Here is a 144,179-nt window from a genome sequence, read left to right as displayed (position 1 = left end):
GTACCTGAAAAACACTTAAGCCAGAAATTATCTGTAGAACTTACCCTGTGCAAAATTTTTGTAAATTCAAACCGATATCACCTCAGTCTAGGGATCCAGCTATTCACATGTGAAACAAATGTGTCTTCGGGCAGAGGAGTTAACTCAGATTCACTGCATGTGGGACTTCTCCTTCAGACACACAGCATGGAAATGCTAAGCCTGAAAGCTTTGCAAAATTACTATCATTTCAGAAAATCATCCATGTTAACCAGAATAACTTCCTAGGATGAAATCTTGCTTATTTATACTGCTTCTACTTTAAAAAATAAACAAAAAATAACAACAAACAAACCTCAGCAAAACCCAAAGCAAACAAGCACCCTCACCTTAAACAAATGACCAGAAAAAACCAGAGACAAACCCACTTCCTTTTTACCAAGGATAGAATTGCTCCAGCTGAAGATTCTTCTTCTTACAGGTATTTTACAATAAGCACACATACAACTGAACTCCCCCATACCCCCAAATTCACCTTGCAGCTCTTCTTGAGATTGATCCCCCACCAGAATGCAGAGATTCCCACAGCTCCATGTGAGGCTGCAAAGCCAAACAAGCTCAGAAACTTGCAAAAGAACTACAATGGATTACAATAGGCTTTCAGAACCTTTTTTTTCAGACCTTCAAATTTTACTCAAAATTTCACAGAAGAGATTCACGAGAAATGGGACCATGCTATTCCAGTGCATTTCTGAAATAATTTTTACCTTTTGTTAATGCTTGCCAATTTCCTGTTCATTAAGCTTGTGAAGCTGGCTAAGAGGAAATAATTCTATGGTGATGAAATGCCTTGCATTGCCCCAGAGAATTAATTATTTTCAATCCACAGAACACATTTAACACTTTCATAGAATCATAGAATACTTTGGGTTGGAAGGGACCTTTAAAGCTCATCCAGTCCTACCCCCTGCAATGAGCAGGGACATCTTCAACTAAATTAGGTTGCTTAGGGCCTTGTCTAACTTGACCTTGAGTGTTTCCAGGGATGGGGCATCCACCACCTCTCTGGGCAACCTGTGCCACTGTTTCACACCACATTGTAAAGAAATTCTTCTTCTTCCCTAGCCTGAATCTACCCTCTTTTGGTTTAAAACCATTGTCCTTTATCCTATTGCTACAGGCCCTATGAAAAAGTCTGTCCCCATCTTTCTTAAAAGTGCTCTTCAAGTACTGAAAAGGCACATGAAGTCCTCCCCCAAGTCTTCTCTTCTTCAGGATGAACAACCTCAGCTCTCTCAGCCTTTTCTCACAGGAGAGGTGCTCCGGCCATCTGATCACTTCTGTGGCCCTGCTGTGGACCAGCTTTTCTGTCTGACATAAAACCATGCCACATGAAGCCAGAAATGCCTACTGCTTAATGGAAGGTGACTACTTACAGAGCCAGATCCAGCCTTTTTTCTAATATCTGGCAATCTTGCAATGTTTGTCCTGACTTAGGTCATGTTCTGCTAGTGGCTTTGGTTCTCTTCTCCCACCTCCTCTCTTCCTAAAATGTCTCCTTGATGCAATTTCTTTAAAAACTAAAGAGGTTCCACCAAAATAGGAAAAAAATTACATCTGCACTTGTGCAGCCGCATTTGCTTTAAATGGATTTTAGGGACTAAAGAATGACAATTTAAAATTAATCCACAGAAATGCAAAACAATTTTAACATACTCTTAGTAGACTGGATTTCATAAAGGGAACCTTAGATCAAACAATGGAAATGCTGTTTGCTGTAATCTAACGGTTTAACATTCTTGCACCTATTTAAAAATACAGGTTTGTAATAACATGCTCATGCATACAAATAACCATATCTTTTTTAATTGAAAAAAGGTTTTGAACTTTTCAAATGGGTAAAAAGGGAAAACAGAAGGACTTCACTGCCTTCCAAAGGTTAACCTGGATTTAGAACTATTTGCCTGATCTCCCTGTGTTTTTGCTTCCTCCTGAGAACTGAAAAGGCAAAGTAGCTTTTCCTCATCCTTTTTCTAGCTCAAGTGGATCTTTGATCCCTAAATATCAGCAAATGTGGTCCTTACAGAAATATAACAGAGAATTAATGCTCTCTTTTTTCACTAATAGGAATCATATTAATGTATTAGAAGAAATTAAGATATTTCATTTTATGTGTTACAACTGTTTTTATATTTCTTCCTTGTGTAATCCCCTGTTTTATTTTGCCAGCAGAGTCCAGAAGATGCAAGTGGATAAGAAATATTGCTCAAGCCAAAAGATTTACAAAGAATAAGAGTGGGGATTGTGAAGAATGCATGTATTTTATGATTGGCTTTTTGCAAATATTAAAATGAATATTATATGTGTTGTGTTAGAAAGTAATGCTGTATTAATTCCCTTAAGTAGTGTGTTAAATATAGTTTTAGGTTACAAAAACTGTTAAAATAGAAACGATGCTATGTAAGATACTTTTTTTGTGTGAACAAAGGACTTGCAGCGAGATAGCAGCCACAGGACACCTGAATCTTTCAGAGAAAAAGAATTTCCTGCCCTCTTATCAGAAGAAACGAACTTCTTCCCGCCTCCAAGGCGCTGTTAGGATTGGAAGGAAGAAGTTGATGATGACCAGACAGAACCCTGTGTTTGAATGGAATTTATGCATCATGTATGAAGTGTATGAATATGCAACAGGTTATTACTTTTAAGGGTTAATCCTTTGTTAACGTGGGTCCTTTTTTGGGTTCGTGCTGCCCAGAAAGAGGTACCCTGTGAGCTGGGACCAGCTCCGCGGCAGCCAAATCCCGGCAGGAGATACTAATAAAGTGCTTTACGACAGGGCTGCTTTACGGCCATTTTACAACAGTCGCGTTTTACGGCACCTTTTACGACAGTCGCAGCTAGAAAACAGCGAAACGAACGCAAAGGCAAGCCACAAGAAATGCTGTGGGCTGGCAGCATCCCAGCAATTTGGGGAGCAGAATGAAGGGCTGCCTGTTTGCAGCTTCCTCCTGCTTGTTCCATTGCTTAAACAAGAACCCAAAGAACATTCTTAAAATGTTTTTTTCCATTAACTTGGGTTTCCAGAGCTTTGCCACCATTGGCCTCTTGCAGGAGGTGACAAGACCTTTGTTCACATACACAGCACGCAGATGTGCACAGATGTGGCCGTGTTGGCAGGGGAGGTCACACATTTCGTTATCCCTAAAATGCCGAATGGTTCCAGAGCCCCCGCCCTCTGCTCCTGGATGTGCCTGCCAAAGGTCAGGTCACCAACTCCAGAGCACTGTTTTAATTCTTAGGGCTGAGGGGCATCCACCCAAGCCAAGCCAGGACAAGATGAGGATTTACAGCTTAAAACCAGGATGAACAACTGTCTTGCTTTAGAGACAAGTTTAGGAGAAAAATACTCTGGAATAAGTGAATCAATGCTGAATAAATTCTAAATATTGAATTGTCAGACCTTACCCCCCACATACACACATAGTAGGAAAAAAACCAAAGTGCCAGGGAAAGAGGCAACATGGTGGGGAGAAAAAAAAATGGTGCTGGCCCCTGCCTCAAGGGAAAAAGAAACCAAAACAAAACATTCACGCTGCAGCTTGGGCAAAACAGATGGGAACCTGTGGAATTGCTGGTGTTAACAGCTGTCTCAGTTTCGAGACAAATTTCAGGAGAAAATGCCCTGGAATGAGTGTTTCATCTAAAGAGAAAGAGTTTCAATACCTCTCTCTTCTTCTGCCAGTGACACAAATGGATAGTGGTGAGTGAAAGTGCAAAAAAAGAGAACTGCTGATTAACTAAAAAATAAAACCAAACCAAAAAAAAAACCACCAAAACAAAAAACCAAAACTAAACAAAACAAAAGCAAACAAACAAAAAAACCCATATTAAAAAAATATTCTTTTTTATGTTGTAAAGAGAATTTACTCTGCTTTCCAAGCTCTTGGGTTCAGGATGCCCACCAGACACTGCAAGGAAGGCCAAGCCAAAACAGTTCAGGGAAGGAAAAAAAAAAACCCAACAACCCAAAAAAACCCAAACAACCAAAAAAAAATAACCCAAAACACACCAAAAGGATGTGCTGGTGAAAAACCTCCAGAGCAGGGGAAGGAAGAAGCAGAAGCTCCTTGCCCAGAGCAGCAAAGTGAAGCCAGAAAGGCCGGGCAGGCACAGCCAGGCAGGGCAGGGGCAGCCTGAACAATCCTGGGCGGGTCCCTGGTTCCCATTGAGCCACAGCAGCCGATCCCGGGCACCCGGCGGGGGTCAGGGAACAGAGCATCACCATAAAACAGCCCAGCAGCAGCAGCTGAACAGGGACATTTGGGATTCTTTGCTCCCGCCTGGCTTTGCCAGCTCCGGAGCAGCCCTGGCTGTCCCGCCGGGTCTCTCTGCTCTGGGACCAAAACCAAAGCACCCAATCCGACACAAAAGCCACTCGAGGATGGCTGTCCCAGCCCCCGAGGCCAGGCAAAGGAAAACCCCACCCCCCTTGCCTAAGCTAACAACAAACCCCAGCTAGGGTTAGAAAAATTATTCTGTAGCCATGATATTTTCTGAGAAATACTTTCCTTAGGATTTTTTCTCCTGAGAAGCTGAGAAGCCTCAGAGGAAAAGAAAAACAGTGATTATCTGCTGCTGTGGAATGCAGCAGGTGCATCTGTGATTGGTCTCATCTGGTTGTTTCTAATTAATGGCCAATCACAGTCCAGCTGTCTCAGGACTCTCTGGTCAGTCACAAGATTTTATTATCATTCCATTCCTTTCCTTTCAAGCCTTCTGATGAAATCCTTTCTTCTATTCTTTTAGCAGAGTTTTAGGATATCATTATCTTTTCATATAATATATAAAAAAAAATAATAAATCAGCCTTCTGAAACATGGAGTCAAGATTCTCATCTCTTCCCTCATCCTGGGACCCCTGTGAACACCACCACATTAATCCACAAACACCAGAGGTTTATGTCCAAAAAGGAGACAGAGGAGTCCTTTCTAGCTTTATCTGAATAAAGGAAGAGGCCATGGGGCATTTCCCTGGGATCTCTCACATTTTTGGAGGACACAGCCTCCTTTTTATCCCAATTTCCTGGCTGCATTTCCCTTCTCTCTTTCCCCATTGGCTGAGATACTTGAGAGGTACAGACTTCCCAGAACACCTGATCCCAAAGATTTCCCTCTAAACTATAACCCTCCCTTTTAATTTTTAATTCTTACAGAATTTCAAGTTTTTCTTCCCTGTTGTTTCTTTCATCTCTCAACGTCTAATTTTGTTTATCAGCAAACCTAAAGTTTATTTGTAAAAGCAAATATCTTTTTCCATTCATCAATCAGTGAAATCCTTCCCATTGTTTCTTTTATCTTCCAGAGCTATAGTTTTATCTACCAGCAGACCCACAGCTTGTCTGTAAAGACAAATCTGCTATTCCTCTCACTAGCAAAGCAAAAACCCCACAAAACCCCAGAGCACAAAATAGCCTGGAGTGAGGCTGTGGAAGAGCCCCAGGGCTCCCTCCTGCCCCAGACCCAGCTCAACCCAACATCAGCCATCCCTGGGCATGGGGCAGGGAACACAAAACCTCCCCAGGACAGCAGCTGATGCCTACACTCATGTGTTCCACCTCAAAAACAAACAGAGCCTGAATGCTTGCAGCCTAATGAGACACGTCAAAATTTAGACTGAATCTGCCATTTCATCTTCACCACACAGACTTAACACATGGAATATAATTCCCTGTATTTCACATGTACATCCATAGGGAAAATACAGCCAGATCCTGTGCCAGACAGTGAACTGCTCTCCTCAGCTGCTTTTCATCTTTGGAACCTCTTTAGATGTGCAGATCAGCTCTTTGGGAAATATTTTAGCCAGTCACAAATATTCAGCAATAGAAAGAACAGTAAGGTCATATTTTTGCTTTCCAGAGCAGTTTACTCTTCCCACAACACTTGATGAAATATTTTGTGAAAATCAAGTCTCTAACAATGCAATTAAATATCAGCTGTCTTTCTGCTTTTATTAGGTGAAAACACACAGATTAAGATTTAAACAACTGGTGAAAGGAACCCTCTGCAGTGTTTAGAAGTTGCCTCCTTGATCTGAAGAAACTTGGAGAAGCTTTTTAAAGCACATAGACCAACACAAACGTTTATAGGTGATATCCACAGGAAGCACACCACTTCCCTGCAATAGGAATCCAAAGGAAGCCTCTTGTATTTGTAGGGTTCCCAGATGAAGGGAGGAATGATGAATCTGACTTTGTGTTCTTAGAAGGCTAATTTATTATTTTATGATTCTAGAATATATTAAAGAATGCTATACTACAACTACACTAAAGAATTTAGAAAGGATGCTTAGAGAAGGCTAAAAAGATAATAATGACAACTCACGACTCTCTCCAGAGCCCCGACACAGCTTGACACTGATTGGCCAATAAGTCCAATAAGTCAAAATAATTCACAGCAGAAACCAAGGAAACAATCACCTGGTGGATAAACAATCTCCAAACACATCCCAAAGCAGCAAAACACAGGAGAAGCAAATCAGATAATTATTGTTTTCCTTTTCTCTGAGGCTTCTCAGTTTCCCAGGACAAGAATCCTGGGCAAGGGGATCTTTCAGAAAATATGAATGTGACAGAAGCCCAGAGCAGCATGGGCTGTATGTGCAGGTAAACCAGCTGATGTCTCAGAACTGACTGCACATTAATTGTTGTACCCCTCCCTTACACTGGCCTTGTGACAAAAGGAGAAAAGTCCTTTTATTCCCCTGCCTTCCTGTGCTATCAAGGCCTACCTGGAAGGGGAGAAACAGGAGATAAACAAAATATTATTGGGGGTTCAGAAGAACAACAGGAGGGAAGGCCTGGAAGGTATGAGGTGTCCCAAAGATAACACATTTGCATTCCAAAGCACTTGAGGAGAATGAACTTCCAGCAATAAGGCAACCCAGAGATGTATCAGGGCCCAGACTTGAACTAAACAAAAGAAAAATCCCATTCATTGCTACCTTAATTTTCATCTAAACAGAATAGATTGAAAACGTCTTTAGGGCCATTTGCCTAATGCACTGATTAAGTGATATTTTCTTTTAATTAATTGCTTCACAATCTTTTTATTACTGAAATCAAGTTGAACAATTCCAAATTGTGTGAAACTAAGGCTAATGGGAACAGTAACATTAGTTTCTACTGAGTCAATAACTGGACAAACATCACAGACCTTTAATGGATGCTAGGATTGTTTTGTTTGACAGAAATGTTTTCAGATCCAAAAGTGCCCATCCCTTCTCAAAAAGCAAAATTAGTGCTATGGGGTACAATTATATATGACAAGGAATGTACATTTTAGGTACCTAAATCCAGAGAAGGTTCTCAAATGCAGGGGTGGGGGAAGGGGAGGTTTGCCAATTATGATTTCAGAAATATTGAAGAACCCAGTAATGTCACGTCTCCAACTCTTTTCCAAGACTGAGTTTACCAAGGATCACACCATGTCCAGGATTTTACAGAGCACTAAGACATCTAGTGAGGGAAAAGCATACTGCAAGTGGAATTACTGACTGTTATGTAAACTGAGCAGAGTTGGTTCAGCTATGAGATGCAGGCAGCCTGTGGGATCCCTGCTGCAGGTCACTTATTGCCTCATGAGTTTTCACTGTACATTTCAAGTTCTCACAGCTCTCAGGGAAAGAAATGACTGCACCAAAACACAACTCACTGCAGCGCCCTGGGCTTTTATCAGCTCCTTGCTTTAGTGTCACAGAGCTCGTGTCACACCAGCTCAGAGAAATCATGTCACTGCTTTTGCCAACGTGCTGGTCTGGCACTGAGTCCTACCCATTAAACACACACCTGGCACACTTAGTATTTAAATTGTATTTAAATTGTAATTTAAATACAATTTAAATACAATTTAAATTACAATTCAGAAACTGGCATCAATCCCATGGCACAGGACGTCTAAACCATCCTTTCTAAAGGAAAAAACAAGCTCTCCACAACTTTGTTGACATAGAGTATAACAAAAACCTGGAATGATTTAATTCCTGATTCAATAAAAAGATCAAACTAACTATTTTCCCTATGGCCCTGGCAAACACAGTTCGAAAAAAATTTGCCACTGTCAGCTTCAGATACACCAGAACTGCTTCTTGGGGCTCACAAAATAAAGAACATGAGTTCAGAGCAGATCCCTTCCTGTTCTGCCAGGAAAACGTGTGTGGAAAATGACATAGGAAAGATGTAACACCAACACATGAATAACACTTGAGAAACTGAAATGTACTCCTGCAAACTGAAGCTGAAACTACCAAATGATCACAACAAAAAAAGTGGAGGGTAAAAAGAAACTGATCAAGGTATTGTAACGGATTCACTCTAAGTTGCAAGGTTTGGAAATTATAAGAAATGTTCAAACACCTTGAAATTGAAAATTTAGGTCAGATTACTGATTTATGAACTTTTCTTGATCAATTTCTCTTTTTTCAACCTAAAATAAATAGTATTCACTTTTGTACACAATAAATAGCACATACTGTTTATACACAACATCTGTATTTCTTTCCCTATCTTTCACTAAGAAAAATATATTCCTTACAAGAGGAGCAATAGTACAAGGATTTATTTTTTCCTTCAACAACTTCAGAGGAAAAACACATATTTTCCCTTGTCTGCTGACATGTAGGCAGACCTGCACTACCCATGTTTTACTGGACAGACATTCTTGCATTAGGACCCTGCTTAGGTTTTAATTACTTATGTTTGACCTGGCATTTTCAGATTTCTTGGTATTTAAACTTTGCTTTTTGCCATGTTGTGAGAAAATTATGGATTGAAAAGCATGGGAATCCCATATATCTTGAGTTCAGACTGACTTCAGTTATCTAAGAGAGTTTTCTGCCTCCCATTGATTAGGATTCCATCATTAGTTATTTTCACGTACCAAATTACTTTTTTACAAATCTCTTGTATTACAGTCCAGCCAGAAACTCCTCAGCCAGAATTTCTCAGAAGTTTCTAAACATCTCACCAGTTGCAACACGTCTGTATTTAAAAAGGTGTTTGCACAGCTTCTGGAAAGCAGGAGCAAACAGAGTTGGGTAAGCTAGGAGCATGAGTGAGTCACAGGCTTAGCGACAGTGAGCACAAACCCAAAGCTTTTATACTGGATATCCCACTCTCCTCAAAGAACATATTTTAAAGTACACTCAGCAGATCTCATTTAGAAGATCCCGGTTTTTTCACATACCACAATCTCCAATTCTGCAATATCATTACTACCCTGCACTCTAAGCATTTATGCACATCCTCCACTCCCTACCTCACCACTGTCTCAGCTGCACAGGCTCCAGAAGTCTCCTACGGGTTTCTTCACCAAAATCATCTTCCAGACCATTTGCAGGGAGTTTAATTTGACAGAGTAAAATTTTGGGAGTATTATTTTTTGCTTTTGTTTATTTTGTTGCAGCAGGCAATGATGCTGGGGACTGTCACATTTTCTGGAAAAATCCCTTGGCCAGGATTTCTTCTCCTGGGAAGCTGAGAAGGCCCAGAGAAAAATGAAAACAAGAATTATCTGATTATTGCTTCTCCTGTGTTTTGCTGCTTTGGAATGTGGTTGGAGATGGTTTATCCAACAGGTGGCTGTTTCATTGGTTGCATGTGAATTGTTTTAACTTAATGAGCAATCACAGCCAGCTGTGTCAGGACTCTGGAGAGGGTCACAGGTTTTTTTTTAGTATCTTGTTAAGCCTCCTGTGAATATCCTTTCTCCATTCCTTAGTATAGTTTAGTATAGCATTCTTTAATATAATACAATGCCATAAAATAATGAATTGGCCTTCTGAGAACATGGAGTCAGATTCATCATTTCCTTCCTGCCACGGGGCACCCCACAAATACCACAGGGGACCAGATGCACAACCCACACTGGCCACTGCTCTGTGACCCATTTTGGTCCTGCTCAAGTCACACTGGAAACTCCCCAAGGACTCAGGATACTCTGTGTACCCAAAACCTACACAGCCACATAGACAAAATTTGTCTTTTTAACTTCTGAGACTGCTTCTCAGTTTCCTCCATCTGACTGAGAGTTAAATTAACTATGAGACACCAACAACTGAAATCTGACAGACAGGGACAACTTATGTCTGGGGGGAACTGGAACCCACACAAATAGAAATTGGCTTTTGATTGGCCAGTAGCATTGCTTACCAAAAAGCACAATGTGCATTAGTTGATTCCTCAGTAGATTGCTGGAACATTAGTTTACAAACCACAACAATAAACCTCCTTGATTTTCACAGCAGCTTTAGATGTTGTTCTTGGCTTGTTTTTCATCGCAGTGGGATCCAATCCAGGATTGTAAGGCAAGAATCCCACAGGTGAGGCTCAGAATGGAGCTGTGGCAGTGACTACAGCAGACACAGCTGATCTCAGCCACAGCAGCTGCTACAGGAGCCATGGGCTGCAGAGCACAGCTTGGACACGTGGCTCTGTGAAGCAGCAGACCCCACGCAGCAGTGCCCCCAGAAGAGCAGTGGAACACCCTGGAACATCCACACACCTCTGGAATCACCTGCCTTTCTCAAAGAGCACCGCTGCACCCTGAGCGTGCCAATCAGGGCTGAAGCTGGGTGAGATGAAAGCCAACCCCAGTAACTTGAGTTTTCCCTTGGCCTCCCATTCCTTGAGAGAAATTTTAGGAAAGGCTTATCAGATTTACACTGCTGAGCAACTTCTCAAAAATCTACCCACTTAGACACATACCATAAACTGATTACCTGAGGAAAAAAACAGCCTTTAAAAGCACTCTTGAAAGTACAGAGCACTGCAACCAGTGATGTTACAAATCAAGCTACATTTGAAATCTGTGAGAGGCTCTCATCCCTACCCCTCCCTTCTCCAGGAACAGGGAGAGCTCGTTTATCCAGAAAACTGGATTACAAACTCTGCCTCAGGCTGCTGGGAGTCAGGCTTTCATATTAGACTGGCTGAGCTGCTGGTGTTTTTTTGTCTTATGGTTTTTGCTTTTGATTCCCCTAAAAAAAACCACTGAGGGAGTTTGGGGTGGACTTAAAGTGCAGAAAAGTAATCTACAAGTTATCTTTTGTAACTGGGAATAGAAAGGAAAACTTTAACTAAGTAATAACTTTGCTGTACATAGCATTTATTTGTGTGGTATTGCACACACATAATTAGTTCTAATTTACTTTACTGCCAAGGTTTTTCTGGGGCTTTGTTTTTGAAAGGGCAATCACTTCTGGCTTTTAATGTTAGTTCCAGACATTGTTTGAACTTGGTTTCTGCTCTACCAGTAAGTCCTTAGTACATTATTTTTAAAAGTTCACATTTCCAATTGGATTGAGTTGCCTAGCAGAGCATGCCTTTAATCATAATCAACAACAACAGCATGGCAGCAAAGTAAGAAACAAAATTAAACCAAAGTCATGGAAAACACATCATGATCTGGTTCCTAGATAATATTTAATTGCATTTGCTGGAGACAGTGCCTTTCACAGAGATGTGTCACTGGAGCAGTCAAGCACTCCTTCACATGCCAGCCACCACCAAAAAGCCAGATTGTTTCAGACAATTGAAACAATTGTTTGAAAACCATGGGAAACCAAGAGATCTCCCCTCACTCGGCCGTGCAGGGCAAGCCAGCCTCCCACAGCCTGGAAAAGCACACATGTGCTGTGCACCTGGCAAGCCAAAGGGCCATTTCTGAAAGCCAGCACCTTTCAGACATGTCATAGCTTTGGCAGAGAGAAGTTACTTAACATGTCCTTGATCTAGCAAAGATTCAGATCTATAACTCGTGAATTTTAAAGCAAGCTCTTGGATTTCAGTACAAGGCAGCATTTTTCACCCATTATATATTGTCTCAATGTTAATTAAAGAGCACACTGTGTAATTCTATGAACTATACACACCTAGACAAGAATTCTTTTTTGAGAACATGATAATTCAATTTACTTTCCTTTTGTGTTAAGGAACTGAAGTAATACTAAAACTTAGCCAAATGTTTTTCATACATTTAAATATACACATATGTTAAGACTACGAGAGAAATATGGATGAAATCTTTATGCAAACAAAAAAGTAATTTCATATATGTTTCTACTCATGAAAAAGTCCCAAGATAAAACAGAACAAAAATGCTTCATAGTATTGAGCAGAAAGGAGCAAACAAACCAATCCCCAGACAGGCTTTGCAGATCATATCAGCAGCTTTGAGGTGTGTCCTTTGCTTCCCAGTGATTTGGTCTAGCAAGCCTGGACTGTAAATCCTTCCTGTACAGGACTTACACAAAATTTACAACTGAAAACGTGCAAAACTAAAAGCAAACAGTAGCACAGTATTGCAATCCCTGTGAAATCAAATTGCCAATTAAATGTTTCTCTTCCCAGCCAGCCTCCCTGTGGAGCACACAGGAAACACAAGTGCAGTGCACAAATATGAGTTACCATCCACACACCCACGTCCTGCCAAGCCAGCTGTGTGCAGCAAAAGCTTAACTCAGATACCAAGGGGCACAGGGATAAAAACAATCAGGGTTTCAGCACCAGTAGAGCGTCATCATTTTCATCAGCATCATCATTTTTCCACCTCAGGTATTTCCACTGAAATATCACATCCCTGAAATATCATTCAAACTGCATCCAAACCCAACCTAAAACTTCCCACAGAGAGCCAACGCCTAAAATATTGTCCACTCAGCATTTAACACACAAGTTTTTTAAAAACCATAAATATGATTAAAGGATTTTTCACAGACCTGGAAAAAAAACCCAGAACAGTATCTCTCAAAAGTCACCTTGCTATTTTCATTCATTTCATCCTTGGTACTCTGGTGAGAGAATAAATTACCTCGAGCTGTTTAACCCTTCTGCTCAAAGTATTTTATTTTGCATGTATAACCAAAAGTTTGTGGATCAGAGACTGAAACTCACATATCTTATTTTCTAGGCCACTGGCTCTGGAATTACTGTTACCTGTAAGCTATTTTAGAAAAACCACAACCATTGCAAGAAGATGTCAAAAGTTTCAAGAGGAGAGAAGTTAAATTCTGTAAATCTATTGACATGGACAGTAAATGAACAACAAATCACTGGTTTAATTTAACTAGGCATGAAGGAGATGAACATTTTAAGTGACTGTATCAACCATTTCAACTGCTTTACCAGATGATTATGCTTTAAAAGTCTCAAAGGCTTAAAGGTAAGTGGCAATGACACTTTTCAACACTTTTAAAAGGCACAAAATTGAAGCTTACTGTCCTTACTCCTGTTTAAGCATTTTAATCCTGAAATCTTACACCTCTGAAGTAGTCTTGGAAGAACCCTAACAATTTTATGTAAGAGCAACACACCCACACCACCTGAAATAACAAAAAAAAGGAGATTTTTTTTCAAAGATCTGTTCGTGCTGGAATCTTGTGAAATGTGATCAGCACATCCATCCAGTTCACTCAGGAAATGACATAAAATATTTTCAATTTTTAAAGCTGGAAGAAAAATAGTCCCCTGGTCAGCATTGAAGCATGGACTGTACAAATAAATCAATAATAACATCAGCCTAAAAGACTCAGTTAAGGAAAAAAAAAAAGAGAAGAATATCAGCAACAGTACCTAAATCCTAGAGTTTCTTCAAATTACATTCTCTGTAACATTTTGTATTAGTAGCTGATTAACCCAGTATGAAAATACATTCCTTGCTAAATTCATTTGGGTTACATTACCCACTTTCTCTCCACCAAGAATGCTGGTAGCTTTACCCTCCCATTTTCCTTCCTGAGAAGTAGAAGAATTTGGATATGAAACAGAGCTAAGGTCTGAAAGCCATTTGAGTTTGAAGAAGGTACAAGGATGTTCCACACAGGTCATGTCAGCTGCAATGGGCTGAACATCACAAACAAGAACCAGCCAGAAACTTCAGTGTTCACCCCTGGATCAGTGCAGCAGCTTTGGCACTTATTAATAAATATCCCTGTCCAGATCCTGCTGCTGAGGGCACCTCAAGCTGTTGCCACGCACATTTGGCTTGGGACACCTGTGACAAACTGTGCACACAGAGAGTGGCATAGGAGAAAGTGCTGGATGGGCACAGTAACTCACTTTTCCCAGGGCAAGACTGCATAAACTTTGATATTGTGGGAAATAAATAATGCAGCAGAGGCATCAAATTGTGCCCAGTCACAGCTGCAGCCTCACCTGCCATCCATCCACCTTTCACCTGCATCCTGCCATGGAAATTGTTTTTGCAAGTTTGTTACCAGCACCTTTCCAGCCAGCAAAGCAGAGCACAGCACTGTGAGATGGCTGTGGGGAAATGACCTCCAGCTCACCCACACACATCCTGCAGATCTGCCCCTGCCTCCCTCAGGGCACTGTGAGCTGTGCTCAGCCTGGCACAGAGATCCCAGCAGAGACAGAAATCCCTTCTGAGCAGAGCAAACCAAACCATTGCTGCCAACCCTTTAAACCAGTTGCTCCAGTGTCATCATTTTATCTTCTAACACCTGAGAAAGAATGGTGTAAATTATTTACCACAATAGCATAAAATTATAGCCTTCTGTGGCACACACTCTGAAATTATGCTGCAAGGCCAGTCCATTTTATTGTGTAGTTGATATCTCGTTGGAAAAAATCCAAATATTATTTCTCTTCTTTAGCAAAATCATTATGTGGATTGAATTTGGGCCAATATGGGCATTCAGCAGCTATCTTGCCTTAACCTTTTGCTGTAATTTACTTGGGACAGAACTGTCTTTACAATGCTATGGATAAGCTACAGCAAGGGCCTCATTCTATTTTAGGGGCTCTAAGTCCACTAGTTAATTTTATTTCACTACAAGCAAATAAATCCAAAAAGAAATCCAAAGCCATCAGCATACACTCAGATATCATGTCAACACACATTCAGAGAACCTGTTAGAGAAAACACTAAAATAGTGTATGACTCTTCAACTAAATCAGTCCCAAGAAATCTCTGCAAGCTAATCCAAAATTAATCATTGGCATTACAATAAAATACTGTCCTTTTATCTTAAACACTCACAAGCTTCACACAGTTTACCCAGTATCAGGGTCAAGGCAGAGCCACGAGGACACCAAAGGAGGCTTCAGTCCTCTGCCCTTTATTGTTCTTCAGCACAGCCTTCTATTCCCTTCATCTCACACACCCTGCCCCTGTGTGCCCTCTGCTCCCTGTGTGGTTGCTCAGCACCCCTGGGCACTCCATGGCCCCTCACCTTCAATAGCATTCACCTGTCCTGCACAGCTGCACCAATCTGGGATCAGCCACAGCCCCGCTCCAATCACCACAAACTCTGTGTCCACAACACTTCCCCCCCCTTTTTTCTCCTTTTCAATAAATGCCATGTCTGCCATCCTCCTAGAGGCCCCTTGCAGAAGAAACAGCAAACATGGTACAAGTATCCCTTGTGCAGGCTCCACTGACTCTGGACTCTGTCCTGACCTTGATTCACTCCCCAAAATTACATTTCACATCATCAAAATCCTCCTACCGACACTTCTAGAATACTTGACAATATTGACAATATCAATGGCAGTACAAGTTTATAAAGCAACACACAAGAATTACAGAATTCAAGAATTCCATCCACAGCCACACATCTTCATAAAGTAACACACAAGAATAAGACAGAATCTGCATGTTCCCATCCTAAGGAGTGCAATTCACAAGCACAGTACACAGATTTTACCAGCAAACAAACACGTGGCACTGAACAACAGAGCCACTCTGCCTCTAGCTCCTCCTGCTGCTCTAACAACTTCTCTTGCTCCTTTCACAGCTTTTGTTGCATTAGATGGTCTGAAGCTGTTGGGACCCAGGACATTCCTCTGGCTGCCCTGGGTGATTGGAGACCCTGGCAGGGGCTCAGAGACCTTGGCACAGAGTCACAAACACCTGTGCCTTTGATTTTAGCCCATGGAAACAATTCCCAACTTTGTGTGAAGAGTTACAAGCCACAAGAGTTTGAGTAGAATGATGGTGAATTTGTCACAGGGTGAAAAAGTAGAATTTTGGGGATAGAATGGGGGTTCAAGAGGCAAAATGGAGGAATCTGGGCGTGTCCTGCCCTTCTCCTTCTTCTTGTCCTTCATCTTCTGCTGTGATGGTGGCACTTCTGGATTGGTTTAGGGTAGAGACAGACTGTCTAACAGAGGTGATGGGTATTGGAAAATTATTGTAAATAAAGTACAGGTAGTTCTTAGTTATCAAAAGCTAACACCACCCCAAGGGCAGTCAGTGTGCCACAAACCAACCTGCTGGACAGGTCTCAGCAGGTCAGAGAAGGAATGTAACAGATAAGAGCAAATAAACAACCTTGAAAAGCAGAGCTGAGCAATCTCAACTCTTCTTTGGTTGCAGGGCTGGAAAAAGAGACTTTCTAACACCTCGGGGCCATCTTAACCACAGAAACCCAAGATGAAGTTACTGCCCATGGTGTTCCCAGCAGCTCACCTGTGCTCCAGGTGCCAAATCCAGCCTGGTCCATCGGGCAGTGTCCCCCCACTGCTCTCGAGGCTACGCTGGGCTGCGTCTCCACCTCGCCCTACAGCAAAACCCCAAATCCTGCTGGGGCCACCATGATATGGGAACCACAGTGGAGCCACCACCAACACCAACGAGAGCTTTGAGCATCTGCTCACAACCTTTTATCCCCTCCTGCTGATGCACAGCACCTGTGAGCCCTCTGCTCCCTGTGTGATTGCTCAGCACCCCTGGGCACTCCATGGCTCCTTACCTTCAATAGCATTCACCTGTCCTGCACAGCTGCACCCACTGCTCCCAGTCACCAGACTCTGTGCCTAAAACATCATCATTAGAGACAAGGATGGACACAGAGTTCTGCATCCTCAAGATAACGTGCAGACTTCTGTGTGCTGCTGCTTACCACAAACACAGTTTGATGTTCCATGTGTTTTACAGACACCAGACTTCTTCTAAATGCACACAGTAAAATTAAGACTTTGTGAAAGCCTAAATGCAAACACAAACCAGATAATCTCTAAGTGCAACTGTAAGGTGTTGCAGTCTTGTCAGCATTTGCCACTACCTAGAAAGAACAGACACAGGCATATTGTAGAAACTGATTCACTCAAAGTAATGGTACAAGTAATGTATTAGGTATAAACTTGATATGAGATAGTTTAGTACTTTTTACAACTTGCTCTGAAGAAATTAAAATATAATATTAAGCCTAGAACTAGAATCAATAGAACACTTCCATTCCAGAATGTGACTTGGCGTGTTTTCTTACCTCATAAATTTTATAACGTGCAATATACTTTTTAATACTGCAACTTTTTAAGGATAAAAAGGTATTTCTCACAGTGATACAACTACAACAGGAAAAATAAGTCTTCTTTAGTTCTGCTTTTTCCCTTTCATCATTAATAACAGAATTGTTGAGACTGGAATGGACTTCTAGAAATAGTCTAGTCCAAGTCTGTTGTTCAAAAGAGGGTCAGCTGGAGAAGGTTTCTCAGGGCTATGTCAAGTTTGGAGTATATCCAAGGATGGAAACTCCACAACATCACTGGGCAATTTGTTCCAGCGTTCCATGACTCCTCCTGTTAACATTTTTGCCCCCTGTTTAAATGGAATTTCTGGTACTTGGATTTGCACTCCCTGCCTCTTCTCCTCTTGCTGGCCACTGCTGAGGAGGGTCTGCGCTCTCTCTGCAGGCACCAGGTATTTACAGACATTGCTCAGGCACTACTGACGTTTCCTTCATGCTCAACAGTCACAGCTCTCCCAGCCTCTGAGACAGATGCATTCTTGTCAGATGCTGCAATCCTTTCATCATCTTTGTGGTCCTTCCCTGAGCTTGCTCCAGAGCATCACTCTCACTCTTTGCCTGGCACATTGCTGCCAGGAACGGGCCCAGCACTCCAAGTGTGGTCTCACATAGTTATGGTACAAAGGACAGACTCGTCCCTTTGTGGGCTCTTCCTCGGCAGCCCAGGAGCTGCTGGCTGGACTCACCACATCCATCATCAGCTCAGGTGACTGAGGTGAGGCTGGGCTGGCCTGCAGCTCTGCATCCACACCCCTGCTGAAGGCTGGCCTGACATTGGCTTCCTTCGAGCTCTCAGCAGCCTGCCCTCATCACCAGAGCTCTCCAAGATAATGCAGAGTATCCTGACAGTGACATCTGGCACTTCCTCAGCATTCCCAGGTGCACCTGACCAAAGCCCACAGATCTGTGCATGTCAGCACTGGCCCCAAACTTCCCACCCCTGAGCAGCTCTCCCTGGTTTGTGCAGATCAGGGCCAGCAAAGAGCCTGTGCTTCCCTCAAGAGCCTGCATCCATTCCTTGCAGCACTCCAGCCATCCCACTGATCTCTGTAATCCCAGGGACATCATAACCCTGCAACTGAGGCAGGCCAATTCCTTCTGCATTAAGCCAAGAACTGGTTTAAAATTTGTTACAAATTAAAACAAAACAATTTGTTACAAATTAAATTTATATTTAAAATAACCTAGTTAATACTGTTGCCCAAAAGAATAATTACACATACAAAAGAACTCTCCCTCAACAACAAGAGAGGAAAGGAAGAAACAACCCTGTGCATTTTATTGGCATTGAGGTACAGTCCCATTACATTTAATCTTTTTCTTTTTCTTTTTCTTAAACTAATATGCAATATAGAAAAAACATTAAAAGCCTGATTGGTCAACTAGCAGTAAACACAAAACCTGCTCAAAAAAAAAGGGGGGGGGGGGAAAGGGGGGAAAGAAAAGGCAGGCACAAAGCAATCTGCACTGGACATATAACTACACAGAACTGCACATTTATGGCCCCATTTGGTCAAGGTTGTAAGAACATTTTTCTGGACTATAACTTCTTTCTGCTCAGGGATCCAATACAAGGGTTACTCCTGGGCTTAGAAATCACCACTGGTAATTGCTGACAAGGTCCAGGTCTCTGACTCCTCTTCCTGGTGACAACTGTGTCTTCCTTTGGGGGAGACACATGTACTGGCTTCCAAGGAATGGGGTTACAATATGCTGGAGCTGGATACAGATTTCTAACAGCACTCCCTAGAACAGTTAGAAAATACACATCATTTAGAAGGAATATTTACACCACAAGCTTGCCAAAGCAAGCAGTTACAATAATTATACAACACAACATCACCTTCAGAGAAAGACAGCACAGGCACATCACATAATTAAAGTGACTCAAAATAATAACCAGTCCCCCCTTTTTACTTTTTAAACAGTAACTGGTATATTCTTCACTTCTACTTAAATAATAAGCAGGTTGAATGCTCAGTCCTTTGTGTTCTTAGAAACTGTAAATGTCTACAAATTGGCCATTTTGTTTTACCCAACCACATGATGGATGGGTACACTTCAAAGTTTGTAACACATTACACTGAATGACACGAGTGAGTAGACAAATATTCTTCAAAAATCATGGAATAAATGATTGCAGCTGTCAGTCTGTAATGCAGGCCCAAGCAAAACAGGAAGGCAAGGTATATCACTACTTACAAATACATGTAAGCAGAAGAGTAAAGGCTGTTCACCTGCTTTATACCTGTCTCTTGAACATTCAGAAATCAGAATTTTGGTCTCCAAACTATTTCTGTTGCAAAGTCACATAGAAGCAATTATTAATAAAAATAAGATGTTTTCAAACAAAAATGGAACAGGATTACAGAAGCCAAGGAGGTGCAATGCAGGTGAAAAGCACAATTTTAGCTCAGAACAGAGGTTGATGCCCCTGTCTCCTTTTTCAGACAGGACTTCTGTCAGCTTCTAACCGTTCTTGTGTCTCAAAACCCCATCTCTTTTCTAAGGGGGATTCAGGTGTGCTGACACACACCTTCTGTAACACACAAACTAACTTGACAATGACAACCAATTTGCTTCACAGCACCCAGGACTTTGCTCTAGTGATTCCTATGATTGCTAAGAAAAATCAGATAAAATCATTCTTTGGTACGCCACATAATTATCTCAAATAATGTCATTTTCCTCCCAAATAATAAAAAAAGAAAGGCTAAGAAAAATACACAAAAGGTCTCAATCTGTTTCCCTGACTTATAGCATAGTAAAAGTAACCATTCCTATGTGCCAAAACCTAGGTATTAGATGAGTGTCTTGAACAGCCTTCATTTTACACTAAAATACCAGAAGGAAGGAACCACCAGCCCAAGTCACTCCCTATTTGTGTACTGTATGTACAAACCTGTAGACTTCCCATTTGGGAAACCATAACCATTTAAAGCAGGTTGTGGTTTATTTCTAGCATTTTGCAGCCATTCCTTAAAGATTTTCTCTGATCTTGTTCTCTTCTCCTGTAGCTCAGCCACCCGTTCTTTTTCTTTTTCCTAGAAATAAAAAAAATAAAAGGTACTCATGGACAAAGCCCTGTACAATATACACAAAACAGTAAATAATTTTTTGCAGATTTCCAGACTGCTGAATACAATTCAAGTATTTCTTCAAATACAAGCACCTTTTCCTAACAATGGAAAAGATGCATTTCTTTTTTTGGTTTAAGACTGAAAAAAATCCCAATCTTCATGCACAACACTGCCATTTGATGTCCATATATTCAATGTAAGCTCTGAATCTAGCAAATCTGAATCTGCAATAAGTTGCAGATTAAGTCACTCCATCCCAATAAATTATGAGTTCATTAACACCTTCTCTTTTTTCTTCTTTTCTGCCTCTTCAGCTCTCTTCTTCTCTAACCATTCTTTATACTTTATGTCAGCCTTTTCTTTTAGCTGCATTTTTTCCAGTTCCCTTGTGGCTTTTTCTGCCAGTTCTTTGTTCAGCTTTCGTTTCCTTTCTCTTCTTTCCTATGTAAAACATATCAAGGAAACAGAACAGAAATTTTTGAGTATATTTCAATGAGAAATCCTTTTGAGGAATACAATAAATTTTATTACACATTACAAAGTAAATTATCATGAACATGAAAAAAATATGTGACACTGTAAGGTCTTTGAAGTCAGAACCTATTGACAACAAAGACTCCTCTGTGGACAGTCTATGTGACAACAAAGACTCCTCTGTGGACACAATTTCACAGAACCTATTCAGTGCTAGATTCCAGGTATGACAGACATATAAACTTGTCAAAAAAATACTATAAAAAATTTACTTTCAGATCTCCTCAGGTTTACTGCTCTGTTTTATTTGTTCTGAGATTTTTTAAACACTTTAGACACATCTCAATATTTCTGGGAATGAACTACATGTTGCAATTCTCAACAATGGTGTGTTAGCTTTACTTGTCAGTGAATCTAGAGCAAACTACAGTTCCAAATTCAAGTCAGGTAAACTTCCCCCTTGTATTGAGATATGCAGATTGTTCAGCACACTTCAGCATCAATTAAACAGTAAAAAAAGTTCACATAGAAATACAGTTCATGTTTTGTGGTATTCTCTTAGGTATTTTATACACTTCAGTTTATCCACATAGGGACTACTTCAATAAATCAATCCACACATTCCTCCTGTTCCAATTATGAAAGGGCAAATGAGAAAACACATTCTAGGGTAGGCAAAAACGTGACTTGAGGCTGAAGTGAAATTGCTGCCTGTATGATCTGGAAGACAGAACACACCAGAGGTGTCATTCACTTCTACATCTTTGCAGTGTGTGTGTAGCCAACAACAGTCTTCTGAGGAGCTTTCTCTAAGCAAACAACCACACATCCACTGGCCTTTGCCTGATCTGGACAGGGAGGTATTTTCATTTAAAGAGTGACAATAGCTGTCATTTCTGTTCCTTGTCACCTTTATGAAGTGTCTGGAATCTACTGATTGATTCGCTTTCTGCTTAACTCACTTAGCTCTGAAGCAACTGCATCCATGTGCAGAAACAAAAATCTACCAGACAAGCTGTGCACATGACTTGGAAGAGAGGCACAAGACCAAAGACCAGTTAGGTCTTAACAGAAAAGAGCTGTTGAAAAAATATCTTGTTTTTCTTTTAAGAAATCTACTTTTACACTTCCCTGCACACTGCTCTTGAACAAAGGAGATGGGTAACTTAGCAGAAACTCAGCCTGACTCAGAATTATTACACTTGGCAGTATGGATATAAATGCTTAGAACTACAGCTGCAAACTATAATCAGTAAATGAAATATGGGAAAAGGACATTCTCAAGAAAAACCAGAAATACATCATTCCCATTTTACCATTATATATTACCATTTTATTCCTTTAAAAGAACAAAAAGGCAGAAATCTAGAGCTCTCCCTGTCCCTCCCCCACCTTTTCCCAGGTTTACTGCACTTCTGGAAACTCCAATGATGCATAATGAAGCAGAAGCCAAAATACTGCACTGGGGACCAGCACAACTCCCTCAGTCTGGTCTGAACAGGAGGGTCTAAACTTGCTGGCCCAGTGCTTGTGCCCCCACACCAAAACCACCAGCAACCCAACAGACCAGCACAGAGAATAAAAGCCTCAGCTTATGTTGCTCTGCAGCACACTCACCTGATTGCTGCCAGCTCACAGAACCACTGGAGGGAGTGAGTCCTTTTCTGTTGGCCAGCAGCAGCAGGAGCATCACTACAGCTGGAACATCAGCAGCTGCACTGGGCACTGTGGGACTGCCCCCCACCCACCTCCTGTTCCAAGCCAGGCTTTAGCACCTCTGTTTACCATAAACTCCAAGGGGGATGCTGTTTCACCTAAAGTCATAAGGGTACTTTCAGTAGTACTGCTCTGGCATACTCTTGTCAAATATTCTTATGTGACAACAAAGACTTCTCTGTGGACACAATTTCACAGAACAATTGCAATTAGTCTTTTAGCTCTCTTTTCTATTTGATTTTTTTTGTTGTTTGGTGGGGTTTTTTCCATTTCACTTCTAATACATTCTAGCAATTATCAGCTTAACCTGTTTGGTGGTGTAGGGAAAATGGTCAAATATTAATACATCCCAATTACAATGCACATTCTGGAATGTAAAACTACACAGAATTATAAAACAATTGGTCTTATTAAAACGACTTCACAACAGTGAGGCCTGTACATGTGATAAAACAATTTACCACCAAGACTAATGAAGAAATACATTTCATTTTGGGAACTAAAGAAAGTTGAGATTCTGACATATTTTTATGCTAATGAAGCATGGAAACAAGATCTTTCCTAACATGAAAAAAACGCTTCCATATTTTAAGATGTTGAAAAGAAAAAACAATAGATTTTTTTGGCAAATGATTTAAACATCACCTTCCTGAAAATAAACCAAATAACCAATTGTCTAGGCTTTCCCTCCTTCTTCATCTACAATTCATCTCAATCTCTTTTATTCAGAGCTGTTTCTCTGTCTCTTCGTTACTAAATACTCCCCAAATGCACCAACAACTCCAGTTTTGAGACAATGGTTGTCTGGGACACATAAGAAGCATTAATGTAGATGAGAGATAATCTGTGAAATAAGTGAGTTAAACTGTGGGAGAAGGTGGCTAACAAAGATTTTGCACATTTTGATTTTTGCTGACTTACCTCTGATGTACATGAAAGTTACAAAACTAAGGATCATCCAAAACTACAGTCTTTAGCTAAGGGTCCTATTGTATAAAAGACATGACAATAAATATAGGAGAAAACTGAAAAAAAGGGGCTACTTCCATACCTAGGGGAATGGAAAACCATTTTAAGCAGAAAGTAGACTAAAAATCCTTCTAAATACTAGAAAAGAAAGGCAGGGACTCTTCTTAACTTATGTGTCTTAAATCACAATATTTAGGTGAGTTTAGCTACTCTCTAGGCTGACTCCAAGTTAAATTAGGTCCCATGTAAACAATAGCATGCCATACACACTAAAGCCACAACTATTGCCAAGTTTTACTTCCAGTGAGACATCCCTAAGACATGGGGACTCCCTGCAGAATTCCAGACTTTACACTGCCTAGAAATTTTTCTGCAGACAAATCAGAAATGCTTTCTTTTTCTCACAATCAGAACAGATTTTTCTTCATAAAGTTAATGTAGACCACATTCCCAACTTTAGTAACCTGTTCCATGTCAAGCTTCTGTCACCCTGACTGTCCCAGCTTTTTTCCCATCCTCATATTAGAAGTCCATCAAAAATGCTATCAATGTGCATATTGATGTCCATGTTCTTCATTCCTTTTCCTTTTGTTCCATGTATATGTGAAGGAAGAAATTACTTTTTTATGCTTGGTGTTGTTTAGATTGGGTTTTAAAAATTCTCTTTCATCTTGTGTTCAAAACAAGTCACAACCTATTCACTAAACCCCCAGTAAGTTTACACATGGTTGTGGGTATTACCTAAATAAGGTATGGATTGTAAAAATTAAGGTATTGATTGTAAAATTAAGGTATTGATTGTAAAACATCCAAGAAAGGCTTGTTCTCCTGCCACCCTGGCCCAGCACAAGACCAAGGAGAAAGGATACAAATCTACCCTGAAGGTTCAGTGCTCTGGGCTGTGATTCCATCAGGTCTCAGAACCCACTGAAGCCTGGCTCAGGTGAGTCCTTGGAAATCCCCCAGCCCACACAAATCACCTGGCCCACAAAGCTCTGATGGTGACTCTGCCCACAGCTTGTGTCTCACTGAGTCACTGCTAACTACTAACTTCTCCACAAAAATCACACCTACATGCATGTGGTGAATGCTCAAAGGATTTTAAAATCTGAAGAAGTGTCCCACTTCCATCCTGACAGAAGGCAGAAACAGGAAATAATTTTCCACGCAAGGGAAAAAAACCCCTAATTGCTTCTGAAACAGAGGCACTATATCCAGCTAGAAGAAAACTACTAAAACTTTGTATTTTAGTATCTTCACATCAGTGAGTAATTGAGAGGCTGGAATGTGTAAAGTGCAGAGGTGCTTTCTGTTCTGCATTTCCTATGTAGACTGTCACTGAGTGGAAGTATTTCCAGAAACTAATGATGTGATTTGGTATTTTTAAGATACTTCTCAAAGCAATCTTTTCCATCTTATGATCTGCAGAATGTGACATTTTTCTTTTCACAGCTAAGTGTTCACTTCGCAGCTGTTTGCTGACATCTTAGCCAGCATATTCTAGCATCAGTTAATGCTGAGTGATGGCAAAATATAGGAAAAGCCCACATGGCCAACATCAGAACACACACCCTAATTTACTTGTTTATCCTCATAATAATTGGGAACATCAACTTCTAGCAGTCTTGGAAATCTGGGTCCTTCAAACAACTGTAATTATCTTTTCAACTTTACCCCATAACACAACTCAGTGACCAGGCCTAGCCCACACCTCTAATACTTCTTTAATCTCTCTAGAATTTCCATGTGAAAACAACAAGAGGCTAGAAAGGAGATCAGCAACAGTCTGAGCTGCAGATGGCTCTTGACAAGCTGGCTTATACCAATTTACTGCTCAAGTTCACAGAGTCAGGGCAGACCCCACTGCAGCCTGGGAACTGGAGAATTGTTGCATCTTTCTCCCAAAATGTCTTCATGTGGGGACTCAATGTGTGTGACAGCACAAAGTTTCAGTGTACTTATTCCTGGAACACTCTTGGGATCTTCAGAAGAATGTAGACTCCACAAATGCTGCTGAAATACATGAGCACTCATTCACCTGTGACACTGGATTCCTCTTCCAAAACTCTGTCTAAAACTCATTCTGACACTCACCATGAGACATTAGTTCATTCTACTTACAGAAATCTAAAGGTAATTAAGATTCAGGTAAAACCTAAAATTATAACCATGGCATGGGCCATGCATGATACCACAGAAAAATTCTGTGTAAAGACTTTTCAGGTCCAGAGAGCAAAAGTCCCACAATATGTGGGAAAAAAAAATCCTTAAAAAATTAAGCCCAGACTCAGAAAAAAAATATAGATATGTAAAGACAGACTTAGGTATGTAAACAGAAAATGTTCATTCTTAAATGCAGTTGGTTCTCGTGACTGGAAAGCTTCCCTCACAAACACACTTCTTGAAAGAGTTCAGTCTTAAACAGGTGGACATCTTAGCATCTGTTTCAAGTCTAAACTGCCAGCAAAAACCATTGTACATCAGGCTCTCCATCAGCAACCAGAGCTGGGACTCAGCAACAGCTCAGTGTAAGAACGTGAACGTAGACAGGGAAGATCTGGATTTCATCACATTCCTGCCAGAGGAGATTCCAATGAACATGTCCCCAAGCTGCAGGCTGGCATGACAGGATTCTCCACCTCTTCTGTGGGAGTGCTACCATTCCTCACAAAATCATTCACAACCCACTGGATGAAAGAAAGAGAGCATGAGCAAGGCCAGCTATTGAAGTTGAAAGTCATGCTCAAGCTGTGGAACAATCTGTGCTCTGCACTAACCATGCTGAGATGAAACATACATTAAAGAAAAAGCCTTTGGTGTAAGAGTTGGCACCCAGGTGTCTCTTCTGGAGGAACCAGCACACCAAAAAGGAATTCTGCTCCAAGAACACTGTCATTCATTACTGCACACTGGGTTGGTTCTAGGCTTTGATATACTCCTTAATGCAAATCTTCAATGAAAAAACTTTCCAACAGAACTTTTCCATCCTGTACCTAGCTTCCATTAAAAATGATATTTTTCAGTAAGTAAAGGGGACTTATTGAAAAAAAAAAGAACAATAAAAACTGTTGAACATTCAAATTCCATTTTTAATGCTTGGTAATATTTACTTTTATGGAAAAAAAATTAAAAATTTGTTGCCTTATTGTCTATTCAACAATGCAGAAAGTATTAGAAATGCTACAGTCAATTTTAGATTGGCATTAGAATAATTGGTTTTTCCAATGGAAAATTCTAACTTCACTACTTGTGCTCTTACAACTTTGCTAATGTCCTAGGTTGACTATGTGATGTTTTTATCCTTAATTGTCTTGTTCTGTTTATGCTGAGTAATAAGTTTTGTACCTTTAATATACAGCTAGGTATCACATTATTACAGGATAAAGAATTACATGCAAAGACTAAATACAGGGATGTTAACAACCTGAGTTTCAGAGTTCCAGTTATTTTGGAATGCAAGTATTTCTCTTTGGGGATTTCCATCACTGCTGCAAACACATGCACAACACATGTAGTGGGCTTTTGGTTTGGATGGAGTTAATTTTCTTCAAAGCAGCTCCTGCTGTGCTGTGTTTGGATTTGTGAACAAAACAGTGTTTGTGATAACAAGTTATCACTAAGCAGTGCTTACAAAGCTTCAAGATCTTTTCTGCCTCTCCCCCCATGGCACCAGGGCACAGTCTGGGGGTGCATGAGGAGCCTGAGGGGGCACAGCCAGAACTGACACCCACCAACCCAAGGGAAAGCCCAGGCCATCCTGCTCAGCAAGAAAAGCTGGGGCAGCAAGGGGGGTCCTAGCTGCCTCCTGGGCTAACCCACAACAACAATAATATAAATATTTATATGTACACATGGGTATATATATGAATTGGATACTCCAGATATTTCTAAGTTCACGCTCTATTGACACTGTAAAAATGAAACAGCTTTGCAGAGCCAGTAAAGATGGATTAAATATGATTTGAAGATATTATATTAGATTGCAGAAGGTAGAGTGCACTGCATCAGAGTTGATTTTTTTCATATGCAATCAAAAAGCTGTTGTCATCAGGCCTGAGCTTTAATCCTAATATTTTATTCAGCATTAATTCCTAAGAGGTTCTGACTGTGATGACAATGATAAAGAATTAAACTGTCATGGCAGTTTACAGGCATTCACTGTAATGCATTTCTGTAAATGCATTTCTCAAAAGCTTCTTATACTTTGATTTGAAATCAACAACTCCACAATTACAGGTACCTTACTAAAGTGTTCATTTCCACAGCTGATGATAGCAATGAAAGAGACTTCACATCAGAAGTTCACATAAAACAGTAAATTAACACCAAACTTACTTGCTCAGCATTTATAACCACAGCCACTTCATTTTTATCAATAAATCCAACACTAACTCAGAAATAAACATTATAGTTACATAAGAATCATGTTATGTTCATTTTCCTTCTGGAATCAAAAGCACGCTTAGCATTATTTTAGAGTTAAAAGATTTTAATTGATACTTGCTAAAAGTCAACAGACAATTTACTGTCTGCCCACAAATGGCTCAACTTTAAGAGGGAGACAAACCAAGACTATTTTTGTCCAGGAGGGATCCAGTATCTTGCTGAAAATTGTAAAGGCATTATTAGGTCCAAGATAGTGCCTAAAAATTGGTTTTATAAAGCTTCCAATTCCTAGTGAGCTGAAAAATTTTGCCATGAATAAATATTTGCATAAACACATTTAATGGCTTAGAATGTTCTTTGATGGCTCATATTTCAAAATATTACTTCTAGTTCATTTACCACCTTTAAGAACCACAAAAGCTATTTACATAGAATACTAAACAGCTAGGATTCCTTTACTTTCAAAAATAGCTTCTATAAAATTATTAGAAGCATAAGAAAACTGTAACAGCATATAATTTTAATCTATATTAAATAATTAAAAAAAAAATAGTGGACAAAAACAGTATTCAAGCTTTGCTTCCTAACCTCACCCTAAAGGACTCTACTTAACATCACAACTAAAATTGCCATGCAAGGATACTGGCTTGACATAGAGAAAACCAGAATTGTTTTATGCATACACAAACATTTTACCTCTGACCCAAACATCTCTCACATTCCCAGCACAAAGACTGTTCCAGCAGTGTCTCCTGCTGCTGGATGCTCAAGATGAAGGAAAAGTTTGATGTGTGCTTCCCTTTCTTTATCACTGCAGTACTGAGCAATGGGAAAGGACACAGACTTGGGATTACAGAGGTGAGGTCCCTAAAGCACTGCCTCTTCCAAATAAAGCACTTGCTGCTCTCTGCACACAGGGCTCAGAATCAATCACTCAGCTTGAAAAAGGTGAGTGCTTAATGCAAATTTCACTGAAAAGTACTGCAAGCTTTGCCCCAAGAAGCATCTTTGGATACTTCTATGAGGAAATGAAGTGTTTTCCAAACAGGAGATATGTACACACTCCCCAAGAGAATTATATCAACTGTCAGTGCTCCTGACTCATACCTCAACTACAGCTGAAATCCTGATGCACCTTTAAAAATCTTAGTCACTGAATTGACCTATTTGTCCTTCAGTCTGTATCCAAATCCACAAATAATCTTGCAGAAACTTGAAGTGGGACAGTCTACACAGCACAAATGTTCACATCCTATGGACAGCTAAGCTTTTAAATTCAGTTTATCCTTGATTTGAGTGTGCTTTATAGGAAAGACTAGCCAATGAATCATCTGATTTAAATGAAAATCAGCTTACTGTTTTCTAAACACTTGCTCTAAAGATGACCCTATGCTCCCAAAACATAATTTGATTAAGTCCAGACACGAACAGGGCTTTTTCTCCTGTCCTCTAGGCTGCTGTGATTACCATAAAAAAGACCTCCTAATCCCACTGAGAACAGAATAGAAATTGTGAACCAGTAAAACCACAAAGTTCCAAGGAAAACCCAAATCAGTAGAAATTTATGGAAGCTGAAGGAGGTGGTAGGGGTAGTGAGGAGGAGACAGAAGGAAAACTTCTGGTTCTGAACTTGAACTATTTTAAGAGGCAGACCAACTCCTTTAAGCCAATGAATAGTCACAGACACCCAGAATTTAATTTTCATTTAAATTTCATTTTGGAAGAGGAAAATGGAATTGTATGTGCTGAACAATAAATCTACTTTCTCCTGTGTACTTTAATTAGTAATATAAATCATAAGAAATTAATAGATCAGGAGAGGTTCTGCAGTGGGTTTCTGCCAATTACCCAACATTAGCATAAAGACTAAGATGAATTAGGTTAGATCCAAATATATGTTATTCTAGTGGTTCTAGGCTGAATCTGAAGGCATTCTAAAATCATGAAAACAAATGTAGGAGGTCTGCCCACCCAACCCAGGCTAGTGCTGTTCTGATATTTTGGGTGAATGTTCATCTGCTTTTGCTCAGAAGCAGAAGTCAATGCAGTGAGCAGCTGGAACTGCTGCAGAGCATGGGAATATGAACACAGGAACTGCCAAGGCTGGACATGCCCTGGGCTCCCAAGGGCTCCCATTGTCACTGGCATACTGTCTGAAAAATCCCCTTGCCCAGGATTCTTCTCCTGGGAAGCTGAGAAGTTGCAAAGGAAAAGGAAAACAGTATTTTCTTATTTGCTTCTCCTAAGTTTTGCTACTTTGGAATGTGGTTGGGATTGTTTATCCAACATGTGAATTGTTTTGACTTAATGACCAATCACAGTCCAGCTGGGTTGGAACTCTAGGAAGAGTCAAAGTTTTTCATTGTCATTCTTTGTAGCCTTCTGTCTGTATCTTTTCTCTATTCTTTAGTATAGTTTTAGTATAGCATTCTTTAATATAATATAGATCATGAAATGATAAATTTGCCTTCTAGAAACATTGAGTCAGATTCATCATTTCCTTCCTGCCACAGAGAACCCCAAAAACACCACACTGCCTTTGCTGCCACCCAGGGCACATGCTCACCTGCTGTGACACAGCTGTCACACAGCCCCACTGAGATCACCATTCTATTTCTGACCCTGGACCCAGGCATTCCCTCAAGAGCCTTTTGATCCCACCCAGAAATTAATTACTGACTGAAGGAATTCCCAATTGCAAACTGTGGGCTACAGAGAACTCCCCCCATCTGGCCCCATACCTCAATTACCCCCTCCAAACCATATCCTCTGGTAAATACTCCCTGCCTGCCCCTGGTGATATTTAACTAAACCCTTCTTCTGGCTCTACCTGTGTACAAAACATTGCACACAGCCAAGATGTACACTTACCCAAAAACGTTTGGGCACTGAACCTGGCAAGTCTGGGTGCACTGAAGACCAAAACCCCAGCTACCATCAGCAGAAGGCTACTGCACAAGATGTACACCCACTGTCAGTTATGTGACTACTCAGAACACAAATCCCTTTGTACCCTACAGAAAAGAAAAATCAGTCTTGAAAAAACGTTCAGCTGCTTTGGCATGTTTTTATCATTTTCAATTAAAGCAGCCATTTACTCAGCAAACTGAAAACATGGATGGCCAAACAGACTGAGGAAATTTTACACAGGCTTACTCAAGCATGGCATGCACTAGAATATTTCCAGTCAAAGCAATATTTACCTCTTCTCTCTTTTTTAGGACCCATTCTTTGTGTTTCTCTTCAGCTATCCTTTTTCTTCTTTCCCATTCTTGATTTTGCTTCATTTCCTCAAGCTGTTTATTCACTTCCTAATTAGAAAAAGAGCATGTATTTCAAAGCTGTGGTGACCACTTACAGCAGTACTGGCAGTAGTGCTGCAGTTAAAACAATATAAGCATTAGATTCTGGCACATTTTCCTTCATTAAGATTTTGGAGAAGAAGAATAGCAGTCAACACAGAAATACTATGAAATACAATTAATGAAAATCCATAATTTTTAGGATATTAACGGGAAATACATCTTTCAATTAGGCTTTGGAAGCAATTAAATTCATCAAATCATTCCTCAGTTTATTGAAATGCCTTTTTAGCCAGTAGACTCTTAATTTGCAGCAGTACTTTCCTACAATATTTAAAATTTACCCTGTGTACTGCTCTGCACTGTGGATGGTATGAAAAGCTAAATGAAATATTATTCACCTGTGATTTTTCGTACCAGAACTACTAGAACTTTAGGGCTTAAGCTAAGGCTTACTAAAGCCAAAATTATTGCAGATTCTAGCAAATTTTCAAACAGGAGTTTTAATTTGAGAGAAGAAATTTTCCAAGTATATTTATAAGACAGACAGTATATACGCAACCATTTGTACCTCTCCAGTGAAATTAATAAAGACAAAACATAACTAAGGAGACAATTGAGAGGTCTACCTTCTCCAACAGTAACATTAACACAAAGTATTAATTTTCAATGAAAATTCATACCTTCAAACACAGACAGATTGAATTATTTCCATGAAACTGATTTTATGGTGCCTACACTGCAGTCAGTTTCAGACAGAACCCCCTTTCTTATGACACAGAATTTCAGTTTAGTAGGACATCAACAGAAGCTTACAGAAAGCTCAAACACCCACAACACAGACACAATTTGAAAATACAGTTGTTGCTGTATTGAGGCAAAGTTACCCCAAACAACATCTCTTTTGAGTTCCAAGACACCTGTATTGCAGGGATCCTGGTTTCTGTAAAAAATGATTGTCACTGTCATATTTTCTGAAAACTCCCTTCGCCAGGATTTCTTCTCCTGGGAAGCTGAGAAGCCTCAGAGAAAAATGAAAATGACATTATCTCATCTGCTTCTCCTGTGTTTTTGCTGCTTTGGAGATTGTTTATGCAACATGGGAATTGTTTTGACTTAATGACCAAGCACCGTCAGGCTGTGTTGGGACTCTGGAAGAGGTCACGAGTTTTTCATTAGGATCTTCTTCAACCTTCTGTAAGTATCCTTTCTGTATTCATTAGTATAGTTTTAGTATAGCAATCTTTCATATATAATACCATAAAATAATAAATCAGCCTTCTAAGAACATGCAGTCACATTCTCAATTCTTCCTTCCTCCTGGGAACCCTGACAATACCACAGCTGAAGGCACTCTGAGCACCTTACGAGACCCAACCTAATTCCACTCCAAATGTTTATCCACCTTTTTGACATTCAGGGCAGACTTGGTACTAATGTCAGCAAAAGATCTGAAACTTCACTGTTGCTTCTCAGGATATCAGTTTAGAATACTTTTATAATGCAAACAGAGCAATATTCTTTTGTATAAATATCACACATTTCATTCTCTTCTGGCATCTTACAAAAATGTTGATTATATTTCCCCCCCAAATATAAGGTTTTCACACTGTCTTGCTGCAGTTTAACATCTAATGTTTTCAAAATCTTACAAACTATATGGCTATTTTCTACATGGCCTTAAGTAATGCTTGTTCTATGACTGTTCTTAATACTGAGTTGAGAGACATCTGCTAGCTTACATTTACATTACCAATCCAGAATATAAATGGGAAGTCATGAAACATTTGGTGCATGTGGATTAACAGATCAAAGCATATTCCTCAAGCTTAACAAACTACTTTGGAGTACTGCTGACCTGTAAAATTCTGTTCCTGAGCCTTCCAGTGGTAGGTGTTCTATAAACAACATGAGGTAGCCCACATAAAACGTTACAGGCAATCCCAGAAAGGCTAGGAAAACATTCAAGGTCAAATAGTTAATCAGTAACTAAAGTGAGAAATTATCTAATTTTGATGTGATTGTTCTAATCATTACTCAATACTTTCCATTTGATTTTCAACAATGGTATCATCTAATCAACTGCAACTACAATCAGAGTAATCAGGAAAAGATAGGGTGCTCTCACTTAATTGTGTCCCAGCCCTGGTTCTCAAGAACTGTTCATCTACAAGGGGGAAAAAGATAGAATGAGGGAAAAAAATGCAGCAACAGGGATCCCTTTCCTGGGAAAGGACACCAAAGAACTGTAAAATTACATGCTGAGCAGGTAACAACATTGTTCCTCAAAACCAACCAAGTAGCTTGGCATTCTTACAATGAGCACACACCTCGTTTTCTTCTACAGCCTACATGCAGGCCTATGTACCCATGATGAAAATTAAGGCAGTAATTATATAAAAGTTTTAATCTTCTAACATGAAACCATTACCTGACAGCTGGATAAACAAAATGCTATACAGCACCCGTTCAATGAAGTACAACATGCAGCAAAAGAAAATGCACATGACATGAATCACACCAGCACTGACAAACACAAACACTATGGAGACCTAAACACTGCAAAAAAAAAAAAAAAAAAGGAAAAAACAACTACTCGTGTTTCTACAACCAAGGAAAAGAAAATGCTGTGTCTGCTCTCTTCTATTGCACTCAGAAGAGCTGGATGTAATCACCTGTGCAGCTCTAGCCTGCAGGCGGGCACGCAGCTCCTTCTCTTTGCCAATGAACCACTCTTCCCATGGTGAAAGGTTATCTCTCAAAGGGGACACTTGTCTCCCCCCTGCTGTTTCAGAGTGTTCAGTCTTCCTGAATTAAAAACAAGAGACAGAAGAGAGTATTATCTATAATGCATTTGATTGAAAAGTCCAAGTGTTACTGTTTTGAGAAAGTACTTTTCTTTCATGGCATGATGTGACAACAATGACATCATTTTTCTACTTGTTTAGTAATCTCCTAATGGATAAATGGCATTTATAATGCACCTCTGACCATCCCCCTTACAGTCTACATTTCTCTTGCTGAACTCCAAACTGTGGAACAGATTCAAACACTACCTTTTAGGAACTAAACTAAAAGAATACCCGTAACATCAAAGTGTCCCTTTGCTTCTCACAGATGGAAGCCAAGGCAAAACAGAGATTTAACATTAACATCCTGTCCTGGTCACAAGAAGCTCCATGTATCCAGTGGTCTTTAACAGAAGCAAAGCAAAAGCAGAGAATGTTATTTTCTTTGTTCAAGTCTTATACCAGTGGATCCATGGTATCAGGCAACCTCAGCATTAAGAGTCCATTCATTATGAATCCATCTGTTCAATCCAGGAAGAAATAAAGCCAGCATACAACACTTGATGGTATTATACAAGGTTCTATTAGACATTTAATAGGATACCCTATGTAAGTCACTCATGAATAATGCAGCATTCCTAGCCCCAGGTCACAAATATCTTTTATGAGATTCTATACATTTACTCTTTCATAAGTAACACAGTATATTAGGGTCCAAGTCAGCAAAATTTGAAAACAAGTAAAGAAATTTCTTTACAAGATTTCTTTTATCTGCCACAGAATTTTTTTCTTGAGAACAAAGCAATGAAACTAGACTTCACTTTACTATTTCCTATGGATGTACAGGCTCTGGAAATACCTACCTGCATACATATTCCACTACAGTGAGGAATTCTGTTTGCTGAACCTAAGCTACAGAAGAAGCATCCAACAAGCATATTATGCTAATGCTGCAGAAATAAAACTGGTAAATGTAAGGCATCTGTATTTTATCAATATAAAAGTACAATATATTCATGACAAAGCAGTACTCCAACACTCAACTGCACAACATTTTCTGTCCCACTCATCTTCAGAGTACATTTCTGTGCTAGAAAGCATTTGGGGACAAAGCCAGTGTTACAGTTTGTCCTACTCTTCTTCCCTGTTGTTCTACCATGTGTGTTTGCACCAAGAGGACTTTGCTGGTCAGCTCAGGGTAACTGATTCACACTGAAACCCACCTGGAGCAGCTTTATTTCCCCAGACAAATCAACTTTTACGGTGTGAAATGCAAAATAACAGAACTGACAGGGACACCCCTGTCAGTGCAAGGACAGAACTGCACACACCAAAGACTCACCAGCCCCACACGTTCTGCTGCACTCCAGGGCTTTTATGCTGCAGCATTAATAAAGACCAAAAATTTAACAGAGGCAGCTCTTAAACACATACATATAATAAGACATGCCACTTAAGAATGTCTAATAACACATTTTGTAAGAAAAAAAGTCTCTGAAAGTTCATTAAAGGACAAAAGTATTACACATTCACATTCAGGAAAGAACCCCATAACTTTGTACAGACTTGACATTTTGGGCAGGGATACTTCCTCAATACATTCTTTTGCTTTGTGTGATTTGCATTATGGCACTTAATGGAACAAGACTGACAAATTAAACCAACCTTAGAAAAGGTACAAATAGGAGAATAAATAAATTAGGGAAAATAAGATTTATTATGTCTTTTCTTCTATCAGTACTCATGAAATTCAAGCTGTTAACTTCTCAAAAAAAGTTATTCACAGTAATAGATTAAAAACTTACTGCAGACAAGTAAGAAATAACACCAAATGAAACTTAAACTGAGGAAAACACAAGCTCAGTATTAAGACCTGTTAGGAGAAACACTTCTCCAATACTGTGTCTAAAGCTCTCCAATTGCACCAGAACCCAGGCTTCCTTGGTGTGCATTGCAGCCACCAGTCACACTCTCCTGGCACACCAACCATGCATTTTAAACCATGCACTCCTTGAATTTCACAGGACCATTTTCTGAAATTCTAGCACTTAGGAACTTCTTCAAAATAATTAAAGTAATAGACTTCTTAAAATAACCCATTCTCAAGTGCACATTTAGTGCACTTATATGTAAATAAGTATCTTAAATCAAACTGGACACATCTGGCATTTAGACCTAAGTCTGATTAACAGTGAACAGTGATTATCATTTGCTGTATATTCACTAAGGTGACACATCAAACATAACACTGGATCCACAACCAAAGTATGAAAATGCCTAACAGCATTAACAAGGCCTTGCTTTTACTCTTTCTCTTTTGCAAATGTTGCATTTCCCACACTGAGTAGCTGCTTCCAGCTAATTTTTGTGTCGTTTTAAGAGGACAACAACAGCAACATTCAGAGCGCATGCATACATGGGGAGCTGCATAAGAAATAGTCTTTCATTATTGTAATTCTGGTATCTTGGTAGCTACAGACACAAGCTGCCATATGAACACAAGGTAGGCACTTAGTGCAGCACAGCAGCAGTGTTACCCAGCAGCACAGGGTGTATTTAGCCCACTGCTCAGTCATGTGAAAAATGCCTATTTTATGATTGGCTTTTTGCAAATATTAAAATGAATATTATATGTGTTATGTTAGAAAGTTATGCTGTATTAATTTTCTTAAGTAGTGTGTTAAATATGGTTTTAGGTTATAACATAATGTTAAAGTAGAAACTATGCTATGTAAGATACTTTTTTAAAGAAAGGACTCGCACTGAGATAGCAGCCACAAGACACCCAAATCTTTTAGAGAGAAAGAATTTATTGCTCCATTATCAGAAGAAATTAACTTCTTCCTGCCTTGCTCAGCCCTGAAGAGCTGTCAGGATTAAGAAAGAGTTGACACTGACCAGACAGAATCCTTTGTTTGAATGGAATTTATGCATCATGCATGAGATGCATGAATATGCAACAGGCTATTGCTTTTAAGGGCTAATCCTCTGTTAACGTGGGTCCTTTTTCAGGCTTTTTTTGCCCAGAAAAGGTACCCGGACCATCTGTAACTCTTTGTTCTCATTGTCTTGTATTGTCCTAATCTCAATTGTTCAAATTTTTATTTCTCTAATTACATTACTATTTTATAATCCTTTTATTACTATTCAACTTTTAAAATTTTAAAAACAAGTGACTGGTGTTTTTCACAGTCAGACTGCCATCTCAGGCCCCAAAAGTGGCTGTGTTCAGCTGCACCTCAGTGCTGCCAACACTGCAGCAACAGGCCCGAGTCGAAGCTGCAAAGACGTGCTGCAGCTTGAACAGACTGCAATGAACTCCCAAGGGCACGAATAAAATTGCTCATTGGGAACAGTACAGAGAGAGCTAACAGAAACACTGAAAGAAGGGACCATAAACCGGCTGGTTTCTTCGCTCAGAAGCTTCTGGCTACAAGTGAACACTCTTTCCCTGGACTTTTAGTACCTTTTTCGAGAAATGTGTTTAAGAAAAGTGCAGTGTGGTCCATATTCCTTCACTGCTCTCCGTGGAAGTTTGAGAACCCTGCTGGAAACCTGCATCCCGTGAAGCTCTGCAGTCCTTCCTTTACTTCACTGGCACTTTTAGCTCAGCTCAGCCTCGCTAGCTACATTCAGCCCCAGTTAATGAGCAAGTCTGTGAAGTTTCTATCGTGAAGCTGGTTTTCCAGATTAGGATCGGCTCTCCCTGCTCTTCCCCCATCTATTTTAAGCGGAAGAAGAATTATTCTCCTGTCAAGCCAGCGAGATCCCAAGTAAAAAGAATGCATTTTATGTTCGCATATAATTAAAATGGAACAAGATTAAGCGACCGGAGGAGGAGCTGTGCAACGCTTACAACACAAAACTGACTCTGGACCCAGCTACATACACTATTCAAAACAACCCTGCAGTCTGCAAGCACTTTTAAATTAAGGCAGGAAAGATGTAGCCTCTAAAAATCCTCAGGTGTCCACTGAGAAGACTTCCCAAGACAATAAAAAGGAACAAAGCTCCTAAAGCGCTCATCTCTGCAAACAAGGCTATATTTATGTAAAATAATCTCCTGTCTCCGGCGGAGGGAAGCGAGTGCAAGGGCAGAGCCCGGTCCCCGCCGCGGGGGTTACCTATGGCCCGGCGGGCTCCGGGAGGCTCCGGGAGGCTCCTCCCGCTCCGGGGAGCTGCAGCGGGACGGGAGCGAGAGCGGCGAGCCCTCCGAGGGGCTGGGGGAGAGCCGGCCCTCAGCGAGCAGGCGGGCTCGGGCCGCGGGTCCCGCCGCTCATGGCGGGCACCGGCGGGAGCGGTTACCGGGCACCGGCGGGGGCGGTACCGACGCGGGCAGGGGCGGGCGTGGGCCGCGCTCCCGACGATCCCCGCGGCTCCGCCATGGCCGCCCCCTCACGGCCCCTGTACGGCCCGGGGAGAGACGGCGGGTGAGAACGGCGGCCCCTGCCGCGCTGGTGGGCAGCGAGCCGAGGCCCCGCAGCGCCGGGATGTGCCGGGGCCGCCCACCTGGCACCGCCAGGGCGAGCACCGACACGCCTGTGCTGATCACAGCGACTCCTCGCAGCTCCTCTTTATTCCTTCACGTTTCTGCGCACGCACCCGTGCAATAAACAGGGACCGGTAACTTCATCTGCAGGTGGCAATCCTGACACATCACAAGGAGGCATCTTAACATTCAAACCCCTATAATCTATACTAGCATCGAATTGCAAAATCCCATTTCAGTCCTCACCGTTACTATCTCGTTTCTGATTCAGAGTTCTAAAGCTTGGTTTTCATACACATCTGCTAGGAAAACGGTGTCCTTTGCCTTCTCCATCAGTCAATTTTCCACTGAGTCTACAACTATCTGTAATAAATAGGTCAGATTATACATCTATATAGACATTCCTATCCTTGTTTGCCACTACATTATTTGTCAGCCTTCTATTTGGGTTCCAAATCCCAGGAACACTGTCCCCCTTCATTGCTTATGCTGGGCCATCCTTATCCCCCACCTTTAGTCAAATCTCGACCAGGATCAGCAACAAACATTTGCACAACCAAAGCTTTTCATTACCTTCAAACTTCATCAACCAAGGAGATAACTGCTGATCAGCAGTTGGTAAATTTTTATAAAACTTTGAGTAACTTTGCTGTGCCTGACTAAGCAGAAGTATTACTCATATTAACATGAGACACAGAAGTTTGAAAATTAGTGTTAATTTGGCTGCTGTACCAATTGTTCTTGTGGGGATTCTTCAGGTGAGTTTAACAAGAAATGTATTTTTAATTGGATAGGCAAGTTGAAAAATAGGAAACAGTACTGGAAACGCTTTGTCTTAATTAGGAAAATCAATTGTGGTATCTGAGCAGCTGAATGATATAAAAAGGTTGTCCAATCTATAACCATTACCACCAGCAAAAATGAGTGCTGTGAAGGAGGAGACATCTCAATGCCACCATCATTAACAGTCCTAAAAGATGCCTAAAATGATCATCTTGGAAATTTTAAGAGGGGATGTTTGGTGCTTGGGCTGCAGACTGACAGACACCCAAATATGTAATTTCTCTGACAACAGACTGCATCTCTCCTGTCTCTCAGGAGCATGTACTTCTCCCTCCCTCTTGTTCTTTAGACCTTCACTGACACACAAAACCTTACTAAAATGGTAGTAAAACATTTGGCCAAGCAACGTGTGGTGTGAGCAAGCTAAAGCTCAGGGTGCATCAGACAGCTGCTGAGGCCAAAACCAGGAACACAGGAACAACCAAAACCAGGAACACCAGGAACCAGGAACAACCAAGAGCAGGAACACCAGGAACCAGGAGCACAGCCACAGACTCAGGGGGAGAGGCAGAGGTGGAAGGGATTTGGGATTTCCCCCTTCAGCGGTGGAGCTTCTGCATTTGGCTTACCATTTCACAAGGAACTGCACTTTTGACAGGCTGGAGAAATAACATTATGGTTCCTGTAAGAAAAGAACACATGTTATTGCATTGCTGATAGTCCTACAGAACTGTTTTCTAGCAAGCTGAAAAACACAAAAAGGGCCTGAATACATCTCTGATCTAAGCACCCCCAGAATACATCACTGAGGCACATGATGCTTAAATAACTCCATCCAGTTGTGGCAGATTGTTGATTGTTATTTTATGATTATGAAATAAAGAATCAAGTATGATTAGCCACAGTATCTCACAAACAAATTATACCTGTTGAAATAATTTGATGATTCAAGTATTGCAGACAACAGAGTATCATTAGAATCTAAATTTCACACCAAGTAAAGTTACAACAAGAAGAAAATTTGATATTGGTCTGAATTCTTAGGATACAAGTTACACAATCCAATGCCTCAGCTATGTTCAACACAAACCACAACCTGTGGTTTTACAGGCACTTTTGTATATGTGCTGCATTCAGCTGAGAAATAAAAGCAGCATCAAAGTTGTTCAGTCCATGGCTACCCAAGCACTGTGAGCAAAGCTCCATGTCATGGCAAGCAGGAAAACCTCAGCTATTTCAACAGGCTGCAGACCAAGGTAATTTTAAACATCTCAGGAAGGTCTGAAAACCTTCCCTAGCCTTAAAGCCCATCTCACAGTGAAGAGTGGCAACAATCATAAATGATTAGGAAAAATGACAAGTCCGGTGTTGTCTCAGTGAATTGAGGAATTGCACTGGGAATCTCTCACTTCCAATGGAGGCCTACATCACCTGGAATGGCCAGAAACTGTGAAATGGATGTCTCAAGGAGAGGCAGCAGCAACTTTGCCAAACAAACATTTCAGCTTGTCTATTCCCTTCCTCTCCTGTTATACAGAATATGAGAATTTCTCAGGATGCTGGAGCAGGTATTTGGGAAAATAGCTTATATTAACAAACCTTAGCACTGGGACAAGCTAGTGGAGTTTATGCACTGAGACTGCCCATAAGGGAGGTTGGCAAAAGCCAGTTCACCCTTTGGGAAATTAAAGCATTGCTGCTGGAATGGGCAGAAGCACTCCAACTTTGAAGAGATGTGAAAACATAAAATAATATGGTTACTGTCCTGCTTACCATTGTGCCCAGCTTGTCAAGCCAGCTCCACAGCCACTGTGCCCTAGTTAACACAGGAAAGGTATGAGCCCAAACAATGTAATTTGGTTAAAAAGCATTGAAACAACAATCCTGCAGGTTCAGTACACAACTTCGATGGCCACAGAAGGATTGACAAGATAAATGGCATGCTGCAAGGATAGCAAATCCCCAATTCTGTGAACCGAATGCCAGAAGCAGCTGCCCTGGCAAGAATTACATGCCAACACTGCTAAAGCCCATAGGCAAAATCAAACTGCCACAATGAAGCACAGAAGTTGCCACAAACAGCTGAATGAAGTGAATAAAGACACACACACACCCCTATGGTTGATACCAGTGTGCAAAATCATCCTAATTTTTCACTAAAGAAACTACAAAAACTATCTTCAGTCTTACAGTGCTAGCTCACTGTCACAGACTATAGAATAGGCACTTAGAGCTATCTAGCAACAGTGAGAAAATTCAGAGTAAAAATAGCATGATGTGTTCACAGACCTATACTTTCTGTCTGCATGCTCATGTCGATCAGTGTGTCTGAACAACCAAATGCTCGTGACAGATTTCTCAAAGTATTCCCCAATAGCCACCCACAGTATTTAAAAAAGCATTTCACACATAAAATATCAAGAAGCAATTCCTTATGTAACAGACACAGAAGATATTTATATCCTAGACACAAATCAACTACTCTGAATCACTAAGCACACTTTGATTTGCCAACTCTTGTTTATGAAATCGTTCAGTTTTAGACATTTGACTGTAATCTAAAGAACTCGGGTCTCTGAAAACACAAGAGCCAGCATAAGGAAACTTCTCAGTTCAACTTGATGAACACTAGGCAGGTTTAATGAAAGGAATGAGATCAGATTGCTTGTAGATGTCATGTCTAATTCCCCACTAGACATTAAGGAACACAAGCATAAAAATAATCAAAAGGGAAAAAAATAATTACTAAATGTAGGGAGAAACAGAGGCTTAGACATCAAGCTTTAAGTCTGAAGAAAACACTTTTACTTGCAACCTTGAAGAGTAGAAAATTTGAACCAAATATAGCTGGAATTCAAATCCCCTTAAGTCTTGAGATTTTCCAGCATAAGGAAAAATACTGTGGGGCAGGCACAGGAGCAAGGGAGAAAGCTACTTGGCTCACCATCCACGTCAGAGCTCAAGGAACACTGCCTGTTCTTGTCTGCTGGCTATTTTTGTGCCTGGATGTGTAGTTCTGCTTGATTAGAGGCTGTGAAACCTGAGAGGTCCTGGATTGCTTCACTTTCCTTCATGGTATGATGTATTCTCTTCCTTGCAGTGCACTCTACACACTGCCAGTCCCAGCCCAGGTTCTGCTGCCTGCAGATGTGCAAGGCTCTGCTTTAAAGGGACAGGGCCTCCAGATGGGAATTCCTCTTCTCTAGGGGAATGTGCAAGAGCTCTATGCAACACATTTAAGTTAAAATCACATCTTTGTGAATCACTAGCAGGATTCCCACTCAACCTAGCTGTTTTACGCTAGCTGGAGACCACAGACCTCCTGCTTTTGAACAGCCTTCACTTCTTTAGCAAGAAAATAGTTCTGCATAAAGTCTTTCTCTCTTTTAAAAAGCATCAGCTACTAACAGATTTACTTGCTCATTTTTATCAGAAAAAATCTGGAATTTTCAGAACACAGGTTATGCTTTTGTTACTGGAAACCAGTGATGCACTTCGTATTTTGCTACCTTCAAATCAAAATTAGCTCCCTATAGCAACACCACAGTGACCACTAACTAGTATTTCTTATGGAAAACCTACACTGTTACTTTATACTGGAGTATGAAATATGTCCATTCACCTTCCAAGTTCTTACAGAAAACAGCCATCTGTACAGTGATATATTATCCCATTTCACATTTCATTTCCTCACTTATTGAATCATCTTCAACTGAACCCTAGTGTTAAATCAGACTCTACAGCACAAGATGTGAAAGGTAATATTGAAAAAAAACTCCTGCTAAAAAAATTAACTTATGCTAACAGTAAAAGATCAAAAGCATTTATGTAATTAAAAATTGAGAGCACATATAAAACAAACTGTGCATTGTGCTTGTAATTAAAAATGTTACCCTGTAAATTGAAACTGAAGGCTTAAAAATAGTAATCAAAGTGAAAAGAATTACTGAAGTATCTTGGTGCAAGTTTGAAATTTCTGAGTAAATTCATGAATAAACAGGAAATTCTACAGGAAAGAAATTTAAAAAGGCAAAATGCATCTCAATCAAAAACTTGCAAAGCTGATGCATTGTTTTTATAACAGAATGAAAAAGCTCAATTTCAAACAATGAGCTCTCACCAGCATATTACCACAGAGCAGGCTAACACCCATCTGTAAGAAATTACTCTTAATGGAAGAAAAATAAGGAATACCTTTGGCAATTTTATTTGTGACCATCTCCCTACAAAAAGGTGCTTCCTCCCAACAGCAGAAGGAAGAAAAACAACAAAATTCTCTCCTTGCCTTATGTTTTTCATTCAGTCAGCCTTTTTGACTGCTAAACCCAGCACTGGAGCTCAGTATGGCAGCTGTGGAGAGCTCCAGAGGCAAGGAATGTGCCACTGCTGTAAGAACAGTTTCAGCTAGCTTTAGACTCTAGAAAAGCACAGGAGTTATTTTCTGTGGGCACCCCAGAAGGGTGTCACTTGTTTCAGTCTGAAAAGTGGAATTAGGAAGCTCTACCTACCTGAAGAGACTGCTGAGGTGACAGCTCAGAAAGCCACTGGTACACAGGTAACAAAAATCCCACAGGCTGCTAACACAGAACAGCTTTAATGCAAGCTGGGTCCCCATGTGTTTGACATTCCTTTGGAGCAGCAGCAGTTCCCAGTGGATGAGAACACCAGAGCACTGTGCCCTGGGCTGGGACACAAAGCAAGGTGGTGTTTGTGATCTGGATTCTCCCGTGGCCCTTGTCCCCGGGTGTCACACACGAGGTCACGCAGAGAGAGGCAGGTCTGCAGCACTGCTCCTCAACAGCCTGGCTCCAGGAGCTGCTCTCACATTCCTTCCCCTCCAGCAGCTGCAAGGCACTGGGCTGACTGCATTGAAGAGTTAATTGTAGGATAACTGAACTCCAAAAACATCCTGAGATACAGTGAAATACCAGAGCTTCAAATGCATCACATCACCTTTGTACACAGCATGGCAGCAAAGGCTCGCTTGTGGAACAGAAGAAATAAATCCATAGGTAAGAACACTGAAAACACAACAGGCTTATTTCCTTCCCCACTGATTAGAAATGGCAGCTGACATTTACAGTCCTTTTTGACAAGCATTCTTATTACCTCTGACAGGTTGGCCAACAGAGGGAACGTGGGACAAGCTGTGACTCTTATACAGTGATGGCTCAAAAAACCCCCACAGTTTCAACATTAAACAGTAGAAATATGAAAACTATAATCTGTATGATTATTCAAAACATACTAAGAACATTTCCACTCAAACACAATACACAACACCTTTAATCAAGAGATTGCTTCATAAAAGGGCCAACAGGTCGTTTAAGGTTTTTAACCTTTTGCATGCCAAGAGTCATCATTATTCTGAAATCAGATCCACTTGCAAATTGGCAACTTTCTTGCTTTTCTGGCAGTTCTTTCCTGAAACTTTCACTACACGTAGCTCAGAGCAGATGAGACATAATTTATGCTCAATAACTCTATATGTGCACTGTTTTCAGCTTTAACTTTTGAAAAACAGAGATAAATAACCACAGGTATTCATGTACCCTTTATTTGCTTTAGTGTAATATTCCATGCTAATTGAAGATGTAATATTCATGAGTGTAAATATAAGAATTAACAACTCTTGGATGGTTTTCTTCCCTTTTTACACTCGAATATTTTGGCTTAAAAAATTAACAGCATACAGTAAATATTCCTCCCATACTTTGTACAAACTACATGATTTTGATATACAAGGATCCTGTTTTTATTATAGTGACAATATACAACCACGTCTATTTACAATGAAAAAAGTACATAAACCACATTTTAAACATTCTGCTACTGGCAGCCACTATTGTTTAGGAGGTAGCTTTAATTAAAAAAATGAACTGAAGCCACATTTCCCATCATGGGTTCTATCAAATAACTTACAATACAAAGATAAAAATTCATTGTATGAACAGTATGTACAGTTTAATTCTCAAAACAGCAATCTAGCTTTAGATCTTAACAAGAATTTCTCCAGAGTAACTGGGATGGCAGTGGATTTACTCTTGATCTAGTGTATCATCCAAAAACCTTACATAATGACTTAATCATGCATTATTAAATTTGTATTGATCATATTTCAAACTAAATATAAAAAATTGATCGCTGGTTGTACTTAAATCACTTGGGTCTCAGAACTTTAATGCTTTAAAAAGATTGCACTGATTTAGGTGAGAATCAGTGACTTCGCACAGTGTACTTCACTGTCAGTAAAGTATATTGGAAAAATGTTTTTTTTTCAGTGCCAAATTGCGTTGCATTTTCCCTCCATTTCCTGAAGTCTCAGCCTGTCATAGGTATTCCTGGAGTGCTGTGACACTGAGCAGGCTGCAGAGCACTGGCAGCCTGATGGCACAGACACGAGCTGTGTGCAGGGGCAGCTCTGCTGCCACCCCACAGCCCTCACTGCTGCCAGTGCTGCCACTCGACTCCTAATACTGAACAAACTTGTGTGGTTCACCTGAAGTGATGCGCCATCACTGGAAAAATGTGTTTAACCCTACTGTTCCTGACAGCTGTTAATATTCTGATTCCAATAAACCTACAGAATATTGGATTACAGGTACTTTACTGCAACAAACTTCTTTTTTTTTAAATTGAACATTAGCTAAAATACAAAACAAACACAGTATTCTGATATTGCTGTCACAGTTACATATGGGAGAATTAATCCCTTTTTTTGGCCCTGCAATAAAATGCATCCTGAGATTCAATGTTGAATATACTATACAAAGCTAGCAATAGATTCTTTGCTTAATTATAGAAAAGTCACATTTAAAAATAATTTCTATAATATTAAACAGCTGTCCTTTATATTGTGCTTTGTTGGGGGGGAAAAAAAAGAACTTACCTCACCACCAGAAGAAGCAAAGTATGACTGCAATACGATGTGGAAACACACTATTAGCATGTAAAAACTGTATAAAAGAAACCACTATTTTGTGAAAAGAGTAAAAATATTGGGTAGCAATTTTGGTTTACCAATTATTTACAGTCAGGGCAATCGATTTATTTAATTTTTTAAAAAACGTATGGCTCAAGAAGTCACCGCCCACTTCCCTTCTTTACAAATGACACTAAATAACAATTCCAAAAGTGCTTCCTGCTTGAAAGGTCAAAACAGGCGACAGTGTGCCAAGCACGACACCTCTTTTATTGGAACAGCTGAGGGCAGAGAGCCCGCTCAGTCCTTGATCCTGGGGATGTTGTAGGCGTAGCGCACCAGGGGGAAGCCCCTGCTTTGGTAGAAGCAGGCGCGGCCGCAGGCCTGCACTTGGTCCGAGCTGTCCGACACGAAGGAGTCGTCCTCGTCCGCGTAGTCCGAGTGCGCCACAGACTGCGTGCCACAGTCCGACCAGGAGCCGTCCTGCCTGGGGCACGGCGCCACGGCCAGTGCCGGACAGCTCTGTGACTTCATTAAGTGTTTGCAGGGCACGGGCTTGGAGAGCAGGAGCGACTCGCAGCACTCGCACAGAGCCACGTTGCCGCCCTGCAGGTGCGAGTAAATGCCGCAGTCGTAGTAAAAGTCCTGCGCCACGTCCCCCTGGGCGCCCGCGGCGACGGCCACTGCCCCGCTCCTCCTGCTCAGCTGGCGCCTGAGCACCTTCCAGTCTTCCTTGAACTTGGGGTTGAAGAACACGTAGAGGACCGGGTTCAGGCAAGCAGGCAGTGGGAAAAATATCAAAGTGACAGACTTCATGATTTCGGGGCTGATAGAAATGGCCGTGATCAGCGGTGCGAAGGAGAAGAAGGCAACAGGACAGAAGAAGATGCAGTTGGTGAAGATTAGCCAAGCCACATGCTTAATCGTGCTGGACTGGGAGTTCTCGGAGAGATCCTCCTTCTCCAAGTTGCAGTAGAGCTTAGTGTAGATAACAGCCATCAGCAAAAATGCTAGGGAATTCAGCAGCACCAGAGTTACTGTGAAACCCAACAAAGGTGTTTCTCCAGTGGGGAAGGGCAAGCAAAGGGGTGATGCCGAGTACTCTGCTTTATAAAAGAGCGGTAAGCAGCCCGCTACCAGAGCGCACAGGAAAGCACAAAATGCTGCAATTTGAAATTGTTTTTGGCGGTTGCTTTTCCCCTTTTTAATAAACTCCTTTGCAGACAAGCTCCGTTCAACAGCTGCCAACATCAGGAAAAAAATGGCACTTTCCGATGAAAAAACTGCAAGAAACCCAGCAATTCTGCAACCAGTGCCAGTCTCCCACCATATGCCAAATTCAGCAAATCTTCCCCAAGACACAGCATCCAAGAAAGTTAAAATACCAGTATAGACTCCCATAAATAAGTTAGAGACAGAAATCAGGCTTATGAACAGTTTGGAAGATGGCAATGTAGTACAGGATGCAAATATTGTTAACATGACAAGCAGGTTGAAGAACAAAGCAACCAAAAAAATAAACCAGACAGTAAGGCGAATCATCCAGCTGCCCAATAAATATTCACAAGGCTTAAAAGCACCTAGAAGAAAACAAAAAACAAACAGAAGGACAACCAATTTAGGAAAAGATTCTGCCTTAATAAGCAAGATTTTGAGAAGGTCTTAAAAGTGAACTCCTCATTAACTCATGAATAGAATACACAGCTGAACTGCTAAATAGGTCAGCTGAAAGCAAACTATTCTGCTGAAGTTATTTACTAATTAATTATGCCTGAAATAATAATTACTGCAGTGAATGGTCACTTGGGAACATTTTGTATAAACAAGCTAGCTAAACAAACTTAATTACCTTTTAGCTATTCAAAATAGCTTTTATTAGTGTGACCTAAATACTTTTTTATTTTATGTAGATTTCATACTTTATAGAAAAGGATGGCAAAAAATATAAAAGTGAATGTCCACAATCCCCTTGTAAGGGAGAAGAATTTTTTAGAAAGAACATGTTCTCTCAAAAAATTATTCACAAACATGCCTTCTGAAGTAACTTTTGGTGACAAGAAAACATCTGTAGAACAGCAGCCAAATTCAATTTAAGCAGCTTTAATAGGGACAGGAATTTACCACATGCCCTGTCCCCCAGACACACCACTGAAGGGCACTCTGAGCTTGAAAAGTCATATGAGAAAATAATTTTTTGGGGTTTTTTTGTCACCTAAAACAGCTTACATAATAAAAAAAATATAACAAACAAAATAAAGGAGACAAGACAAGGAACATACTGCATACCCTTCTAATCCCCCTAACTGCCATTTATTCCATAGGGAAATCCTACTGATTTTAAGTAACAATTACAAGAACTTAACCTCTCCTATATCCCCATTAGGCATCTCTATTTGTCCTAAGCACAGTAGCTCAGGATCCCTCCCTGCAGCTGAGGAGCACTCAGGGAGCAGCTGAAAAATGCCAGCCTGCAAAGGCTGGAGCCAGCCTGTGACTACTGAGGGCTGGCTCTGTGCTGCACATGCCTTTCCTCCAGGCAGGGGAAAGGTAAGGACAACCCATCCCTGGTGTGGGCAGGATCAGAACTGCCAAGAATGATTCAATGGCAGTGAAAAAATCTCACAAGGCCTAAAGCAACTTCCAGAAATTAATGAACTGACAAGCAAAAAAAAACAAAAAACCAACTTTTTGTTTAAATGGTCAAGCTTCATTTTTGGGCAGAAAATAATGAAGCCCACTGGATTATCAGAAAATCAGGAGTAAAACCCCTTTTTAGCAGGTATTCTCAAGTATAACATCAATGACAGAATAATTAACCTTACAATACCTGCTAAGCTGATCTACTTAAAAATAAAAACAACTTCCTACTTATGAAATTTTAAAATGTCAATTCTGTGCTTACAAAAATCAATTTGAAGCCATTTTTCTAGTAGTTGTACTTGAGACAAAAAAAAGCCACTACCCTTTGCTGCCTTTCTCCCAAATCCTTTGGGTTAAAAGTTACCCTCCTCTCACACTGATATTCCCAACCCATGCTGGGATGGGGCAAAAATTCATGCTTGGAAGGGTGTTTCAGCAAATTTGAGCTGCTTGAGCACCACTGCTCAGCAATCCATTCTTTAGGCAAGGTGCAAAGTGGATCTCCAGGCTGAGCAGTGATTCAGAACTGACATGGTGGGTGGAGTATCCTATGAGCAGATGGCAGCATGGCATAGAAACTTCTCACTACGAGAGGGACGGGTGAAAACCAAGGCAAGCTGTGAACTTGTAGAACAAGCTCTTTCTTCTAGACCTACTACAGCATTTCTGGCATGGACAAAAAGAATGAGCTAAAGACTTGAAAAATTTAACCCATGTAACACACCATCTTAATTCTCATTCTGTAAACAGGAGATCAAAAGCAAATAAGCACCTTTAACAAATTAACTTTTAGATTATGTACAATTACATTAATATATTTGACTTTCTGACTACAGGACTTTTTGGCTGTGATCAAGAAATCCTTATGGTATTCTGGATATTAAAGCCAGAGCTAGCTCAAAAGATAAACAGATTTTCATAACATAAAATAGTAGTTAGGAGAAGAGAAAGAAGTAAGACTTGGAAAACTCCTGCTCACCCAGGAGTAACTTCATTGGAAGCATAGTGTATCTGCATGTTCCTGTTTAGGCAAACAAAAGGGTACAGGATGTAGGGAAGGAAACTCTGGAGAGGCAAAGGCAGAAAGCAAGAGACACCACAGCAAGTGCTTCAGGAGCTGAGGGGAACCGTGTACAGAAATTGGCACTTTGAGTAAGAGAAATAGAAGGGCAGAAACCTGCCTAGAATTAAATATTCATTGCAAGATCAAAGACTTGCAACACTCCTGGACTGTTCAAGCCTGACTTGGAGTAAATCTGGTATGCCAATAAGACTGTTCACTGCACAAGTGTCCAGAGGAGTTTAAGATGCTGCTGCCTGCTCCAGCTGCTTGCAACAGCCCTCTGCTCACAGTTAATGCAGCTACAGCAGGGCTGGGGAACAGATCACATGGCTGCTCCTCACCCTCTCTCCTGGAAAGACATCAAGCTTCCTTAAAACCACCAATGACAGACAGCAGTTTGAGTTAAGCTTTTAAAGCACTGGCTGAACTCTCACTGAAACAGATGAGCACTCACACAGTCTGCTGCAGACAGCTCCTTGGAGAAATAAGGCAGAATTAGGAGGCAGCGCATTAGCAAACTCCAAATATAAGCATTACACTCTTTGATTATTCTGCTTATGGAAAGAGGTTTTGGTATTTTTCCTAGGACAGTTCTCCAATGAAGGGCTATGTGTCTAAAGCTGACTCAGATCTTTGTGACTTCTTGTCCAAAACAACACTGACATCAAATCAAGTTTCACTGAAAGCACTGGAGAATTTCATCTTCTGTGTACAGAATGACTACCAGGAATCAAAGATCTAATTCACTCATAACACCATAATTCTCTGCATAACACCATGCCTGAAGGTCAGTGTGGCTAAAGCACATGATGAGATTTACCTGTTGCTGGTGTACAGTGAATAATAGTCTGTCCCAATTCCTCATTTTTCTCATTTCTTAGAATATCTGCATTAGCTGTAAAAGTGAAAAACATGTTAGTTGCAGGAAGAAAAATAAGTGAAAGGGCAGTGAAGCTGCCTAGGATGGAAGTAGTTCAGTGACACTTGAGCCTTGTGACAAGTGAAGTGCTTCTGGTTTGCCATATAAGGTCTGATGCTCAGTGCAGAAATTTCTACTCATAGGACTTTGTAACCAGATCAGTGGGGAAGGAGCCTGAAGTAGTCAGGGGAAGAACAAGTCCTGTCTGAATAGAAAGGCTGAAACACTGAGAACAATAAAACCATGACAGAAGCAATACCTGCAGTTTGACTTTTTTTTTAATTACTAATTTTTTTCAGACAGGCAAGTCTTACAGTGTCCAGCACATCTTTCATATGTTTGGAAGGAACATGGCACTGCTGATTTGTAAACAATTGCTAAACACTGTGAGAGATCTCTTCTGAAGAGACTTATATAAAGACTTACATTTTTCCTATTCCCTTATTCAAAGGCAACACACACTTCTTATTCTAGTCAGGTACAAAACAATACTGCTGGTTAAGTACATGAAACATTTACCTTTCTCATGATCCATCAAGGCACCTTGATCTTGGTGGCTGGAATCTTCAGCATTGGAGTTTAGATAAGAATCACAACCCCAAAATGCACAGCACTGATAAGCATATGGTACAGAGAGTGACCTGAAATACAGGCAGGACAAGGAAGACCATTAAACTTTGTAACCAAAGGTAAGACTACCACCTATTAAAAATATTTCAGTAGCACACTTCAGTGCTAAACTCAAATCTTCTTTTTCTCATAGTGGCTGATAAAAGCTGTTTCCAATTGGATCAGGTATAAGCATTTCTAATGAACTCTTGCACTGAAATAAAGGACGGGTGACGTATCCAAGTGAGAAGTACAAAGATGATGTTATGATATTTAGCTCTCTACTGTTCTTTCTACACCACGTACAAACCAAATTCTGATCAGGGTTAGTTTGTGGCATTGCTGTAGAAATTAAACTGAATACTAATTAAGTAAGCTAATTACAGTGTAAGTGTTTTGTGAGAAAGTTAATTCCCAGATGACCACAACCTTGTGTTACCATCTTTCCTTCTCACTCTTCATTCTGTGATATCAAACTAAGATTTCTATTTTTGTGTGCTTGGCAGAAATGGTACATACTGTTATTTCTGGCAGATAAGAAGTACATCTTCACACAGAGTTGCAAAAAAACCACATAAACAATGAGGGAATAGCAGACCAGAATCTAATTTTTTTCACTCAGGACTACAATATCAACTATCCTGAATTCTCTTCTTGAAAATATTTAGGAGGAACATCAGACTGCTTCTTCTAAATGTGCAGAAAGATCTTTGAGAAATGGAATACAGTTCATCACTGTCTGATCCACCTCCCACAAAAATCAATTACAGGTTTCCATTTGAAGGATTATTTTTATTCTTATCATTTGCCTCCAAGAAAATATATATAAAGCATGGTGATTGTGTGATCAGATACCTGCCTGTCTGCTCCTGTTTTCCTCACTGTGAAAGACAGATGTGCTCAGTTCAGTAACAAATGGAAATCTACCCAAAGCACTGCTCTCAAACCAGATGATAGCTTGCCTGAACAGTGGTGGAGAATATTAGACAACCCCAGGAAAATTATCTGTAACTGGCTTGAACACCAGAACAGTCAGATGCTCTGAGACTCTGCTGCTCAGAGTGACCCTGAGATGTGCTCAAGTCTCTTTTCCCAGCCTGGCAGTCGAAGAAGGAGTCAGAACTCTACAGTTCTCATCCTCAAGGTTGTTTATTGTTTCTTATCTATAAAATTCTTTCTCCTGTCAGCTGAGGTCTGCTCAGCAAGACAGAGGCACTCTGCCCACCTCAAAAGGCAGTGTTGTCTTTTTATACTGAAAACTACACATACATTATTTACCATAACTTCCCAATACCTATCACCTATGTTCGACAGTGAGCTATTACTCTAAACCAATCTAAAAGTGCCAACATCCCAGCAGAAGATGGAGGCCAAGAAGAAGAAAGAAGAAGGATAGGGCATGCCCAAATTCCTCCATCTTGCCTCCTGAACCCCCATTCTAAAAACACCAAAAAAATCTATTTTTTCACCCTGTGATAAATTCACTATCATTCTACTTAAACCCCTTTGACTTGTAATTCCTCATATAAAGGCTGCTAATTGTTTTTTCATGGGTCAAGGTCAAAGGCACAGGGGTCTTGGGCTCTGCCAAGGTCTCTGAGCCCCCTGACAGGGTCTCGAGTCCTCCAGGGCAGCCAGAGGGATCTCCTGGGTTCCCACAAGATGCCCTTTCTGCAGAGCAGCACTGAGACCCTGCAGGACTCAGCACAGACCATTTGCCATGGGCACTGCACACCCTGGCTCCATTGAGCACACTCTGCTGGGCACTGCAAGCACCCTGGGGTGTTCTTCACCAACGTACCGCAGCTTGGCGAAGTTCTTGGCTGCCAAAGCTTCTTTCAGCTCCGAATTGCCTGTGAGTTTCAGCTGGTTCAGGCCACTCAATCCTTCAGCTGGAACTGAACTGAGCTCGTTGAAACTCAGGTCTCTGGAATGTGAATATTAACAGCGTGTTACAAAGTAAGTTTGAAGACCCTCTGGCCCACATTTCGTTAAAGTAGGGAAGGGCTTTATCACACCAGGCTGTGGTCTGGAAATGCCTGTCAGTGCAGCAGGCACTTAAAGAAGTGTGCCCTGCATGTATTCAGCTAGCAGGAGCCTTCTTGATTCACAGATATTAAACAAATGATGAACACATCATGTGGTGGTGTTCGCAGGGGTCCCAGGACCAGGGAAGAGATGAGAATCATGACTCCATACCTCAGAAGGCTGATTTATTATTTTATGATATTTATTATAAGAAAAGAAAATTATATCCTAAAACTATACTAAAGAAAGAGAAGAAAGGATTTCATCAGAAGGCTAGCAAGGAAAGGAATGATAATAAAATCTTGTGACTGACCAGAGAGTCTGAGACAGCTGGACTGTGATTGGCCATTAATTAAAAACAACCACATGAGCCCAATCAAAGATGCACCTGTTGCATTCCACAGCAGCAGATAATCATTGTTTACATTTCCTTTCTGAGGCCTTTCAGCTTCTCAGGAGAAAAATCCTAACGAAAGGATTTTTCATAAAATATGTCCGTGACAGCATCACTTTTAAGCTAAAAACATTTATTATCTCAGCAGCTGAATGCTAGAGAGGAGGTGACTGCACAGAACAGCCTACTTACAGGTTAAGGAGAGCTCCAACAGTGATGAAAGCTCCCTTGCGGATCTGATGAATCCGATTCCTACTGAGGTCCCTGCAATGAATGCCAAAGGAGATTATTTGGCAGTTTCACCAACTGTAACAGCCACTGTACTGAGAAAAAAAGCTAAGGTGACAAATACTTCATATGCCTGTACCAGAAAAGCAGAACATATCCCCTCTCTTCCCATTCAGCCAGGTGCAATAGCAGCCAAATTCCTTGGTAATGCAGCTGTATCCTGCTCCACTTCATCTCCCATTGCTGCTCCCTCTCCCAAGGCAGAGGCTGCCTCTGGCATCACCCATTCCCAGCATGAAGGTGCCAGGATGATCACTTTGGTGACAACTGCATCTATAGCAGGGCATGTTGGCAGAGATGGGGGAAGACAACAAAAGAACAAGCAGAGGAGCATCTGGTTTGCTGCATTTCAAATCCAGCTCCAGCTTCTGCTGGACCACCATGAGTTATAACATTCTTCTTAAAATACCTGTCTATTTCTGGATTGTTCTTGCTGCTAACTTAATAGAGCTTGAGTTGTAAGGGGAGAAGATAATTGTTTACTTATCTGCTTCTCCTGAGGAAAACAGATAGGATCTCTCCAACAAATACTATATGATGAAGTAATACAGTTACAATGCAAAATACTGGACCACTGAAAAAACCTCATTTTTTTAGTCTTAATATTTATAAAAATATTTTATAGGCTAGAAAAATAAAATGGAGAATAGAAGGAACAGGGCTGAAACTGGCTGCTAGCCTTTTGCCATCAATCAAGCTTGTAACACCAAACCCTGACATCAGTTTACATGGGAATCAAAACCAGGATCTTGTTTTACTCAGCATGCAGCTACATCTGCACTCACAGGACACGAAGGGAGGATAGTCCTTGAAAGGTGTCCTCTGCAATTTCATGGATTTGATTATGCTGTAAGGAACTGCAAAGGGAAGAAGCAGAAACAGAACTTTAGTAGCTGATTTCATACAAAGGGTAGCTTGGTGTCTGCTAATGGATGGCTTTAGCCTTATCAGTGTGAGGTTTTACCCATTTCCCCTCCCAGACAGACTGTCAAATGTTTTGCATCAGCTATGTTGTTCATGGAGCACCTTCCTGGCACCTCTGCCCAATCCCAATTTACAGCTCATTTAATTTAGAAGAAACTTTTAAGAGTGGACTGAATTACTTTCAAGCTACTTTGTGAACCCAGAAGAGTCATTCTGAAATTTAAAACAACTCTCCATTCTGCATGGAGTCTTTGGGCATATTCTAACCATTCCATTTATGTGCATAGCAATACTACTATGAAATGCAGGATTAAACTGTGTCTTTCATTACTTTTGTGCCACAGGAATAATTAAATTTTAGGTAATTAAGGAAGGCACAAGCGGTTGAATTCTCTGTCCAGCACACTTCTCATGAGATCTCTCTCTCTGTCCTTAATTTTTAAAAATTTGGATCAAACATGAAGCAAAAACATCCCTAGAGATGTGGACTCAGAATACTAAAGAGTTTATAAAAACAAACAACACTCATTTCTACTTACATTTCTTCCAAGGTGTGGCAGCCCTTAAAACTTGGGAGGTCCTTGATATTGTTATAAGACAAGTCCCTTCAAAACAGAAAATGGGAGAAGGGAGCTTAGTTCAACTCCTTTCTACTTGAAATACCTCATCACTTGTAACTACTAAACAGATTGACAGAAAAATCATCCTGTTAGTACCATTCTTCTGAGAAACCAAGGGTAGTTTAGAGAAAATCACAGAGGATATCACAAGTGTGAACTCTACATCTTGGTATACACATACCCTAAAAACATTTAGGACGTGCTCCCTGAATTCTGAGAGTTATAATCTAAAAAATTTATTCATAACCTGCTTTTTTAGAATAAACTAAGTAAATTGCATGTAAAGCATACAAATTTGGTGCCAGTTTTGTTTAGTGTGCTGGTGATTGCTTAAGCAAAGCTAGGAAAGCTCAGAATATTCCATGAAACAATGAAGAAAAGACTAGAAACAAGCAAAATATCTTAAAAATTCTATTTGAAAGGTAAATGGCTGCTAGAAAATAAATCCCACCTCATCATTTTTTCTCTCCTGTTTTTCTTCTATCAAACAGAATCTATTTTTTCTCCTCCCTTTTTCAGGATTTGTTTTTGTTCCACATTTTCCTGCATGCATCCTTTGCAAACATGGTTTGTTCCCATCCCCTAATGGTTTCAGTTACCAGTTTGGGGTTTTTTGCATTAATTTTAACACATCCTCACTGGCTTTTATGTCTAGCCTTTGCATTGCTATGTTCTTCCTAACTCTCATCTCCATTTCTTTGGTTCCTGATGCTCTCTCCTCTGCTCCCGAACACCAGAAGTCAAAGCTCTGTAACTCAACTCTTCTTTAACCTCTGAATGCAGCTGACTACAGTTCTGTTAACAATGAGAGGTGGCACAACAAATTTGAAGATTGGTCTCTGCAGCACCACCTTGCATGTCTCTCTAACACATGAAAGAAATGCAACATATCCCTAACAAAGGAGACTCTGCTTAAGGAAAGTAAGGCATTACATCCAAACAAAAAACAATCAAGAAACCACATTTCCAACTTTGGTAGAACTACTAGGATGAAAAATTGAAAGCAACACTTTTATTTTAAAGTAGATTTAAGTTTCTTTCAAAACATTCTGATGCATGAAGAGAGGCACAGTATTATACTTACAAAGTCCGAAGCACCTTTTGCTCTTGGCATAAATTAACAGGAATACTGTTTATCTTGGTTCCTGTAAGAGTTCTGGGGAAAAAAAACCAAACAACAAACCCTATAAATGCTTGTTTTGTTTATGACAGATGGCATAACAAGGATATATAAGAACAGAACGCTATTGGGATGCTAAATTGACCCACCAAATTTTGTTTGGTTGGTTTGGGGGGTTTTTTTGGGATTTTTTTTTTTGTGGTTTTTTTTTTGTTTGTTTGTTTTAAGAGGATAATTTTTCTGGTTTTCATTTCTGGGAGAGGAGGTTAGTATCAATGGCCTTTTTCATATGCTTTTCACAGCTCCCCCTACTAAAAAAGAACCCACTAAGTGTCACCCAGGTATCAGTACAGTGAGGAAAACTGTATTGTTACATTTATTGACAGGAAGAGAACACACATGCAGTTGCTCTTCAGATCCACTAATCAGATTTCAATTACTTCCCAAGTGGCAAACCCATGAATTTATTTCTGCAGAAGGCACTTACAAGCTCTCCAGATTTACAGTTCCTGTCAAATTAGGAAACCACTGCACCATGCTGGCACCCCGAATGACCCTGGAAAAAATCCCCATGAAAATCAGGTGTGAACTACTATGAAATTGAATTGTGACATTCAGTCTTATTATCAGGTAGATTTTTACACTAAGGAGACATTCTAACATTCTTACTGCTTTTAAATTTTATACTTGAATAATGTGGGAAAGGCTGTGTTTTCACTGCTTCTTATGCTACTCATTTGCTTAATAAATTACTCCTCCACGAGCAAAGAATTGCAATTCATCAAACTGCAAAGAGTGCTATCAATACACATGAAAAGTGCAGCTGTAGTTCCAAGTCTCACTCCATTTTGCTTATTCATCAGCCCCAGAAGTGCTATCTTTTAAGAGCATACATGCACTAACCTGCAAAACATTCTCACCATGTACATCCCTGCTCAAAAAACCACCCAGGACATATTGGAGATTGTTTAACTAAGAATCTGAGCATTTGGCCTTGGGTTATGTATTTTATGAAAGGTAATTTAATAAAAAAGTTGTGGAGCATATTTAATAGAGCTTCTTAAGAAACTAGATATTCCCAACAATAACAATATTTATTAGAACTTACTGAAAAAAAAACCCTCTAATGTAAGAGGGAGTCAGAAAATTTATTTCTTTTGAGTCCTTGGCCGCAACATTTCATACCCATTTATTGTACAGTATTGTCAAAAAGGTACTTACAGGGAATGCAGATCTGACAGATTCTGAAATGCTGAGTTCCCCACAAAAGACAAAGGATTATCATACAAATGTCTGGGAAATGAAGAACACATTTCAGTGTTTGTTCTTACAGTCACTGACTGCTAAAGGCTAAAAATAGATAGATGAAAATTACTTACATCGTTCTCAGAAGGGGGTTTCCTGCAAATGCACCATCAGGAATTATGGAAATGTAGTTACTGTGAAATCCCCTAAAGATAATAGCAAAGAAAAACACTTCAACATTAGCATTTAAAACTATACTGCCAGCAGATTCAACCAGCAGTCATTTTCATCATAGCTACTCAATTCCCAATCCTGCCTTAACAAGGACTGCAATAGGACTAAGTCCATCTGCAGGAATAATTTTAATGAGTTCTGTCTACTGCACAGCAGCTAAACTGAAAATATTTCATTAGAAAGGAATTATTTTGACCCAACATGATGCTGTACTTTCACTTTTCCCACTCATCTCTTAAGGAGGGCACAAGGAAAACTTGCATCATCAATGAGCACCTAACCTGAAGGCCAAAACCCTCTCCTGATCCAGATCTATGCTAATGCTTCTCCTGCTTATGTAACTCCAAAATCATTTTCAACACATGCCCTCTCCAGATGATGATTATATTTTCTTTTAATCATAGTCTCACTTAGCATAACTTAACCTAATTTAGGCTCCTGCACAATGAGGCAAGCATTCTTAAATCCAGGACTTTTTTCCCCTTTTTATTTATGAAAAAGAGAAAGAAAACTGGTAAAAAGAAAGAGTAAGTAATACTCACAATTCCTTTAGACTTGGAAGTGCTTTTATGGCTTCAGGGAACTCTACCATGTTATTATAATTTAAATCCCTAGAAGAAATAAAGCAAGAACATTATAACATTTTTAACAGTAGCCATGATTTATCAAAATAATTTTTGTTTAAGACAGTCCAACGAAAGAAAAAAGTTCTCAGAACACCTTTAACTAGACCATAGAATAACTTCAATTTAGATTTAATCTTCTGATGTTTTACATACTTTATAACCAGCTAATAACTCAGGTAAGATATTAAATATTACCCAGAGGATTATTCATATTAAGTTATATAATATAGCAAAGCTCAGTATTTTTCAATACCTCATAGATTTTTCTTCAACAGAATTTACACAAGAATGAACTATGATTTCAAAGTTTTTTTTTTAAAGTAGATACAAGTTACTACTCTTTATTATGATCTGCCTAAGAATATCTTTTGTTAAGGCTTTATAAAACAAACAGTAAATAAGCCATTATGTAAAAGCAGATCTTGCAGCAAAACCAATTATAAATACTGATTAGAAGCACAGAAAAACCTCATGACAGATTGGTGATGGGGATCTGTTGAATTCTCAGTTAAGCTGTCAATATTCCAGCAGTAATGTCAGGACCTCTGCAAAAGGGATTCCTTATAATGGAATAAATATGTCTATTTATTCCATTATATATATATATTTATTCCTTATAATGGAATAAATAATGCAAAGCCATTTTCAGAGTCCTGTGTCAGCTGTATCTCTTTACCCAGCATGTCATTGCTCAATTGAGGGTGAGAGAGATGAAGTAAGCAGCATCTCTGGCCTCCTCCCAGCTCCTCACGTTAACAGAGCTTGGCACTGGCTTGCCCTTGCCCTCCCTCATTAGTTTCACTAATTCAGCATTCCCCAAAGCATACCAAAAGGCATTGCTGATGGAGATATCACTTATCAGACATTCCCTGAGTGAGCTGCAGGGAAATGGGAAATGTGACCCAAGCAGCTGAAAGCCAGTCCTTGCCACTGAGGCAACTCAGGAGGTTCAGGATGAGGAACAGTGGAGCAGCAGCCCTCTGAGACCCCCTCAGAAAGCTCCAATTGTCACACAGCAGCTTTGGACACGTATCCTAGAGACATTTAACCCTACAGGAAACCTGAGAAACAAATGTTTGTCCCTCATCACTCATGGGGCCACTCAAACACCTGTGATCTGTCCACCTGGCTCAGCGGAGTGCTATGCAAAGGTACAGCAGCTGGAGCAGGGCTGGGAACACTGCAGCCACATCAGGCAGCATGACACCTCACCCAGGCTGGTATTTACCTGCTTCTCAATGTAGTTAATTCCTTTTTGGTGGGGCAGTGCACTGATACCAGCCTTCAGCTCCAAAACTGAGCTGGAGCCAATTGTCAGTGCACACACACCTGATTTGCAAAACTTTCATCATACCAGCATGGCAACCTTGATTAAGCTGAGACTGAGACAAACACTGACCACAAATTATTTTAGGAAACATACTTACAAGGTTTCAAGGTTGTCTAATCCATCAAAACAGTGTTTTCCTATAGTTTTTATTTTATTATTATGAAGATGTCTGAAAAACAAAACCAAAACAAGGGAATGATTTCATATAAGTTCACAAATTAGCAGATATTTCTATGAAATCAAGAGGTTAAACAATTTAGCAAAAAACATTGCATGGGATGGATTACAGAGAAGAATATCTTTCACTTCCAAACAGAATATTTCATCCTCATATGGAAAAAGAACAGATTGCTTGCAGTCAAGACAACCTATTTTAAATCTTTAATCACTATCCAGAAATGTGATGAAAAATAGCAAACACAGAAATCAAACATATTTTTCTTATTATTCCACAGAGATTTTTAAGATTACAATGAGACAGGTGTCAGCTAAAATAACTTTTTCTTCTTTCTGTATCTCTGAAAGCTTTCTGTGACAACTATTATTTTGAAGTATTCATCACATAATGAGATGTCAGAACTCAAATCTCACTACCCACAACAGTGTGGCTTTTTGTTTAGGAGAAAGTTTTTAGCAAACCTTCAGCAGATTCTCTACCATACATGGTATGATCTCATGTTGGCAGTGGCCAACTGAGCTAAAACACAGCAAAATATCCATTTTCTGTGCCACCCTGGATGAACCAAAAGTGTAACTGCAGATAAAAGCCAAGTGCCCTGTGAAACACAAACACTCACAGAACAACCAGGCTGGAAAGGTTGGTGAATGCATAGTCAGGAATGTGAGTTATCCTGTTGAGAGCCAGTGTCAAGGCTTGCAGGGAAGGGAGATTGCTGAGTGGAGAGATGGGGACCTCTGTCAAGCTGTTGTCATCCAGCCAGAGGTGCCTCAGCTGCAGCAGCCCCTCAAAGCTGTCCTCTGGGATGGCAGTGATGTGGTTGGCATCTAAACGCCTGCAGGGGAACAAAGAATTCATCAGCAAACTCAAACCACACAGTAGCAAAGCCCAGCTGAAGTCTTACTATTCAGCAACATCTCTGTTCAAGCTTAAGTGTGAATTATTTCAAATAATTCAATACTTCCAAGTTTGGAGTGTTACTGAAAGATGCATGAAAACCTTTTTCAAGGCAAATGAAGAGCCTATAAAGTTTCATAATAAACTTTTCAGATATTTTTAATAAAACATTTGAACAAACTGATATGCTTATAATTAGCTAATCAAAATGAATTAATAACTCTATAAGGCATCTCCCACAAAATCCCTAGCTTTTAACACAGCAAAAATTCTTTAAAACAGTCATTTGACAGCATGCCTTGACTGCAGAGGCATTTACTCATTTGAATGGATTATCCTATCCCTACATCACCCTTGTTGATAGCATCATGTACTGTTGTATGCTTTGGTTTGTGGCACTGCTATACAGTAACAAAGCACCTACTTTAGAGAACAAGATTATTAAAAGCTGTTTGTGAACAAAGTCAAGTTATGAATTATCCCAACAAATGAAACATCTCAACTACAACTGATTGCTGCCTTGCCCCTGATCTTTTCTAACATTCTCCAGAACAAAAGGCAAAACAGCACATCAGCACTTTTACCTACTGTGCACCCCTGGATTTGCCATCATACTTTTCCCCTAAATGAATGCAAATTGCCAAATTAGCTATGGTAACTGTCCTGGTTCCAGCCACGGCAGGGTTAATCTTTGGAGTAACTAAGGGTGGACAAGGGGACATATCTAGGACCCAGAGGTTATTCAATATGCTGGGAAGAAGTAAAACATTCCTATCCATGGACCTCAGTGGGTTTGAGAAGGCACAGAGCACTGGGCAGTATTTGATGGCCCTTCTCCAGGTCATCACACAGCTGCACCATGGTGACTTCCCTGCAAATACAAGGAAAGAGGATAGAGAAGAGAGGGCACAGTCTTAAGATATGTCAGGGAAGGTATAGGTTGGATATTAGGAAGAAATTTTTCACCCAAAGAATAATAAAGTACTGGAGTGCTCTTCCCAGGGAGGTGGTAGAATCACCATCTCTGGATGTGTTTAATACAAGACTGGCCATGGCACTTGGTGCTATAGTCCAGGTGAGGTGTTAGAGCATAGGTTGGACTCCATGATCTTAGAGGTCTCTTCCAACCTCATCATTCTGCGATTCTGTGAAAGCACCTTGCACAGGTGGTGTGAAACAACTGCTGCACCAGCCATGGTGCAGGGACACAGAACACACCCCCCTCCACAGGGATGCTCATTAAGATACAAATCAGCACAGCTCTGGAATTACTTAGCACTCTCCAGTTTCTAAAGCCATGATCAGATATGCTCTTGAAAGTCTAGCTGGGTTAGTTTCAGACGTAATTTCCCCCAGCCCTTCATCCTGTCCTTCTCTGGGCAGGCAGTGTGGACCAAGTGACTTCACTGCATTTGTCCCCAGGCACAGTCACAACAGATCTGATTCCAGCACTTAAAGGACATGCAGAATTCAAAGGGAAAATACAACCCTAAGAGTTAATGCAGAAGACAACCCTGATCACAAATTTAACACACTTAATCTTTTTCCTTACAACAGAGGTTTGTTGTTGTGATGCGTGCGGTTTGCATGTTTCAAATTATTATGAAAAAAAGCCATCAGCTGAATTTCCATGTAATAAAAAGTCAAAAAATACACCAAATTAAGCAACAAATATGCTATTACAAGTGGGAACTTATAAAATTGTCTGCAGTCAAAGTTCTCTCCTAAGATGAGTGAGAGATTAGCTCTAAAGCTGTACATCAGAGTGAATTCCTATGGTTCATACACTGGCATCCCCTCATCATTTGCCCATGGTCTGAGAAGTGTGTATGATGTTCTACTTGAATGCTCTTAGGCTGAATGGAGACCAGAACATCTCAGAGAAACCCAAGTCTGATGATAATAAAGGAGGAAAACAAAGAAGCTGGGGGGAGAGAGGAAAAAAGCCTGAGGCTCTGCTTCAGAAAAAAAAAAGCAACTAGAAATTACTTGTCTTTCTTCTCTCCTAAATTTACACAGCTCCCTGAAGATGAAAAGAATTATTTCCCAATGGAATAAACATATCCAGGTCTTCTAATTTCTCCTTACCCCACCTCTCCCCTCCCTTTTTTTTTTCCTGAGTTTTTGGTTCTTTTGGGGGTTTTTTTTTGGTGTTTTGGGTTTTTTGTTGGAGGAAGGGGCTGGTTTGGGTTTTTTTAAGAGAAGAAGCATACTCAAGAGACAGGCCTCAATCATTGTCCTTACTCATCTAGTCCATCTGTACTTCCAGTGGCACCTTGCTAGATTCCACTTATTCTAGGAGACTTTGGAAAACAAAAGCACACAAGAAAGCCTCTGGTCCTGCTCCTCCTCTCCCAGCCTTAAAGGAAGAGGAGAACAGAGGAAGGATGGACACACGCAGTGAGGAGCTGAGCTCAGCCAGGGAGAACAGAGACAGTCATGGAGATGATGTCTCACCCTGAGTTTTCAGCTGGCTTTGCCAAGCCCTCTGTCCCCCAGAACAGGAGGATCCAGTACCCAAGTACCCCACTTTCAACTGATGACTCTCCACAGCCATCCCAGCTATTCTGTTTATTTTCTACAGCCCACAGTAGCAAAGATGAGGGGGGAAAGAACACCACCACCCACCACTGACACAACCAGGGAGGTGTGGAAAGTGAAAGAGGTATTTTTAAGTTATTTGCTCTCATCCACAATTTTTTGTGTTCCTTCACTTCTCCTAAGAGCCTAATATGCCATGGTTTTCCTTTCTCTTCCAAACAGTCAAAGCTTATCCACATGATACTGAATGCACAAAACACAGCTGAAACTCTCCTATTTTGTGTGAAATGCACATAACAAAGTACTTAGTGAAACAACTGAAAAACAAACCTAAAATATTTGACAACCTTCACAAAACATTAACAATTAAGGACCACAACTTTTCTTTAAGGGGCATATTCCCTAGCTGAAATAATTAACAAAGAACAAGCAATACTCATTGCTTGGACTGGACTTTGTACAAAGACTGTCTTTTTCCACTACATTGTTAAAGATATAAGTATATTCTTCAAATTAGACCTTTATCTTTCAGAAGCTACTTCAATTCCAGCTTTCTTATGGACACTGGCTTGTGAGAGACCTTTACATTTTAGTCTAGAAATTAAGAGTTCAGTTGTGGAGCTGTCATCTTCACTTTCATTCCCCTTATGTTCCCTCCTTACACAAGCACCAACTCCAGGAGAAGAGCAGAAGGACGATAGAAACCTATACATTCAGCAGCTCTTCCATCAGTATTTGATATATTGTTAAAACAGGACAAAGCAGGCTCTTCAAACAATTGACTCTGCTTTAAGGAAACCAGAATTAGTAAGAACTTCTACCCCAATTCAAACAAATAGGAGTTCCAAATGTAACACAGACATATAAATGAAATTTTACACACAAATGTACACACACTGCTTAGGGTGACTGCCCTACAGCCTGCATCCCCCATAGGTAACACCTGAGAGGCCTCCAGGACCAGCCTCACCAGCTCTCATCCCTGACCACAGGCTCTTCCAGGCTTCAGCACTAGGAAACTTTAACAGCCTCATCCTAATAGCCTAATTAACAGCCTTGTACAGCAGGAGTTTACTGCTGATGTTAATAAAAGGCAAATCACTCCCAGCTCTTGTGTTAAACCACTTCTGCTCAATAGCAATCATTAAAGAGCATTGCTCTTTAAAGAGCTCCTTCAGAAACCACAACGAAATCACTCCAATAACAGTGGAGAAGGTTTTTAGTCGGGAAGTGGAGTGCCGATAAGGCTGGTACCTGGGAAATCCTGCTGCAGGGGGAGGCAGTGACCCATGTTAGCAGAGGCACTTGAGAACACTGAGAGCTTGCTCACTGCATCAAGCAGTGGCTCTCTGGGCACTGGGTGTTGAGAGCATCAACACGAGGATTTGCTTGATTCAAAGACAAATTGACAGCAGCCCTCAGAAACTAGTGGTACATGCTGAAGCTGCTCCCACCACCAGCACTGATGGGCCAGCACATCTGGTTTCTCCACATCTGTTCACATGGTACCAGTCAAAGCCCACGGTTTGCTCCCAAGTCCCCACAGAGGATTCAGCTAATTTTGCCTACATGCCATTCAACTTTCACCATCACACTTAAATTTCTGATCATTCAATTTCTAAATAATTCCCTAAAAGTTTTATCTAAACTTAGCAATTCCCTAAGCAAGCCCAGACAGTTAAAAAAAAAACCAAAAGCTAGAACAATACCAGAAATTCCTGAAGTTCACAAAAGAACCCACCCCACTTGCAAGAAAACCAGAACACCTTCTAAAGGTAAAGATGGCATAGAAAAATATGTGAAGTATACAAAGCAGTACATTTAAGGATTTTTCAGTACAATCAGATATGCTCAGAAGAGCTCTTATACATTCTTAACTCTAAACATTCAAGGAACAAAAACATATTCAGTGCATTTAATTCTGTATTGGTTTTGCAGGTTAAAGAGAAAATGTGTCAATTTCTTCCATTCCCATTCTGATTAATCCCATATTTTAACACAGACTAAATCTGAGGGCTGGTGCCCTTTAAACCCTTAGTAACAGCAAAGCGGGAAACCAGAAAACCTCTGAAGACAAAGCATTAAAAGGTGCTTAGCTGAAAAGACACCTGCCACAGTAAGGGCTGCTTGCTACATATAACACTGTTTAAAGATTCTAAACTTCATCTAGTCCTTGAGCACCTTCCACAGCTTCCCAGACACCACTGTCCCTACAGACATGTCCTGTCCTTCCAAACTGTAATCCAGAATCACAGCATTATCAACTGGAGCCCTAAAGCACTCTTTAAGAAGAAGACAGCAGAATTAGAACAGAACTGTGTATATTTTGATGTAAGATTATATTTGCATTGTTCTCTCCAAATTCAAGGATCTTCCCTTCTGACACATTTGGTGTTTATGGTTTATGTTACTGAAATTGTCACCAACATCAGCTATGGCTTAAAATCGGGCAGTCTCATTACCAGCAGAGTGTTTCTAGATTTGACTTTTTAAATAAAGACAGATATTAACTTGATCTGTATAAGGAATCCTTCCTAAAATACAAAAAAACTATAAATTCAAGCCTGCAGCTGATACGTGCTATAGCATATATTTTAAATATGTCTGAGTTAATAATATTTTAATTTTATAATTTATAATCGGACATATTAAAAATTGATTTATAATCAGAAATATTTCAGTCACCTTTCTATTTTTAGATATGACTGAAATATACCTCCATTCTCTGTCCCCATGCTTTTACCATACATTTTACCCTGCAAAACACGATTCTGCTCTCATTCCTTTCAGTTCTACATAAGGACCCCAATGTTTCCCACCTGGGCTCAGATGATTCCCACTCCCAGAAAACATTATCCCATGCCAGTTCAGCACATTCGTGCCTCCTGTCTTATCCTGCCTCAAGGCTGCTCCAGCCTCCTAAGACAGGGAAGCAGACTGAAGAACTGGTTATGGTCCTGCTGAACAGATGAGGCTGTTGAGGGAGTGCAGAAATGCCTGCTGACCACAGGCATGGAGACACTCACCGTGCAGCTCAGGTGAGCACCCACCCAGCAGGAGGGGCAGGAGCTATCACAGCTCAGTATCACTCTGGCAGGATCCCAAATCCCACAGCTTGGCAATCTGGCAGAGCTGCTAAGCTGCAGTGCTTTGAACTGCTGCTGTAGAATGCTCCAGTATTCCCTGCATGTGGACAAGTGTGCACATGTGCTGGGACTACAATTACAGTAAATCATACTTAATACATCAGCAGATATTGACAGGCTTGCAGAAGACTCCTGGGTTTGATGGCAAATGCATGGTGCCAATTCGGTTTGTGGGTTTTTTATTCAAGTGGAATAAAGCTTTCCTTTGTAAAGCATCTGAAAGTCTTGGTTTAAATAGTGTAATTCCAATATTTGTCACACATTGGGGACTGTACCAGAATATTCCTACTAGTCCTACGTAGCTGGGTTTCTGTGGTCAATCAGAGCAGCCTAAAGATTGCTGCAGCTCACATTGACATTTTACAAATCCCCAGATTCTGGGTCAAAGTTCAGAATAAATACAAAATAAATCATCAGTCAAATATACCAAGGCACTTAGAGGAGAGACTTTCCTCAGTGGCTTCCTGGTGGTTCCCAGGAAGCAGCTCCAGCACTGTGCTGCTGCACCTCCTGCTCTTTGTGTGACCCTGGGAGTGCCCACAAACCTCCCCAACACCTGCAGACCTAAAACACAAAGTACTTCATGGCCTCATAGTAACAAAACCATGCTGTTGATGCTTTGCAGTAACCAAAATGCACCAAGGCCATTGTTTACATTTGTGAAGCTCTTGGTCAGGTTGTTGTGCTACTGAGAGAGGCACAAGGTGGACAGACAGTGGCTCCTCCCTCGGCAGAGCTGTCCCACAGCCACCCCTATCACAGCACCCTGCAGTGTGAGCACACATCCTGCCAGATGAACTTGCCTGGGGTGCTACACAGCAAGCTGCCACTCAGTACAACTCCTTAATGTTGCTAAATTTCACCTTTTATATAAAGAACCCTACTCAGTACTTCCTAATTTTGCTAAATTTCACTTCCATATAAAGAGCCCCATTCTAACTCTCTTTTGGAGGCTGGAGCTGGGAAAAAATATTCAATGCTAACAGAAAATAAAGAGCTGCCATTCAGTATTCTGAACCAGGCTGGCTACTCACCAGATGTAATATAAACACTGCAGACCATGAAGCCCCTATAACCATCTTTTTTATTTCCACCCAGGTATGTTTACTGAGTCTGTTAATACATACCACATTGTGGCAACTGCCTTCCTATGGAGCTAAAAAATGGAGCACATGAAGACAGAAAACACTTGTAAAGTTGTTTAAAATGAAATTATTATCAATATACTGTAAAGTTTTGAGGAAGTAATTTGTGCCTTCACCAAGGAAAAAAAATAGCCCTGAACCATACTTCAGAGCAAACTGGGAAATTGCCAAAAGAGGGACAGTTCGGTGATGTTTAAACTTGCAGGTTTGGGATGCAGATCATATAGAAGAGTAGAAGCAGGTTTTTCTAACATATTCTGCAATGAATTATTTGTTTTAAAAGAAGCTTGCAGCAATTTGGGAGTTTTGAATTAACAAAAATTCCTTAGGGAGGGGAATAAATCACTTTTTTCCTTTTTCTTCATACAATAAAGCAGGATGCTGACACTTATGTTTCCATGTTCAGACACAAAATTCAGAGGATCACTCTTACATTCATTTGCCAGAAGGTGCTATCTGCATTACTAGGGGATATGCATAATCAGTGTAATTATGCATGAATAATGCTAACAAAGTTTTCCTGAAATTCATTAAAATCACAGAAATGCATTCTGGTGAAGTAAACAAATTGCATAGAAAAAATACTTTTGATCTCTCACTACACTTGTCTCAAAACCCAATTTATTCTCAAATTCCTGCCCGTTTCTAACAAATTACAAACCAAAGGCTGAGTCACGTCAGTGGATGGGGGAAAAAAGCCCAAGATCAAATCCTCCTGATCTTCAGATGAGCTCGGTTGGTAAGAGCATGGTGCTGATAGCACCAAGGTCATGGCTCCAACCCCTGTGTAACTCATTTATTCCTCAATTCAACTCCCTGAGCATTCACTAGAGAGCTGGATGCAGTGATCCTTCCAGCTCACAACTGTCTGGGACTCTGACTCACACCAGTGACTTCCAGAATGGACTTGCCCACCATATTTCCAACTGGTTATCTGGAAATCTCAATTTGCTTTTCCTCAGAAAAAGAAGTAACAAGCAGCTTGCTACCACTTACTAACCTAATTTCCTCCTTTTTCACCATCCTAAAATTGATATATTTTATCATTTGCCCTTGAAGAATGAAGTTCCTAGAAAGGGGAATCTCACCACATTTTAAACTGTTACTCTTGTATCTTAATTGTAAGGATGTTTGGTCAAGTGATTATAATGATTACATTATACAAGCCTACATAATCATCATTTTTTCAAAACTGAAACGTTTTCCTTTTTAAAAATAACTCTAACATTGTCATCTTGCCAAAAATATTAAAAAACATATGATTTTTTAAAAAAATATATAATGACTTAATTTGTACATTCATTATTTTTCCTCTTAAATTTTGTTCCTTCCCTTTTGCACATAAAATTATCATCTCCAGCAACTGGAGATTTAATATTTTAAACTTTAATTGGAGAACAAACATTACTGTAAATATGTATAGAAAAAAGAATGTTCGCTGAAAATGAAATGGATGATTTGTAGACAAACATTTTTACTAAAGCAGTTTCTCTTTTTTGGCATCAAAGAAATGCTGGAAGCCAAGAAGAAGTTTTTGTTTTGTTTTAAATAATTACTAAAGGTTTATTCTTATCATGCAATTTGAAGGGCTTTTATTACAATGCATAGTGTTTGCACCAAGACCAAGGTATTTTCTCTTCCATGCACAGACTAAAACAAGAGTGAAATATGGACACTGAATTCCCTCCTTACTGGAATATCCAAGCAGCTGCAACAAGCAGGGCCAAGATCCAAGATTAGGTAATGCACCTTTGCTAAAGTTGTGCAATAGTTTGCAAATCTATTTTAAAAACTGATTTTTTTTTTCCAAAAATCCATAATCTGAAAGAATCAAGGTCTTGGGCCAGAAACCTGAACTTTGGCACAGAGAGAATAGATAATTTACACTCTCTCTCCCCCCTCCCTCTCTCTCTGGAGGTAAGTGGGAAGGAGAAAATATTTTGCAGCCCCTCCCACCTCCTCCTCCTCACAGTGATAGGTATCTACCACCTAGAGAGCTGTAACTAACTATTAAGGTCTGATTAAGATGCTTTATAAAACATAATAAGCCATGAGATAGGATAAGCACATATGAAATACCTCATGTGCAACTGGCAATCAAGGCTGAGGTATTCATAACTGTCTGTGAGATTTCAACACCTTCCTGTAAAACCAATACTCTCCATGTGTCAAGTTATACTTCTTCCCAGAAATCCCTTTTCCTCCTCTGGATACAACAGGCTTGGGCATCATTCATTTTTGCACAACATTTAAGAATTGCTCAAATAGCTTAGGATGTGCAAGAGGGTTTAGAGTTTAACTACACACTGCCGCATTCACACAGCAATCTTGTACCTGGTGTTGGAGTTTTGAAAGAGTTTTGCATTTGGGTCACTCCACCAAAGATGACAAATAAAATTCCTCATGAATTTTAATTGTGAAACTTGGTTCCAGTTGCAACTGCACTTTCAGAAACTCCAGGTACATTATGACACATACATTATTATAGTTCATAACTCTACAGAATGAAGCAAAGGTGACAGAGTGACCGAAAGTGGAACTTGGAACACAACCCCAGACCAAAAGCAAAGTAAGGCAACTTACAAGGACTGCAAGCCACTCAATCCTCTGATGGCCTCGTTAGGTACCGTCTTCAGCTGATTGTTCTGGAGGGTTCTGTAAAAATCCACTGTGTTAATAAAGTAGAACTGGACAATCATCTTTATCAGAGCTATAGATAACACAAAACCCCACAGTCCTGTTATTTATGGTTTCTCAGATTTCTAGTGTATGTAAATGCATGTAGAATTCTCAAGACCAGATGCCCAAAGGCAACAATGAAACAATGGTCTATTTCAGTTTTATTTACAACTCATTCATCAACAGCATTAATTTGCAGAGAACAAGCTGACACAATATGCTGAAATTCCCTTGGGAACTCACTGAAGAGGTTAAACAACAGCACTAGGACAAATTTGCTACAAGAGATGATATGTTATTGTTTTCTTGTGGAATTATCTTACACATGCTAGAAAACACACAAACTCTAATTTTTCCTGAAGTTGCATCAATACACAATGCATCAACGACCTAATTTATGAAGTGTGCTCACAACAAAGAACCACTGGGCCAAGCTGAATTAAGCTATACTGTTGTGGGTTTCTTCAAAATGCTCTTATAGGACAATGTATGTCACGTGAGTTCTTTTAGAAAGAGAATGTAAATGACCTTGTAAAATCTTACTCAGTTTTGGCGCATACTGGGGTAAAAATTCAAGTCACAGCTTTTAATTAAGAAACGTCCCACATTCTTCCAAGAACTGCCAGAATTTCAGGCACCTCCAGTGTTAGAGTTGCAATGGATATGTCTTCAAGAGTTTTGACAATTTGCATTCAATTCACAGCATATTGTATTAAATAGTATTGCAAATGGGCAGCTCCCTAATCTGTACCCTGGAAATAGTGTCTGTGGTTTTTTTTCTTCAAAACCTCACGGTCTGTTTTTGTTTTTTTTTTAATATCTCTTTAATTAACAACCTATTACCCTGCTAGCATTTGGAAGTATTTACATCATCAGAAATGCTGCAGCTTTCAAATAGAGTTTTTTAAAACCTTAAACAACAGAAAGCTTTTTTTATCCTCAGGTATGGAAAAACAGCTGTCATAAAAATTTTTATTTCAGAAGGAAAAACAAAAGATTTTCTTTTAATATTAAGTCGTTTTCACCTAGAGAAGCATCAAGCTATAGCAATTTTTTCTATGGCCAGTAGGGAATAAGTCAAGCAGTGTATTAAACCTCTAAGTAGAGTACCACCTGGTAATGTCAGGTACCTGACAGAGTATGCTGAAGGTGTGGAGAAAAACAGAAGCTTACATGTCCTTTTCAGGATTTTTCCTCTGTTTCTTCTGCTACAAGATATACTTCAGAAACACATAAGTGTTCTGATAAAATACAGTAATTCTAGTTTAGTCAAGTTCATCATTGTCATCTTGACCATATGCAGCAGGCTTTGTAAAGAAAAAAAAAGTAGAAAGTAGGAGAGCTCTACTTTAGGAGGACAGAGGGCAAAAAAATTTCCTCCAGCCCACCAGTAAACAGGCTATGCACTAAGAAAGCATAGAACAAGCTACGAAGCTCTAAAACCCAATTACTTACAGAACTTTGAGTTCTTTCAACCCAGACAAGGCCTTTGGATGGATAAAAGTAAGGTCATTGCCAGCCAGTCGCCTGGAAAAAAATTGCAATAATAATTTCAGCCACAAAATACAGTACTTCTGCAACCATCTAACAAGGAAAATCACTACAGTATCACATCTTGACAGCAATTATGCATTTTGCATTCAATTACACTACATTCACAATCTTCCAAGTTTGTAACAGTTCTTTTGCTTACAGCACATTTTAACAATGAGGATGCATTACTCAGCCTTGGGGATATTCTTTTGCAAACGTGCTAGGAAAAGCACACCTTGGAATGATGAAGGACCTTCTTATGGTGCTAGGTTTGAAAGTGCATTTACCAACACAATCCTCTGGCTTTCAGCATTGCTCCACTGAAACAGCCTCTGGTTCCCATGTATTTTTCATCTATACAGCAGTCTCTAAAGACAGTATGAACTTAAGTAAAAGCAGATGCTAGATGCTACAGCAAAGCAGCAGAAGTCTCTATGAAAATCCCAAATATGAAAACAATATTCACAAGCAAGTGGTATGTTCACCCAGTGCTGATAATTGACAGGACACCTGTTGATATGACCAAGACATAATACTGGCAATATTTCATCTTTTTTTTCATCTATTTGGAAGAACTTTTGAAGAAAGGAAACTCTTTCGGGGCAGGGAGATATGGAATAGGATTCTCTCTCAAAATGTGGCTGGTTTCAAATCTGGACTGCTAGACATTAACACAGAGTAAATGATGAAGATCAATGTGATATTGAAAGTAATCAAAATGGGAGATGCTGCAGAATACAAAGCAGGAAAGCAGAAGCAGCAGCCAAAACAGCTGCTTCCAAACAGCTCATTCCCCCTTCCCCCACTCCTTTTCTTCCTCCAACCTTTTACCTCTCCCCTGCCCAGCAGATCCAGCCTTGGTTGAGCTGCTAATAGCTGTATTTCATCAAGGGTAAAGACTATAATGCAAAACACCTGGTAATCCATAACTGACAAAAGATGCAAAAGTTTCAGCCAAAGTATTTGGTTTTAGACTTGGGTTTCATATCTCAGCTAAGCAAAAGCAACGTTGGACAAGGTTGTGCAATGAAATCACCCATGGAAATACTATGTACAATCCAATAAGTGTTAATAATTAAAAAACAATCAACGTGCTTTTACAAAGGTTACAGAATATCAAAACCCATCCCTGCTGTTACAAGGCACTGTGAAGCAAGCTAGACACAGCAAAGGAAAACATTATTTCAAAGAGGCAAACAAAGGAAATAACAAGAGCAACACCTAAAGGATCAGCTTGCCAGAACGTAGCAATGTTATTACATATTTATCTCCTTCTCTAACTACATAAAAGAGATTACCAAAGCACTTAATGCTTACATAAATCTGCTTGCAACAGAATTAGTGACTTAATAAAATGCTGCCTGATAGAGAGGATGCTAGTTATCTTTATTAAATCCATTTCTCAAATGCCGATGGTTATATTTATAAACCAAGGGAGAAGAGGACAAGAACACCTTCATGAACAAGAAGGTGACAGCAGAAGAACCTACTTCTTCTTAGAAAACTGTTACCCTTGCTTGTTAAGGTGGATTTTGGGTTCTAGTCCTGGTATTTTCACACACCCCCCAACTGCTATTGCTCTGACATCACTACAAGCATGTTAAAAAACCCCACATCTGCTGACTGCTGAGAAAAGTTTGTCTGCATGCTTGAGTATAATCAAACACCTCTGAAACTAGAAGGAAAATAAGAAGAACCTATGCATGTATTCTTGCAATCTCCTGTCTGCAAGCAACCTCAGAATTTCAGAGCTGGGACATAATTTTTCAAATACTTTGAATTTTTAACATTAATGGAAGTTTCCACATGGCAACTAAACAGTCCCCTAAAATTCATTTTGTTGCCAGTAGCTGTCCAAATCAACTTGATTAACTTTATCTGGGGGGATGTGGAGGGAAGTTTGCAATATTTCACGTCTTTCCTTCTAATAACTGATTTACAAGTTCATTGTAAAGAGAAAGAAGTACTGATGAAACATGCTGGGTCTCTACAGCAGAGCCAGTAATCTGCAAAACACGTTTCTGTTAAAATGTGTTTGAAACAGCATAACACAAACCCTTAAATCAAACAAAATTCAACTGAGGCTGTTGCACCTCATCATTTTGCATGCAAACACTACTATGATTACATATTACACAACTCAAGGAGTGGCAGCCCTGGTAAATGTGTCAGGCAGCTCAGGCTGCAGCTCTGCCAAGGCTCCCCATTAATCTGCTCTGTGTGAGGCTTGTCAGGCATCTGCTCCCTCTCCCAGAGAGACTGGGGATTGTTACTTGAGCTTTAAAAAAGCTGAACTAAATACAGCTGAATAGTCTCCCTCAACCTGAATGGCACTAACAACAACCTAGAGAGCACTGGAAACAAATGACAGCCGAGCCAGAGCAAGACTTGTGTGACTTCAAATAGCAGGACTCTGCTTTCCTCAAGGCAGCTCCTGCATCTTCACCTTTTTTCCAACCAACCAACGGAAAAATCCCAACCTTTGTGATCCATTACATTTCCATTTCTCCACTATCTGGCAGTGTTCCAGGCTTTACTCATCAGTTTGCCAAACGCACATTTATCGTTGACATCCCAGCCTTGGGGAGCTGCTCATGAGGAGGTTCCAAGTGCAGCTCCCAAGCAGGCAAAGATCAGTATATCACACACTGCTCTCAACACATTTCCAGCAGCTGGAAGGATGGAAATGCTTCTCTTTACACAACCAGGTTCATTTTAAAGAGAGAAGTGAAAAATAAATAGCATACAGTATAGCACATGTACAGCATTATAAATTGTCATTGAAATCATCCAGTCAGGTTTTCCATGTTACCTTCTTTCAGCAAGTCTTAAAAATATTTATTATTAAATAATTTAAAAGCATCTCTGTTTCTCTCTCTCACACACATCTCTAAATGGGCTAAGGGAAATCACAGTTTTACCAAGGCCAAAACTCGAGCACAACAGAAAAGACAACTTTCATCTCCTTGCAGCAAGGCTCACTATCCTGCTCGAGAGCAGCCCTGGAAATTCCTGCTCTACGATGGGACAATTTCACATTGTCACAAAGCAGTACCTTAAGGCAGCCCCACATTTACACTATCAAGGGCTGAGTGCCTATGCTTCCCCTCATTCTGAGTGGAAATGGTTACAAATATCTAGTCTGAAATCCACCTGCTGCCACTGAACCACAGCACATCATTATTAATTAGAGCTCTTTCTCCAAAAGGCAGCAGGCTGCAAAACAGATTCACCCACAAAGACAGTAAAAAAACTGAATTAAACAGACAAGTGTAAAGTGCCCTGCCATGTTATAAGGCCACAAAAAACTTTGCTATTTCTTACTTCTAAAGGCACAGAGACAGCAGTAGGCGCCATCTGAAGTATAAATGTGTATCACACTGACCATGAGTTTCTCTGCTAACTCTGTCCTGGCTCCCCTTGTTTGGAGACTCTGCCAAAGACTGCAGCTATTATTATTATTATTATTATTATTATTATTATTATTATTATTATTATTATTATTATTATTATTATTATTATTATTAATTCTAGCTGGAATCAGTGCATCTGAGTTAAACCTTGGAGGTTTCTCCAGTGGAGTCACAGATGCAATGTATGGCCACAGTAGGTATCTTTCTTGCAACTGCTTAGCATTAAATGTTGTAGTTTTCTATTTTTACTTTAAAAATAAATATTGAGTGTTTTAATGGTTAATTTCAACAAATTCAAATCTACAGATTCAATTTCAACATAGCAGTATAACAGAACAGGACACAGAGAACAAAGCCTGTCATACAGAGGTGAGCAATATCCTTTAATCATTATTTTAGTGACCCAGTAAATAATCTCCAGATGTGGAGAACACTTTGTTATTACAGATATCAGGATGCAATGTAGCTGAAGACTAGCCTTCCATAGTGTCTCATTCCCAGAGTACACACCAAGCCTAGGTCCTTGCACTGAGCTGCAGCCAATACAGTTTTCTCTCCTTTGGGAAATTAAAACTTTTGCAATTATGAGTCTGGCAACCCAGCTGCATGTTAACCAAGCCAAGTTAATCACTGGTGTGACTCCAAAAGTCATGGAGGGTGTTCCAAGGATACATTTTTGCCTATAACAATTAAAAGCATCACTCTTCTTATGACAGGACACAATAAAACCTCTTGGAAACCTCTGTCCCTGTCGTGCATCCCAGATGGCAGTGAACCCAAGGATACTTGAGTAAAGGGTTTCATCTCCTTCCATCCATCTGAAGGTCTTATGCTCATGCAGTAAATGTTTTTGCTGTGGATTTTGGGTTGGTTTTCTTTTCCTCTTGGTAGTATGTTCCTAACCTTTTGTCTCTCTTGTCTCTGAGAAAAATATAATGGCTACACTGAACAAATTCAAAGAGTGTCAGAGACTGCAACCCTGACATGTCATAATAAAACACCTGATTTATTATTTTTACTTCTACATTAGCTGATTTGTGGTAAGAGCCAAGACTCCTAGTTCAAGGTTTAGTCAAGCCTGAGCCTTCCATACCCACCACTGCTCCTCAGCCTGGCCAACATTTACTTTTAGCTATCTAACTTTTAGCTACCTATTTTCATCCCATTAGAAAATATTGCACTGCTTCTCCACCTGTACTTTCAGAAACTGTACTTTTTGTACTGTCTTACATTGAACTATTCTGTTATCTTTACATGCCTTCCACTTTTTCTGGGTTCTCTGTGTTTTCCAAATACAAACTTGAATTTTACTTTAAGTTTCTCCCACAACAGAGGTCATCTTTGGAAATGCCTCATAGATAACTTAATCCAGAATATCCAGCAAGTGTTTCCTCTGAAGGAAGGAGCTTCAGTTTCCATCTGTGCCAAAATAGCAGCCACTTTGGAACAGAATTTTTTTCTGTTCCAAAGTGAAAAACAGAATGTTTTTCTCAACAGATGATGCCTATTTATATGCTATAATTTATTAATCAAGGCTGAAAGCCCTACAGGAGAGGTACACAGTCATTTGCAGGAAAATACAGGGGTTTGCTGCATGCCTTGTGCAGGGCTGGGTGCCCTGCCTGGTGAGGGCACACACCTCTGCAGACAGCTCCTAGCCCAGATGGGCAGCTGCAGAAAGGAGGAGCTGGGAAATGCAATCTGGGTCTCCAGACTAAAGCTGGCTTTGCTTATCTGGGAGTAGCAAACAGCCCCTTGGGGACTTGTGTCAGCTGCAGCCTGCTGCATTGCTGGGAAGCCAATCTATTGCCTCCAGGTTACCCCAAGTTCCTCCACACCAATTTAACAAAACTGAATGGATACTTTACTTCCCTGCTGCTAATAGAAAATGTGTTTGCCTCCTCCTTTTCTTGCAGCAGTTTTAGTATTACACAACCTCCACCATTATTTATAAAATTGTGAGCGTACTACACCAAGACACATCATGACTGAAGAAAGAGAACTGCAACTACAACAGCACTGAAAAGGCACCAACTCCACTTCTTGTCATGATCTCTCCCTTTCCAGCGTTTACAGCTTTCTCAAAGCTGTAAGATAATTGCTTGTTTTCAAAATGCATTTTGGTCTAAAAAGCTAAAATAGCTAAGTAAACGAAACGGACTGATTAAAAAGTTGTTCATAACTTCTATGACTAAATTGTCAGCAACAGTCACCAGCATCTACCAGAAGACAAAATATGCTCTATGGTAATGCTTTTCATGGACTATCAAAAACAAAAATAAATTACAATGTTCAGGAAAGAAAGCATTTACAACCATGCAAAATATGCTCTATCCTTTCATTTTCAAGCAGTATCTGTATTTGGGCAAGACCTCGAAGCAGAACCCACAGACTGCAACACATGCACCAAAAGAAATAATGTAACACAAAACAATTCTTATACACTACAAGTTGTTGAAACAAGTGATTTTGGTAATCTCAATTAGTTTTTTGCAGCAAAAAACCTCAGAAGTTCGCATAATTTTTTTAACATGGACATACTTGTTGTAAATATAAGCAACAATACCATGGTATCTAGAAAACTGGTTAACACCTAGTCTGCAGCAGAAATGCTGAGTTGTTGCAGAAAGCAATTTTGTTACCTCTCACGTCCAAAGCAAAATGCAGAATATATTTTATAAAATACATTCTCCTCTCCCTGTTTGCCTTTGCACATCTTGTACTATGTTGTGGTAACTTTGCTTTGCTTTACCATTGGCCAGATAGACCTTTCTCTTGATAGCCATCTCAACATCAGGTAATAATGCATTTTACTTACCTGGTCTGCACAGCAGAGACAGAGATGAAAACCACCATGTTTGGGTTTGATCAACTGGGATGCAACAACTCCATTAACTACAGATTTGTGATTTTAGCTATCCAGATGTTCAGAAGGTTTCCAAGATCATGAAATATGTTAATGGTCAGACAAGAGAGGGTGAAAAAACTGCTGCTGATATAGCAAATTCTCAAAGTTGCTTTGGTCTGTTCATACAGCCATATCTCTTTTCCTGGCATTGATTGGCTATCCAGGCATGGGATCTTTGAATGACCGTGCATCTAGCAAGTGACACTGCAAAATGGCAAAGTCTACATGTATTTGGCAATTAAAAACTTCTGTTACTGGTTTTCTAACTACTTCAGATGCATATTGGGTACATGCAAGACAGGTTCTGCAGACACATTCACAATGAATGACCGTAGAAAAATTGTGGTAATTTTCAGTATGATTCTTTGATTCAGCTTTGCTTGACTGTTAGCTTTTTTCCAGCTAAAATAAAACCAAATATTTTAACAGAATCATCTAGAATTTTATTTTATATAAGAAGGGCAGGAAAAAGAACTTTATGAGTCTGGTTACTATTTCTGTGCCAAGACATCTGCCAAGGCTAATTAGCCAGGAATACCACTGTACTAACAAAAAAATACAAGAACACAAACATTCAAGCAGAGGGGAGTAAAGGAGCTAAAAGAATGGCATCACCACATCTCATGGTAACACACAGCATCCTACTATGAAACTATGATGACAGCAAATACCCAGTTACTTTCTGAGAGGATAAGGCATTCACCTTCAACACACAGGATTTATTTTTTTCTCCTTTTTTGTCTAAGGTTTTCAGAGCTCATGTGATGACTCTTGAGACCCCAGCCTCAAACTGGCTACCTGATCACTCACACACACACCTTTTGTTCCACACTCCAGCTTCTGAAACTGAAAGGAGAAGCAGGGAGGACTGTATGGCACGAGCACCATTTGGAGATGTGTACTTGGAGAGACACAGCTTAAGAGCTTCTCAAGTTACTGCTCAGCCTCCAGAAGTTTCTTATCTGGTTTATACCTTCAGACAGGCCCAGCCTGGCAACTCAGGCAGCATAATAAATAAGGCTTGTAAGACTGGTCTTGAAATGTAACACAGCAAAGTTCAGCCTTCAGGCCATTCAGCTAAGCCAGCTGCTGCGTGTGTGCATGTGAGCAGAACACTGAAACTCAAAAAAACCAACTACAGCCAAGCAAAAGGTTTTGTTGTCCTCTAAAAGTACTTGCAGCAGAATAACCAGTCTCGGGATCCTTATATACAACCATGTCAACTTTGGAAATTAACATGTAGAAACAGAAACTGTAAAGAAAAAACTTCCTTATCTTCCAAAAAACAATGGAATTTACTCAACCTACTAGCATCTATCCCCACAAACAGGAAAAAACATGCAGCTGTCAAGCAGAGCAAGAACCTTCTAAGCTACAGAAATATTCTTGTATCAGCATGATTAAAACTCATCCAGAACCAAATTGATTTAGGACTCCCAGAGATAAGAAAACACTAATTAAACACAGGTTGGCCAACATGTTTTGAAACATCATTTAGCATTTAATGCAGACCAAGTAAGTGATGTTTAAAAATATCTTAGCTGACTGTGGTTAATTCTACTTGGGAGTCTTTGCCTAAAGGTTTGTCTTGACTAGAATTTGAAGGTGCAAGTTACAACACGCTGCTGGCTTTGTAAGGCTCCAGTGCACACAGGGCAGCAAGCGTTCCTAATGTGAGCAGGCTGGTCAAGTTAGGCTTTTAACTTGCTACCACACGAGAAACCTACCCCTTGCATTTATTTCATTAACATTTTACCTCTTGGAATTCAGGCTGGATCAACTGAGGAAATCACCTCCTGCAGCTGTTCAAAGACTCAGAGCTGGTAGATCGATGAAGGGCACTCACTGGCTTCCAACCCTGAGTCATATGGCTCTTCCTGAGGAACCAACAGCTGCTATCTACACTGGCTGCCTTTGTAAAAAAGCAGCTGGAGAAAGATCTCTGCCTGTTCCTCAGACTATGCTGGTGGGGGCTCAATGGACAGATATGGGGTATGGGGGTTCCAGTTGTGGGTTTCTCTGGGTCTGGATTGAAGGCACTTGAGACAGCAGTTCATGTTCAGACTAAGGTGTTTATTATTTCTTATCAGTAAAACAGTCTCACTACTCTGAGTTCAGCAGCTTTTCACTAGAAGGCACAAAATGGCCAACAGTCTCTTGTTACAAGGTCTTTTAAGACTAAATTATCCAATTAAGAGCTGACACCTGGATTATTCTCCCTTTTAACCCAATAACTGATCCCACAGAGCCCACAATGCAGACTTTTCTGCCCAATTACAAAATTGCCACCCAAACCCATGGAGAACAAGGAAGAAGCATGAAGAAGAAACCCAGGACGACACCCTGTGCCCTCCATCTTGCTTCCATCCACAACATACTAAAACTCCCAAAACCTAAATTTCTCACCCAGTGATACACCTACACTGCTCTCTATAATCTATTTCACACTTTTGTGGATTCCAGTCTATCTTGAAGTCTGGGAAACTTTCTCCATGGATGAGGGTCAAGGTCAGTGCTGCCCTGGGGGTCAGGGCACCCCAGAGCAGACAGAGAAATATTCCCACTGCCCTGGGTTTCCACAATGGGGCAGTAATGCCTCCAATTGTGCCAGCCTGTTTTACAAGTGGATGTTTAACCACAGTTTTAGTTATCACATGTGAGCTAACACAAGGCATTAGGACAACATGAACATTCATTCTTACCTGTTCTACTCAAAGCAAGTCTTCACCACCAGTTTCTAACTATAAACCTTGGGATGTCTCACATCCATGAAAGATAAAAAGAATGGCACCATCTCATCCACATTTCACACACTACCTTGAAAATACTGCTCTTGAAAGACCTAGCACTGAAGGACAAGGCAAGCCTTTCCACCAAGTGTTCCACAGCCAGGTGAGAAAAGACACAGCAGCTTAAACTAACAGCCCAGCCTTGGCATAGCTCCAAGACAGGTCTTACTCATAAAACCCAGGTAAGAAAAAAGACACGATACTCCCTTCTCCCTGTCCAAGGATGATACAACTTGGGGCTGACTGAGAAATTAGGAGGAAGGGTACCATCTAAATTACACACTGAAACAGATACTACAAAAATAAGCAGCTGTGGCATTTCAGCCAGGTGGTCATCTTCAGCTGCAGTCAAGAGGGAAAATAACTCTAGACAACTCCCTTACAGATATTTCCTGATTACAACCTTATGGCAAAAACCCACCTCACTTTCACTGCTAGTATACATTTTAATTACTCCTTATGTTCTTAAAATATACTTTGTCAACTAAAAGCCATGAGCAGAGACTCTGGAGATATTTAAGCAAGACCTCTTAAGACTTGTAATCAACATGGATATAATTAAATAGTCAAGCAAATACTCAGTCGCACTATTTATTTTCTTGCAAAAATTAGTTGCACGTGTGTGGTCTCTTGTTCACTGTTTATTCATTTCTCAAAAAGCAGATTAGCATTGTGTTTCAGAAAAGAGAAGACTTTGACTGAGCTAACTCTTCCTTTTATTACTTATTTCCCCAACTATTTTCAACCAGCCATTAAATAAGAACGTTTTTCCCTTGCCTGATAAAACAAACAGTATCTGAAGGTAGCATCACAGGAGAGAGACTAGTGCATATCACGTATGAGCAAAAATCAAAAACACAACAGATCTTGGTATCAGTACACATCTGGAAGTTGACTGAGCCCTGGTGTCTGTCGGTGCTTTCAGGAAGGATTCCTCTCCTTGCAGCATTACTGGCTGTGATATGGCTTTTGTACCCAACAGTCCAAGAGTGGAGAGGACAACAAACCCTGCTCCCCGACCCCTGCAGGAGAAGGTCAGGGCCCTGCCCAAGGCTGACTGGCTGGGAAATTACCTGTGTCCCCTTTGGACAATCACATCCTTCTGGCACAAGTAGCCCACAGACAGACATGGAACAGATTGTAGTCCTCTGCTTCCCACACAGACCAGCAGCCACACAGCTAAAAGCTGATCATCTAAATCTTGCCCACGAATGCAGGGCAAACAAGATCACAACATTCTAAAGGTTTAAGAGTGGAAATCAAAACAAGCTTAAAAGGTCATTAAGTCAAAGGTACTTTTGCATTATTGAAGTGGTTCAAGTTTCTGAAGACAGACTAGAAAACTGGCCAAGAATAAAAATAATTTTAATTTTGCCTTCCTCAATTAAAAACTGCCTTTTTTTATTAATCTAGCAGATCATTCACAAATAAAGTGTAAAATCCTTCAAACTATTTTAGATAACTTTACATGTTGGAAGGGACTGTCACCTTTTAAAAAGGCCATCAAAACATAACACAACCTGGATATTCTAGTTAAAAATTCACACTGGAAAATAGTTTCTACTTTCTAAAAACACTGCATTATCTAGTTATATTTTCCTCTTCTAGCTTTCTATAAATACTTCAGGTGTGGTTAGAAAACCACGGCCAAGTTCTTCAAGAATTTTTAGTTTCCATATCGTGTTTAAGGCTCCAGCATGTTTATGTTAGCATTTTCTGAAGAATACACATCATTAACTGCTAAGGCAAAACCCTTGGTGGTCTGCTTCTCCCTGACTCTGACCATTGCCATTCCAATAGTTTGCAAATGACTTCCAGATGGGTATCAGTTACACAGACAGGGAGAATTTGTGTAACATTTATAAACAGTGCTCAGTCCTGCTGCCATCTGGCCAGTGTGGGGACGCGCATGATGAGCCTGTGAACGGGGCTGTGAATGGAGCACTCAACCCAACGGGCACATCCTGCCCCTGAACAAGGCAAAACCCCTTGGCTTGGACCTGTGATGGGAGCAATGCTCCCATAGCACATCACCTCAAAGTCACAAAATCCCAGATTGTTCCTGCAAATTTGATGCTTTGCTGGGGAGTCAGTTGCCTTAACTTGGCCATTTAGTGCCGTTTCAGATGTCCTCTTCCACCTGGCCCCAAAACTGCCATTCACAGCACCCACTGGTTTCCCATCTGTGTCAGACCTGTCAGTCTGGTGCAGGTGTCTTGGATAATCCAGAACATCTAAAACCAGCCCAGGATGCATAATTGAAGCACCCGAGTTGCTTCTTCTTTAGTGATGCAGAATGTATTCCTGAACTGAGCAGCCAGCTTTTCCAAGTCTGGTGCTCTTCCACTAGTGTTCTTTTCAGGATTTGGAAAATGATCCTCTGAAGCCTCTGCAGACTAACAAATAATTTCACTGAAGAAATGACAACCCCCATTTCAAATGGCTCCTACTGAACATTTTAATCTCAGCCTCTCCACATATGTAACTCAGTTGCCTAAATAATACATTCTAATTGTCTCCTATTTCCATTCCATTAAATTCTATGATACTATTTTGCAACATTAATTAGCCAACTCTGCCAAGGGCTAATTGAACACAGCATTTGACAGTGGCAGGACTGTGGCATGGTATGAAGATAAAGGTGTCTGGGGCTGTCTCCTTGATGGAGACCCACTAAACTGCATGCTGGTGTGGGTACCTACTGCATTCCCATTAGTTTGTGGGATTTTCGTTTTCTTCAGTGTAATTCTTGGGAGAATTTCTCATTGAGAAGTCACTTATAGCACACATTCCAACACTTTAGGTCATTCCTTTAAATCACTTTTCTTTGGCATGGACACTAACTCCCAGGTTTGCGCACTAAAAAAGCAACTTTGCTAGGGCCTGGCAGTCAGAATTCGGATCTGTTCAGCTACAAATAAAAGCCAGGAAGAAACTGTGACAATCATAGAAAGGAAAAATTGTGGTTGCATAAAAGGAAGTATGCGAGTTCAGTTGCTCCTGTTCATAACCAGCAAAAATAAAGAATGAAACATTTTTGTACCCTGTCCCATAGAGAAAAGGCAACAGGGAGAACAAAGCAGAAACCTGTCATATCTGCTGCTGGTCATTTCTATTAAGGAGCAAAGCTGTTTTGTTTGAACTTACTTCATTATATTCCCATTTAAGAATAACTTGAACTGAAACAAGGGAATCTGGAATTGTGTTTTTGTTTTGGGGTTTTTTCCCCCAGAAGTTGCTTTAACACATCACATCAAGTAAGCATGCTAAGAATGATTTAAAGCTTCTTGGTGTTCACACATAATTCTGAGCTTAATGCTAGCCTATTTTTTTTTTCAAACTGAAAACCTGGAATTTAGGGGAGCAATGAGGTACATGCAGCAAATGGCTCTTAGGCAATAAACACAACAGATGATGGCTGAAGGCTCTGCCTTTGCTCTTTATCTCCTGACGCACCCCAAGGTTTATGAAGTTACACAATAACACCCACCCATTAGATTTTATTGCTTAATTACTTATTGGGGAAAGAAAATGAAGTCTCCCACAGTCATCTAAGTTGGAAAAACAGAATTGTTTGGGCTTTTCAACTTCTCGTGTGAAACATGCCTACAAAGAATTAAAATTTAAGAAGAGGGTTACAGATCTAGTCTAACAAAAGATACAGACATACAGAAGCACATATTATAAAGCACATATGGAATGTTTGCTAGTATATATTCTGAAGCCAACCAAGCCTTCCTAGGCCACTTTTTTTTTCCAGCTGACTACTCATGCCATAGAGCCTTTCTTAAATTCTGTCAATTACACAAAAGCACCATCTGAAAATCTATTCTTCTTCATATAGCATTCTTCCTATTCTTCTATATCACAGATGCAAGCAATACCTTAAATCAGAGGGAATAAACCAGAACCTGTTAAACATTAAATGAGATATGAGATATCACACACAATTTATCTGGCATAAATCAACTCAACTGCACTTCCCAGTTGCACTGACCTGAGTCAAAACTACTTAAAAACCAGGTAAAATGGAATTAAGTGCCTTGGTAATGGTAGCTGCTACGTCACCAGGATGTAAGACAGACCAAAATTCTAAGGAGAGGTGGAACACCTTATTAGAGTAACTAGTGAGGCAGAAGGGCAAAGAAGCAGCCTTCAGGAACCCAAATCTTTCTTCAGAAGAAAGCAATCCATCTCTTATCAATTTCTCAGTATCTCTGTTCCAGTAAGGTGCAGTGGTTGTACTGGTTATAACAGATAACCAGAGTCAAAGGGTTCAGGGCTTTATCTGCAGTTTTGCTACAGGGTTCATTTATTCTTTTGCCCTCTACAAATGGTTTTCATTCTTTATTTGTTTCCTTCTTGGTGAAGTCAGAAGCACACTTCCCTACCTCATAAGGATGGTGCCTTTAGGAAAACTGTTCTTTCCCTAAGGTGATTTACTGAAAAACCTCTCAATGCAGCAGCATTCACAGTCCTAGTCTTGCCAAAGTCACAAATAGAGACAGCTTTAATTTGTACTTTAAATGCTCTTTAATAAAAAAAGTCCTACCTTGTCACTGAAAATATAGGAGAGGCAAAGCAAATTGCAGGGGTTTTGTCTTATCTATTGCTTAGTACTGGAAGTTCTCAAAGCTCTCTTGCACAGGTTGAACCATTACCCTCACCCTCTCTTCACAGATAAGGAAACTCTAAGGCACACAGAAAGCACGTGTCACCTAACAGTACTTAAAGCAGTAAGTGAATGTCAAACCTGTGTACTGACTCTGAAACCCAACCTAATTAAGGACAATGCTGCTGACAGCATGTTTCAGCTTTGCAAAGGCATCTTAGCTAGGACTTCAGCAAAATACTGAGCACATGAGGTCAAGGATTCAGAAATCCAAATATCAGGCAAGTAAAACATAAAAAAAGAAAGCTAAAATGAGAATAGGACAAAAGGAAGGTGGGAAGTGGGAAAAAAATTTCCGCCAGAGAAATTAAAAAAAAGAAGCAACAATTATTACAATAGCCCTGTACCACAGAACTTCTGATATAGGTCAGGATGGGCTTGTGAGCATTGCATCTGCAGCCTACAAGGACAATGGAAGTCAGCTGCTCAGTAAATGAAGCAACACCTATTTTATGGAACTTATGCAACAGCTATACTGTAGCTCCTTCAGAAACAATGGTAATTACACAACTCTTGTGTTATCTTTGGATAACACTGTAATTAGTGTCATCACTCCAGCCATGATTAAAATAATCACTATAAAAAGTCCCTTGTAAGTAGCATTTACTGTCCTGGTTTCCAAACATGTACAAGATTATATTTTCAAAGTATAATTGCTTTTTCTGTTCACAGCTCAACTTAACAGTGTTTCTCCACCCACCTTCCACTTTATACAGCCATATGATGTTGCAGCAAAACTTGAACATGTGTAGAATACTTACAGCTCTTCCAAGTAGGGAAAGTTCTTGAAGGCATCTTCTGGTAATCTCGTGATGTTATTCATGCTGATATCTCTGGAAAAGAAAAAATACAGATGCATTAATAACCAGGAAAGGATTTTTACATCTTATGAGAAGGATACAAAAAAGCAAGTCTCATCAGATAGTACAGTAACAGAAAAAAACCTACTCTAGTATCACACAGTAGTATCTCTTTCCAGAAATTTGCATGCTAAACTTTCAAGTCACTGTAATTTGAGAATCGGGTTACAGCAAAGACCTAGAAAATGGGAAGTTGACAAAATAATGTTTTCCAACACCTCTAAACAGAAATAATTATTGTGAAACTACAGGGAAGGCATATATGGAAGAGGCCCTACAGTATTGTTATCTACAGTACTAATTTTTACCAACTTACACTTATATACAGTTTTAACTCAGATGATTAAGAATACTCTAAAACCACAAGCATATGAAAAAAAAATATTGTGACCACCCACCACGCAAATTTTCATCCCACAGTGTCTTTAAAAAAAATAATACATGCATTAGGACTTAATAAATAGCTTCTGGCAAACAACGCTTCTGGAACAACTGGCAAGAATAGCAGAAACATGTCCTAGCTCTACCACAGTCTTTTTTTGTTTTCTTTTGTTTTCCTTCTACAAAACCTATAAAGTCCTCGAGGTAATAGTTTTAAGCAGATTTCATTCTCAGTCCATAAGCAGAGGGAAGCTGGCAGCAAGTGCTTACATGATAGGTATGCGGACCTGCTCAGCTTTTTTCTTTACAAAGCAGCAGTAAGTGGCAAACTTGGTGCCATCACCTCACTTCACACCTACACAACGATCACAGATTATCCACTCCTAAAGCAAGTTATTGCTCAATGTGAATAAAAGCAGCATGAAAACAATTTGGTTTGATATTTAACTGCCTAACAATTTATGACATAATCCAAGTTCTTACTTTCCACTGGGTTGCTGGTTTGGGTTTTTTCAGTATGTAGTTAATAAGCAACTCAGTAACACTTGTCAGTAGAGCCTTCCCTGCTTGCTGCCTTCCCCGTTGTTCTCTAGTGCCTACATGCCACCCTTACACAATGCAGATAAAACACCACCAAACAAAGCCAAACTCTCCTTTTATCTCAATAATGACCAGCAAGTACCACTGAAGCTCCTCGCTGACATTAACAAGTGACTGGCAGCTGATCTGCTACACCACCTGTGCACAGCTGAGACCCCCAGGTGCTGCCAGCGTGAAAACTGCCCTCTTACACTAAATCCAGAGACAGCCATTCCTGTGAAAATGTGCTTGCACTAAATCCAGAGACAGCCATTCCTGTGAAAATGTGCTTGCACTAAATCCAGAGACAGCCATTCCTGTGAAAATGTGCTTGCACTAAATCCAGAGACAGCCCTTCCTCTAAAACTGCCCTCTTACACTAAATCCAGAGACAGCACAGCCATTCCTGTGAAAATGTGCTTACACTAAATCCAAAGACAGCCATTCCTCTAAAACTGCCCTCTTACACTGTATCCAGAGACAGCACAGCCATTCCTGTAAAACTGTGCTCACACTAAATCCAGAGACAGCCATTTCTGTAAAACTGCACTCTTACACTAAATCTAGAGGCAGCCATTTCTCTAAAATCAGTGTTAATGAAATAGTAGTCCAAAACCTTCATTTCTCACTTTCCAGCATAAACTAAGAGATTGTCCTCAGCAGCTGCTAATAGTACACTAACCCAACTCAAGAGCAGCAAAATAAGGTTCAGCACACACAAAACAAACCCAACTGTGATAAGAGCCAAAACAAATCCACTATGGTACAAAAGCCTCCTTCACCAAGCTCCAGAAGGAGCTGAACTGCAGATGCTTCATCCCCAGACTCCACAGCCCTCATGCTTTAAGCAGTGTTTTGTGCCTTGGCAGCAGCCTGGTCACAGTAAAATGTTGCTGTTGAGGATGTTTTTCTTCTTGTGCAGGAAAGTAAATCAATGTATCAGGTACATGACCTTTCATCTGTCTGCTCCATGGGAGACTGCAACACCTATTCTCACTCATTTTTCAAATTCTCATAAACACACACAATTCACACATCCAGGCTTGTCCTCTCCTTTTTAGAAGACTGCAAATCCACTTTTGTTATCAGCTGGGGAAGCATTTATGAATAGGGCAGAAGAGTAAGAAGAGAGTGAAGACCCTCATCTTAAGAACCAGTAACCTGTGTAAGAAAATCCCATCTCTGACAAAAGAGTCCAGGTGATATAAAACCCTACTGCCACATGCACCACAATAAATAGTGGGAGTAGGAATAAGTCAACAGCATATGGCATCAGAAAGCACTGTGTGAATGCTTATGCATCACTTTGGCAAAGATCGTGGCTGCACACACATTTGTTGCTCTTTGACAGCTGAGGCAAGGAAATAACATCCACCAGAAAGCAATGGTCTTGAAATTTCCAGAGCTATAAACGCCCAGTTTCAAAAGTGCCCTATGCAATCCTAAACAAAGTCAATGGAAACCATGCAGACACACAGAATGGCTGCATCCAAATTCAAAGCAATTTTGGCTTTCTCTGGGATCTGAAATTAACTAAAAATGGTTTTCCCCTGTAGCTTCAAGGATTAGGCTCTACAATTTTAATTTGGGAAGGAGATTCTTTGGATGTAAGCATGAAACAGATCGCTTTAATAATGAGAACCATCATCAATATTCTCAAATTCTACTGAAGTCTATTTTCAGTGAAGCTGAATTTGTAAAAAATCCAGACAGAAATATCAACCGCTATTGTCTTTTATCACATGAATTTTCAGGGACTGCTTATCATGATGCCTTGCTAAAAAACTGAACGTTTTACAAAGTTACTGCATTTGCCTTCATTACATGTGGTAGTAATTCTAACTAAATAAATAAGTCAATCAGTATAGCACTGATTTGCAAACTTTGGGCAATATCCAAGCACCAGCTCTGAAAGTCTCCTAATGATCATCATACAAGTTGTAAAACAATTCTTGTTTAATGAAGAACACTATGTAAAAGCAGCTTTGCAGATATATATAATTGTTTTTTTCATTTCACCCTACGGAATTCTCCTCAAAGAATGAGTTCACAAGCACTAGACACTGGGAATAAAATATTAAATAGTTCATGACCAAGAATTTTCAAACAATATTAGGAACACCCATGACACTAAAATTAGATTACTTAATAACTAGTCTCTATAAAGTTTACGTAGTTAATTTGTGAAGATACTCTTCATAACACATAATTAATAGAAGAATAGCAACAAAAATGGCAGAGCACTATATACTATAACAAAATAATGACAAATAATCCCCAAAACCACAGTCCAAAACAAAAATAGCCCTTGCTAAGTTTTTACTGTTTGCATTTTTGAAATAGTCATTTTACTACTCCTAAACTTTAGAAAAAATGCAGTATCAAGAAGGCTGTCCATTTAATAAAGATCAATATTAGTATGTCCTTGACATGTCAAAGAAGTCTCCACTGAGAAGCTGTCATACACCACCTGCTTCTCTACTAAAAATCTCTCAGGAATATAAACCCAGAAATCATTTAGGGTGCTAATATATAAAAAAGTTCCTTAGAATGAAGAAAAGACCATTAATAGTACTATCCCAACCCCTAGCAGAGTTCATGGGAGTGATGCTATCACACAACAGAAGGATCATTCCAGGAGTTGCCTAAAGCCCCTTTTCAGCAGGGCTAGGCTGGAAGACCTGCTATGGATTGGGGTACTACATCCAGATCTAAGTGCCCTAAAAGCAGCACAAAACCTGCAAACCTTTGAATTGCCACCAAACACACAGAACTCCCAACAAATAAAACACCAAAACCTCCATATGTTTGCCCTAAATTTTACTGGTGAACTCTGTATCTAAAAGGCTTGTCACAGTTTACTTGTTCTTCCAACAAGACCCCAGTATGGTCTGTCAGCCCAGCAAACTACACCTCTGCCTTAATTTTAAGCTCAGACCCACATTTATGCTTGGGACAGACAGAAATATCAACTGTGATTGTCTTCATCACATCAGTCTTCAGGGACTGCTTATCATGATGCCTTGCTAAAAAGCTGAAATTTTTGCTAAGTTCCTTTTCCCCAGGAAGTGCCAAACAGACACAACAGCTCTAAGAGAGTTAAGATAATGGTAATACCATGGTTTATGCTGCAGATTCATCAGGAAAAAGGAGAACCATGGGCAGACCTGCACCTTTCACCAGGTAGCCATTAACTGGATTTATCTGTACTGAAGAGCCAGGCTAACTCTTCACTCACTGACAACCATTACCAAGGCAGAGGTGGCAGATGCCCCATTCCTGCAAACACTGAAGGGCATGATGGGGCAAAGAAGCTGGCACTGAAACTAGAAGGATGGCCAAGAAGCTGGCATTGAAACTAAGATATGAGCTGCCAAAGGTGGTAACCTCTTTAGCAAGAGGCTGGATCTCTGGGGATAACATAAATCACAGCCTTGTGTTTACAGTTAATGTCCATTTCAGGGAGGAGAAAGGTAACACAGAAAATAAACACAGCTGCACTCCCTCCTATAGTGCCATGGCTGCAGTTTTGAATGATAAATAAGGCTCCTTACACTCCAACAGAAGCTCTGTCCTTCTTCCAAGAAGGTACTACAGAAAAGAATAAAACTAACTAAAATAGTAGCTTGTAGCTATGAATGTGCTTTCGCCATCCCAGGTAACACAAAGATTAATTTTTACAGGCAAAAGGTGCAAAGTCAAGCCAAGGTACTCCAACACTCATTTGCTGTCTCCAGCCTGCTCAGGTAGATCCTTCCAGTTTATTCTGACAACTACCTGAATATTCACTTCCAGCTGAGTTTAGCAGAGTTTCCTGCTTTCACCTAACACAGAAACACTTTAAAGTCATTAAAAACACTTATACAAACTGGCAATCATAGTAAAAGCAATGAAACCCTCCCTCTGCTGAAAATAGGCATCAAATGAGGTTTCTGTGTTCTTGTGAATATGAAACTGTTGGGGTTTCCCCATTTAAAGCTGTTGTGTCTATTTTCCTTGGAAAAGGAAAGCAGCTTTGCTGGACATAGCAAAAAACACAATCTCATCTTGCATAATGCCAGATATTGAATCACTTTTAGACTGACCAGCAGTGGAGACTTCAGCACTGAACTAGAAAACATACCGCACCTAAACGTTTCATTAAACTCCTTCTGCAAGAACTCCAGTTCCTGATGTGAGGTTTTAGTTACTTGGATTTATTTTTTTCTGCAAAGGATTGTTGATTTTACCACTAACCAAAGTCAAACATCCCCAGGCTTCAGGATGAGCAGAAATACTTTGTCTCTTGGACGGCAACTTACTGATTCATATTTTACAAACAGAAACTCTCATCTTTAAATAGTGGCTTCAATCCCAGCTTTCAGAAGCGCATCAGACAAAAGAGCGTTAGATGCAATGCACAGCATGTCCCAGTGTCTCCTGCAGGCACAGGTAGCCTTCTCTGTCATTCTGAAGCACTGCCTCTGCCATAAAGGAGCCTGAGCCCTGTCAGATTTCTCTCTTACACCAACTGCCTGAGCATGACTCTGGCTGGAAAGAACAGATGACTAGAGGTGACGGACAGGGAGGAGTGGGACAGTAATTCTGGCATGAGAAGAAAAGCTGCAACAACAAAAAGGGACAACAAAATGGGAAGTACAGACTTCCTGTAGGACAGAGAGGACAACAAAATGATAGATAGACTAGCCCAAGATATAAGCACAGAATAAAAGCAAGTGACCCAAAATAACTGATGGGTATTGAAAAGGAAAACAACACCAGTCTCTGTGAACTGAGGGACGTTTAGCTGCAACAATCTTCTTTTTTTGTCAAGACAATACCTACCATTCCTAACTGCATCTCCTCCAAATGTGTACACAGCTGTGAAACTGTGCAAAGAAACTTTCTGCACAGCTCTGTTGTGCTGGCATGTCTCCTAAAACCCACAGGAGATGCCAGTGTTACACCTTCTGTCCTAGCTCACACTCTCCTCCCTCAACACTTGGCTCTGCACCTCGCTGGGGGCACACACACCTTCCCACCACATCCATGCACTACATGCTAATGGCCTAAAAATCTCTGCTTTGAAAAAAAGGTCTTAAGCCAAACCATGAAATACCTAGCTACAGAAAAGCAAAATTAAATCTCAACAAAACCAAATTGAGATTGGCAATTTAAAATAAATAATATCAAAATACATCCCTGTGCTTCCCAGCACTTTATTAATGGCTATTTACTTTTTGGCTTTTTGATTCTGTCAAGTTTAGAAAAGAAGAGAGAAAGGGAAGGAGCTAGAAAAAGAGAGGGGAGCGTTGGTTGAAGGAAAGAAGATCATGTTTCAACAAGGCACCTTTAAATTCCTATAAAATGCTGCCTCTGAGCAAGCTTAACCTGTTTGTTGATAGATAATAGCATGTAATACTGTAGGCTCCATTCAGTCTTTTCCAATGTCTGGGCCGTCTGCCACTGAGTTATTTAATTATAACACACAGAAAATTACTTAGGCAGAGCTATCTATATTTGAATAAAGTCCTCCTACCTACTTGTACAAAACCATTAGGTAATAGGTCTCAATCTTATATAAAATTCCCCAGGTAGTACCCATGATCCAGTTTCAGCAGTAGGAAAAGCTGAGGCTGTTCGTATTTTTAGCAAGTACATTAAATAAGCCAGGATATTGCAAAAGCACCTCGACATGATGCTGGGAAGTACCCAGCAGCAATCAGCCATCCTTTCCCATTTGGACCATTGATAACATGGATCATGACCTGACTACAGTAACACTGGTGAGGATAAAGACAAAGTGACACGGATTTTTCTAAGCACACGAGACCAACGGCTTTTCACCAGTTATCAGAAACAAATAAAACACAAAAAACCAAACCCCACAAAGAAACAAACAAAAAAGACCCTTATACAGCTGCATGGCAATGGCCAGTACTTCAAGTTTTATCCAGGGGTTAACCAAGAGAACTTCCTGGTGTTGTGGCAGTGGGAGAGGCAGAGACACTGGAGCCAAGACGAGTAGGCAGGGGGAGAGAAGAAATCAGAGAAACTCAAGCTGAGACTAATATTAAGTTGTATTGCAATGCTACAGTCTTGAAGAAATACATTCAGTGCCCAGCTCCTTGTAGTAACATGTTCACATGATGAAAACCAATGTGATTTCCATCCAAATCACACCCCTCAGCAGCCAGTCTCATGGGAGAGAAGGAACTGAATTACATCTCTGGTTTAGATCTTCTTTCCCATTTAGCCAGTTCCTTCAGGATGGTGATAAAACTACTGAAGGGACAGAATAAATGAAGTCACATTAATACTGCCCTATGTCTTAATTGTATTCAGTATGTAATGAAAGCATGGAAAGCCTAGGGGATCGGCATGAAATTTTCAATTCAATTAAAAAGAAACAAATTTGGTAGTAGGGTGTTGTTTGTAATTCTATCCTTCTGATGACAAGAAGCCAACAATTCTCTTCCAGAAGCACCACGTCACAACTAATGCTTGGAACGGTAACAGCCTGCACTAGCAATCCAAAGAGTGCAGCTAAAATCCGGGGATACACATTACACACAGACATGCCAGCCCCAGCAGTGAGAAATCATCAACAGCAAGAAAAGAAATACCAGGAAAGATGATGTTTACAGAGCAAACTACACTTGGAAAGTGTTTGAGTTCAAAATAAAGTTTAAATAACATGCTGAGAAATTAATTTCTTACCTTTTATCTACTACCTACATCTCTTACTGCAAGGTAGTAGTATGATAGTGTAATACCCATACTATTACCTAACATTTCTATGGTGAGAGGACCCCAGTATCAGACTGTATTGTATTTAAAGTGAGCACTCTCTCCATTTCTGGCAGTCACAACTACCTGTGCCCATCTTCCAGTGGGAAGGGTCCACTGGGTATTCCACCAGCCAGAACTCTGCAGTATTAACCATCCCTCATCTCCAATCCTTACTGCCTGTCCCAACACATTTTTTCCTTTTGATACTTATCTACTGTTGCTTTTCATGTGAACAAAGCTGTTAACGGCAAAAGGGAATATTTTAATTAATACAGATTTTTCTTTTTATTTTTCCATCTCTCCCCAGCAATCTTAAGCGTGTTTCTACTGCCTCTGACAAACACAGAGACCTCCAAAACTTAAAGGCACACAAACCTGTTCTGTACTCACAGGCCATTCTGGAGTAACAGAAAGCCTATGAGACATGACATCCTTTACAAGCATGCTTCATTTTCCAATTCTTCCAGAAGTGGGAAAACACTCTTACAAGAAAGAAAATATCCAAATATTTGAAGCCTCAGTCAGTACCTGCAGCGAGGCTAAGTAAGACACAGGTAGCATTCCCTCCCAGCAAACCCACTCGCCATTTCCTAAGTACCTGTGCTATCTCACTAATGAGCACCGGGTCTTATCACCTGTTGTTTGCATTGCAGGAGAAGCTGAGGGCCCTGCTCAACACGTCAGTGGACTGGTGCTGTACAAATACACAGCTGGAGACACTCCTCACCTACAGGGGTTTGCTGCCCAAATGCACTGAACAAACAGCAGGGCAAGGAATACAAGTGTGCACAGCTACCTGAAGTAAGCTACAAAAAAAGTCACCTACAGAGCCTGAAGCCCCCTCCAGCTGACCAAGGCTGCTCCTGTGTTCTATGCCCAGCTACCACCTATCATGACCTTTCCAAAACAAATTAATGACCTTTTTTCCCCTGCCCCTTTTGCTTGTCTAACAGGAAAACAGGACATGAGATTGTTCTGACAATTTCTTGTTGGCTAGATACATAGGCTCTCTCCATTTGGTAGCAGCAGAAAGAAATTATGCTCTGACTTATATGCAACGTTTCCATTCACTTTTCTGTGGCTCTAACTGGAAACTAAGTGACAGCACTTGACCTGACTTCTCATAATAATCAAACTTCAGAAATAATAAAACCTTTTCAAAATAATCAAACTTTGGAAATAATCAAACTTCAGACCACCTAACACCCCTGGCTATTACGAAGATTTTGATTATCATAAATTTTAGTAAATAGTGGTACACAGAACCCTTTAAAAGAATTGAAAAAGCAGCATTTACATCCTGTAGATTTCAGTAAGCTTTTAGCATTTTGCTGAAGCAGGACCTGCAACTTGTTCACTGGCAGCAACTGAAAACCTGCAAAACTTCAGGCAGGCCTGTTCCTGCAAGACAAGTAACATGTCCCTCTTTCTCCCTCCGTATCTCTAAGTTATTTCTCCTGCCTCCTCCTTCCCGTGTCACATCAACCTGTTGTTGGCTTTTTTCCTTCCACCATGGTGTTTTAGCTTTCTTTCAGACACAGTAACTAGCTCTAATGTACCCTATTCATGTGCCAGTCAAGCCATCATCAAGATCTTGGCGAGAACAATACCTGCACGCAAAGCCCTATTCTGAACTGGTATTTGAGTCACTGCGGGCCAGCCATTAAGCAATCACACATACAGTTAATGGCTCTTGTTGACACATGGTAGGGAATTAACCTAGAAAAAAATTCCACTGCATTATTATGAAAGTGATCCCGTCCCGGAATAGGAATATAGTGCAAGTTAACATGATCATCAGTTAATTTTTAAGAGACACACTTTGAGAGCAGATTACAGCCTAAAGGAAGGGCTTATTCTAAACTGGTGGAGGGAACAAAATGTCTTTCAGTGCAGGAGTATTTCTTTTATACAGAGATTTACACAGTTAGAGATGATTTACAGCAGAGAGTAAAATGATGTATTGTTCACAGTTTCATAATTATTTACTCTAAGGAATACAGTAATGACAGGGAATTGAGTACAGAAAATATCAAACCATGTGACAGGCACACTAATCCAGCAATCTGAGAGCAAATCTGCACCAAGGTACTCCTCCTGTAGCTACGAGTATTCATCACAAAATGTGAATAACCAGTGAGACCACAAAGAGGTCCAGGGACAAACGCAGGTGGGAACTCACATCATGCACATCCCTGATCTGGAACCAATTTGCATGTCCTGCTATCAGCCAAACTCCTGACAGGAAAGCTTTCAGCATGGTTACATCACAGCTACCCTCCGACTCGAGACCTTTTAAAAATAAGTTATACGAAGTAAGATCATCTTAGCTCAAAAAATATGCATCTAAAAACCATAAAATACGATTTTTGGCAAGACTTGACATTATTTGTAATTGCCAGTAAAGGAAAGCAGAAATATTTCTGTTTCTTTTAACCCATAAGTCTCCACACATAGGGAAGAGGGGAATCCAGCAACAGGTTACACACTTAAGAATTCAACCAACTGTATATTTTTGTGCCTTTTTTTTTTTTTTTTGTAATCAGATGGTGTTAGCTGCCTTTTATGGAGCAGGCGACTCCCATGGTAGTAGGAGAGGAAAGTACTGAAGAAGACACTAAGAAGAAATGTCACATGTAGCTCATGCCTGTAATAAAATCAGCAACAGAAAACCTAAAGGAGTTTTATGGAAGGGTATTTGTTATGTTGTAAGTAAATAAAGTTTAACACTACACCAGCAACTAAGTTAAAACAGGGTAGCCTTGCCAGTTGCATCAACTGTCCTTACCATAATGGAATCACGAGTCACTGAGGTTAACTAGGTCATTTTTCAACAATGCCATCTGGTTTGTCTTTATTGAGTTGTCAGTACCAGGTTTAATCCATATCTGCGTCTGAAGTTAAAACGTACTGCAAAACTCGGCACCAACACTTCCCACACGACCCAGCCACAGTCGTGTTCATCAGCGCTGAGCAAGTTCTGGAGCCCTTTTCCCTTATCACGGCCCTCCACGAACACGAGGGCAGTATGTAACCAAACCAGTTCCATGAGATCTGGGTCCGTCTGTCTGTCCCGCCCCCGAGTCTCAGGTTTCTGCTGCACAACCCCCAGCAGCCACCAGGCACGTTTCACTGCAGGATCAGCTCCAAGGGCAATGCCATAAACCCCAACCCGCCCTTGCAGGAGCGTGGGGAGTCACGCTCACCCTTTGGACTCTAAGGACACCGCAGCCCTCTCCACCTAGCAACGCTAAACAACAAATGCCTCACACCATAAATCCCAGCCAGCTCCAGCGCCTTGCCTTGCTCCAGCAGAGAGAGATCTCCTGGGTTTACACAGGTTCCTTTCCTTCCCAATTCTTGAGTCCAAAGGAGAACACTTCTGCATCTCTGCGAGGTAGGAGAAGGCTAAAGCTACCCGTGTTCCTGAGCTGTGATACCAATTCACACATATATTCATATAAAAACCTTCTGTTGCAGCTTCACTCTGTGTGGTTTTGCTCTGCTGCAAAAAGAGAACATAAACAGCTATAAATCCAATTTCATAGAAGTGCCAACTTTAGTAACTATAAGTCCTTTGAATTTTATTCATTTTTTTCCTGGTTTATTTTGGTGTTCTAGTCTGTCCCACCCAATGTTTTGAAAGCAACCAGAGCCTCAAAAGTCTGGGTGAGAGACCTACATTTTTAGAAGGCTAAAACCAAAAAAACAGCAAAACAAAACTGGTGTATGAACACAGTCACTGATACAATGATGCCAGATGACAAAATTTAAATGTTAGTCCAAGCCTATCTACAACAGCTTTAGCATTTAAGCATTTTTTTTTCAATCACATATAACACGTAACTTGGATGTAACTAAAAACTATTTCTGGCAAAAAGCACTCAAAATATCTATACTGTGGGAAAACTAAAAGCACATAGTAGAACTTCCTAGTGCCAAAATAGACTTCATGGCAGCACCTGGAAGGACCTTTTTAGAACCAAACATGCTTATATGTAGTAATTTTCAAGGTATCTTAAATAAAATGATGAAAACCAACCAATTTTGCTAAGATGTAAAACTTAAATTGTGAACATTTTTGGTCATCAACTACTGCGTAGCATTTTAACATAAGAGTAATTTTTACTTTTTGACATTTGAAGGATTAAAGTCTGCCTGAAGTTTCCCATGTGGCTGAGTTCATGGGTGCTAACACACACCCTGTGTTTCTCTCAGGAAGCTGTGCCTTGAACAAATGGCAAAGCTGCTGCCTATTGACAAGGAGTGGAGCTGAATACAAGAACCCAAACAGCCTCATCAGCCTTCCTGCTCTGTCCAGTTATGATGGTTTCAGCTACATTTCTCTTCCTGATTGGAGATCTATGTCCAAGTTCCTTATAGATACATATGAAGACATGGGTTAAGCATCCACCTTAGCTTCCAGTGAAGCTTAGACATGAATTAAAATGAAAGCTGCCCAAATCATCTGCCAGGACACTCTTAGAGAAGAGCCACAGGGTCCCCTCCTATTTCAATAGTATAGGACTGAACAAGGGACATCAAGGGAGTCCTCAAACCCCATTTTATTTCTTTTCACACAGAGTGCTAGGAATCATCTTGTTATTATCCGATTTCTCACACAGCTAATTATTTCATTTCAAGAAGCCAAATGCACGTATGCTTTTTGCCTCGTGAAAAAACACACAACTCTTGCTGGTTCCTTCCCTGAGAGCCAGGCTGCCTGCCCATTCCCTTGGCCCCAGCAGAGTCACCTCAGCACGGCTGGCACACATCTCTCCTTCTCAGGAGTCTGCAGAGCACAGCCCCACAACTCAAAACACCCCACAAATGCCAAGTGCCTCCAAGTCACATCCTCTGAGGATTCTCTGAGCCTCAGACAAAGCTGCCTGCACTGGGCTAAGCTCATGGGGGCACAACTCACTTCAGAACTTCACTCCATGTGGGTGAGCAACACAACAGGATGCAGCAGCAGTCCCATCTGTGGGTAACAGGCCATGCCACACACACACAAAAAAAAAATCTATAAAGGAAAAAATTCGGTCTGGCTAAAGAGAAACCAAAGGAAAGCATCAAAACTCCTCTTCATTCACCAAGAGATGAAGGGGGAACGTACTCAGCATTTCCTCTTCCAAAGGTCTGAAGACAAAAGGCAGACTCTCACCTGCAGCAGAAAGCCACACAAATTGAGGAGCATCACCTTTGCCCCCATGTTTAATACTGTTATTGTTGATAAAAACGAGAGCAAGCTCCTGGTACTAAAGTGATTTCAGCTTTTATTATAAGAAAAAGAATAGCCTAAAGCAAGGGGGTCCAGGCCGAGCAGGAGCGCTCCTGTCGAGGATGGACGGTCCCGATGGAGCAGCACGGATTCAGTGGGTCAGAAGCCCCCTTTTTGTCCTGTATTTTGTCCCTCTGGATTGGTTTCTTTTCGGATCCTTCATCTGCATGAAGGTTTAAGGCGCTCAGTTGGCCATTACAGTTCTATGCAGGCTGGCTCCTTTCCCCTGGGGGTGCTGCACTTTCCTGAGGTGTGCTATGGTACCTTGAGTACCACATTTCTTATAACTACCCTTTTAATCCCTTTTACAATATAATAACCAAACCAACGGTACATGCTTAACTATCTAGCAACTACTTTACAACAGTTTCTAACCTATTTTTAACAATTGTGCACGATGCCTAAATGCAGAGAGGCTTCCAAAGCGGCACAGGCTCAAGCAGTGACAGGCCAAGGAGGAGCCAACACGGCAAGAAGTCTGCTGTGTAACAAAAGCACATCAGCTCTGACTGAGACATTGGCCCTTGCTCTAAAACTGTCCCTAACTGGAGGGGACTTGTCCAGAATCCCAGCAGTCAGAGAACCTGCTTCTTAGTCCACTGAGCCTCTTTACACGTTTAAACTACAACCACTGAAACAAAGGAAATTTGCAGGGAAAAGAAGACGGTTTTAATTATAAAAGAAAGACCAAGCAATAGTGATGTGGGAGAAGGGGTGACAAGTTTCAGAAGTTTCAGGCACAGACACTTTCTGGGTCCTGAATGGTGTGCTTTGCTGTTGTAGGGCTTGCCACTAACCTGCAGTGGTTGTCCCTCTATCATTACTGCGTACCGAGGAGCCAGCACAGCTTGGGCTGGCAAGCCATAAGAGAGTTAAATGCACACTGTACACCAATTAGAAAAACTCTACAGTTCAAATCAACTGCAATTTCAAGGTAAAAAAAGAAAATAAGAGGAAAAAAGTAAATTAAAAAACCCTCACTCATTCACACACTCACAGAAAAAGCTGAGTACACTGTTAGCATGGGGAATCCAGTCCCTCACACGTTCCCACTCCCTGCCAGCATATTCACAGTAGTTTTCAATAAACATCTACACAAGTCACTGGAAGGCAAAAAAAAGATCTGTTTTCTTTAGTACAATTACACAAAAATAACTGTCATCACAACCATCCTTGCGGTAGAAGAGTCCATATTTGCCTGCAGTGAAATCCGTCTGCAGCTGCCCTGTGGAAAAGACAGGCAATAATTGGCTTCTTTCACCTCTGTTAACCATGAACAAAAGTGTCATTCAGCTCGCAAAAGGATAGAAGGCACCAATGGATGGTCAGCTCTCTGAGCCAATGGGCTGGAATAACAATAACCCTGTAGCATTTTCTTTTTCCTTTTGTTTAGTCTTTCAAAGCCCTTAATTAAGTCCCTCACAAAGCACCCCTACAGGCTTCTTTCAATGAGGCATTACACGCCTGTTTTCTTGTATTGAAAGAAGAAAAGTAACAGGGATTTCTGAAACACATTAAGCAGTACACACAATTTCCACGTATTCACAACTGAAATACTGTTACATTTGAGCTTTTAAATATTATCATCAATAACAAGAACTTGAAGCTTACTCTGCTCACTCCCTGCTAATACAGGTAGTCAGAAACCCAGCCTATCTGCAACAGCTCGCTCAAAGCCATCACCAGACAGCAGCTCCCGAAATGAAAGCATGTGGAAAAGGCACGCTGATGAAACATCCCTGGGCGTCCCGAGGCACACAGCTGAGAAAGGACCGAGAACTGCTGACACTGCACATGACACATCTGCGTGCTCTGAAAATACAGCTGTGCTCAAGGCCCAAGTGTAAACCCTGCTATCTAACTGGCCTCTCGTACAATTAAATATCTGCTTGCTTCATTATTTAAAATAATAAAGAATCTGTACTCACTATTTAGGACCAAACTGATGTCATACTGATGGTTGTGTATTAAACAGGACATTTGAAGATTATATCTGCTTTTCAGCAGCACAGGCAGATTGTTTGACAGAAATGCTATAGAAACTTGAAATATTTGAGCTACAAACACGAAACAAAACGGTTTTAAGAAAACACCATTGAAATATCATCCTCACAGATGCAGGCTGGTTGGAGGTGACCAGGTCTCCTTCTCCTAATCCCTTCCCACTCCAAACCAGCCAAAGCAGCAGACTAACGTGGTCACTGTTTTTTGGGAGGCATCCAGTGCACGTGGTGAAGGGCTCAGGGGTGGGTAAGGAGTACCAGGTACAAGCACCACTTGAAGCCATCACTTGCCCAGCCATGGTCCAGGCCTTCCAGCTGCTGCTGCCTCACTCCATTATCCTGTAAATGCCCTTGTCCTGTGAATACAAGCAGCTTCCCCCTGTGGGAGACTGGCCCAGCCAGTCCAGCCAAAAGCTACCAGAATCATCACCAGAGGATATTTTTCACATTAAAGAACCACAGGCTGAGGCTCTGGTAATCTCTAAAGCACCTCCTCCCCGAGAGAAAACTGGAACAGCCTTTTTGTGATTGACATGAAGAACAGAAAAAGCCATTTTTATTACAAACACCAATCTGAGTGAATGCAAAAAGTGATGTTTTAAAATCCCCTCTACACCACCTACGGATCAGGCAAGCACTATTTAACAAGCACAAGCACCACTATAAAGAAAACTATAAAGAAATATATTGCTATAAAGAAAACTGTGTCCAGGCAAAACCTGGGATTGTTCAGCTTGGAAAAGAGAAGGCTTTGGGGTGACCTAACTGCAGCCTCCAGTACCTGAAGGGAGCCTAGAACAGCAAGGGATAAAGACTATTCACAAGAGCATGGCGTGGCAGAAGCGTGGTGAATGGGATCAAAGGGAAAGCAGCAGGCTCACATCAGATATCAGGAAGGCATTCATTACTGTGCGAGTGGTGAGACTGAACCAGCTGCCCACAGAAGCTGTGCGTGCCCCGTGCCTGGGACATCCCTTGCTCAGGCCAGGTTGGATGGGAGTCTGACGTGGTCTAGTGGAAGGTGTGCCTGCCCATGGCAGGGAGTTGGAACTAGGTGATCTTTGGTCCTTTCCAACCCAAACCATTCCATGATTTTATGAAAATCCAACTGGGTACAAATCAACATGGACTTTTCTATTATTTTTAAAATAATAAAAACTCTTTTTGTGGTTTTTTTTTTTTAATACATCAGAGAGTCAGCTGCTGGTAACTCTGTTCACGTAATCAAAGAAGCAACTTTCCTTTCAGCAATGGTCATCTAATGGTACTCAGTGATTTTGCTTTTCAAAGATAAGATGGTCTACTTGGGTATTATACACCAAAATCTCTTTCTAATCTTACCTTAGACCACTGAAATAAGGCCACAACAAATAATACCTGATGACCACCTGTCCTAAATGGCGTGCCTGTTTCCTCCTCCTACAAGAAAATATGATGTAACTATACAAAAAAAATAAGAGGAAAAACCCACAGCAATGTCTGCATGGCTTGGTTTGAAGGCCTAAGTCCAAGCATATATTTTTGGAAAGCCTATTCACAGGCCTTTATCAGAATGTCTCGTATCCCTGACCTCAGCAGAGTTCAACACTGATAAAGGACTAACTGCACTCAAATTCTGTTACACTATTGACAATTTCTGTGATTATTTACCACAGCAGCTCAGGAGGAACTCTTCCCTAGCAGCAAAGAGCAAGAGAAGTAATTTACATTCTAAAACCAAGCATGAAAGCTCATCCTAAGTGCATCCAATGCATCAGCAACAATCAATTTGCATCAAGCTGATAAAAATACTGCTAGAATATCTGGTAAAACTGCAATATAGCGTGAGAATATGCCATTGCAATGTAATGTAGAAAAGCATAACAAGACCCCGTCCACCCAAGGCCCACACTTGGCCTCTCGCTAGCTGCACAGCTCAATGTCTAATCTGCTGTTGTCAAAAAACAAACACCTCCCCCAACCAAACAACAACAAAAACCAACAAAAACCCTCCAACAAACCAAAACAAAAACAACCACCCAAACCAAGCAAACATGGCCATAGACTAAAACACAGAAAGTCTCACTGAGGTAGCAACACGAGGAAGTCCTTCTCTACATTGAGGGTGGCAGAGCACTACAAGAGGCTGCCCAGGGGAGTCACTGGGTCTCCCTCTGGGGACATCCAAACCCCACCTGGACACACACCTGTGCCACCTGCTCCAGGTGACCCTGCCTTGGCCAGGGGGGTTAGCCTGGATCATCTCCAGAGCTCCTTCCAAACATAACAATTCTGTGAAAAGAAAAGAAACCAAGCAAACGCCCCAAAACCGCTCAGACATCAGAGGCACTCACAAACATGACTGTTGGTTAGGAATTGCACCCCAAACTGGATAGTTGTGCTAACCAAACTTAGCAGGACACTCAGCTCTGGACTTCTGCATTCTGCCCTAACACGAATAAAATTAGTAATATTTACTATTGCTGACACAACAATATAAGCCAATAAAAAACTTAGTGTCTTTACTAATTTTTAAGGAAAATGTATACAAACATATGAAATGGTTCACAGAACCCTCTACCAAAAAGAACAGATAGCCCTCACTTGCAATTATAAAAAAGAGGTCAAAGAAGCTCTCATTGCTAGTTATTTTCTTCAAAAGGTTATCTCTTCAGTTTAACTTTGTTCTTAGCATTTAAATGACTACACTTATTTAAAACCAATCAGATTTTAATCACTAAGCTGTCAAGAAAAAAACAGCTTACTTAATGCAAACAGAACATTTCAAGTATTCACATGAAAAACAAAGACCTACCACACGGACTAGCTGGTCCACACTCCTTGCAACAGAGATTAAGGCTTGTCAACTTTGATCATGTACATAGAATCAATTTTTACACAAACACACCTAATTCATGTGTGAGTGAAAAGAAGCAACCCACAGAAGGCAAAACCTGCATGTATTTCCAGCTTGTTTATAGACAGAAACAGTATGTGCATTTTCCCAGCAATATGCATTTTACAGATGAACTCCAACAAACAAACTTGGCTTATGAACATCTGTCTTCTTGGTTATCTCCACAGGACAAACATGGGCATCTTTTCACATCATCACAGCTATTCCACAGGCAAGGAAGTACACCCCAGCTCTTACCTAACTAAAGACCACTGACCAACGTAAATTCACACGGAAACAACTAAAATCGATACAAGGTGGACAAAACGCATCCTTGCTAAGCTCCCTTAATAACATGATCTGGTTTGTCTTGCTCTTGCTTATTTTGAAGAAGTCTGGTTCCTCCTACCTTGAAAGACTCAATTTTACTGGCTCAGTAAACCAAGGCCAGTAAAACTTGCCACACAGCTTGAAACCTGCTCCTAACACAGACACCTTTAAGCTATTGACACCCTGTTTCCTCATTACCAATTTAATAATTTGCTTCCATTAACACACCCATTTTTCCAATTTATCACCAGCAAAACTATGAAGATAACATTTAAAAAAATAAACACCCTGAAAGTTCACAGAGTGAAAAGATTTCTATTGAAACTGGCAAACTATTTTTAATGCAACAAATTAAATTATGCTCTGCAAATATTTGTCAGATGACACAATAAATAACAATCTATCTTATATTCACTACCCAATCTAAAAAGTGTAGAGCAGATGCAGTGATTTATTTTAATTTTTAGTTGAGGGACAGGTGATCAGATTAGAGATTTAAGAGACTACCTTAGGGGAAAAGGTGAGGAAATGGGCAAAACGTGATCACTATTTGTGTTTTTCAGCAAACACAAAGAATGAAGAAGGCAATTTTATTTTAAAAGATCCATAGCTTTGTCAAGTTAAAACAGTTTCTTTTTTCCACATACAAAAAGATAGTCAACTTCACAAATATTTACTGCCATTAACAGTAGAGTTAAATGATTATTCCATCTTAATAAGAACACTAAATATTCAAAGGTTCAAGACAAATGGAACCTTTTCCTGCTCTTCATTATATTTACCACAAAATAGTTAGATATAAGGACTATTTATGGTAAACATAGTAGAGTGAAGCAACCATCCCTTACATATCAGACTGTATTTTGTACAGCATATAGATTAATTAATGAAACAGCTTTCAGAAGTAATTCTGTACCACCCAGCTCAAGAAATTCTCTACCTACCACTGAATTAAAATAAAAATGGTTTTGACAAAGAATGTATGCACTTTGTCCCTGCTGGTCTTTACTATCTATATTTCCTTTTCTTTCATCCGTACTTTGTATTAAGAAGTTCATCATGGAAGGCAAACAGAAGGACATAATCCTGAGAAATTTCCACAAGATTAAATATGTATTTCTTTGCTACCACAGGAGCAATCTGTCTGGCAGCATTGCATCACATTCATCTCATAAATACATTTGAATACTATATGGCTAAACAGCTGCCAGTAGAAAGCAATGGCTGAATGAATGGATGTTATTAGGTAACTTGAATGTCTTTGTACCTGCAAGTAGAGTATTGAAGGGCAGAGTGAACTGGTGCTTTCCTGATGAACTCACAGGGCCTATAGCTCAGGGAGAAATGTTTAGAGCTTGCTTATTCAGTACATCTAGTTGTTTACTTTCTGCACATGAAGCTTAACATGCTATTTAAAAGGTATAATTTATGTTTCCAAGACAGCTCCAGGCACTGCCTTGTTTGGAGTTGCTTACCAAGCAACTATCTTTCTCCAAACAAACTTATGTGCAGAAGGGTAAAGGGCAGTAAAGGTATTATTGGAAGGAAATCTCTCCCTAGGCCAGAAAAGAATAACTAAACTTGTGTATGTTAAATCCCGTGGGGAACTGGACACTGAAATAGTTGAGTGTAAGTGATAGTAAGACAATCTATCTACAATCTTCTTGAAAAGAAATTAAGGCAGGGATAATATCAAGTGGGATTGTGTAGGCAACACAAAGGCAACATTCCCAAACTTCATTCACAGTTCTTTGCATAAACGTTCACATTTTCCCTTACACACACACACACTCCCCACAGCAGAAAAAACCTACAGTAACCCATTAATTAAATGAGTGTGCTGAAACCTAAAGCAGTTAAACTGCATTCTGCAATCCTGGATTCAACACAGTTTACTTATTGCTCATTAATCTCTCCACAGATGTTATCTCTGTAACAGCAAAAAAAACTTAAAATATGACCAAGATTTTCAATGTTTTAGATGCCGCTTGTGCTTCATTCACCACCTTGTCTAAACGCATGCACCATATGGCAATAAGTGTGCTGAGTTTCCAGCCCAGTCCTTCCCCAAAAGCCTTGGGCTACTCTGTGAAAACTGAATGAAAGCTATTTGCAGTGAAAAGCTGCTAAAGAAGAGCTGCAATAGAATCTGCTCCTTCCAAGGAGTTGCACAGCTGGTGAAAGAGCCTTCCCAAGGCATCTGCAGTGCACTGCTGCTGCTGAGAGGATGGTAGCACAAAAACAGGGCCTGTTTGTGCTTTCACCTGCACGTGCAGTGAGGCTCTGCTGAGGCTTCTTGGGTGATCTGCACATATTCTCTGAAATTATACCATGGGTTAACTGCTTTTAAAATACAAGGCAAATAGGGAGCAATATCCTGTATTTCGAGCACCCTGTACACTTCAGAGACACATAAACCAAAGGGTGACTATTTCACAGAGACAGGTTAAGAAGCAATCCCATTTAAGGCTACACTTGTATGTTTGAGCTCCCAAAGGAGTTAAATGACATCTATAACATGGACAGATCTTAAGGCTTTCCCAACAGTTCTGCAAATATGAACTGTTAAGATATCTGCTGTCAGCCTCAAAAGAAGCATCTGCTAGCACTGCTCTGCTGCAGGAACCTGCCTCCTTTACCAAACTTAAAATTTTGCAAGTCACTCACTCCAAACTCTTTTAGGAAAGCCCTCAGATTAGGTTGCTAAACCAGATATCCACGGGCTCCTGCAGATTTCCACTGATGTACAGTAGAGCTAAACAGAACTCACCACTACTACACATGAGGAGCATTCTAGTTCAACACAAACATGAGCAGGGCTCAAATCCCAAGGGAGGGTGCTACTACTCAATGGCTTTTCTTTCTTTAAATTAGAGATGCAAAAAACTTGTAAGGCTGGAAATGGTCATGTGCAAAACTACCTCTACACTTTGCCTGTTGATTCACACTGAGATTCATAAGTTCTCTTAAGGAACTACTTTTCCATTTGATAGTCAAGGAAGGCACCAACAAGTAAAACTTATTCAGTACACGGGATGACAGTAGACACTATGTAATTCTTGTTCTGTTTCTCAGTAACAGCACAATGCAACTAATGCATGCTCTTTGGAAAGAAGTGGATTTTTTTGAAAGAGGTACATATATCATAAACACTGTAGAATCCTCAGTTGCTCCAGTACCTCTAAAATGTATCTCTTGATGGGCACTTGCAGGCCAGAGACGAAACACTCCCACTGAATGCCTATTCCCACTAAAGATGCCAAAGGACAAACTGGTGGGAAAGTCAATTTGCACAGTGAAGTGGCCAGCAGTATCAATCCCGACCTTTTCATAAAAAAATAAATCAGACTGGGCACCAAATTCACTGAGGCAAGTTCAATGACAAATGGTACGAGGGACAAATTTTTTCATGTTTACATTATTATTCTGCTATTCTCTGTTCTTGATGGCACTGAACCAACCCAGACCAGGTGATGCACTTTGCCTGAAGGACATAGGGAATATATCTGGTGAGGCAAACACCAAGGGTATTTGAATATTTATCTGATGTTTGTTACAGAATTTCTCCCATTCATGCTTTTAGACAAAAAAAAACCCCAACTTATTTTGTGTAAGTGAAGATACAATCACAGTGCAAGCAGTCCTACTCTTAAATGGGATTTCAGGTATATTATTGTTTTCATGCTAGCCTCTTTTGAATACACAGACTTGTTTTACTGGCGTGGTTACTCAGGAGAGTTGAAGAGTTTTAAGGAGGAAGAACCGGTCTTGCTGCAATGCTGCAAAGTATTCTGCTGAAGAAGTAAACAACTGCCACTTATTATACCAAAAACAAATAATCTTGCTTAATCCTCTTGAACATTCGAGATATTGTTAATTTTTGGTCTGAAAACTAGAGACCTGCCTTTGCAGTAAGCAGGTTACAGAAAAAGAACATGTAAACAAACTAGTTGAAATTTCTGAGAAAAACGTCAAGCAAGAGCGAGTAAATGCTAAATAAATGACTGACCTGATATTGAAGAGATATAATGCCTCCAGTAAACACTTAGCCATAGTAACACAGAACCAGATTTGCCCTTGCAAAAGACATGGATTTTCTACACCCACCAAGACTCACACTAGGTTCTGTAAAATATTAACAGTTTGGTCAATATTAGCCCATCTACTTCCATTATGGTTTTTTTTAAACCCAAATGTTAAAGCCAAGAGCAGTAAAAAATTTCCAAAAGGCAGAAGCCTGTGCAGGCCCAAATCATTCTCAGAGTAGGACTCTTTACAATGAACCATTTCCCTTCTCTCTGCCCAGCTAATTCCAGGAAGGCCACCAAGACCCCAAGAGGACACCCAGCACAGTGAACATCTCATGTCTCAAGAGAGCAGCTACTCGAGTGAAACTGTAAATAAAGGAGGTGAACAAGATATACGTAGATTGCTGCTGACAATGGCTTTGCAAAATTCCCTTAAAGAACGTGTAACTCAAGCAACCACCTTCCAAACGGTGCAGGGCTCCTGGCAGTAGGTTAAAGGACTCCTAATTTGCAGGAGTAGCTCACAGAACTGCTGAGAGCACTACTACAGGCACGTCCTGGGAAAGGTTTCCCCTAGTTTAAAAAAAAAAAAATCAACATATTTCTAGGGCTTCCAACCATGGCACCTGAAAAAGATGGCAACCTCTTCACAGCTTCTACACGCAGGAGTGGAGTGGAGTGAAAGTCAGATGCACCAGTTCTGCCACATGGAGAGCACCATGCGTGTTTCCAGACACAGTGTCCCACTGCACCAGAGAGGGCCTGCACTCCACAGTCACAGGTTTCAGTCTCTTCACTTTTCCAGATGAGCAAACTACATCCACTACTAATCTGGATCAGCATTTAGAAAACAGCAAGGAAACTTCTCCAGTAAGAGATATTTTTAAAATAACATGAGACTAAGTTTAATAAAGGACAGCCAGGATATCCCACCTATCAAACTCTAATAACAAAGAAAGGACTGAGCCTATGCACCGCCGACTACTTCTGACTGGCAAGGGGCAGCCAGCTTCCCCAAGCTTCCTTTCCTGACCTGCACCATCTCCTCCTCCAGCAACAGGAGCTAACTGTCCTGCTTTCCTGCCACAACCCTAAAGCCCTGAGTGCAGGAAAAACAAATTTTCCCTTTACAGGCTAACACACTGCCACGTCCTGCTTGGACAGCAGGGAACAGGATTTGCATTTTGTGCTCTGAAAGAGGAAGCCATGGGCACAGGAGACACCAAGCCCAGGTACATCCCAGCAGGACCCACAACTGCACTCATGTCTTCTGCATCTGCTGAACACCAAACACAACCCCCCCAGTGCCCAAACGGTTCAGAAAGAAGCACTGCACAGTATCACACCCAAAAGAATGAAACACAGCCACAGTGAGCTGTGCTGCATGGTCCCTGCAATACACTGCATTAGTGCAATGCCAACCCAGCACTGTTCCACATCTGGGCTTCCTGTGCCACCACTGAGCAGTGCCAGGCAAAGCACAAGAGCTTCAGCAAGGGCTGAAGTGCTCGCAGCAAACCTCACCCAGGGCCCCCTGGCTGTCCAGCCCCACAGAGGGCTCTCCAGGATGGGGTGAGGCAGTCCGTCTGTCCCATGTCAGGGACATGGCTATGGAAGCACAGCCATGCTGCTCTCCCCACTGGGCACTGGGGCAGCCTGTCAATCTGTAACCCTGCACGTGCCAACAAGGGAACAGCAAAACCCCCCAGTTAAACACGTTCAGAGAGCAACCCTACCAAATGTACAACTGCATCTGCAGCATTATGAAGCTAAATTAAACAGGTTTAGGCCTTCCCTGTGTACCTCTGAAACTGCACATTCATTTATGATTCACTACTAATCCTGTAACCGTTTAAAAGTCCAGACACATCTGATTAAAAGTTTTAGGTGAAAAAAGTCCTTGCAAGACCTAGCATTTTACCACAACTGGTTGGAGAGAGAAAAGGAGGAGGCACATCACTTTAAAAGAAAAAAAAAAAACAAAATGCCTTCATATTTTAGTAAGAAAATGTTTAAGTGATATTCTTATCTCCCAAAATCAACCATATCCCTGACAGGGATATGTCAGACCACAGTCCACCAGGGAATACCAACATCACCTGGTCAAAAATAGCTATCTGTATTTTTAAAAACATGTTACCATATTGGCTGACATTATGCATAATGCCCTAAGTTGGCTATTACCCATTGAAATTCAACAGCAGTTTTCAGACACCAACTTTAAACTGTTATTTTTGAGATCACTACAAGTTCTCTCTGTGGTTTTGTAAGAGATTTATATCATCATTGTGCCTTGAAATTCTCAGTGAAGCTGAAATACAGATTTCCCTTACTCTTTCAGCAACAGGAGTATGTTTCTGGGAAGTGGAAAGTGCTGACCTTGTCACAATCCTCTAACAGTTAAATCATTCAAGAGTAAAGTAAAATGGATCCTGCTATGTCAAGTATGTATTTTAAAACAAACGACACACGATTTGAAAATACTGGAAACTTTCAGCTCCAGTGAAACTCACTGACAGGAACTTAGAACTTTAAAAAGAAAAAAAGGCAAAAAGGTCAAATGTTTTGCAGGTACATCACAGGCCATTTTTTCATTGTTTAATTATACTTCCCAAGTACCCTTATATCTACTGCTGCATGTTTTTCCAATTTGGACATGGCAGCTTTATTTGGAACAAAAGTGAATGAATCTGGGCGCAATTCTGAAGAAAAGCTCACAGACATATTTAGAGTGAGGACAGTATTTACACAGTAACACCAAGATCTTCCTGTTCTCTGTGTGAGCTCCTGTGACAACCATCCCTGCACACAATTCCCCGCCAACACCACCAGCTGACCACCTCTCAGCAAAGGAAATACCAATAGCCACCCTCCACTTCTTCAGCAGGGCAAGCTAGGGGTGGCAGGGCACTGAGAACCAACACCACATGACTGCAAAGCTCTTGTCAGACCAAAGCTTGAGAACATCTTATCCCAAACTGCAACAGTACCTGAAAGGCAGACATGAAAATCTACAGAAGAGTATTTTTTGTGTTGCAAAATCCTCGGTCACTGGTGAAGCAGATGGTGAACCCACCAGGTAGAGAGGATGGCCAGGGCCTCTAATCCATCACACACTATTGAGATCTCTGTAAACAAAGGGCTTGTAGCATTTAAAACTCTGCTGCTTCAATTTACAAGTTTCTTCAAATAGGAATGGCTGCTTCTGCTCTTTCTACCTTAGTCTCCTATTTCTAGGATCATACAAATCTCTCTGATTCTTCCTCAAGCTATTTTTGACATTCTGCTTCTTCCATAGAGAGACCCAAAACCACAGTTTGGCAGCACAGAGCTGCTGCCTGAAGCACACTCACCCTGAGCAGAGTAACTGCAGCCCTGCTGAAACGAACCAGTCCCATCCACCTCGCTCCCCTGCACGTTTGTAAAACAAGGGGCAGGCAAACCCGGGCTGCTGGCAGTCACCACACAAAATAAACAGAACCCCAGCTCCTACCCATTCCCAACCAGAGGCTCATCTTTAGGAACAAGGTTTGGGAAAGGCCCAGGGGTGGCTGAGAGGAAGATCTCTGACATCCAGAGTTATTCCCAGAGCCCTGCAGCCACCATGCTCTCTAAAATGTGATATGGGTGCTCAGCCCTTCGGAAATCTAGGCCAGTAATTTTCTCTGGGTAAATAAGAGCTTGTGTTCTGCAAAAATTGCTGGCTTAGATGTAGAGTACAAAACAAACAAAGATCCTTGCAGAGGAGGTTTTTTTAGTTTTGTTTTGTTTTTTAGTCCTTATATTACAGCTTCCATATTTTCCCTCTCAAGGAGATAGTTACTAGCAAATTTCTCTCAAGAACTGAAATGGTAATTATTTACCTCCTTACTAGCATAAGCTTGATTCTATGCTGCAGACTTATCTCAGTATTTATTCCCCAAAATCACACTTACAAGCCTCTGCCAGCACACATCAAACAAGGAATTACATATGATACAAATCAGCTCCATGTACGAAATAAATGCCAAATACCTGAGAATTACCTGCTATGGCAAAATGTTGGGTTTTTTTCTGGGGGGGATAAATGGTGAAGAGGAAAACACCAAATTTGATACCAACAAAAACATTAAAAAGGCAAAAATATTTAACACTGAAACACCAACACCTTCATTTTGTGTACACTACCTAAAAGCATCTACTTTTTTACAAGACTGACAGATAAATTGGCCAGCTTAAAATGAAGATAAAGACTCCAATCCTTGGGTGATACATGCTGGAAAGACTGTTGCTGGAATCACTGAATGTTCACCAAACTGAAATACTCCTCCTGTCTGTGGGATTTCACGAGCCTGTACAAATGTAACAGTATTTCTGCTGACTTACAGGATTATCCAAATTGAAATGACATGACCATGTCTTTCTAAAAGAAGTATGGAATTACTACTTGCCATCACATCACCAGTAGGTAGCACAAGCAAATGAAAAACTAAATGGTTTACCTGCAAAACCTTCAAACCTGTAATTAGATAAGGCTTTTCTACCTCAGAAGAATTGCAACCATGCTACATTTTCCAGACTCAAGGTCACATCTGGACACCTTCACTTTTCACCATAACAACTCTACCAGACAGCATTAACAAAACTCAGCCAGGTCCTTCTATACTTAAGACATCTGACCAGAGCAGCACACTAAATATCTCTATCTTTGCACCAGATGTATCAGGAGAAGACACCTCACACCTCCCTACTACATTTTATCATCATCCTACCAAAAAATAACAGTGACAGATAAAAATACAAAAAAATGGGTAAGCTTTGCTCACCCCAAACAGAACCACATCATTTTGCCATTTATACACTGAGCAAGGGATCTCACTCAATGGTGAGAGCATGGAGGTACCTCCAGATAGCATGTATTCCAAAACAGAGATCAACAGCTCTCTGTGATTGCTGAAGCAACCTCTAGTGAAGAACAAGTGAAAAAAGGATCTCAACTGCCACATCTCAACCTCATAAAGCTAGTGCACAAAAGCACACAGAAATACAGCACTATCAGGTTAAATGAGCAATAAAACCCAAAAGATCAATATGACAATTTCATCCTGAAGGTTTATCCCCTAGTCTAGGGCAGCCAGAGCTCCCAAGCCCCCCACCTTTCACACTCAAAGAAAGCAAAATTAAAGCTAGGGACACTACCCTTCCTTCTTTGTGCAAAAATGCACACAAGAAGCACTAGAATGAAAACTATCTGTATTGTTTTCTTATTTGAATTGCCTAAAACATAATAGCAGGCACTGACAAGGGGCTGTATTCCTCATGGTTGTCAGGCAAGACCAAAGTCAGCCAGGCTCATAGAAAATCTCTCCAAAAGTAATTATCTAGAATTCCTTGCTCTAATCTCCTGCACAAGACTCATACAAGTATTAAACCTTGCTAACTGGAATTTGAGTTCTCAAACTGACATCCATGAGAAGCACAAGCACATGTGCATGCCTTACCACAATTTCCTCTCAACTAGCATCAAGTTTTCTGGAACACGGCATGTGAAACATCATAGCAAAAAATCAGGAGCATAAAGCATTAAAAAAAACCAAACAAAACCCATTTTCATATGCTTTATATGGTGCACAGGCACCACTTACTCATATCAGAAGGATGGTGGAGCCATGACCAACAACAAAGGATCTGCTCCTTATTCCTCTTCAGAGCAACCTTTTATAACCTTCATCTTGAATGCCCTGCACCTGTGTGCCCTCTGCTCCCTGTGGGGTTGCTCAGCTCCCCTGGGCACTCCATGGCTCCTCACCTTCAATAGCATTCACCTGTCCTGCACAGCTGGAGACAATCAGGGATCCTGCACAGCCCCACTCCCAATCACCACTCACCCTGTGCCCACAACGTGCACAGGCTACAGTTATTTTGCAATCAAGCAAACTGAACCTTCATAAACAGAAGAACTGGCAGATGGCAATGAAGAGTTACATAAACACCTACCTAAATTATACAAATGGCTGCCTACAGTAAAAGTATCAAGCATTTATCCTTGCTCATGTCATCCCAACTCCCTGTGAGCTCGTCCCCATCAATCCCATCCCCTCACAAAGGTCTGACCTGGTGCTGTCATCTGTCTTTCCTGAGCACTTGTACATCTCCCAGTAATCTCTTCACTGAGTTGACTGCAGCTGGGACAGCTTTATTCAAATTCCACCACCCAAAGTTCACCAATGACTCAAAAGCAGTGAGCAGATATTCCATGTTTTCAAGCTGCTCAGTCTGAGAGAATTACCCTCAAGAGATCTCACCATGCTCTGGTAATCACATAATCCCCCACTATCACACCAGCCCCTCTCTCCCTGCTTTCAAACCACCACAGTAAGCAAGAGGCAGCAGGGGATCAATCAAGAGCTGAATAAACAGAAGTAAGGAATGGGAAGGGTATTCTGTAAGGATATGCCTTTAAGGCTCTACAGAAACCCCTGTCTGACCATTCATGGCAGCACCTGCGAAGTTAGGCTAAATGATTAGACTTAACACAAAGAAATTAGGACTTCAGGAAAACAGAACCAGTAAAAAGTAAACACCAGGTTCCTTCCATAATTCTAAACTGCCTTGGAACTCATTCACTGCCAACTTCAGTCATGAGCAGCTTTCTTCTCTCATGGCCAAAGCAAAAATCTGGGCATACCTTTGCTTTAGTATCACAGAACATCACCTGTAACATTCTTTCAGCCGCCTCTGTGCTACAGGCTCTCTGCTGCCATGGCTGTAATCAAAAACTAGCCCAGCAGCAATGCTGAGGGGCTCTCCTGACATCATGAAGGTGCCTGACATAGAGAACAGAAAAGTTTTCTTCTCTTCACATAGCTAAGGTGCTTTGCCATGAGACAAACATGTCACGTAGGAGTGTGATTTTATTTTTGTGTCTTCTTCTTCCACACTAACCAACCAAACATCTCTGGCAAAACTACACATTGTCCATTCCAAGCAGGTCAGAAGTGAGTTTTCTATTGCCTCCAAAACTGTCTTCTACATACCCTAAACTTCTAGTGCCCTGACTTCAAGAGAGACTGGTTAAGCTCAGAAGCACCAAGAAGCCACCAATTATTTTCCTTCTGTAAATAAGGAAGCAGGAACTGAATGCAAAGAGGGATCAAGAGTATCCTCCACTGCCACAGCACCAGATTCTTCTCAAGTTCAAGAAAGATTCTTCTCAAGTTTTAAGAGCATAAAATCAAAAGCTACAAAAATTCATTCCAAAGCACATTTCAGCGTGTGCAGCCCTCCTCTCACTTTAGCCATAAGTGTCACATTGCCTGTGTGAAATTTACCTGCACAGTAAGGAGGAACTTAGAGCTGGTTGTATGAAATTTACCTGCACAGTAAGGAGGAACTTACAAAATGAAACTCTTCGGCAGTTTTCTCTCTAACGAGTGTTGGCTATGGCGACTTGTGCCCATTAGACAACTTATGTCATGTTGCAGACACTCAGGGATGTACCAGTCTATTTTATAAGACAGCCAGACAATGTAGGAACCACAAAATCTTATGCTTAAATGCAGCTTTTACCAGAGAGACTTCAAGCACCTTATTAATTTGGGTAACTTCCCTGTTTTCTCTGTGAAGAGAAGACTGTTTAGCAGTAATTCCAAGGGTTCATGACGGCAGCGTCTAACTCCCTACCCCAAACACTCAGAAACCACCATTTCTTCCACAGGAAAAAATAGCACAAATCGAGCTCCCACTTAACACCTTATAAGCACAAAAAAGGAACAAAATATTTAAGCACAGATAACAACTGAGACCAGATGCAACTTCTACCATTCATCAACTAGTACACAAGAAAAAAGGCCCAGTAATCTTTCTCCACCCAGCCTGAACAAGTAAAAGAAACAATCCAAATATGTAGGAGAAATTGGAAACCTCCTCAGTAAACTAAACACCCAGTAACTATGAATCAGACTCCCTCTGCATATTAAGCGTGGGCAAACAAAGACAAAGAAAAGAATGCAATTTTCCAAGGCATACACCTCTGCTGTGTTCTGACAAAACAGCGATTCAGTACCGATGTGAAACGTCGCACTATGGTTTGCCGTAGTGTGCTGGATGACACGCTGTAAACACGGCAAAGCTTTAGTAATACCAGACTTGACCACTGGCCCATACCAGACCTTGCTCCACCCTGTGAAATCTGCGCTGAGAAGTGGGGCAAGACTGACAGGTTTTATTGTGAAACTTAACAGGTTTGTGGATTAGCAAAGCTACCGTATTGAAAGCTGCAAATCCCTCCCCGGTCATGTCTCTACAGAACCGTGCTCATTCCTCAATTAAAATTCTATTATTAAAGTTACCAAAACGCCACGCAAGACCTACCAGTTTCTGCCTGCTTTACAACATTACCATAGAATAGGGGATAAAATGGTGGGTTTTTTGGAAGAGTTCATGTTTTTCTTCATTCACGAGCCAAACTCGACAAAGCCCCGATGTTTGGCTATGCTGGCTTTTTCCAAGGTTCCCCTGTGCTTTACCATCGTGAAGATTTTGTAAAAGCGAAGGCACCGTATTTAACCAGATTTACGCGTTCTTCGGGCTGAAAACGCCTTTAACTTTTGGGAGCAAACTGACCAGCAATGGCAACCGGTTTCTAGAGAGGAACGAGGAGAAAGGCGACCCGGGGCGCGGACGCACGCTGAGGCACACACACACACCCGAGCGAGGGCAGCAGCTCCCCCCCGCCTCAGGACGGCACCGGCATCGACTCGGGCCCCACCGAACCCCCGAGCCTCGCCTTTCACCGCCGCAGGCTCCGAGCGCCTTCCTCCCAGCCTTTACACCGCTCCCTTCGGGCTCGGCCGGCTCCCCTCGGCCGCCCGGAGCCGCCCCAGGCCCTGCCGAGCTCACCTGCCCCGGCAGCGCCGGGCCCTGCCCGGAGGCCGCACCGCGGCTCGGCCGGGGAGCGCGGCGGCGCCGGAGCCGGCCGCGTTATTAGACCCGCACCGCAGCAACCCCCGCACACCCGCAATTACCGGGGGTATCGCCGCCGGTGGTGCCTCCCCCCGCCCGGCTACCTGCCCGCCCGGCTCGGCCCGGCCCCGACTCACAGTGCGTGCGTGAAGGCGCTGAGTCCCGCAGGCACGGCCGCAAGCCCCCGCCCGGAGCAGTCCACGCCGCGGTCGCCGTCGCAGCTGCACGGGGCCGGGCAGGGCGGGGGGGACGCTCCGCCGCTGTGTCCGGCCCAGCTCCCCAGGCCCCAGGCGACGAGGCCAAGCAGAGCGAGGCACCGCATCGCCGACCCCGCCGGCCGCCCAGCCCCCCCGGCCCGGCTCGGCCTGCGGCTCTGCGCTGGCGCCCTCCGCCTACCGAGCCCGGCCGGCCGCCGGGAAAACGTATAAAAAACCACCAAAAACAACAACCACAAAAAAAAAATTCAAAATAAAGGGGCTCCTCCGTCCGGCGCGGCTCCGGGGCTGCCTCAGCGGGAAGTCAGCCCTCCGCCGCCCGCCTGCCCCGTGCACAGCCCACAACGCTGCTCGCCACCGCTCATCTCAGCCGCGCAGGCAGCGCTCGGGGGAGGCCGTGCCGGTGGCGGTGCCGGCCCGGCCCCGGTGGCTCCGCTGGCGCTCCCGCCCCTCCCGCAGCTCGGTCCTGCGGCCGCGGCGGCTCCGCGCCCAGGGCAGAGGTGCGTATGCTAATGAGACGGCCGCACCCGCGCTCCCATTGGAGCAGAGCCGGCGCGGGGTGGGCAATATGCAAAACACAGCCGGGCCGCAACCAACGGGCGCGAGGGGCGGGGCCGGCGCGGGCAGCCCCGCCCTCCTCCCCGGCGGCCACCGCCCCCCGGGGCCGCTCCCTCACGGCGCCGGGACCCCCGGGACCCCCGGGCCCAGGAAACCCGAGCGAGCGGGGCAGAGCCGCGGCAGGGCCGGCCTGCGAACCAGGGCAGCGCCGGGCCCCGGCACCTCAGGACACCATTTCCAGCCCTTGTGGGGCGCCTGGGCCCGCGTTCCCCCGCAGCCGGCAGGCACCGACCCCGGCCGGGCCCAGACAATGCACGGCAGGAGATAAAGCCGCCCCGCTCAGGGCCCGGGACCGGAGGATTCCCAGCATGGCCCACCCATGCCCTGGGAGGGAGCACGGGGGCCATGCCGTCCGGCTGCCCCAGGGACACAAAAGCACTTCTCACTGCTGTTCCCAAAGCTGTGGTGACTGAGCACAGGCTCTCCTCAGAACCGGTTTGCTGTGAAAGAACTGTTCCCTTCCCGCACAAAGCACTGCCGTGGTACCTGCTGCTGTACAGCTCACACATCGCTACCAAACCTGTGCCCGTCTGCCTCCTTTTCCCCTACCTACCTTAAAAACAGCACTAAACAAAACGGAAACCCTATCTAACCTCGTCCTTAGTGCCCTCCATCACCTGACTTTTTTTTAAACGCTTTTTTTTTCTACCCTGCAGCCACCACCAGCAATGAGCCTACCGCCTTAGCTTCGCTCACTCACGCACCATGCCCCGCACGCAATCACCACAATCGCTGCTTTTCTCCCAGATTTACCCTAAACCAGGACAGGATGTCACAGCAGTCCTCGGGTAACCTCTCAGTGCTGGCCTGCTCTGAGCCGGCAGATCCAGCTGGAGAAAGCCCAGCTGGGGCACAGGTTCATGCTCTGGTGCACAGCCACAGCACCTGCTTCACGTGTTAAGCTGGATGCTAAGCCCAGCCTAAAAAGCCCAGCCCAAAAAGCCCCCAGACCCCAGCAGCTAGGCAGGGACCCTGAGGAGAGAAGGCAAAGGACGCTGCAGATTCAATGTGAATCAAGCAAAAGCTGTTTGTTGTGCTTCTAAATGTTATTTACTTCTTACCTTGGGTCTACACGGTCACACGTTGTTCTATTTGTTGCTCCGCTTTGTCCACTCATCTCCTGGTTGGCAGCTCTGTTTTGTCCACCAGGCAGCACACATCTTTCTCTTATTCTAATTGGTAGAAGCTGCAAGTGTCATTTCACTTGGGTTGACACCCCTTTGTCTGTCAGCAACTCTTCTTCTTACATCATCAGCTTTTTTATCCCCAAAGATGACCTTGTTCTTTAGTTGCAGAAGATCAGGCTGGTTCATCCAGTACATGTCCATTTTCCTGTAGATGTGATCCCACAGGGTCAGGCTGGTTCATCCAGTACATGTCCATTTTCCTGCAGATGTGATCCCACAGGGTCAGGCTGGTTCATTCAGTACATGTCCATTTTCCTGCAGATGTGATCCCACAGGGTCAGGCTGGTTCATCCAGTACATGTCCATTTTCCTGCAGATGTGATCCCACAACACCCTTCTGTCCATCCTGCAGGTAAATAAATGACAGAAGCACAGACAGGGCTCAGTGGCTGACCACCTGCCCCTGCCACAGCAGAAATGGGCTGAACCCCACCACCCCGCACACACAGAGCTCTGCCAGCTCCCCTAAAGCCAGGAGCAGATCTGCAGTGGTAACTGAGCCTTAGTCCATAGTCAAAGCACCTGGCCAAGGGTCTCACATGGTGGCACTCACTTCAAGTTCCTGCAGTTGCAGATGAGAAATCCTGAATACCTGCAAATAGGTGGTAAGGCAGAGAGGCCAGGGATGAGGCAGGCCCCGTCACACAGTGCAGAGACAGTGTCCACAGCAGCCCTGGCCTGGCACTGCTGCTCAGCCAGGAGGTGAGGAGCTCATCCCTCACACTTCACCTTCCAAGGGCTCCCTGTGACAACACTGCCATCCCAGAGGACACCCCATGCAGGGCTGAGCTCTGTGCTGATCACACCTTTCTTGAGCTGACTGAGGTCAAGGGAAAAAAAACCAAGATGTCTCTGCTTTAAAAATGGTCACTTGGTGAAAATTAAAAATCAGGCATGTCAATGGTAAGGACCTGAAGATTTAAAATTGTCTGTGCCCAAGAAAGTACAGCGCACAGTGAGGACCCTAGGAATACAGATCCTCCAGCCACCACCACCATCTCCTACATTTCTCATCATTTTTCAACTTTTCTGAAGTGTTTCAACCCTTCTAAAAGTGTTATGATTATTTTCTCTCGTTGCAAAAATGGTTATTTTCTTGCATTTAGGAATCCTGTTCCTGATGTGCTGATTTTACATGAACATCATCCCTTACCTGTGAAAAGGTGAGGTCCCTTTAATACCAGGCTGTGTGCTTGTCCTGTACCTTGTGAGAAATACGAAGTTCTCAAAGTGGAAGCTACCCCTGTGTGCTATAAAAGTACCAATGTTTGCTGTAAGTACAGACACTGGGTTATCTTTTGTCCTCCCTGGCTGCTCTTGGCAGAGAAATGCTGCTGTCAAAGCCATGTTGTTCTAAGAAATGTCAGGGCCAAAGCCACCATGCATTCATGTCACTTTCTGTGCCTGTGCTCAGGGATAGCAGAGGAGGAGCAGAAGCCAGAGCAGAGGGGGGAAAAAAAAAACTCAAAGGAGTTCTCTCAACTTCCTGCAACAAAACAGATCCAAACCAATCCCCACAAGAAAAAGTGACCTTTTTCTTCTACTACTGGCAAAGAAAAATAGCAAAGCACTTACATTCACTCTGCAAATAGTCTCACTTCACTAAGCAAAGATAATGGGAGCAGAAATGGCCCTCGGTGCCTGCCTGGATTTTGGAAGACAAACAGTAGCATGGAGTTACTCTGTACAGCAGCAGTGGTACCCTACAGTGTCCCCAGAAGTTCTCTGGACAAAAGGGCCCCAGTAAAAGCAGAATAGCAGAGCTTTTTTATTTCCCTGCATGCTTTGAAGCACTGGAATGGTCTAGCTTTTCCTCCTTTATCCTTGCCTGATTTCAATTTTTCTCTTTCTTTTAGCAGCACCACTTCACATTTCTTTCCTTAGTGCAGCTCTCAAAAGTCACCACATTTGAAACTCCTGTCCTAGGGGCAATCCACTTCCCCTTTTTATCCTTTTTATCCAGCTTTGCTGCTTCCAGTTAGTCTGGAACTCACACTGGCAAAGTATTAATTTTAGTTTTTCAACCTCTGCCTCTCCCTTGCTGGTACTGATGATGGATCACTGCTCTCTCCTCTCCATCAACAACTCCCATTTCTCTCACTTTCTGCTTAGGCAGACACCTACCTGCAGGCATTTGTTGATTTTATTTTCCTTAATAAATAAAACCCTAGCATCTTCTGTAAAGCTGGTTTATTTTTGTAAGAAAGATCTACATGCTAAGATATTTTTAAGCTTAAAAAATATGGCCATATTTTACTAAATTACCTTTTTAACTAAAAATTATACTGTGGATTTTGAAATTACCATAATTTAAAAATCTGGTCTGAAGCAATCCTTAATATCACAAATCCCAAGAAGCATCCCCCAAAATACAGCATAAGGCAACATTTAGCTTATTAAATTAAATTAAAAAATAAAAACCCCACAACTCAAAAAACCTGCAAAAAAGAGAAAAATCCTGAGGCATGCTTTAAACAAGGTGAAGAAGATGAGGGCCAAACTATCAAGTCAATAAAAAATAGATAAAACTAGCTCATTTTGGTTGAGCTGTGGAGAAACTATTTGGTGGAGAAACTATTCTCTGTTCTTCTTCAGGGAAAATGGGAAGCACCATAAACTGATTTATTACTGTGAAACATCTCCAGGATTTGGTGCCTGATGTACAGGCACAGGGCTTTGAAACTTCTGTCAGACATTTGGTGAAAAGGCATCAGGAAAGCTTGACAAACATAGAGGGAAAATACAAAAGTATGGACATGGCATTTTTTTCCTTCTATTGCCACAATACTATCAAGTCCAGCAATGTACTTGCTTCTGACAAAACCCTGCTTCAGAGACACAAATTCATTTGGATTGAATGGGAGTCTGAAGTGGAAGAGCATGCAGATTAAAACCTGAAACATGGACACAAAAATAAACACAAAGTGAAGGTAGACTGGAGCATCAGAACTCCTGCTGCTAGAGCTGTGCAGGGGAGAGGATGGCAGGGGAACGGGAATGTGAAGATCATAGTTGTGATAAAAACTTTGTGTTCCTCTAAGAATTTCTTTGACTTTACAGAAAAAAACAGGGATTTGCATGGAGGTTTTGATTTCTAAACTGGGATAAAAACGCAGTCAGTGTGTCAGTCCTGCAAGGTGAGCTGTTTCACCCCTGGTTTCACCCATCCCAATCATCCTCCATCAGAAATGCTGATGTGGCAGGATGTGCCCCAAGGGCTGTTCTCCTCCCTGAGGACGGCCCAGACCCGGTTCACTATGCAGATGTAAACACAGAGATGTATGCAGTTCAGAGAAGCTTTAAATTTTATCTGTCTAGTGATAAAAAGAAGCTCCAAGGGGCTGGAAATGGGCCTGAAGGATTCATGCAAACTGTGAAAGAAGCATCACAGCAAAAGCTGCTGCTGCTGCTACTAAGCCCCACACTGCTGGGAAATTCAATTAGCACTTGGATTCTGCCTCCACGGTGTGCTGGCTTTGGCTGGGGTTAAACCATGACACCAGGAAATTAGTTATGCTGAGAACATGACACAGAGCTGCTGTGTGTGGAGAAAGATCGCTCTGGAATAGCTGCACTGACAAAACAAGCTCTCTTTAAAATGGAAGTACATTTCTTGCCACAAAAAAGGCTGAAACTTTTACTCAGGTGAAGTAGAACTGAAAGTCACTTCTGGAAACAAGTGGCAAAAGAAAGGCTCAGTCAAGTTCAAAGCTTTGTTAAGAAAATGATAGTAAAGAGCCAAACCTTAGTATAGCACAAATACAGAAGCAATTTAAAGCTTCAGAAAAATTATTGGGAAAAAAAAAATTTGGTAGAGTCAAAAATTTGCCCAGGAAATTTGTTTGCCAATACCTACTTCATGCCTCTGTAAAACAAGAAAAACTAATGAGGACAAGCAAGACCACTAAAATCCACAGTTTAGAAACAGCACATGGAGACTGAAGAAAAAACATACAAGTTAAATAGAATTCTGAGAGAAAATTAATTGAAAAATTGCTTATGAATAAATATGACAGTTTTCTATGTAAGCAATGCTTAACTTCCAATGGTAGAGAGTCTCTATTACCTGTCCCTGTGCATGCCTTACCTGGATGAGCCACAGCAAAAAGTATTTTGTAGTTTGGCCTGTTGATTGTATCCTTGCTCCATTATTCCAAAAGATGCCTCTGAAATGCAGCGAGCTGGGCTGCCAGTAGAAATGAGATACTGTACCACAGCTAAAAGAGGCAACTTATTCCAACCTTCTGTCACTTGGATAGAGCAAAGCCAAAAGAGAGGACAGCTCAAAAAGTGTGTGTGGAGGATTGTTATTTGTATTATTTTGTTCTTTTTTTGTTGTTGGAGTTTTTTCAGCCTAGATGGGTCAGGTCTTCTGCTGTCTAGAGTTTACTCTGGAGTTTCTCCAGTACCATGTGTTCCCCTTGAAAAAAGAGGGACACAGTAATAGCATCATAACAAATTAACTTTATCTTGTCACTCTAACCCAGTCATCGGCTGAAATTAGGTAGCTATACAGGAATTAAAAAGCAACTTAGGACAAAACTACTGGAAATTAAATTCAGGGTTCAGTCCAATATTCATGTCAGTCTGTATTCCAGCTACAAAGTTTTCGTAATAAAACAACAGGCTTTCGTTTGTATTTTGCACCTTTTAGAGGCACTGCAGTGTAAGTAGACAGCACAAAACACCTCAGTGTTCCCGTATGAAAGCAGGAGGAAGGCAGAAAGCATCAAGCCCCTTCCCCTGCTTCCCACCCCCAGCCAACCCCGAGCAGCAGTGGGCAGCCTGACCGTGGGATGGTTTGGAAGGCAGGGACAGGGACACCTGCCACCACTGCCCTGGTGGCACTTCATTTACCTGAGGGGCAGAGGCACCTGCACAGCTGCGCTGGGGAAGGGATTTGTTTTGAGGAGTGGGAAAGAAGTTGTCAGCGTGCAACTGTGCAGACTTATTTTAAACCTTTGGCTACCAATACAACGCCCAATTTACTCATCCCTGCCCCCAAAAATCTCAACCAACCACACAATTAATGCCAACAAAGATGAATACAGAGCTTGTTTTACTTTTCATGATTTTGTCACTCGAAACCTGACTTGTCTCTAAAACAACAGGAAACAGTAACGCATCAAAGCTTGAAATTATTTCTAACTTAATTTTAAAGGGCAGTTTAGAATTAAAACTGTGTGCCCTCTGCTCCCTGTGTGGTTGCTCAGCACCCCTGGGCACTCCATGGCTCCTCACCTTCAATAGCATTCACCTGTCCTGCACAGCTGCACCAATCTGGGATCAGCCACAGCCCCACTCCAATCACCACAAACTCTGTGCCTACAAGACTGTCCAGACTTGGGACAATTCCTCTGTAAAAGTGAACACTGCAGACCACACTTACCTCTGAAATCAGCTTCTCACCAGGATTTTAGAAGACAATCACAAACTCCAACTGCACCTTATCCACCATTCCCCTGGAATTCCAGTGTTTACCTACCACCCTTTCCTTGTACCAATTTAATTCCAGCTTTGCTTTTTGACTTACTTCACTGTCGTAAGTCAGGGCACTGTAACTACTTGGTTTTTAAATAAAACAGACAATGTGTTTTTATTTCCTATCATCAACATCAAATGTTCACATAACATTTCTCCATGTATTTTCAAATCACAGTCCAGCCTACTTAAATGTGAAAAAAAAAAAAATCAACACCCCAACTTGTTTTACATTCAAAACTGAAACATTTTCTCTACGTTAACCTCAGTCCATAACTCTTGAAACATTTTACCAACAACGCTAGGAACTGTCCTTTGAAGGACTTACAGAAATTCAGTATCTCGTAACTTTAAAGATACTTGATTCAAACAATTAAAATATCTGACCCAGAATGAGATACTTGATTCAAACAACTGAAAGGTAATATCTGACTCAGAATAATATGCATCTTTGAGTTTATGTAGCTGACTTCTCAAAAATGCAAAAGGTTCTAACTATTACAGATGCTTTATAGCACTCCTTCCCCAGCCAATGACCAAACACTGGGTAGAAAAGGGACAATTCAAAAGCCACCAGGAGACAACGGAGCAGAGATTTCAAGTTTCTCGCTTTGGATGCCCAAACACCCCCAAGGTGTTTATGTTATGCCCTAGAGACTATAAACAGCCAATTAAAGCAGTCTGGAACCTGGACTCGAAATGGACAGTCAGAAGAAAAACACACAAATACAGTGGTGTGAGACTGAACTTTTATTTTTCTGTTGATAAACGCAAAGATCCTTCACAGCAGCAACAGATGCAGAAGTCACTTGCAGAAATGACAGTTCTTAATATGTTGGTATACCCATGTGTGAGAAGTGTGTAGGGACTGCACATTAACACAGTACAGGCACTGCTCAGTAGTAACAGAGATCAGGTTTCTAGGCATATTTTAATCAACCCTTTCCTTATTAATAAAGGGTTCTTGTAGCATCAAAAATGATTATTAATTAGCTGGCTGTTATTTATTTTTTTTGTTACTGCAATTTAAAAACATTTTATCAAACTCTATATACATACTATTTATATGCCCAGGTACGCCTCTCCACATTTTGTAGTAGTTGCCAAACCAGACCAAATGCTACAATTCAGAATCAAAATGCTACTGCATTTAGCAGCTCTAGGTGCAGTGAAGTAAATATCTCATCAGAGTAACAAAACACACCCTGTTCAGTAATACAAGGGACATGGTATGTAAAATGAACATTCCTATCTTGTATCCATACCTTTCTGTAATATATATATTTATCTATGGCTCTAAAACATATCTCTACTAATTAACAATTAAATTAAAACACATCCACAATTGGTCTAACTAGTGATTTTGGTCTCAATACTTTAAACATAAGTTGTTCCATAAAAATATACAATTCAACAACATGGTTGTATCAGCAACATGAGGCCTTGTGAAAGAGGCCTATGACATAAAACCAACCATGCAATTCAGTGCTCAATGTCATCTAACTGATAAATATTTATACTGCATTTTCAAATTACCAGTATCTCCCAAAGGTCTCTTTGCAGGCTTACCATGCTTACAGACATGCAGAAAGCAGTCACATTTCTCACCTGCCCATAGCAACCACAATTTCTGTTCAAATAGATCAACTGACAAAGCACAAGCTTCAAGCTGTCATTTTTAGATTACTAACCTTTTTCCCTTCTTTCACATATTGCTTCATGTGAAATAAGACTAGGGATTAGCCACACAGCAAGAACAGCACTTGTCAGTTTAAGCCTCTAAAAATCATATTACTAACAGTCAATTAGGATGTATGCATAGCTGCCATACAAGTGAACTGATACCCAGTAGACAAGGAGGTTAACTCTTCAAAAGGTGTAGTTAAAGACCCAAACCCAGAACCTGAACTACACAAGTACAGCATCAAACCTTCTAAATTCCCAAAAGTGGATCTGTGTCCAGAAATTTTCCAAATGGTACACAAAACCCATGGCACCATCAAACATCCATGAGCTAAGACAGCAGTTGTCCACAGATGGAGATGTCCTCATTGAGCAGTTGTGATTGTGCAGTACAAACAAGAATCCCCCAAGTCAGAAGCAGTCAGTACTCAAACCCCAGACAAGCTGACATGTCACAGTAACCTGGCATATAAGACTCAATAGCAATCAGTAATTTAGGTACTAATTCCAGAAGCAATACATTCAATATGAAAGTAAGACTACAACAGAAGATAATAGAAAGACAAGAATGGTATGACAATTAAGAGGAATAATTCTTTTACACAGCAGAAAGTCAGGGGAATATCTGGACTTCTTTTGCACTGCATTTACATATCTTCTGTTTCTCAATATAAAAATACATCTAGAGAGTCAATCCAGAACTGCAAACAGCAATCATGTTTTTCCCCATAACTGCTTTAAAATTGGTACAAAATAATGTAAGTTACAGGAATGATTGTTGCAAATTTGTAAATGTTGGCTATTACAACATCATTCTATAAGAACACCAACTGTAAATTATTTACAGGAGAGGTAATACAATTTCCAGAGTAGTGAATTATAATTCAGCAGAAGTGTAAAAACAATGTACTTACCAAACCATTACAAAATCTGGTATTGTTACCAGCTACACAGTAGATTGTGATTACATTTTGTAGTTGACATACAACATATCCCTAAGAAAAGTGCCAAAATACTGCTACATAAGAATCTTCTTCTTTTAAAAAAAAGTCAGTTAGCAAAACCCCCAGCCAATTCTAAGCTAAGCAATGTCAAAAGAAAGCAGGAAAAAAGGGATGCTGATTGTACAACTATGTCTTATTAAATGCCTTTGAAAAAATCTGTAAAATCACTTTGTCACTTAAAAGTCTGACACAAGACTTACTAGAAAAAGCCAAGAGAAATATCACCATGTATGCTTCCCCAGGGCATTTCAGGCCATTCTAAACCTACACATTCCTCCTAACCCGTGGGGCACAAGGAGACTGCAGACATTCTGGAACTGGCTGAGCTGCTGAGGGTTGCTGTGCTCAGGGGCCAAGTGTCCTGCTGGGTACCGGCCCCCGCCAGAGCAGCCAGGGCCCTGCAAGGGTTCACACTCTGCAGGTTTTTAACACCAGCCCAGGGGCTGGCACACCTCACCCTCAGCAAACCCTTCAGAGGGACTCAGCAGGCTGGAGAAACGGGCAAAGGTCAGCAAAGTGCAAAGTCCTACACGGGAGGAACAGCCCTGTCCAGCAGCACAGACTGGGGAGCGAGCAGCTGCAGACAGCCTCGCAGAGAACAGCAGCGAGCCATGAGGCACCAGGGGCCCCTGCAGCAAGGAAACCCCACAGTGCCCTGCTCTGCACTGAAGGAGCACTGCCAGCAGGCTGAGGGAGGGCACTCTTCACCTCTGCTCAGTCCTCCCGAGAACAGCTTGAGCACTGGGACAGCTTTGGGCTCCCCAGCCCAACACAGAAACGGGCACACGAGAGTGAATCCAGTTCAGGGCCACAAAGGTGGTGAAGTGACTGGAGTATCTTACAGACAAGGAGAACTTGGGAGAGCTGGGATTGTCTCTCTCACCTGGAGAAGAGAGGGCTCAGGTGATCTCACCAGTCTGTGCCAATGCCTGAGAGGGAGGAGTGAAGGAAGGGCCTAACTCTTCCCAGTAAATCTAGGGATGGACAAGAGGAAGGGAGCACAAGTGGAAACAACAGAAGCTCTACTTAAACATAGGAATGGATCTTCATAGTGTAAGGGAGAGCAAAACACTAGAACAGACTGCCCAGTCATCTTCTGGAGTCTCCATCCTTAGAGATATTGAATAACTCAGCTTGTCACACTCCTGAGCAACCTGCTCCAGCTGGCCCTCCTCTCAGCTGGAGAATGGGGCATGGACTAGATCCAGTCCCTCCAACCTCAACTGTTCCACGATGCTATGAAAAGGACAGGGTTTGAGGACAGGCATTGGATCAACTGAGTCACAAAGAAACTACAAAATGCAAAAGGAATATATATTTTCTCTTTAAGTTATTGCACACAGTGTTAATTTTGCTGCCTTCGTTTTGCTGATCTCATCTTTTCAAACCTTGACTCCATTTCTTCCAGGACTTTTGGTGTGTATCGCACAACCAACTTCACCTTGCCTTGAGCTGCCTTCAGCAGTTCCACTGCCTTCTCATGGTGCTCCCCTTCCACGCTCTGTGAAGCACAAACCAGCTACTGTTACTAAGGCACACACTGGAAACTGATTCTTACATTCTGTGTACAATTCTATGTAAGCATAAGCCATTCTATTGATGTATTGATTTATATGTACTCTATTTTCAAGACTGCATAAGGACAATGTAACACAATTTCAGGAGTTACATTCGAACAAACCAAGTGAGGTGAGGATAAAAATGCTAATTAATATTAGCAAAAGAATAGTGCAAAAATCTTTAATTTATGCTGAACAATTCTGAAAATTCTGCAATGATAACCTTAGTCGATTATGAAATTACACCCAAAAACCAAAAGCTTCAGGAGAAGGCTTACTTAAAATTTGATATTAATTTTCTTTTTTTGCATGCATTTTAAATTTAGCAGCCACCCTCAATTTGCTTAATAAACTGACAGAGCCAGCTGCAAGATAACTGCCCCTCTTGGTGCTACCTGGTATCACAACAAGGCAGAGCAGTGCATGCTGGCTGCTTGCAATGGGGCAACTAACATGCAGTGTGTTGCTCCACTTGTCTCCCAGCAAACCCACACCACTCCAGTTCATTTCCTCTCAACTCATTATCAATAGCCTGACCCAACTCAGAAGACCACAATAAAAATGCTTTCCTATACCAACTCTCAGAATTTCTTAGATTATATTAGATTACCTGTTATCTAGATTCATCTCATTAGAATTTATAAGCAACACTTGTCAAAAATGGCATCCAATACGTTCCTGCACAGCAGGTATTTTATCAGCAACACTTCTTGCTGCCAAACTTATCAAACACAATGACAGGACCACTCCAAGCCCACCTCCCACTGGTGCTATTAGAAGCTAGAGGGCAGGTGATGCACCTGTTGACTGGAGGGCTTCCCTGTTACTATAAAGTTACTTACAGAAAGAAAAACATCAGTTAAAAAACCCCAAGTTATTTCTCTTCTACCAGACTTAGACAACCACATACATCTGAAAGTTTTCCTTTTTGTTATTCAAGCGGATGTTTAGGCTGCTCTGTTTAAAACTGGTAATAAAAGGTTTGTAGAGCTGTTTAATTCTAAGAAAACACCTAAATTCTGAAGTACACCAGAGATCTCCCACCTGAAAAACATGAACTTGTTTTTCAGTCATATTCCCTGCAGTCTTGGCAGTGGCATTTTCTATTATTATTACTCAAGTATGAATTACAATCACAAGAAAATGCCTGTCATGTATTATGATGATTCCACCTGTAAATACCAGATGGCAAGGATTTTCTGAATACAGCAGCATTCTTGACAGCAATTTCTGCACTTGCTGCATTCTTACCAGGGCTACATATATATTTACGTGCATGCACACAGAGAGCCATTGCTAGCTGTCCCAGCTGCCTGCTGATCAGGCTCAGTTTTGGGTGGGGTGGTGGTTTTGCTGTCCTTAAGAGACTCTGCGGGTGAGGAAGGCCCCATCTGAGGGCAGTTTGGCACCAGTGCCAAAATGTTCCCCGATAACAGAAGGCAAAGGCAAGCACAGTTGCATCAGTAGAGCTGATTTCTCTCCTGCCTCTTGGAGAGGACAGCTGGAGTCCCAGGTGACAGTCAGGTATGTCAGAGGTTTGTGCCAGCTGGGAGCTCCTGAGTACAGACACCCAGGATCTGTGCCCAGGCACTGTTCCTTTCAGGAGTCAAAACCCCCCAGAATCTAGCTTGACCCTCAGTCCTAAGATAAAACTTGGTTTACAGATGTAATAAGAATAGTAATTTTAAGCCTGCATAGATCCTCTCTGTAAATAAAAGCAAGTGCTTGGGAGATATTTACATGCATGTGACTGAAAGCTGTCTCAAGTCAAAGCCTGCCCATAACCTTTCCTTTCCAGTCTCCCTTTTACTTTTTATATTTTTGGTTCTTCAGAAGAGGATGCTTACAAAAAAAAAAAATTCACATCAGCACCTCAGACACACAATTCTTAAAATACAGTAAAAAGCTTGCTTCTGAAGCTCAGTATAGTGAAGTGGAAGGATAGAAAAATACCATACAAGGTAACACCACCTTGTAGTTCCATCTCATTACAGCTTTCATCATGCAGTAGCATTTTCACTATGGAAAAATGAGAATCTGGTCAGCCAAAAGCAACATAGCATAATTTACTCCCAACCTTAGAAGGTGCAGAAAACTCTATTAGTAGAAATCTGCATCATGAAACATGGATTAAAAAGGAAGGCAGCTTGTATTTTACAAAATCCTCTGACTACATTTATATAACCCCTCAGAATCTGAAATACTGATATAGACAGTACAGTTCCTTTTTGAGACAGGTAACCAAAGCACAACCCCAAAACTCTCAATGCACACAACTCCACAGAAACCTAAGCAAATTTGTTTTGGGAGGGCAAAAAGAGAGTCTTTTGCCAAGATCAGAAGAACAAGGAGCTAGTGCCATGTGTTCTCTGTGCCCCCTCAAGTGGAAACAAGCAGCCACTGCTACATAGAAAGAGAAGAGCAGCTCCTACCACTCCGTTGACAGAAAGCAGCTGGTCTCCACGTTTCAGGCCTCCATGTCTGTCAGCTATGCCTCCAGGGATAATCCGAGAGATATAAATGGGAGAATTTTGTTCTTTGCCTCCCATAATGTTGAAGCCAAGGCCTTCTTCTGTTTTGGGTAGTTCAACCACTCTGGGATGAGAATGACCTTCACTAGCAGCAAATGCAGCTACTGTGGCCTGTGAGAAACAAGATTTTGTCATTTATAGGAAATTGAATACAGTCCCTTTAGCTAGGCACAGTGAGCAGGCTGAAAATGTATTTCATCTCAAAGTACTCACATGTTAAGACAAATGAGACAACTCCCTACCTACCAACACTAGCATGAAAAATTCACAACTCCAAGAATAAAATTGAAATGAAAGAAATGAAAAACCACGAGTCTTGTTATACCTTTTAATAACCTGTTAAGCTTATCCATTTTATCAGCCATCTAGATAATAGCCTTTTGAATTTTCTATCATCTTCTGCTTCTAAAGTAATGAACTACTGCATTTTTTGCAAGTTATGGTTTGGCTTTTACCTTTGCTGTTGCATTAGCTCTGACTTCGGGGCTACTGCTGATATCCACAGTTTCATACACATGCTCATACACCTTTAGAGACAAAACAGTTCCAGCATGAGTAAAACAGATAATTTTCCTGCTTAGGTAATGTAACAAAATATCAGGTGCAACTCAGAACTGTGTACATTAAAAGCACACACCTCTAACGTTGCTCCCTGACTCACAACAAGAACAGGCCATCTAACACTCTCTGAAGAAACAACTCTCTCAGTATTTCTGCTGCTCAGTCTCAGCCCAAGGCTCCCCCCCTTGCACAGGACCCAGGCCCCACCAGTGTTCAGGGAATGCTCATGGCTGGGCTGCCACACCTCACTCCAGGTATTTTCTCTTGCTGGATTCAAGTGGAATTGTTCAACATGCATGCACACAAAACCACTTCAGGGCTGCTCTTCAAGGCTTTGCTGAATGCCCATCCCTCCCCAAAAGCTCCCAAAGTTTCCTTCAACTTTAGCAACTAACTGAGCATCTCAGGGAAAAACAAGGATTGAAAACACAGAGACAATAAGGATACTAATGCTAAGGAGGTGCTTCCACTGCAGGCTAACCCACATCTCATCTCCCTGCCAACCACTTGTACCTGCTAAGCAACAAGTACAGTGTCCTCAATGGCATGAAAACATCAAGATGACACCTGTGTCTACAAACAGGTTCTTTAAAAATCATTCCAGCTGTTATCATCAGTATTAACATAAGCAACAGCAATAGCAAGGCACATCCAAACACCTAAAAGTCTCCCAAACAATACTTGGGATGAAGATGAGGTGGCACAAGACTCCACCTAAAGATGGTGTGGATTTGGCTTAAAAATAGCATTTGGTACTTTGCCTTACATAGGCAATTGGAACTTGGTCTGTTCTTAGAAACCAACTGGAAAATATCCTGCTAGCTGCCAGTAAGAACAGACTCTCAAAATAACCTTTAAGAAGTGATTTGCTACTAAGCCATCATTTTATACACCTATGGTGTCCCTAATTATTTTATTTTGAAATTACTTAAAAGTAAGTCTTGTTCTGTTAAGCTCTGTAAATTAAATGCTGCTTTATCAAGTTCAAAATCAGCTTACTGCAGTGAGCACAAAAAGCAAAAAGTAAATCATAGTGGACTTTGACTGAAGGTAACTGTTCCATCAAGTTAACTTACCTCTCTTACAGCATTACAGAATTCACTCTGCAGAACCCTTTGCAAAGCCTGTAGCTTTTGTGGTGGCACTTCTCCACTTCTCTGTAACTTTTCCAGCAATTCAATTGCTCTGCAGATGTCTATGAAAAACATAAAGCACTAGTAATGAGGAATGCCTGAGGAATCTCAAGGTACCTTTTTTTAATTAAGGGAGCAGTCTGTGTGTGTGCACTTGCATACACTTTAAAACTATGTTTAAGTTTTGTTACCTATAAAACCATGTCTTTACAAAAGGCTACAATACAACACTACTTCAGCCTGTTATAAATCAGCCACAAAAACAACCTGGACATATCTGGACAACACTGACATGCATATTGCAAAGACAATCCAATCTGTTCTCAAAGGACTGAAATATTGGCATGTGTATTGAAGTATTGGGAGTGTACTCTTCAAAATACTCTATGGATGGCATTTCGTTAACACACACTTAATATTATCAAATATGCTCATTATGAAATATTATAATATTTTAATATTAACAAATATGCTAACATCCCTTTTATATTCAAAAATCAGCTCAATAAGGTATATTCAATACTGCCCATAGAAGAGGGCTGAAAACCATCTGGCCTATTTCCTTTCCCTCCTCAAGTGTTTATAAAACCAGCAGAACTCCTTTTTATATTCTCAGCTGAGAGAGAACATCTCCATAGTCTAGAATTCTGAACCCCAAGCCTCTTTCAGTCCCTTGAAATTTGTTCCTAAGAGTTGGCATTGTCCATTTTCTCATAAATGCTGCTCTGTGTAATGAACTCCATGAAGGATTTGACTCCAGACCAGAATGACTCAGGACAGGCACCAAATGCAATGTGACATTCTCTTGGCAGCACCAGAAGAGCAGAATACATTCACATCCCTCACTTGTACTTCCAAACTGTTACATTAGTGATTATTCTGAAACACAGAGGAGTCCTTGAACACAACTAGGACAGTCTCTTGGAAAAGCAGATCGAAAGGATTGCTTTCCTTATCACAAAGACAAAAAAGCAGTGATTAATCTACTACATAAAATGATGCACAGATCATTTTAGAACAGGATGAAGTCTGGAACACTGCTAGTCCCAAAGGCACTATTTCCTTTTTTCTGTAACTAACCTCTAGGTACTCATTTTTCATGTGAATGCACACCTACTCAGCAGTACCACGGCAGCACAGAGGAGGAGGTGCAAAAGCCATGAACCTCTGAAACAGGAGTGTAAAAAGAGACCAGTTCTGTAACAGGATGAGAAGGTAGCATGCTCTGAAATCAGGACACAGCCCACAGCAGTGCTCTGTCCATGGCATGAATTATCAGACACACCCAGGCCATGCAGCTGAGTGAACAAGGCAAACCTGAAGCACACAGACTGCTCAGCCATGCACTGGAAACAAATCCCTCATGGGAAAACACTCAAGTACCACAGCCCCAAGACTCATTATTTCTGATGATAGTTAACATGGCCATATATTTTCATGTGCCACGAGCACTTGGTGCTTTCTGGCAAGCATTTCCAAGCTTTATAAGCATCAGCTATCCAGAGCAATGCAATACCAAAACCTAAATGAGCTACTAATAATCCCCCGTTCTACAGAGAACACATTTTTCACAGTTACTACCTGTATAACTGCAAAATTAAAAAAACCCCACATTTAAAGCTTACTTCCCAATATACATTTTGCAATTGATTCGAAACCCAAAACAGTTGGTGAAATTAAAGACATTCCAGATGATGCAAAATCACCAACATTCTTAGTAACCCCTGTACTCAGCACCAGCAGTACTGATTAACATAACACTTAATTCATCAAGTAGCCCATTGACCAACTTGAAGAGCTATGATCAAATGGAAACAGCGGCACTTCCAACCTGACAGCACTCCATGGATTAATGACCAATGTCACTTATCTACCAACTACAGCACCACTATCATTTCAGTACCTGCAGATGTCTGCAGACAAATGGTTATTACATGCACATAGAGGCTACATGTAGCCACTCCTGAGCCTATGGTCTGTGAACCACATGAAGATGTAAGATGTACAAACTTGCTATCAATTTGATTAGGATTCTGAAGGAACTTTAAATGGCGACAAGAATGAACTGATACAAGGAGTAGCAGGAGAAATGAAGGCACCAGAATTCCAAGTGATAATTTATCTTTTTTCCACCTTCATGTTTTGTCATTAAGTTAGATATGCCTCCTACCTGTATCTCTTAACAGACTGAAACATTAATGACACAGCACTTTTTACCCTAAGGTAAAATTGGTTTGTTTGGGAACCAGCTCTGTCTTTCATTAACTACAGACTAAAAACACAGAATCAGCTTTTCAAAAAGTGATTAGGATACACTGAACTGGATTCATTTTTGGTGAAACTAAAGCAGAGGACACACTCCAATAAAAAAAGTGTTTTCAGATCAAAGGACCAAAGTATTGGTATAAAGTAAAAACTCAGAGCAGTCAGACACAGCATGAGAGTCAGATCCTCAGTGCTCAAACCATCTATCACACCACAGTTCTTGCTCAGGCAGACAGAGACAGCACATGCCACCAGCAGGACACTGTGCTCCCAGCAGCTGCTCTGCTGTGTGTTATTGAGAGGATCCCATTGTACCAGTGCGGAAGTGCAACTGAGCACAGCTTTCTTCTACTGAACTGCACTGGGCACCACCAGTCAAAAGCTGAATATTCTATCTATCCCAGCAATACTGCTTTAGGAAAAAAGTGTTTTGCTGGGAATAAAGAGCAAAATACACTTTCTTTCAGTTTTCAAGAAAAGCCTGCTGACTACTGTGTTGAGGTAATTTGCTTCCTCCTGAGTGACCAGCTGAGAGCTGTCTTCCTCACAATACAGACACCAGAGCTCAGCCAACTGTTCAGCACCAGAGACCAAAATGAACAGCACACAAGTGGCCCAGTGATGGATTTCAACAAGGATTGACACAGATGTAGCTCCAGAGGTGGATAATTTAAACAACCCAAACCATAAAAATAACTGTAAAAAACAATCCATACATATAATGGATTTCTTTTCACCTTTTCTTCCTTTTTATACCACACTGCCTGCTCTTCACAAATCATTTTTTGGGATCGCTAGATGGAAATTCTGAAAAAAAGAAAACATTTAAACTAAAAGAATGTGGTGGGGGAAAAGCCAGCAAGATGGCGTGTGTGACCAAAACACAGCACCCTCACAGACACTCCTGATTAATTAGCTGCACTGCTTATGTGCAAGCATTCTAGGTTCCTGAGCTGTGTGTAGAGCTAGCACATCACCACTACACTGTAAGAAGGACTGAAATGGTAACTCTGGTTTCATTCCTGCCCTCTGGTGACTTGGGGAGGTGCTGTACAAGAATCTCCAGTGGCCCTCGTGGTAAGCATAAGGTACTGATTTAAAATCAGCTCATTTCTACACTATTCTCTCTTTTCTCGTGCTATATGCCAACAACATTAGCGACTTTCACTTTCTAGCTAATTATGACTCATCATTAGTTTAGGTGCAGTCAACCCCCACACAATTAACAGTTACCTATTTCTGTAAATAAGGCTCTTGCTTTTAAATAAGGCTCTCTTTTTCTTCTTTCCTTAAAAAGACCAATATGCCTGAAGACCAAACAGCTCCTTTGCTCCACTGATCCCGAAGTAACTCTGCAGATTTGTTTGCTTTCAGGGACAGGGCACAGTGGCAGGGTAATGAGCTGAAGGATGGGACCTGAGCCTTAAATCTGCAGACCTCCCAAGCACGACTAATCCACTGCTGCAGCAGCTGCCCTAATTAACAAGCTTTGAGCCGAGACAGTAGATGAGCTGTGTGAAGCAGAGACCTTACATAACTCACTGTTTACAGGCCAACTCACACAGCTCAAGGGGTTCCCGGGTGGGATGAGAAGCAGGGCTGGCAAAAAAAGAAAAACTGAGCTCCTCAGCAGGTAACACAATAGCAGCAGAAAAATGAAGTGGGTATGTACAGTGTGTTATACGCCTACAGAAACACATCTAGCAGCAAGAGCAAAAGCGGCGGTGCTAGTGGGAATGGTAGGGGGGAAAGTCAGAGCAATCAACCACCTCTACTTCACCTGTTTTCCTTTTCAAAAACATGATTTCTAATTATCAATAATCATTTCCCATTCATTTTCCAGTCCCTACTGTCCTAAATCCATACCGACAAACCAATCATCTATATTGTTATAAAAGCATCTGTGGGCCTCACACAGTACCCGATCATCACACTGAAGGAAATTTATAATTGTTTCCTAAAAACCGTGGATAAATCTCTCAAACATACTACACAAAAGTACCCAACTAGGTTCTATACTTGATCTGTTTTGCTCTTCATTTCAGTTACACAGCACTTGTATTGACAATACAAATTAAGACTACATACTAGAAAAAATGGGGTGAAAACAAATATGAGAGGGTAACAGAAGACAACCATGAACAAATGTAGCAGGATCCCTGCATGTGTCAGCCGTCTTCTACAAAAGAAGTAAACGATTATACCCAACACACAGCTAACCGACTGAACTCAGAACTCTAAGACTTCTACTGTGTTCAGATGAAGTTTTGCCATGAGAGAAGCAGAAACCGAGAGACAGCAGGCTGAGTAAGAGCAGGCTGAAGCGTTCACAGCAGCCAAGGCAGAGCAAACATAGCTACAGAAGGCCTCAGGCGAGTGCCCCCACGGAAACTCAGCGGCAAACCGAAACGGAGAAAAACCTCCGGGGGCTGCACAAAGCAAAGCCCAACAGGTCGGCCCCACCGAAACGCTTCCAAGAGCCACAAGCGACGGCACCCGGCTCAAATCCCATCAGCTGTTCGAACGAGCCGCGGCTGCGCCCGGCGGAGAGCCGCGTCCGGGCTCCTGCGGCAGGCCGGGAGGGCGGCACGGCCACTGCTGCCGCCGCCCCGCGGCCCCGGGCCGGGCCGGGGGCTCCACGGCTGCCGCCGCCCGGCCGAGCGGAGAGCGGAGGAGCGCCCGTGCGGGCCGCGGCCGCGCTCACCTCGCTCCAGCCGCACCGGCTCGCCCAGCGCCGCCATCTCCTCCTGCCCGGCCCGGCGGAAGTGACGCGGCAACGCCGGAAGGGCGAGGCGGCCCGGCCGAGGGGCCGAGCCCCGTGAGGGGCGGGGGAGCCGCGACCAGCGCCCACGGCCGAGCGGGCCCGCAGGGGCCCGTCAGCTGCCCGAGTGCCCGCCAGCGTACCTGGACACTGTTCCTCTGCACCGTGCGATGCCCAATCCCGATGGGAATTGCCGTGGAACATGTCCTCTCCGTTTTGTTCCCCGTGCTTTAGCCAGACTGAGGACTATTGACACAACGCCACACTGAGGCGCATCCTTCCGTGCGCCTGGAGATGGGATATGCACATATGTTAAATACGTAAATAATGTTAAATACACGAACGTAGACAGACTCATAGAGAGAAATGTTGTCTACCTGGACTTCAGCAAGGTTTTTGACACTGTGCGGAAAAAACAGTGTCCACAGAGACAGAAAAGTTCTGCAACTTCTTCAAACAGTGGACTCCATAGGTCCACTATACAATATTGTACTATATAACAAATACTACAAATATATATTATATTTAAATATATATAATATATTAAAAATACGTATAATATATTAAAAATCTCATAAAATATATATAAATTATATATATTCATTTACATATTTTTATATTTATATACGAATATATAAAAATATATAAATATTTTTATATTAATATATATCATATTTATAATAGAAATATATATACAATATATGTATATATTTAATATATTAATATATATTAATATAAAATAAATAAAAATATTTATATATTATATATTTATACAAATATATACACTTAAATGTATTTATAATATATGTATATAAATATATTAAAAATAGATATAAATATATAAAAAATTAGAAAATTATATACAGCAAACAGTACATAAAAATGTCTACTATGTGTAATGTATATCTACAAATATATACACACATGAATATGGTTCTGCCTGTGTGAAATGCGAGACGTGCTTTGTATTTCCTGTTTGGCACCAGTTTAATCTCTTTGTGGGGCTAATGCATTGAATTTGCCATCTGTCTCAAATCACTGCAAGTACAAGCGTGACATACTTACTGTGTGAGTTTCTTCTGGAAAAGAGTAGGGGACTACTTCAGAACATGTATTTATATGCTCCTAATTGATTCTGAGGGCAGAACTCTGCCCATTTGGCTTTGATTTTGTGCGCATTTTGTATTTTTTGCTTTGAAAGAGAAGAGCTCTCAACAGGTCTCCAAGTGTCCGCCAGTGTGGCAGTGATGTACTCGCCTCTCTCTGTGATTTATTTCCATGTCGGTCCCTCTCAGTTTGAGGGCTGCTGCATGTGCATTTCCATGGGAAGGTCACACAAATGGAATTTTGCAGGTGAACAGAATTAAACCTTCACAGCCTAGTTTCCGGCGAGAAGCGGTGTTTTAGCAGCCGGAATTGTGAAATGCTTCTGAATAAAATCCAGATGTTTCTATCGGTGGTGCAGGAGTGACCATTCTGTTAGAAGGGGCTGAAATTTTAAATAACCTGCTCAGACTTTGGACAGATTAGCCTATGGAGAAAAATGAGTGTTCAGCAATGTTTCATCAATCCTAAGCCTTTCTGAAGGACATGTATGAGAGTACATGTTTAAATGTTTAAAGTGCCATTCTTCTGACTTCTGTAAGGACTAAGGATTCAGAGGTTCAAGTGGCTGCTTTAAATTTCCTGTAGACCCAGTGACCTGGACAATGACATTACAAGAAAAAAAATCTGAAAAGCAAATTTTAAGTAGTGCTGCCACTGTCCACTTGATAGCACTCTCCAGCTTAAATCCCATAACTCCAGCAATTTGCACCGATTTATACCTGCAGAAAAAAAAAAAAAAAAACAGCAAAACAAACCAAAAAAGAAACAAACCAGAACAAAGTTTGGCTTTCTAGGTTGTGATCTGTGAAGAAGAATATTGACAATGTAATAGTTAGCAGGAAACAGGGTTTGAATTCCAGTTCAAGGAGTGGATTGCCAGGGCAGGACAACAAGGGAGGGAAGAAAAGCAGGGCTACAGGTTGTACAGCAGAACAAAAGGCCATGCATAGCCAACTTGCTTTTTCCTTTCTGAGCAAACATCCTAGCACTCTGCTGCACTTTTACAGCACTGCCTGATTTTTGCAGCAGTGTCTTAAGTTGCAAAGGTGGGCAGAAGTATTTTAGTGTGGTTTTTACCTTCCAACAAAAAAAATGTACTTAAAGAAATAGCCACTGTGTAAGTTCCAAGTCTGTCTTGATGCACTGGAAGAGAGTGAACGGCTGAGTCTAGAGCATGCTGTGCTTTTCTCAAGAAAAATTAAATCCATAAATGGATGCTGACACTTTAAGTACTGACATGACAAACTCTTTGTGCCATTTCAGTCAGGAAAACCAGATCCCAAACCTGGCACTCCAGCCAGAGCCTGATATGTTTAGAAGTAAATGCAAAGGAGCAGACTTGGTTGGAAAAATTGATATTACTCAGTACTTCCACTTGCATCAAGATGAAACCATTAAAAATGAAAATTTTTAATGACCAACTAGAATGAGAGAAAGACTGCAGAATATTTAGGAATTTTGTGGCTAGGAAGCTCTTTAGGAGATGTGATACAAAGCAGGGAGTCAAACACAAAGATGTCATGTCCAAGGTCAGCTCACTAGTCACAAGGCTACTGTATTTTCTAACATTCTTCCATCACCTATTGGCTTTCTGCATTCCCCCACCCCTTGAAATGCTTGCTTTTGTTTCAGTCCAGATCAAAACCAACTACAAGAACCACAGGATCATTTTTTCATTGGAACAGTAAAAACAGTAATTGGCAGTCTTTGCACGAATGTACATTGACATGTGAGTGGAAAATTAAACAATTCCACTTAAAGAAAGAGGCAAGTGTGTAATCAGAAACAGAAATCATAAAACTATCTGTAGCCCCTACTTACTTCTAGTTCCAGATTAATATCCCAAGTTACCTCTTTCAAGGTGAATAAAGTAATCATAAGGACATTGCCTACTCTGGAAGTGCTCCAGCGTTACCCCTCTCCCTCACACCTCTTATTTTAACTAGATATTCTTGCTTAAGCCCAGCAACTTAGTATTACACATATTTCTAAGAAGCCTACTCCAAATTTGGTCAATATCACTTATTCTCTTCATTTCTTGTCATTCTTTCTCTAGTGGATTTGTGCAACAGCTTCACAGGAAGTTCCCTTAGCACAACTCAATTACTGCATACCTTCAACCTTTTTGTTTTCTGATGAGGCCATCTGAGGCCACTCTGTTCATGCTGGAATATGTCAGCTGTTCTGGGAGTGAATGTAAGAAAAAAAACATGCAGCTGAAGAGGTGCTCACAATTTTGTTTAAATACTTGAGCTGAAATACAGTAACTAAGTAGCCATTAACAGGTTTAGAAAATACAAATTAAAATTTCCACATTGGTGGACACCAGACTATATTAATTTTGCTAAATAAAAGACATAGAGCTTTAAAAGTCCAGCTAAAAAAATATTAAAAATCAGCATTTGTTGTAATAAGCAGCTGCACTGCTAGCTCTGCTTTAAGACCAAGCTTTCCAGTCCTTTGCTGTTGCCTGCCCCAGGTGAGTAACAAGACCCTGGTGAGATAATGGAGGAGGTTCTCCTCTCCCTGCCTTGGGCAGAGCATGGCTGTGCTGACAGATGCCTGTGCCTGCATGTGTCAGGCAAGGGCTGCTGCTTGCTTCCAATGGTTCCTTGATATGGCATCCCCAAAGAGCCTGTAATCCTTGTCTGCTTTGTTCTGCATTGCTTAATATCCAGTGACTCAGCAGCATTCCCTGCCACCCACTGGCACATCTTCCCTGTTATTTTATGCATTGTGAAACAGCCACTGATTTCATTTCATGGGTGAGGAATGAGCCTGCCACTCGTAATCCCCCAGCACCTTATGTGGGATCTTAGTAGGGAACTTCACAGCCCCAGGAAAAGTTCAGCTGGCATCTCAGTAAAGGCTCTGCTCTGTGGAAAGCCCCTTTTCAAGTGTTTATCCCAGTGATCATCCAGGGCCCAGGAAGCCAAGGAAATGGCAGGGAAAGCACCAAGGGATACTTACTGCAGGAGTGATGAGCAGATGCTCCAGGAGAGGCACTGAACCAGCTATGGAGCTGCACTGCCACAGCCTAGAAACTTCTCTGGGAACAGCAGCTGCAGGAATATCCCTGCTCCGTGGGATAGAGAGACCCACCTGATCCACCTTCAGCACTGAGGGACTCCAGAAGGTTCATAAGGCTCTGCTTGCTTTGCTCCATGGGATTTTGAAGACTTGCTTGGTGTATTCAGCTGTAACTCTCTGCTGCTGTTTGGAAATAAATTAAAACCTTTGAAGAACTATCTCTCTTACCAACACTTGTGTATGGATGTAGCTCCCTGCTCCAGCCATTAGGATTGTCCCCTGGGAGGAGCTAGCCTTGATAGCTTGCTAGTTTGAGTTAAATGACTTAAAAGATAAGTGGCATTTTGTTCTCATTACACTAAGAAAAGCCAATCAATATAAAGCCCATCAATGCATTAATATAAAAGCAGAAACCAAAGAAAACTGATATTAAATGGAAATTCAGGATCCATTAGATTGAACACTACAACTCAGTTTCCTGAACTAGAGTTGACAAACCAGCAGTAAGTGTCCAGCAGGGAGTAGTTCTGCTTGATTATACTGACTAGATGATTTAATAGGTCTCTTTCCTCTCTAATACCTAGGACCATATGGTAATCAATGGCAGCACACTTAGTGGAAGTACCTTCCCTCCCCTGCTCCAGGTGCATGGCTGGAGCTGCCTGTGCAGAGCAGAGATGCCAGCTGGGTGGCACCTCTTCACACAGAAACTCTAGGCCAAAACCCAAACGATTTCTGCTCAACTCTGAAAACACCACCTCCTTTCCTTTGTAGAACCTGAGGCAGAACCCTGCCCCAGGAGAGGAGAGAGTGCCTGCTGGAACCCAGGAAATTT

At 41.2% G+C, this 144,179-nt stretch overlaps 3 protein-coding genes across 4 annotated transcripts; all 3 read right to left on the bottom strand.

Annotated features, from left to right (window-relative positions):
- Window positions 1–18,559: 18,559 nt before the first annotated feature.
- Window positions 18,560–38,408, bottom strand: CCDC34 (coiled-coil domain containing 34). The gene is made up of 7 exons (XM_036384017.2): window positions 38,351–38,408; window positions 38,148–38,298; window positions 33,910–34,042; window positions 31,136–31,243; window positions 20,670–20,828; window positions 20,210–20,351; window positions 18,560–19,053 (listed from the first exon to the last, which is right to left on the bottom strand). The coding sequence occupies exons 1-7, from the start codon at window positions 38,406–38,408 to the stop codon at window positions 18,848–18,850; spliced, it is 957 nt and encodes a 318-aa protein (XP_036239910.2). The 3' UTR covers window positions 18,560–18,847.
- Window positions 38,409–44,551: 6,143 nt separating this feature from the next.
- On the bottom strand, window positions 44,552–118,897 carry LGR4 (leucine rich repeat containing G protein-coupled receptor 4). The gene is made up of 18 exons (XM_036384016.2): window positions 118,347–118,897; window positions 86,920–86,991; window positions 72,299–72,370; window positions 70,748–70,819; window positions 61,055–61,270; window positions 60,355–60,426; window positions 58,844–58,912; window positions 58,202–58,273; window positions 58,044–58,115; window positions 57,310–57,378; window positions 56,787–56,858; window positions 55,622–55,687; window positions 54,944–55,015; window positions 54,063–54,134; window positions 53,250–53,375; window positions 51,359–51,480; window positions 50,741–50,815; window positions 44,552–47,797 (listed from the first exon to the last, which is right to left on the bottom strand). The coding sequence occupies exons 1-18, from the start codon at window positions 118,529–118,531 to the stop codon at window positions 46,518–46,520; spliced, it is 2,856 nt and encodes a 951-aa protein (XP_036239909.1). The 5' UTR covers window positions 118,532–118,897; the 3' UTR covers window positions 44,552–46,517.
- A 7,548-nt stretch (window positions 118,898–126,445) lies between these two features.
- LIN7C (lin-7 homolog C, crumbs cell polarity complex component) lies at window positions 126,446–139,426 on the bottom strand. 2 transcript variants are annotated; one of them, XM_036384313.2, is made up of 5 exons: window positions 139,351–139,426; window positions 134,125–134,243; window positions 132,943–133,014; window positions 132,389–132,598; window positions 126,446–129,898 (listed from the first exon to the last, which is right to left on the bottom strand). In XM_036384313.2, exons 1-5 carry the CDS (start codon window positions 139,409–139,411, stop codon window positions 129,743–129,745), a joined length of 618 nt encoding a protein of 205 aa, XP_036240206.1. In that variant the 5' UTR covers window positions 139,412–139,426; the 3' UTR covers window positions 126,446–129,742. The 2 variants fall into 2 exon arrangements, with proteins under 2 accessions (XP_036240206.1, XP_036240207.1); XM_036384314.2 differs by lacking the exon at window positions 139,351–139,426 and adding an exon at window positions 139,151–139,202.
- Window positions 139,427–144,179: the final 4,753 nt, after the last annotated feature.

This window comes from Molothrus ater, chromosome 6, assembly GCF_012460135.2.
Source record: "Molothrus ater isolate BHLD 08-10-18 breed brown headed cowbird chromosome 6, BPBGC_Mater_1.1, whole genome shotgun sequence".
Classification (NCBI taxonomy): Eukaryota; Metazoa; Chordata; class Aves; order Passeriformes; family Icteridae; genus Molothrus; species Molothrus ater.
This window is presented reverse-complemented; position numbering and strand designations above follow the sequence as displayed.

What these genes read in the sequence shown, in the direction of transcription:
- LIN7C (XM_036384313.2), bottom strand. Translation starts at nt 139,411, where the DNA reads ATGTTCCACGGCAATTCCCATCGGGATTGGGCATCGCACGGTGCAGAG. An exon ending in TGCAGAGGAACAGTGTCCAG is followed by an intron (nt 134,244 to 139,350) that starts GTACGCTGGCGG and finishes TGTTTTTCATAG; the next exon opens with ACATCTGCAGAGCAATTGAA. An exon ending in GAGCTAATGCAACAGCAAAG is followed by an intron (nt 132,599 to 132,942) that starts GTAAAAGCCAAA and finishes TGTTTCTCACAG; the next exon opens with GCCACAGTAGCTGCATTTGC.
- CCDC34 (XM_036384017.2), bottom strand. Translation starts at nt 38,408, where the DNA reads ATGGCGGAGCCGCGGGGATCGTCGGGAGCGCGGCCCACGCCCGCCCCT. An exon ending in GCCCGCCCCTGCCCGCGTCG is followed by an intron (nt 38,299 to 38,350) that starts GTACCGCCCCCG and finishes GCCCGCCATGAG; the next exon opens with CGGCGGGACCCGCGGCCCGA. An exon ending in TCCTAAAAAAGAGAGAAGAG is followed by an intron (nt 20,829 to 31,135) that starts GTAAATATTGCT and finishes TGTTTTACATAG; the next exon opens with GAAAGAAGAGAAAGGAAACG.
- LGR4 (XM_036384016.2), bottom strand. Translation starts at nt 118,531, where the DNA reads ATGCGGTGCCTCGCTCTGCTTGGCCTCGTCGCCTGGGGCCTGGGGAGC. An exon ending in ACTGTAAATCTGGAGAGCTT is followed by an intron (nt 56,859 to 57,309) that starts GTAAGTGCCTTC and finishes TTTTTTCCCCAG; the next exon opens with AACTCTTACAGGAACCAAGA. An exon ending in GTTGGAGCTCTCCTTAACCT is followed by an intron (nt 53,376 to 54,062) that starts GTAAGTAGGCTG and finishes TTCACATTCCAG; the next exon opens with AGACCTGAGTTTCAACGAGC.